We start from the raw sequence: 144,179 nt of genomic DNA on the forward strand, positions 1-144,179 counted from the left end.
ACACACCATGAGCCGTCGGTTGGCACCTGCACTTCACTAAATTCAGTGTTGTTTGTACCATGGCGACACTAGTACATGATTAGTTTTAATTTGGAGGAGGATCACTCACTGTTACAAATTTGACAGATGTCACTTTGCTAGACTGGCCTCGGGCTGCGGTCATAGGCCCCATGGGAAATTACCAAGCGCTGAATATCTGTGCACAGTCAATTACAGCACAAGTTCAGTCAACCTGCTCATAATATATAAGAAGTGGAACAGCTCTCTCAATTGCGTCAACGTGCCCCTCAACATCGGAAAATAAGTTGCGACAAACAAGTGCCTGTATCATGGTGCACTTTTTATTTTTAGATTTAGTGAGAGCAGCAGGACTTCATTGCAAAAGTGCTGTTTTTTGTGGACAATACTAATGCATAGCTGAATGTTCTGAAATGTGTAGCGGTGAAACAAAAGCTGTCTGAGTGCAGTGACAGGAATGACATGTACCCACCAGATTTTCTTACATTGTTAAAATCCTTTCTTAATTTGTTCTTGGTAAAATGGCTTTTGTCAGTCTAAGTGAAAATATTCTTGGTTTATTAGAGATGGTACACATCATTATTTTTCAAGTTGCATTCTAACCCTTTTCTTTGTTATTGTGTGTGTTTGTGTGGTGCGTAAATATAGAGCAGCTAGCAGTTAGCCATAATGGAAACACATCATTTTCTGCAGCTTACTTACTTAGTCTGTAAACCTATAATGCCATTATGTCCTTGGATTGACTTTTCCTGGCTGGAAAAACATCCGGAGTAAAAAAAAAAAAAAAAAAAAAATAATGGTTTTCTACAGTAAGCGCAAATAAATAGGTGAAAAACAAATATATATTATGTTCTGAATAATCTTTTGAAAGGAAGATGTACTGTATCTCTTTTGCCCTTACTGGAGTTTTGCATGATGAAAAGAGCTCCCCTCTGCAGTCTGTGGACAAAGGATGAGATGTAGTTGCAGCTGGTCACAGGTGGAATATACGGTTCAAGTTCTCTCTTCAGTCTTCATACTTAAAAATGGCTTGGCACTGAATGAATGATAGATGTTGACACAGGTAAGATCTAAGTATTCCGTTCTTAAGAGCTGAACTGTTCAACTCCTGCTGAGGGGTTCAAGTAAAGATTAGACATCGGTAGCAACAGGCCAAGGAGAACCAAATCTAAACAACAGAAAAAAGTTCACAGCTCAAAGTCAAAGAGTGAAATCAGGAGAGAAAACAACCGTAAAGTCTGAATACACAACCACCCGCTGAGACTGCCAAAAGCAACCAGCTTTAGGCTTCCAAGTGCCTCGAAAAGCAATGTACTCAGTTCCTATTGTTGAAGTTTCATTGTTTGAGTCTGGGTCCATCAACAAACACAAGTGAAATTCTAATAATATATTTAGCACGGTGTCTAAGCCAAAAAGAAAACAAATCCCTATACATTTTTTAAATAAATACTCAAATTATAATTTTATTTTGCCAACAGTGGGCGTCACATGAAATGTCTTGGATAATGTTGCCTTTGGTTGTACATCATAGTATGTATAATGTACAGATATGAGGCCTTGACTTGTATAATCCTTCTAATAATGCAGGCTTTTCTTTTACCTTCCTCCCCTGTTAAACTGATATGGCATAGTTTTTGTGGCTTTATTTTAACACAGCATCTGTCAAATTGTGTGTTGTATTGTGAATAAATAGTCCCCGTGTTTAGACTGGTGTAACAGAGATGGTGAGTTACAAAGAAATGTCCAGCACACACTGCCACTCTGCCAGGTCTAAATAGAATTAATTTTGTCCTGGCAATCCTGTTATATCCTGCACAAGCCACGCCCACAACACAATCTACACACTCACAGCAGCCCTGCCAAGTGATCCTATTAAACAATGAGTGGGGCATTTAATCTCTTAACAAGAAGAAAAGCCACCTGCTGTATGTGCCAACTCACACTATTCTGCAACCAGTCATTCAGTTCCCTTTAGGTCACTTCAGGTGATTCAAAAATTAGTTCATGCAAAAGTAAAATTCATCCACCTCCTCCAAATGAATCGTTTGTTCTCAGTGTTTGAAATGCTTTTGTCTCTTGCAATTGCTTTGCCAACTCACCTGAAAAAGTACATTTGCATTGTTCATGTCACAGCCACTTTAGTGTCCTCTGATCCAAACGTTGGTGGTTCGAATCACTACATAAACATTGTTGGTAGAGTGAACAGATGCCCTGGCATACAGGTTGGTAGTTTGAACCCAGGTCCCACAGCTCCTTGTGTCGTTTAGCAAAAAACTGTAACCGCCCTTGCCCCCAGTGCTTGTATACACGTGTGAATGAATGCATGTGAATGCATTAGTGGGTCCTTGATGTAAAACGCTCTCAGTGGCTTGAAGGATGAAAGACTTTATGTGACCATTTATCTTTCACATACCCCTATATACTAGCAACCTACTCATGACAAGTTCCGGGTACAAGACCTGTATAAAGCCACATCCACCAGAAATGTTACAACCACCCTACCCTAGGGCACACACAATGACAAACTTTGAAGCACAATATTTTGGTAATGAGCTATATGGCAATAAAAGCAGTGGCTCAGTTGGTAGAGTGTTTGTCCATTGATCTGAAGGTTGGTGGTTCAAATCCCACTCTTGACATAAACATCATTGGTTGAGCGGTCAGATCCACTAACCCACAGGTTGGTTGGTGTGATTCCAGCTCCCACTGATGAATGCTGTCGTTGTGTCCTTGGGCAAGACACCTAACCTACCTTGCCCCTAGTGTCTGTGTACACTGGTGTGTGAATGGGTGAGTGTTGTTGTAAAGCGCTTTGAGTGCCTTGAAAGTGGAAAAGCGCTATAGAACAATGTGACCATTTACCAAATGATAATATTAATATATATATATATATATATATATATATATATATATATATATATATATATATATATATATATATATATATATATATATATATATATATATATATATATATATATATAGCAAGAATGCAAGATAATCCAAGGGAACCATTTTTAAATAGGGGGCTACAATAAATAAATAACAGAATGAACCAATAGTTAGTTATTCAACCATCTACAGCTCAATTCTTCAAAATACTCGAGAAATTGTGCACACGAAAAAATATTGAGCCCCAAAATGTATTGTTCCATCTTTCATATATTGAATGGTAAGTCAATATACTAATTATCGTGACATGCCTATACCTTACTTTTATCTAGTCAATCGCTATATGAAGCCATATGTAAAGTAGATTGGGAGAGGTGGCCTTAGAAGGGGAACTCAACAGTAAAGGAAAATATGCCTTTGAAATGAAAGCTCAAGCATTATACAGTAGTTCTTTTTCAGTCCGACACTAACTTTCACAGCTCTTCTCTACAGATCTTATCCAGACGAAGTGGCCAATGATCGAACAGTGCTGTCATTGTGAAGGTCGGTTATAATTTAGAGCAATGCTTTGCCCTCTACCTGAGCATCTTTACATCTGCAGCTCCAAGTGTAAACGAATCTGTCACTGCAAAAGCCTACATCTTTTCATCTCAACATCTATTCATTTCACTGCAAAACTTTAAGCCACTATTTTAGGAACAGGCTCAAATAATTCTTTCTTATTGCCTTGTGCTTTCAAAAGGGTCTTGTCTAGTAACTTAAAACCATCAATGGAATCGCAAAAATGTCTCAGGACTATAATGTGGTTTTATGGATAATGTCTGCCAATATCCAGTAACGAGAAACATTTCATATATAATGCAGCACCAGTCAGTTTTTATAGCTATCATTTCGGAGTCCAAATAAGAGTAGAGCTCCCCATGATTTGAGTTACTGCCCTGTATTTGCTGTAGGTATTTCCGCAAGGTTAGCCAGAACCCATAATTCATCGTGAGGTCATTTGCTAAACGGAAATGAGAACATGATTTCAACAGCCAGCGTGCACAGCAATTATTAGTGTTAGAGAACTGAAGAAGCAGCCCTCTCAATTATACTTATGAGGATTATTTTATAGTTCCTCATATTATTAAGTTACCAAATGGCTGCACATATTGCAATCAAACTGAAATTCCAATTTGAGTTGATGCAATTATCAGATCGCAAAGGCTGCAGTTATTTAGAAGAATGTTGTCTACAGAGAATAAAATACAATTGTCTGTTTATAAAAATCTAGAAATCAGCCAGGCCTCTACAAAGATGTTCTAAGATCCATGGATGGAATTCTTGTTAGTTTAATTTTTTTCTCTCAAATGTTAATATTAATTTTGTTGTCTACAATGCAATTTTGTGTACACATATTGCAAAACAACTCAAAATTGCAAACTTCTTAGAAAAAACTGCAATTTGATTTTTTTTATGTCCCCCAATCGTGCAGCCATAATACTTTTTAAAGGTGCATTGTGTAACTTTTCTCATAGAAGAAAGTGGAGATGTTCACAATATGGCATTAAACCTTTCTATCATCATGGAGACCAAACCAGACCAAGTTACAGGTCAGATCTGTGGAGAGGCAACCCCACTCAATCAGAATGCCTGTTTTTCTTGTCATTTTTAAGCAATAAAACCACCTGTATTTCATATTGTGGAACATTCTAGACAGAGCTATGACATCACCATAGAAACAAACAGGTGATGGACCAAAAGCCAGAAAGTTACATAAAGCACCTTTGAACATTTTTATTTATTTTTTTTAGTTGTACTGACATGAACTCAGCATTGAGGTAAACTTTTAACCTTTAGCATGTCCCAAACACTCAAAGACTTACTTCACAAGGGAGAGAGTGGAGAGCCTCAGTAGAGGATGTCTGAAAGTTCTCCACATCGCCTGCAGATAAGTGGTGCTCTGTCCTCTGCTATACTCTTCTACTTCTGTGTATGGGTCCACTCATCTCCATGCACTTTTACATCAAATACATATTCTGTGACCTTGACTTCCTTCAAAAATGGCTACGACTTCTAAAATTTTGCCCTCCTAATATTGTCCACCTCTACCTGTCAAATTTAAACATATTTTAGATATAGACAAACTGAACGCAAATGCTCTGTATGGCCAAACTTTTAATCAAATTGGTCACGCCAGACAATGAACGATTAGTTTCATTTACTTAGTGCCGCTGCATACACGATTTTCAAACCACAAAAAGAGGAAGTAGGTGTTTAAATCTCTCAAACCATTTGGCATATAGGTAATATTCACATGCCTGAATTTGCATGAATGTCTACGAATTGAGAACATTTTTCAAACAGCCAAGTGAGAGTTGCAGCCAATCCTAGTGCTGCTTACTTCCAGGTTAGTGAATGTTCAGTATTAAATGCAGACTGCAGGCATCCATCTGGGGAAAAAGCACACAGTGTACTAATTCACAAGAAAAGAAATGTGGGTACCACAGCTTTGGCAAAAGTAATACATGTTCAGTATAGTTTTATATGAGATCTGAAGGCCCATAATACCTCGATCATCACCACTTTAGGGCCACTTTAAAATGTGCCTTATTACTTTGTGACACTGTAGTAAGTACCGATATTAGAGCCAGTTACTGAAGCATTTGGATGTAATATTGTTCACTTAAATATCCCAAATCTCTTGTTACCAACATTGTCCTAGAGCCACTGAGGCATCTTTAACTGGCCCATTCAGGCTGGTAAATGTGCTAACTAAATTCTTTTATTTACAAGTGAACATGAAGTTAGGCCCAAATGTCTTGTTACCCACTAACGTGCCTATGACTGCCTCTCCTTCCCCATCATTGCCCCTGGTCCTCTGAGCCCAGTGGGAGGTGTAATCCCTTCAGCTCTGTCGTGGTACATCTTAGGGCTCCATGCACTTGGTCAGACCCATAACAACACTTCAGGGAGCCACCAACAACCATCTGGATAAGCACCATTTCCTACTTCCTGCTCACTCAGCATTAAGCAGAGGCAGGTCCAGGAAGACAACTTGAATCACGATCTGTTCAGAGATACTATAGTGTCCTTTACAGCTAATCATCTTTGGCACATTTGTGCTTTAAAGTAATTTATGATACTCTTTGTCACCTTTATATGCGAGTGTCAGGCTAGAAAAAAATACATTTAAATATACTAATAGAATGTGTGAATAAACAAAAATCTAAGGCAGGTGCAGGAAGTTGCTGTACTGGTGGTACTTGTAGTAATGTTGTCGCTAGCCACTCAGCCACCCTGCCAAGTAGTGGTACTTGTATCTTTACACGTTCTATTTGGTAATGTGGAATGTTGTAAATGTTTCAGAAAAAAATATGCCTTTGTTAGACTTTAAAGGTGCTGTAACAGAGCAGGTTTGTCCCTGAGGAGAGCATGTGAAGATACATGCTTCTGTTCCTTTATCTGGTGCGCTCCACGCTCCGAAACCATTCATTAGCAAACATATATTAAACTACCTATTGCATAGCCTCTCCAGTGTGTACTGCCACAACTAAGGGTAGACACTTAAATGCTCTATTTCTAACTCTAAATTATGTTAAATTCATTCACTTTCTCCCTCACCCTCGCACTGCTACCTTCTGCCTCCATCCGTAGTCCATTTTGACAAACCCGGATACATTTGTGCCAGTAGTTTAAAACCACCTGTTGCGCGGGCTCTGGTGCTGTGAGCCATGAATAATTTGCATGGACAATTATTTGTCTTTTCTGCTTATATAAAGTGTTGTATGTGTCTTATTGATTTTGTACTGAAGCTGTTGTGTCTATGCAACTTTTGGCAAATGAAATAACAGCAATTAATCTTTGAAAAGGTGTAAATACTGTTTTCAAAGGATGTTTTACAATGTGGGAGGGGCAAATGAGGGTATACCAATGCAGTACTGACTGAGCTCTGCAGTCAGTACTATCTAGGTTACAGTGGAGGTAACTTGTGCTGAGAAGAGAAACTAAAAATGGAAGTCTAAACTAAAACGGCTGTTTTGTTTGTTTGTTTGTTTTGTTTTTCTAGCCTCTAAATTGAGCCTTTCATATTGCACTGATTCTTACTTCATTTTAACAGCATGCTTGAGTCATTAAAATGATTATTGCGGACATCCAGCTTTTAAACATTTTAGCTTACACATGTGCAAACACATGTCTGTTCACAATTTTAAATGCTTCTTCAAAGCAGGAAACCTGGTGCTGTCCCTACACTGAGAGAGAATACTATTCCAGAAGGTCAAATCCAGGGAGACAAGAATAAGGTGTAAGTAAAAAAGTGCTTAAGTATTAGCTGTGGTGGGATTATTGACATGTAACACGACACTGTAATATTAGTGGTTTCTGCGGTCAGTACTTCTTACATAGCCGTTACATTGAATACATTGATATAAGTGACCATCACTTATAGCCGCTGTACAAAATACAGTTTTCTTCTTTACATTCACTAAGCATCACTATTTCAGATACATTTCTGACCTCAACCTTGCAGCTAACCCTCAATAGGCACGATCAAAGAGCCTGCAAGAGTCAAGTGTTTAGTGTTTAAAAGTGAAATACTTAAAGACACATAAACGCTGTACATAACCTTGGATGTGAGACCAAAAACTTGCACACCTGAGGGCCCAACAGGAAAGGAAAGGAATAGACCGGTGAGGCTAAGGCCAAGCATCTCTCACTTGGAGCAGCCTCACAGATCAATACGAACTGCTGATGTCTTAACACAAGGTTAGACAGATATACAGACAGCTCTGTGTCTCACTTTCAATCCTTATCATCGCTCCTCTCTTTCACTCCAACACACACACCAGTGAGGAGTTGGACACGGCTGATGTAAGTGTACTGAAACCAAGCGTAAAGGTCACAAATGCTCGCTCAACCTAAGTCTATGCTTTTCAAGGGGAAGAATTTAAAGAGTAAAAGTACAGCATATTGGTACATAGTCTTGGGTGGTAACGAAATACATGTAGCAAAAATACGGATCCAGAATATTCACTTCAACTGTATATTCACATTCAACTGTGATACTGCTGTCAAGTGTCAGCATACATTTTAGTGAAGGATTCTGTGTTTTGTAACTAAATACATTTTTCAGAGCAATCTTTACCAATACTCTGTGATAATCTTTTGCTCCAAAAACAGGGGCCCATGTGAGGCTTCTTGCCCCTGGCCCCCAAATTTTTCTCAACGAGCCTGCCCCCAGTGTTCACCTAGTGTGTTCATTTGAACAATAAATCTACCCTAATCTTTCTTTAAATGCTGTAAAATGGAAAATAATGCTATTATGGTGAATCTTTAGCTCATTTGTATGGTTTATGTAATCTCACAACAAACACAAAGTTGGTAAAAGTGACTATATCCAGACAAAGCTAGCCTGATGGATGCTATTTGAGTTTCAGGAGAAATATCCTGTTGTTTTTGTACTAAGCACGCTCTGTACTGCACTCATTGCCAAGACTAATGGTCAGTGAAGAGCCCCGCTGCTCTGTCACTGTCTGCGTGTCTCATTCAGGGCCTTGAAAAAGACCAAAATGTCTCCAACTCCTTGTGGAGTCCAAAGAAAAAGCTACATGGATTTACCACTTGCTGTTAACAATAGAACAATTGTATAATCCTTCAACTGTTTGGTAATTATACGCCTATTTGTGTACTCTTTTTTTTTTTTTTTTTTTTAAATATACTGTATCCTACAATAACTTGGTCAGGGCATTAAGGTTGGCCATTGAACATTTTCTTGCCTGGTACATTTATAAGCCTTAATTATACTCTTTGTGAGGTAAAACAAACTCAATATGCATGAGAGCTGTTTTATTCCAGTGAGATTTCTTCAAGATCTATTTTCTATTAAGTCTAGTCCTTGGCTTAATATTTGCATTTCCCCGTTCCTTTTAGAGTGATTGAGCTTGTTTATATGCATTATGTTTCACGGTCAGTTAAGTGGTAAATGAACTGCACTTTTTATGGCACTTTTCTACCTGACTGGTACCAAAGCTCTTTAGTAATTCAGTTATTTACACACATCAACACACAGTCAGTTTATTGGTGGCAGCCATGAGGAATAATATGGACTTTGCCAATTTATTCAAGGACAATGCAACATGAATAGACGTGAGCAATAATCTAAAAGAGATGTAAAATTGCCTTTAGTTAAAGGTCCTATATAATACAACATTTGTTTTGTTTCATTCACACATGTTTGAGTAATCCTGAATGATAAGTCTTTTTATCTCTAAATCTCAAAATACTCTGATCCACTTTGTGATGTCATGTAGTTGTAGTTTTCAAGTTAACATCTTATTTTTTTACCTTTAGTTCAGTAGAGCTTGGACATTCCAGGGCTGAAAGCATCCACATGATTTAATGAAGATGTTTGAACTTTAAAAACACAGTGAAGTACAACATCACAAAATAAAGAGTTTCCGTTTGAGGAAAAAAAAAAACTCAGCCTAAATATGCAGGTTTAGTGTACATCTGCAAATGAAACAAAATACAACTCTAGATATGTTTTTTGATAAAGAAACATTATAAAAGCAAAATAAATAAAAAATAACCATATATGGGTCCTTTAAATACAGTTTTGGTTAGAGCTGAGTATCATTAAGAAGTTGCCGATACGATACATATCTCTATACAGTGCGCTTTCTGTTCGAGTCTTTGTTAAACCACTTCTTGTGCAAAGCATTTTAATTATGAAAACAGTGAAAACTGAGCTTTCTTTTAATAAATTCAAATTTAAATTCATTTTCAAATGTCAAATGTGTTTCCTTCCACTAAACAAACAACAAAACTGTAGCACTGTAACAAAATAATTTAGTAAAATAGACCAAAAAAATACTCTTGGCGATATATCGATATAGCAGCACACGATATCGGTACTGTATCATCACATTAAACGATACGATACATCGATATTTTCAATATTTTTGCCACTTGCTTCTTGTCTCAAATGTTGATACCACCAAGCCTAGTTACAAGTCAGATCTATAGAGAGGTGACCATGTTCACAATGGAGAATGTATGCTTTTCAAGGTATGTTTGAGCAGCCAAAACACCAGTAATAAATAATAATACATATTTTTATATTGCAAAAGAAGTAGATGTGGAATTGTCTTATTAGCAGCACAGCTATTAGCAACATGAAGATATTTGTTATTGTTGTTATTGTGATGGCGCTAACCTCCTCTGGGCTACATAACCTCCTTGATTTGTTCATCTCATTGAATCAATAACTATCAAATAAAAACAGAAAACCAATTAAAATGTGGTTTAGCTCTCAACAACATTACGTTTTTGAAAAATATGCTTTAATAGGGCAACTGTAAACACATATTTTCTCAGCAAACATTTTTTAATAACAGAATAAAGTGAGAGAACCACAGTTAACCCCAATATGGTTGAAGTGTGCCTCATCCAGGTTTTGAGTTAACGTCTCAGACCCCTGTTAATAAAGCTTGATTTTGGTTAATGTGTGCTTAGAGCTGCTTTCTTAACCATAGTACAAGAGCTCTTGGCTTTGCATGACTTTCCTGTTGCTATGGCTTCGCTGTTAAGTAAAAAGTGTATTAATGCTAAAATACAAAAAGCAGCTCGTTGCTATTGGAAACAATGACATGGTACCAGTCAGAGCCACCTGTGAAATTGAGCACAATTTTAAATGTTTTTTTCACTCCTTATACCCTGCACTTCTTTGTTTCATTCTATTTAATGAGGTCCTATAAAACTTTTCATGAGAGCAATATGTTCTTCAGTAGGGCATTAAGGCCCCATCCACACTAGTATGTATTCGAGTCGTTTTTGTTGCGGCTGCAGTGTTTGTCCACACTAATCCGATGGAAAACTGGTCCAGAGATGGAAAAATCTGGCGCCTCCAGCTCCCATGAATTCATCAGAGTACGAATCTGATTCACTGTGTGGACGCCTGAAAACGTGGATACGATGACGCAGGAGCTCTAGGTGCCGTCCTTATTGGACCACGTCACTGTGACTTGCGCCCTCCTGATTCGCTGTGTCCGTGACATCGGTTATGTGACGCTATTGTGGAAAAAAAACATAGACAAATGGGAAACAGTGTAGCTATAACTACTTGCTAGTACAACAAAAGGACTGTTTTCACGCTTGCCATCTTCCTCGGTTCGAAAGCAGCTGCTGCAACTTCAGACATGGTTAGCAGAACACACCTCCGTCACAGAAAGAACACATATATTCCACTGAGTCCTTTAGTCTGACAGAAGCTGAACTGCATCAGTGCACAGAGAGCACTTAGTTTATGCAAATTAGTCATGTGGTTTTAAGTTTAGTTTTTGTAAAACATAAACAAATATGCACAAAGCTGTTTGGATAGGGAAGGCTTGTGGACACAGAAACGGCGTGTCTGGACGCAAATCGTTTCCGATACGGTGATACGGTCATTCGTTTCAGTGTAAATGTAACCTAAAGCTAACTATTTGGAGAGGGTGATGCAGGTCAGGCACCATGTTTTAAATTTTTGTTTAACTTTTTAAAATGTGTGTGCATGTACTTGAATAAACATAAGAAACATTTAATACTATACACTGGAACATTATAGGAAAATGTTCACTTTCTATCCCTGTTTCTTGTATGTAATCTACTTCCTCTACTTCCTTGTAAATCTTTTGAGCCATTCTTAAAAGCTGATCTGATTTTTAATGGGGTTAAGAGCAAGTGCATGGGTTTTGACTGAATTTCTGTACTTGTGCATTTTTCATGAAATCTAAACAATTATGTTCTTTCTAAAATATTCATTTCCTTTCCCTGTATAACCCATGTATAATTTAGGTCATAATTAAAGGCAGCTTAATGTAACCGTCAGCATCTCAGCTCTTTGCTCTGATAAGAAGACTAGCACATGTAATTCGCCTGTACAGACACGAGCTTTGGGATGAGTTACGCACTCCATCGCCCGCTGTGAGCCACACAGTTGTCAGCGGTTAGCCTAGCATTAGCAGTGACGGGGGTGGAGTCACAAAAGTAGTGAACGGTCTGAAGGGTTTAGCTCTATGTTAAGAAGGAAGCTGGGACCTCCAACAGAGACGGCCTTAGATCCTCCACCCCTATGTAGGATGGAGAAGAAGCAGGATGAATATACCAAGCACTAAGTAATGCAGAAAACTGTTATCTGCTCAAACACACAACCTAGCAGAAGGTGGTTCCTAATAAAAGGGAATGTGTTGGTCTAATTGCCAAAAAAATCCATTATGAGAGATGTTTCTTTTTAAAAGCCTTTTTAGCACCAACCACTGAGGCCCAACCATTTTGTGTGCGTGTGTGTGTGTGTTGATCCAATCTAGTGAAAATATTTGAGAATATTACAGGGTTAGGGCAACCAAGCCAAATTACAAATCGTAACTAGTGAGTAACTTGTGAGTTAACTAAATCAACGTTTTACCCCTAAACGTAAACATAATTCTGTTCCTAAACTTAATCTGTTAGACTCACCAATTACAGTCAGTTGTCCCTCCGGCAGTGGCAGAATGTAACAAAGTAAAAGTAGTACTGTACTTAAGTAAAACCATCTCTACTTTACTTTACATATTCTGAAGATGATATATATGTATATAAATATATATATATATATATATATATATATATATATATATATATTTTACTTCTCTACATTTGAGAGCAGGGATCTTTCTATTCCACGACACTTTTGATCAGGACTGAAAAATAAAAGTTTTTTTTGTTATAATTTGAGACCTGCTGAAAATACTGAGGGTTTTATTATATAATCTGAGCAACCAAAAATATACAAAGAAAAACAGCTATAAAAAAGACTGATTCAATGTTTTCTGTTGAACAAAATTCAGCACAAATCTTTATCAAAATCACTGCATTTGAAGTCTTATAAAGCCTCAAAAGCAACATGAAATACTTTTTAAATGGGTACTTTAATATTTTAGTTGATTTTTTTCATGTGATGCTTTTACGTGAGTACTTTTTTCCCCAGTATCTGTACATTCACTTATGTAAAGTGAATCGAGCTCACTATCTAGCATTAAACTTTCTCTAATAGGCTCTAATTGTTAGTAACCTCATTAGAAGGCTGGGGTTGGAAGTAAACTTTAGAACAAAAAGGAAATCCCCCCAAAATATTAGCTATGTGACTCTTCAAAAGGATCCAACCCACCATCTCTCTGCCTGAATGCAAAAACAACCTGCTTATTTACTAAAATTTCTTCTTTTTTTTAATCTGAGTTGATTGAAGATTTCCCAGCACAATAAAGAAAAGTAACATCAAACCACAAAACACTGAACTTTGGGGCACATCTTTATCCACTCATAAGTTATAAGCGTGGACTAGTGTTCCTCCTTGTTTACAGCTCTCCCCGCACGTGTCTCCATCTCCACTTTTGATCCCCTCACAGTTGCGAGGCTCGGTGGCTAAGCTTGCGTGATTCTGCCTCACACCGAGCAGCAGGTCTCATCCTTTAGCTCTAGAGGTGACTGTTTATGTTGTTTGTTTGTAGGGCTCTAGACAAAATTCCACATCCGCTACCAAAATTATACCCCTTATTTATTCATCCCCTCTCTCTCTGCTTCTTTTGCATGTTGCGGGCTTGTGTTGGGCTTGTGTGCCAGTGTTTACCTCTTGCAGTCTGATCCCGGCTTATGCGCTGGTGAGTGGCAGCCGCAGCCATTGAAAAAGCTCTTGTTGGGGTACAATGCATAGGAAAAAGCTGGCTTAGGGGCACATCAATTGCACAGGCTTAAGCGGGAGGGATGTGTGTGTGCCACTTTTGCATATTTGGTGTGTTTCTTGGATGTATTTTCTCAGTTCTCGCTCATATTAAATGCTATCATAATGGGTGTATTGAACCAAATGTCAGATCCGAGCACGGGGATTACAGGGATGCTTGCCTTCATTAAACGTTCATATTGTTTCCTCACATCTGACAAGTAAGACAAAGTGTTAAATATAAATGGATTTCTTTCGTCCACATAAATTTCACTGCTTCACTTGGGAGATGTAGGATAATGATATCAGAAGGAATTGTTTAGCTTGTAGTCTGTCTCCACTTTTGACAACTATTACAAAAATCTACGCTTGTACAAGTAGGCTGGCTGTCGCTTTTTGATTTCCTTTCGTTTCATTTGCGGTAAAATATAGCATTAATATTTAAAGCGTATTGTGAAAAATGGAGTGACATTTGGAAAGCCTGCGTTTGTTTACTGATTTGCACAAAGCCGTTTTAATGTCTTACAAATACAAAAGCAGTCTGTCGAAAGGCGGGGCAAAGTAGTAAAATGCCAAGACGTTGCATACAATTCGTGCTGTGTGTATATGCTCTAAATCAAATATAACATACAATGAGATTAGTTCAGCTAACTCAGTCTTACTTACCGGATTTGAATCCCAGAAAGCATCCATTTTGAAGAACATTATCATTATTTCATTTCTCCAGCAAGTGAACAACACTATTTTGTTTGATTACAAGCCGCGCACTCATGCATTATAAACGACCGGATCATTTCATTACATTTCCACTCATTGCTTGGAAATGGCACGCGATAAATCAGTATGCATGCCGTCCATATTTCTTATTTGATGTTAATTTCTCATTTCAGTAGATTAAACAGCATATTTGGGATAAAACATGGCTTCATTCACTGGGGAGAGAGAGCAGATGTAGTGAGAAGATGCCGGTGAAGGCCATTTGCGTTCCTTATGTACTGCTCATTAGTTTGGACTGAAAGCGCTAATTTTGTTCCATGTTGATTTATCAAAAGACAGTCTTTTATGTCCTCATATTATCAATGAATGGACTGTTACAGTAGATTTGCGTCTTAAATGTACTCTATGTAACTTTTCTGGATATACTTGTCTCCATTAAGATGTCACAAAAAAAAATCTAAATATCTAAAATAGAGCCCGACCGATATGGATTTTGTTGTGGCCGATATGAAACTGATAAAATGGGGGTTGGAGCTGCCGATAGCCGATATAATCGCCGATATATTTAGTGATGTAAAAATTCACTGTAAATCTTGAATTGTTTAAAAAACTTAGGTTTGGCTCTGGTGGATTTTAAATTGGATTTATTTAGGCCTAATGGCATTTTTGCATCACATTCTAGCAGCTAGTGATGGGTATTCCAGTTCTTTTTAGAGAACTGGCTCTTTGGCTCGGCTCACTAAAAGCAGCCGGCTCTTTCGGCTCCCAAGCAGCTCTTCAGATTGTTTTGTTGCAAGCAGGACTAAAGCAGGTCTAAACCAGGCCTGAAAAAGGACTAAACCAGGACTAAAACTGATCTAAACCATGTGTAAAACAGGACTAAACCAGAACTGAACCAGGACTGAGTGTCGGGACTCGGTCTCTATCTCTGTCCCTCTCTTGAGCCCACGATTAGTCCTGGTTTATTTATTTTATGCTGAACTACAGCCAAACATGCACGTTTTTTCTATCCTATGCACACGCAGATTTCTGAAAGTTTCGTTTTGAGCCGCTGCCGCTGTCAAACTACCACGAGTCTGCACGGACTGTGAAGAGAAAAAAAGTGAGAGAAAGGCTCCTGTTGTTCGCTTCAAAGAGCCGGCTCTAAGAGCCGCTTTGTTCGCAACTGGCTCATAAGTACTAGCTAGTAAAGAAACTATCACTATTAGCCTTTAGCCGCAAATGCGTGCATGCCGCGGTAATTAATTATATGCGCAAATGTCATAATTCACACGTCTATTCACAGCTCATTTACATATCAATGCAGATCCAGTAACATATTTAAGGCCAATATAGACACTTTACAATAGGCCAATAGAAAACAGCCTGTTTATGTGCGGGAGCTACAGCAGCTAACAGCTAATCACAAATAACCAAAACTAGCTTCAAAGTCGACATATTTCCAACACTCACCGCTCACACAGGCTCCTCCTCACATCACAAGTATGGGCTAATAAATGTCCTTATAATCCAGACTCAAACCGCTTGTCCGTAAAAAGAAAATAATCTGTGTTTGGATCTATGTCTGCGAGTGTAAACAAATGCACGTGAGTGACGTGACGTGACGTGAGTGACGTGTGTTCAGGGACAGTACGGACACAGACACAGACAAATTACACCGCAGATAAATACTGATGCGTAGTCACATATTAGGACATTTATCTGTCTGTAATTTGGATTAAATGAACATAATGTAGAGAGTCTAAGATTTATAACGACATATCACATGCCCACGTGAAATATTGGCCCCTATCAGCAAGCATATCGGCCGATAGCCGATATGTCTCCAGGTGCCCATATTGGCCGATAATATCGGCCAACCAATATATCGGTCAAGCTCTAATCTAAAAGCATGCTATCTTAGTAAGGGTTTCAGGGTTGTCTCTCCACAAGTCCTGTACATGTAACATAGCTCCTTGTCTTTGAAGATAAATAAGATTAGATCAGATTATAACCATGCAACAACACTGTTCCTTCAGCAAAACATACCTATAAGCCCTTAGAGGCCAAAATAAAGCATATTTTTTAGCATTACGTTCAGAGCTGAGTGCCTGAGAGAGTGGCAGCAGGTCACAGTAGCTCCTGAAAATGTCTTGAAACCTTCACCTTTTAATGCAGCACACTATAGAGGGACAGAGGAGCTAATTCTAACAGGCTTGTACAGCTCCGCTCAAACAGTGAGAGATACAGGACTACATTCATACCGTACTCCATACTCCATACAACTGTACAACAACTTATCCTTGTGTAAAAGATAACCCTATGTCATGTCAATAACTATTTCATCTTGGCACTGTTTTTCTTTACCCACCTCTGGAATATAGCAGAGATATATTTTGTATTATTTTATTTCTATACTTTATTTTTACATAATTATGCCTTATTTGACACTGGTCTCTTGCTATTTTGGCTACTTACTTTGAATGTATTATTACCATTTATGTTTGCTCTTAGTTATTATAATATATTGTGATGCATGAGCCACTGTGTCTAAATAATTTCCCTTGTGGATCAATAAAGTTTGTCTAAATCTATATTCAACCTAAATCCTCTGAGGAGAATGCACACAAAACCATTTAGTAATAAGATGAGACACTAAGGCCATGTTGAGATATTTCTTTTCCTTCATATATTTCTTTTCTTATCCTTCATTATGTTGGATTAAAGGAACGTAATTACACAACTATGAACAAATTAACGGTGTGAGCGTGTTTCTGGGGCAGTGGTGACAGCCCAGAAGACAGCCTTAGATCCAAATGGCAAAGTCACATGACGGGTTTGGTTGTGAAAGATCAAAGACTTCTCTGTGCCTCAACCGAAGCCCAGGGGATTTACCGTCTGTCCCCAAGATCGAATAGAGAGAAAAGAAAGGGAAGCTACAGACTATGAGAACGAAAGGAAAGGGGAAGAGGCAGAATAGTTAAGCATGGCTGAAAGGAGAATGAGAGAATAAGAGATTGGGAATTTCGTTAAGGGGGGGATGGGGCGGTTGCCACAGCGGTGGTGATGAAGGAGCGTGCATGGTGAAAGGGAAAAACGGCATTAGGGTGAACATGAGTGAAGAACTAAGAACCTCTAGGCTCAAAAGCTGCTCAGAAGATGATTGTAACGATCACATTGGCCATCACTGCCTCTCAGACTCCCATCCCGTTCAAACAATTTACACTGAAAAGAGCAGGGTGGCTGTGTGATAGATAGATGGGGAGGGGGGTGGAGGTGGAGTAAAAGACCCCGGGCCAGGCTTCTGCTAATCATCTCCCCATCTCTTTGTCACCACAATCACTGACATTCAGCTATTGTTCCTGCTCCTGCTGTTCCTGTCTATGAATTTTACTATAAAAGTGTAATTATGAAGTGTTAATAGATGAGGCACCAGTAAGATAACTCTAAAATGTGGTAATTAAGGAATGATAAAATACAAAACCCCCCAAAACAATCAGAATCCTTTCACCAGAACATTTATAAAGCATCATTTAAAGGCCACTATTGTGCTATTTTCTGATCTGTTATAATGTTGTTTCCACATCAGCATATCTGGAGTTGTGTTTTGTTTCAATCACACGTTTAACACACACACACCTTGCATAATTAGGCCGAGGAGTTCTCAAACAGAAAACACTCTGTTCCACCTTGTGATGTCATTTGATAATACAGGAAGTGCTCCACTTTGTGTTTAAAATCCATATGATTTCATTTCAGCCCTGGATTTGCAAATCTCTACTAAACTAAAAGTAAAAGGTAGCTGGTAATTTGAAAACTACCACTATGTGACATCACAACGGGGAACAGAGCATTTTGAGCAAAAGGATTACTCAAACATGTGTGAATGAAACAAAACACTTGCTTAAAGATGATAAGAATCAATTTTGTGTAATATAGGACCTTTAGCATTTAACCCATTTTATTTGTCATTAATATGTTTTTACTGAGCAGCCATGAACTTGAGACCATAACATCTTTTGCTTTTGCAGTTTCAACATGTACTTTCTATTCTTCTTTTTATTGCCACACTTTATAAAGATTGTTCTTTCTCTTGCTGCTCTCTCTGTGACCAGTCCCCCACATCTGAAACGGCCTCCACGGTGGAGTGTTCCATTGCGGATCCACTATAATGGAGCTCAACAGTGACTGTTTGCTCAGGTTCTGGAAGTAAATTTTCCATTCATTTTTCCCATAGACTTTTCAAAAACTCAAATACTGAGAGTTCAAAGACATTGTGGAGGCTAAACAGCTATGAGGTATCTAATATCCATAACGCAGTTGTTTTAAATCCAAAATACAAGATTCAACATGTTTTAATAGCTTAGCAGTTTATAATGTTTCATAAAGTCTCGTGTTCATTAGTTATCATCTAGTTGATTATCCTCAAGCAAGAAAAATAAATGGGAAATTTAGTTACTGAACCAGGGGGTGGGCGGCCACTGTTGAGCTCCTTTCTTCGGCTTTTAACACCGCGTGAGTTGTGTGGTCCTCTGTGTCTTTTATTTCTTTTTATAGTTTTATTTATTAGTATTTTGCTTTTATTTGCTTTTGCTCATTTTGTTGTCTTACTGAGGACTAGTGCAGTTAAGTTTATGAAACGTGCTATATAAATAACCTGGACTGGATTTGATTGTTGTTGTATTATCATATTGTGCTGTCTCTTCTTTTGAATATTTTTCAAAGTTCACTCAAAGTTGACTAGAACTATCCGATAACTTCTGTCTTTTCCCATTATTATACTGTGCACATGGGGCAAATATTCCAGGATAAGGATAAGTGGCCAAATGTCCCAGAAGAACATTACACATTTTCACATTTTACCTTTTAAATTGACATGGGAATTGACCACCAATTTACAGCGGCTATCAAAAGAAATACTGCAGGCAAAAAAATAATATAAAAACAGTCACTTTATTTACCTGTACACTTTTAAAGACCACTTATAAAAATCAATACAACCTTAAGTGTTGGCTATATTTGAAAGAATTTAAAAGCTACGGCAGACACTCCCTTCTGACTAGCCTGAAGTGCTTTGTTAGCCAGCAGACTCCCTTGCCAAAACTTTCCATTTTAGCTCCCGAAGAAGGCGCTAGTATCTGGAAGCTAACTCCGGCATAAGCTGACAGAGGAGTCGGCAGTCGGTATTTCAAACTCCTCTGTTCTGAAGGTAAAAGATGTCTCCGAGGAGGCATGAGGAGTGCGGTGGAATTTGCTGTGAGCATTTATATTAAAGAGCAGACTCAAACGCTCTCCCTGGAATATGGAGGAGGTGTTTTGGCATCACAAGAGCTTAGATTGTAGGACAACAATGTACAAGTTTGACCAGCTGGTCTCTATAAGCGCTTGTGGATGCTGTATCATGCCTTAAAGGTTCTGTATTATGCAAAATTGACTCTTGTGATGTTTAAGCCATGTTATATATATATATATATATATATATATATATATATTATTATTTTATTATTTTTTTTTTTTTATACCTTGGAGTTGTGTTTTGTTCACACATTTGAGTAGACTTTTATACTTTAGTCTGTCTACATTTCCAAAGCTCAAATGCTCTGTTCCATCTTGTGATTTCATAAAGAGGTAGTATTCAAGTTAACAGATACTTTTAACCTTTTGTTGGGTAAAGACTGGCAATTCTAGGGATGGCAGTATCCAAATTATTCTAGTGAAGTTTAATGGGGTTTAAAAACACAGTGGAACACAGAGTAAATATGCAAGGTTTCTGTGTTAAACATGTGAATGAAACAAAACACAACTCCAGGTATGTTTGTGATGAAAAAACAACATTATAACATAGATCAGAAAATAGCTTAATATGGGCCTTTTAATACCTCAATATTAAACTGTGTGGGCAATCAAAAGGCCTTATACAATTTCACATCAGTGGTAGGCTACTCAAACCTTTACACCAAGTACTGCCTAAGAAAACATTTGGTTTTCTAAGTACCAGTAGATCAAATCTCTGAATATGTCAGGCTTAAATTAGTGCTAAACATGGTCATAAGTGAGACTAAACCAGGTCTGAAATAAGACTAAACTATGAATAAGATACTACTCAGTTTTGAAATGTAACAAAATATAAAACTAAAAGTACAATTTTTAGGTATCTGAACTTAAGTAATTTTTACAGTAGATATTTTTTAATTCACTACATTTTTACTCTTTACTTTTTACTCCATTACATTTTAGATCCGTAGTAAGAAGTAAAAAGTTATTTTCTTTTCTTTGCTTTCAGACTTGCTGAAATGACTAAAACTTATTTTTTAGCACATTTAATTTGATTTAACAGTAACTTTGAGCAAAACAAATACACAAATGTGCAAAACAGCTAGAAAAAATAAGAAATTTATTGAATCACTTAAAATCTGCTATATTCTTTATCAAAAATCACAGAAAAATACTTTTACTTTTTACTCTTTAAGTACATGTTAAAACAGATGCTTTTAGTTAAGCAATCATTTTCCCCATGCATCTGTACTTTTACTCAAGGAACAAAATTCACTACTTCATCTGCCTCTGGTAGTATTAAATAATGATTAACCCAAAGAAGTTAGTTACATGAGGCCAGGCTAGACATGGGTGCAAGTGTTTGCCAAACTTTTCTGGTGTTTTGTTTATTTCATGGAATAGCAAAACCATTCTGACCGGTTCTGAATCAATGAACAATTGAAATGGCTGAAAAAGCAATTGTGCACCAGACAAACAAGAAACCAGTATGGAAAGAGTTCAGAGGGGTGACTTCTAAAATTGATAATGTTGAAAAACGACTGACTTCTAAGGTGGATGAACTTCGTATCTCATTGGAGAAAAAATAACTAAAAGTCAACTTTAACTCAGACACCACAGTTTGAGAAACACTGATTCTGACCATTCAGACACTACAAAGTTAAATAATTATTCCAGTGAACTTTCTAATCCTTTGTTTGTGAATGTAGGTTAGCAAATTAGGATTCTGTTCACAGTGTACCTTTTAAACTCACTGAGGAGCACAAACAATATAAATGCCTGACAAAAGCACAATGTGTCTTCTTTAATGAAAGAAAACTATTATAGGCCTAAGGAGCATAGATAAGTAAAACATGTCAACAGAGATTGTCTGTATTTAGCAGTCAGCACATTTGTTTACACAGAGGCAGCACAAAGTAAATCAGATAAATATTTCAATGCAGGACGTGATGTTTTTGTGGAGGTGATAATTACTCTGGTCTAATGCTAAACACAACACCGGTAGAAGTCAAGAGAGGTCAGCCCAAAACCTCTCTTTAATTTTATCATGATTTTTTGCATTTAAGTTATCATCTGGTTGATGTTGGAGACCTTGTACAAATATTATTTTTTTGTGTTGAAGATATTGTTTTTATACATATTATATATACTTAAGTATTATGTATTTTAAGTATTTTACATGTTCTAAGTTAAAATATTGTCTGCATTTGGAAAATATGCTAAACTTTACCTTAACTCCTTATTGCCACATTGGTGGGTAGTTAGTAGTCAGTGTTCCCTATGTTGTCAGCAACGGGAATGAACAATGCGAAGTACAGGGGGGGAAAAAAATAAAAAATCCTTATCCCCATGAATGCTATGCTGCTTTCATTGTGAACATAATTTGACCACAGAACGAGGCCGGAGATGGATTATGGGCTTAAAAACTAAGCAAGAGAAGTCTGGAGTTTTATCTGTTATGCACTGACGCAAGGGACAGCATGGTTAAAAGTGCAAAAAGTTATATTTTGTATAACATGTGTTCTTTCTTCACCATTGAGAACATTGGTGTTCCTGTATCTTTATTTATATTGTATTATTGACCAGTTTGTTTGCATGCACTACATTAGTATATAGTTCTTATGTTGTGGGTGCCAACACTGAGCATACAATGTGGTCACTTGAGTATTTTACATAAAAAGACACCCATCGATATCTACACCTACAACTATACTAAGTTATATCAGCTCAATAACCCTCTCTGTCCTCTACAGTAACATACCCTGCAGTCAAACAAACATCAAACTCCACTCCACACCACCAGCGCTATTAAACACAATATGCTTTGCGAATCCTGGCCCATTTTGCAGTTCATTTGAAGCAGCGGCGGATGTCTGGGGGGCTTGGTTCTGCTCACTAGCACCTCTAGAGGCGACCTGTCACACACAGCATCTTAAGCATAATCATTGGAGCTCTGGGCTTGCATATTGAAAAACAAAACACCCACATTCCCACACCCACTGCACCTTCTGGCACTGGCAACGTGTGACATGGAAGTGCAAACAAAAACACTGCCAACTCCAACCGTACACATCACAGGCATAAGCGATGGAGAATGTCAACACGTTCCTAACACTTATCCGTGCAGAGAGAACATCCTAGATCTCATGAGGAGAAAACAGAAATGAGAGAGAACACTGTGGAAATAAATGAGAAAAACATGATCAGTTTGCAGAAACTCTTAATTAATCTATTGATTAAGGATAAGGTAAACACCGATCAAGTGTTTCAGTTCAAATAACATTAACAATACTATGTCCATCTGTCGATACCCGATATTAACCGATACCGACAGTGTTGGGATTCTTTTTTTTTTTTCTCTCTCTCTCTTAAAATACAGTTAACTCATTACAAAATTGTGTTCTGTAACTGTTATGTGTCTTGCAAGTAATTACTCAACAGCTTTGTAAGAATTAAAGTTCAAATATCATCAGATGTCCTGGGTCTACATCAACCAGTAAAGAGTCCAACCAGGATATCAACTGAGTCAATATCATACAACCAATACCTCCTACTACAAATTTTCCTGAATCGACACCGATATTTGATACCAGTATTGGTGCATCTCTAAGGCTACATTCAGACTGCAGGGCTTAACGCTCAATTCAATGTTTTTTTTGTGAAATCCAATGTTTTTGCGAGGTCGTTCACATTTCCAATTAAATGCGACTTGTATGCGATCCCCTGTGTGAACAGTAAATGGCCCGAAAGTGTCCCGCATGCGCAATGGAGGACGTGATGACGTCAGCCGCAGTGAGCGTGCTCTGTGTTCACGGAAGTTGTCCAAACATGGACGCGATCATTGAGCACCTGGCGATTTTAAAGTTCCTCTCGTACCGGAGCCAGAACATGAACAACTTACTTGTTTTAAGGAGGAGATTGAGAAGGAGAAGGACGAGGTTTTTGGCCGTGGTGTTTTGTGGGACAGTGGGAGCAAAGTCCGTTGAAAGGAACGTGTGGATGTGGAGACATAGCCAAGAGTGGTGAGTGGCGATGTGCTTCATTTCAGTGACACGGAGTTCGTTAACAATTTTCGCCGACTTCAGCGCAGAATAGTGACGTTTGTGGCTTGTTGATAACGTGTAGGTCGGATGAATGCGCTTTGGCCGTTCAGACTGAAGTCGCATGTCAAAAGATCAGATATGTATCGGTTTCAGGACCACATATCCAAGTGGCCTTGGTCACATTTGAAAAAATCGGATCTGTGTCGTTCAGACTGTCATTAAAAGATCAGATACAGGTCACATAGGGGCCAAAAAATCGGATTTGGGTCACTTCAGGCTGCAGTCTGAACGCAGCCTAAATGTCACAATAGGGAAATATGTCCACTGCATTTGACCCATCAGTATATGGGGACCCATTTCTGTGCTCTTGGTGCTAGTTTGGTCAGAACTACCTTAGCTGAAGGATTTTACCTATGGTGCATAATTTGTGCTGTTATCTTAAATCTTTAAAGCTCTGCTAGAGCACTGAATGTTAATGAATGGTGCAGTCTGTAAGTTTTTAGTAGTGGGTCTGCCATCTGTTTGTGCTTTACTTTTATTTTTGATTATTTCACACTATGGCATTTAACTTATGCATCTTTTTGCTAGCATGCTACGTTGCTGTGTTGCAAATTCCAGAAAAGTTACATAGTGCACCTTTAAAATATAGTGTCTACAGATGGATTACGTTTCAATTCTATTTTTGTGCATGGGTATTTGCTCTTATGGATATCCTTGTGTCTATTACTTTGTTCTTTTTCTGAGTAAAATTCTCTTCTAAAAGATAAAACTGTCAGTCGAATACCGTTTTAAATTAAGCAGACTGTAATAAACAAGGACGAATTCAGTATTAAGAATTGGCCTACAACAAAATTAAGACGATCAAGGATAATGAATAATTAAAGTTGCAAAAGCACGACTAGTATTACATCAGCAGACCTGTATCTCCCATTACAGTTTCAGATTCTCTCACATAAAACAATCATAAGCTGGAAAAACAAAAAATACTTAGTAGTTGAAATTCGTGCCCAGTAAATTAACACAACACGAGGCCAGTGTGTTGGAAACGGGTGAAACCTGATGGCAATTTCCACACAAGAAATAACATTCATTTTCCTCCAATTTCTAGTCAGGCCTTTCACTGGTTTTGTTTGACCTTGTGGTGGGTAGATTCTTAACATCCGAAGAATGAAACTGGCACTCCCTAAAATGAATTTGGCTGAATGTGCAGGAGGCTTATACCAAGTGCCAGGGCTGGAGTTTTTAAAGGACTGGCTCAGAAAGGCTAGGCAAGATTATACAAATGCAAAACTCACCGCAACCACTCAATTTTGTTTTAATATCTAAGTACCAATGTTGCACCAGGATAAATAGATAGGGACAGGGCTACGTTTGAAATAATCCTGGTAATGCTGGTACTATAAAGAGGAAGACTACCTCTATAAACAGCAATTCCCCACTGAATTACTACTACTGCCACTAATATTATTAAATTAACACCTAAACATGTGCTAAGTCAGATCAGGTCTAACTTAGCAAATTTGGCACTAAAGCTAAAAAAAAGAAAACAGTTTTAACAAGGACTAATGAAGATAAGTTTCTGCTAAAATAAGAACAATATATTTGAATCTAAAAGGTCCTATATTACACAAAATGGACTCTTGGCTAGGCCTGTAACAATAATCAATAAATCACTTAATAATATATTAACTTTTAACTGCACTCGATAACTTTTCCGGCCACGATAAATTCAGTTTGCATGCTTGTTTGTTTTCCTCGCTCTCTCTCGCTCTTTCTCTTTCACTCTCAAAGAGACTGAATGTTAGAAGGCTTCTATCGCTCTTCTCTTGTTTAACAAGCGTAATGACGCTTGAACCAACATGCGGTGCTTTTATCAGAACAGCGGATGCGCGCGTAGCCTGAGTGCAGAAAGCGCCACTGTCTGTGTGGCTAAAATGAAGCACAAGCTAGCGCCGCTGTCAGAACCAAAACAGTTCATTGCTGAGTAGCAAAACAACTCACGATGCCCAGGACCCGTCTCAACAGCCACTTGCTCCACATGCAACAAGAGCGCAAACAACGAGAAGAAATGTCTCAAACCCCAACAGCCGATAAACCCATACCCGAGTGACATGGCTAGCCTAGCCCCCGGGAGAGCCCGAAATCCCACAAGAAACCAACATGATACAGACAGGACCGTGGCTCCCTCATAGCAAAACAGGATCCTGTGTTGCGGGTTAATACGAACATTTAAATGACCAAAATGCCGAGGCCACAGCAGCAGCCACAGAGAGAGTGGCCACTATATACCAATGTAAGTCAATGACTAAAATCACTTTTAAGGGCAATTTTGTTACAGAGACTTAATAATCCATTTTATTTATTGCTTTGGTTGTATTTGGTTCAGCAATGGTTTATTCAAGTGCATTTTTGTTAACAAGTCCTTGCTGTGAGCCAGACTATATTAGGCTAGTCCTGTGTTAACAAGTCTGTTTTATTTAGGGCTATTGTTTTTGGTTGTCTTACAGTTCCTATGTTAAATGTTTTTTAGAAAGTAAGGTTTATTGATCTTTGAAAGGGTGTATTTGCATTTTTATTCCATGCTCATTATATTAGTTGAAATTGGTCTCAAATTGTCAATATTATCATTTATCGGTCAATTAATCGTCCGGCAAAATCTCTTTACAGGCCTACTCTTGACAGCTTTAAACCATGTTAGAATGTTGTTTCCTCATCAAAAATGTGCCCAGAGTTGTGTTTTGTTTCATTCACATGTTTGAGCAATCCTTTATTATGAGTCTGTCTACATCTCCAAAGCTCCAAATGCTCTGTTCCACCCTGTGATGTCATGAAGAGGTAGTTTTCAAGTTAACAGATACCTTTTACCTTTTAGTTCAGAGCTTTAATCACCCAAATGAGTCTAATGAATGTGTATGGAGATTGAAAACACAGTGGAGCACTTCCTGTACTACCACATGACATCACAAGTTGGAACAGTGTTTAAGGTTTGAAAGAATAACTCAGCCAAAATATGCAGGATTTGTGTGTTAAATATGTGTGACTGAAACAAAACACAACTCAGTTTGTGATGAGGAAATAACATTATAACACATCAGAAAATAACATAATTTGGGCCTTTGAATCAGGAGGAAAATTGTTCTCAAAGTATACTGTTACTTCAGAATAACATTATGATTTTTTTTGTCAACTGTAGACTTTCATGGTGAATAGCATAACCAAATTTTTCAAGTAAATGTGCCGCTACACTGTAAAATATACGACTCATTAAAAAAGTAGAATCCACATCACCTTGTCTAGTCGTTCCAGTTGGAAAACCATGTATACTGCACACAGAGTGGTTTCAGTTCTGACTAAATATTAATAAGAGAAGAAGCTAGACCATCTCACAATGAAATAAAGCATTGGAGAGACAGGCCGACAAGCAGAAGATGGGGAAGCTTATTATTTAATGTCCTAGTTGGCAGAGAGCTGTCAGAATGCAGGAGCTTAGCAGGGACTGACAGTGCAAAATCACCTCCTCTTCTTTCTCCCAGACGTGGACAAGCTTAATAAATTAAACGCCTTTACCTGCTTCCCTTAGCTTTTGATGTGGGTTAGACACGACTGGGCAGCATACACAAAGAGGATCATTCATTCATTCACAGCCTCATTACCTGGACTGATCTCTCCATCAAGACGTGTTCAGGTGCGCATTCATTTTACACACACAATAGCAGGCGGATAATGGCGGCAAAGTTGGCAGAGTGTAGGCAAGCATGGTTTTAATAATTGTATAGTTCATTTGTAATTCAACTTTTCAACTCTGAATGCGGTCACAGCTGCCCCGGAGCAGACTGGTGAACACAAGCCTGCCATTTGGGACTTACAGCCTCTCTGCCAACCAGTAATCACACATTCATACTAATAATAATACATGTAGTAGATAACCTTTAGTCATGTTGAACTCTTCTTCGGTCTCATGAACTCTTGTATATAACTGAGATATATTTGTATTACTGTATTTCTATATTTTAGATTTTACTTGTAAATCGACATTTATATGATTATGCCTTATTTGACACCAGTCTCTTGCCATTTTTGCTATTTGTTATTATATTTTGGTGTGTAAGCTACTGTGTCCAAATAATTTCCCTTGTGAATGAATAAAGTTTGTCTAACTTTGTCACTAAATTGGTGAAGAATACAATGCAATTAGGAGATTCAATTTGTTTATGTAACTTTTCTGGTTGAGGACCTGCTACCCAACCGGTTTTGCTTCGTGGAAACCATCTGAATTTGCAGCATTAGAATTCCTTCGATGTTAGGCAGGTGCTTTTTTTATTTAACCAGCTGCTGCTTTTTGATCATGACGTATGTAATGTGCCAAATCCCGTAGGAAGAAGTGCAATAACGTCTTTCCCCTTGATAAAATTCACCAATTCACCACCCATTCTCTTTGTTCCGGCTTTAAATCCTCGATCTTGGGACTCGATGCCAACACAGAATGTATGGCTTTGTCTCCATCCATCTCAAAAGCTTTGTTTACTGTTGTACTGTACCACAAAAGGGACCCAGACAGGCGCTTGAGTTTGACATCATGGCTTCACAGGTTTTCGCTGACTGGCCAGTGCACGGTTTACAACTTCCAGGGTTCTTGGAAACCGTCTAGTGTATTCTGATTCCTGACCTAGTTGCTGGCGAGAAAGTAAACTGAGCAGAGGAACAAGGTGGCACCAGCCTGGCTACCTGCTTCCTACCTTTCCGCATGGAGGTATTATTGCTTTGCCTGGAATGTTCCACACAATGGCATTAAACTTTATCTTGCATTTATTCAACAAGTGCTTTTTTCACAGATCTGACCTGTAACTTGGCCTACTGTCATCCCCATACTATGAAACTTTCCAGGCAAAATAATACATCTCCATGGAGACCAGCAGGTGTTAGACCCTCCATCAGAACAGTTACATTGAGAACCTTTAAGATTAGATTTGAACCAATGTCTTAATGTTTATAATGTACCTGCGCAAGGTGACCAAAGCTTGTATTCAAGAAGTTCTGTCAGAATGTTAGAAATATAGAACAAATTTACCCTGATACCACCGTTTAGCAATTCACTCCTTCAGTTAAATGATGAAAACTACAAGTCAAGCTAATGCATCTAAGCTAGTCCACATTCCTGCCTGTGCTCCTTATCTTCTGCTAACACACTATCAGACAAATTAGCAACGGGGGCCATTTAAGACTGTTGTGTGTGTATGTGTGCCTTTGCGATCGGCGCAAGGGTCCGCTCATCGCCTGCACCTCCTCCCCTGGTGTTATTTATGGCTGTTTAAATGATCTCGGACACCTCTCATTTGTTTAGACAGCTCCAATTGGCTTTCTGTCTGAGGAGAGCAGAGAGGAGGAGGGCTCTGGAGCGAGGGAAGAGGAGCGAGGGAAGAGGAAGGAGAGGAGAGGAGACAAACAAGGACATACTTTGAGGAATGGACCGGGAATGCAAAGCCAAAGAAGAATCTATATGTGATCTACAAGCACCTCCATCTTCTCTGGGGTTTGTGAAATGGTCCTCCGGTCAGATGAATCAAAAGATGAGAAAGAAAAAGCAAGAATAGACAGTGGTATTTCTGGATTTGTACATTAAACAACTTGACAGTGTGTGACAAAGTAAATAAATTAATAACCTTCTGTTGGATAATTTGTCATGGCAAAACGGAAAAGCTTTGTTCACGATCTAAGAGACAGATGATTTGCTGAGGAAACTCTTGATGAAGTTGAATGGCATTTGTTTAATTCATGATGCAGGGTAACACGGATAATATCTGATACAATGAGATTAATGCAAAAAAAAAAAGAGTATTGTGATGACCCAAAGACTGACCTAAATCTACCAAATTAAAAGTATATGTAAAATACTTATATAAAAACTCTTCTTGCGTTTGGTGAAAGTTACAAATCTAAATAAAAATACTGGTAGTACCTTGTGTTATTTTCTCTTTAATTGCTACCTACTGTTGATCTGCTGTCTGTAAGTCTGCTCCTGGGCAACCTCTGTAGTTATAAATGTGCTTTGTTACACAGTTCTGGTGTAAACAAAAGCAAACATTCACTCTTAAACATTGCTTTATAAAATGTAATAACAATATCCAGATTAAAAAATTAACAACTTTAATCTAATTTTAGGACTTTTCTTGTTATTGCTTGTATGCATTGTTACTGTGTATGCATACCGTGTTGTGGTGCTCATTGTTTCTCCGACTTGACAACTGGAACACTCTGAGACTCTAAGGAAACATCATTCTGAGCTCTGACTACCGACCTCCAGGGACAATTGGAACACAGCATTATTCCCTTGTATCCATGGAGATATATTGCTTTGCCTGGAATGTTTGCCATGGGATGTGACATATGACATCCATTCACTTACACATGTTTTTACTGCTCAAAAATACCTTGGAAAAAATGTATACTTACTGTGAGCGGTGTTGTCTTGCCACAGATCTGACCTGTAACTCGGCCTGGTGCCTCCACCCGCTTGTCTAAATAAAGATTCACTGTAAAAGTCACACTGCACCTAAAAGGCCCAGATTACGCTATTTTCTGACCTATGTTATAATGTTTCTTCATCAAAAAACATACCCGGAGTTCTTCAAGCAAACAGAAAACACTTGCAATGTCACGTTGTAATACAGGAAGCAGTCCACCGTGTTTGTAAACTTTATACACCTTTACTGGAATCATTTGGATCATTTTAGCCTGGAATGACAATCTCTACTGAACTAAAGGTAAAAATTAGCTGTTAACTTGAAAACTACCACTATATGACATCACAAGGTGAAACGGAGCATTTTGAGCTTCGGAGATGTAGACAGACTAATAATGCCTAACTAACAGAAGTGGGACCAAGTTGTTGTTTTGCAAGTCTCAAGTAAGTCTCAAGTCTTTGACCTCAAGTCCGAGTCAAGTCCCAAGTCAAATACAGGCAAGTCCAGGTTGAGTCTCGTGTCACTGGCCCCTCTAGTCCAAGTTGCCTGCTTGGAGCTTCTAGTCATTTCAGGTCTTTAAACGAAAGTACAAAATGTTTTATTGTGTGCAATTTATATGCTTTTTAAGATAAATTGTACTTAAAAAATATAAGTATATTTATATATGAGTATTGTGAGTATCGAGTATATAAGAGTTATAGAAATGTAATTTTTTTTTTCCTTTTTAAATGTCTTATCAATACCTTAGTGTGAATTACGGTCACAACAGAAAGAATTCAGATTTGTAAGTTCTTCTCAAGTCTTCTCAAGTTACAGGCCTCAAGTCCGAGTCAAATCCCAAGTCAGTGACCTTCAAGTTCAGGCCGAGTCCCAAGCCTTCGTCCATTTTAGCAAGTCAAGTCTCAAGTCCTAAAAATAGTGACTCAAGTCTGACTCGAGTCCAAGTCATGACTTGCAAGTCCCCACCTCTGCTAACTAATAATACTCAAACATGTGTGAATGAAACAAATAAAAACACAACTTTTCACTGCAAGTCTATACCTTTGATGAGATAACAACCTTATACCATTGCTTAAAGCTCGAGTAGAGAGTTGAACTTCTTAACTTTGTTTTGGGAGTTTAAACTGCTTGGACACACTGTTTTTATTTATCACATGTTCAACCAATTGAATGCTTTATATTCCTTACTGTCCAAACTTTTTCCCCATTATATTTTTGGAATATAAAAGGTCCAATCCAGCAGCAGACAGAGGTGTGGAGAGGAAGGCTGACTGTAGAGTTTAGAAAGCTGCATTTACAGAAGCTAACAAGACCAAAAGAGGCTAAAGACTGCAAGCCTCTAACTCAGGAGGGATTCAATTTATTTTGTCCCTAAAGAAACCCAGAGTTCCTTTTCAGCATCTTGTGGTAGCTCATGATGCGAACAGAACAGACCAAATCCAAACTGAAGTCACTTACACAAGCATCTCTGTCACATCACTCCTCTCGCCTGCAATAACCCCAAAACAAACCCCTGCAGTTTAGCGTCCGATAGCGTCTTCACCTGCAGCTCATTAGCGACTTTAGAAACTCGCTCTTCATCCTCTGCAGCTCTGTGACGGGAGCAAATTAATGAAGCGCTACCTGGTAAAGCAGCATGGATCATTTTGGTGAGATTATCTTACAGCCAAACAGCAATTAGCTTTCCCAGGCTAAACTGGCTTGATGCAACGTAATGATTTATAACTGTGGTCTTAAGCTGCGTGTGTTACAAGGGTACTTCGTCATCTTCATTTGGAGACTTTGAAGAAAAACATAGACATCGGCTGACTGATTACTGGTTTCTAATGGGAATATTGCTTTCATATTACAGCGATTCCTTGTGGCGAGAGGTCTAAAATATCGCCATATTTGGTTCAATGCCGCATGCTTTAAGGATCAATCTTGGCATATCTTATTTCCCTGTATGCCCATAATACATAACACAACATGTATTTTCAATGTGTACATAAATCAGATATAAAAAGCAATACTTTGGGCACAAACTACAGTGAATAATCTGTTTAGAAAAAGACACACATTCACATTCCTGGTGCTTAGCCTGTCCAGCTGTTTCCCCATGTTTATTAAAACAAAAAACAAAAAAAAAGTATTGAATGCAGAAGTGATACGTGCTGAATTCACTACACATTTTAAAAGCTACTATTTGGTTCAAGCTCCCCTGAACTCTGGGCTTCTTATGTCAAGCCAAAGCTGGCTCACTATAAGCATATAATGAATTAGTGTGACCACATGTTCCAAGTTAATGTACATGAACAAACAACAGGTTCAGTGGGGTTTAAGGGTTTAAGGCCCTTCATTGCTGCTTGCGGGTGTAACTGACTCTTATTGTGACAGATACCAGCTGTTACAATTGGCCTTGTGTCTTCCAGTGTTCTGTAGTAGTTTGGTGAAATATTTGGCCCATTTAATTTGTTTTAGTGCTCACACGTGACCCAATCATCACACATTAACGTTAACAGCCCTACTTTAAATGCGCAGATCTTGTGGCTTTCAATTGTGCATGTAAGTGATTAGAAGAAGACAGCCTATACAAATGGACATACTTATTCATGACTGAAACAAGAAAATGTTATGTTCTTTCCGATGAGAGAATGAATTACTTTAGTTAAACATGTTATGGAGTCTAAACTGATCTGTACAGCTGACTAATATCCATCATGCTTCATCATAGCCACAGGACTGTAAGTCGTCTCAGAACAGTTCTATTCCTCGTAGAACACTCTGAGTAGCAATAATTCACTGTTAAATTACTTATCTCGACAGTTGGGATGAAATTATGTTTGCTGTGACACCTCTGGCCACCGATAAGTTACTGCTCCAGTTTTAGAGACTAGATTTATGACACATGATATTTAGCTTTTTGATATTAGTGGCTTTGCTTCTGGGGGCAACACGGACCCACATGAACCTCACTGCTTCCATAGTTAATCTTTTATTTTGCACTTTCTAAATATAGAGCTAATGATTTGGGCTTTGTATTGGGCTTTGTATTGAAAGAAAAATGTCTAAATTCTTTTCAAACAATGATAGTCAACTGGTGAGTGAGAATATTTATGTTTTGAGACATTAAAAAGAACGCACATGTATAGCATCTTTTTATTTTAAATTCTTATGCTATACAAAATAGACTCAGGTGAGCTTTCAGCCATGTTAGAATATTGTTTCCTGATCAAAAACAGTAAATCTGAGTACCTTGAGTAAATCTTTATTATTAGTCTGTTTACGTCTCCAAAGTTCAAAATGATCTGTTCTACCTTATGATGTCATGAAGTGGTAGTTTTCAAGTTAACAACCTTTTTTTCAGTAGAAACTGTCAGTTCCAGGGCTGAAATCATCCAAATGATTCAAGTTTATAAAGACTGTGGAGCACTTCCTGTATTATCACATGACAGCACAAGATGAAACGGAGCGTTTTCTGTCTGAGAAAAGACCTCAGCCTAAATATGCAGATCTGTGCATTAAACATGTGTGAATGAAACAAAACACAATTCCAGGTATGTTTGTGGTGAACAAACGCCATTATAGATCAGAAAATAGTCTATGGGCCCTTTAATGGTTGTTTCATAAGTGTTTAAAGGCGCACTGGTTGGATAAAACATGCCAATTAAAAGAATCCATATCTGGTCATATGCAGTCTAGTTGCTTCCCTGCAGTTCACGTGTCATATGCAGCCTTGTTTGTCTGATTAGACCTCTGTGGGGACGACACAGGACCTCACAACAGGAGGGTCCGGTCTGTTTGCTCTCATCTCCAACACATGTCACAACATTTGAAATATTCTGATGTGGACTGCATCTCAGCTCAATTAGACCTCAATGTTTATGATGCCATTCCTGCTTTTATGTGCCTACGTGCTGCGGTCTCTGGGAGCTCTCATGTTAATTGGCACACAGAGGCATGCTGGGGCTGTTGTCGCTAGTTGTTTCTGACAAGTTTAGGGTTGTACAGCTATGTAAACAACACAGGGTCAGCGAACATGGAGAGCACTAGCCTTAAGCAGTTACAAATGATATGACAGGCTTGTGCGTGGAGAAACATGAATATAGGGTGAATTATGAAGTTAAGTTAATAAGTTGTGACTCCATTGTGTGAAATCAATAGAGAAATAACACATACCCTGCTTTAATTAGCAATAAGCTTAAACTCCCACACATGTTGTACCGTAGTGTTGCTTTCTCCTCTGTTCTCGGAGCATGCTTGAAAAATCTAATTGCGGGAATGTCAGTGCCTCGCCCAAGGACAATGTTTCTATCACACTTACATATAACAGTAAAAGAGCAAAGAAAAATACTCATTTGTTGTTTTCATGACAAGAAATGTACAGTTGGTTTATACAGACTGATGCAAAAACACACCGACTAATTATATCAAATCGACACAATTATGTTCTGACAACTACGTATACATGTAGCTCTTGCTGTGTGCTCTGAAATATTTCTTTAAATTACAGTCATCTTGATCTAAAATAATAATTAATTAAAATATGTGGCTGATCATGCATCTATCACCCTGCAGGAATACAGTTTTTGGAAATACTCAATACTCAAAGTACTGTAATTGAGTACATATTTTTGAGTAATTGCTCTTTTCTGAGTAGAGTAGAATAATTCTGGCATGTAATTGTATTAAGTTACATTTAAAAATGTAGGAGTTTCTATACCACCAAGTCTCGTTTCCATTCACAGTTGCCTCACAGCTCCCTTCTGAACCAACAGACACATAACAGCATCAGCGCAGACTGTGGTTTAAAACAACTTCATTCATTGTGGAACAGTGGAACTTAACACTAAATCATCTTTTTTTTTTTTTGGCATGCTGCATATGGTGTTTTAATAGCATTGCCTACAGTGATTAGTGATTTTTTATTTATTTATTTTTTTGTGTGTGGTAATTTTAGTGTCAATTTTCAGCTTTGTGGTAAAAAAAAAAAAAAAAAAATGTCTAAAAACGAGTGTGTCCTGGCTCTAGTGGACTCTGCAATTTTAAGTGCTTGGTGACATCATGCAAGACTGCCTTTACTACAGACACATGTTTCTAATTTCAAACATGGTTAAACATGCATTGTTAAACCAATCTTGCCCCTTCTCTCTCTCTCTCTCTTTCATCCATAAGTACTGTCCAGTTTAACAGCTCTGTCTGAAATGTGGTTGTGGATGGAGTTTAGGTGTTTAGTCCCACTTTAAAGTATTGTGGAAGAAGGTCATCTAAAATGTTACTAAATTTGAAATGAAATGTAACTAGTATTTAATATTTTTACTTTTAACGTAGACTTAAGTAAAATGCTGTCAGCTGTACTTGAGTTTTTTTTTTTGCCATGAACATTGTACTTTTCCTTAAGTACTAATGCTTACTACCCTTTCTACCACTGCTCCTATGCTACCTTTTCTTAGCTTTGTAATTACCACAGACAGTAAGTCCATGTGACAGCTACAGTAAATATTCAATCTGAATGCAGTGTCTTGAATGAGTCTTGGCTGTCATCGCTGCAGATTCAGAACCTTGATGTAAGTGTTTTGTTATTGCTGGCTCCTTTCTACACATGATTGATCTTTTTCATTTACTCCGTTTACATTAAAGAGGCAGTTTTAATCACTTGCGCTTGACAATGCATGTAATTACAGGCACATTTCAGCACTTCCACAAGTCTCACTCTCATTCTCTCACCTGACACATCACAGGAAATATGCAAGGTATGCAGCATTGAAATTAGTGATATAAAAAATGGTACAATACTATTAAGTATTAACCAGTACAGCCACTCAAGAATGTATTCATATAGTTAAAAACTGATAGGATTTGTGATCACGTTCTTGACTACAAAGCACTTTTTTGGGGGGGTCTGCCATCTGCTTGTTCTCATGGGGAAGATGCTATTGTTTTGCTTGCATTGTTCAACAGTACAGTATTGAACAGGTCTTGCATAGTGATGGATATGTTTAATGTCATACTGTGGAGCATTCCAGACAAAACAAACATCTCCATGAACAAAGAGGTGGCAGTCCTTCCTTCAGAAAGTTACATAAATAATGCAACTTAAAGCCAGGATGTCACGTTTTTGTTTTGTTTTTTCCTAATGTGCATATTTTAGGTTTTAGGTGAAACATAAAGTACCTCAGATACTCTGAGAAAACCAAGAACATGTAAACTCTACAAAGGAAACTAACCCAACAATTGACTACCCAGTTTTACAGCCACTTATTTATTCTATCCTCTAGTACAATAATTTGACTCCTTAAACAGCTATACATTATATTGAGTTGCTCTTTGCATTATTATACATACTATCCTCTAATCTAAACCTCACTCCTGACAGTTTAAGGTGCCAATTAGTAATACAAACAGACAGGTAGTGGATCCATGTGCGTGTGGAGGAGTGACCTCTGCTGGCGCCTGGATTTGTCTAAGTGATGCATCTCCTTGGCAAGCGCGTACAGAGGCAATAAGCGGCACACTTTAGAAAGTAAGAGAGGCAGCGTTGACTACACCCAAGATAAATGGGTTAAACAGATTCTACTAAGTATAGGTAAATGGTAAATACTGGGAGAAAAATGTGGAACTAGGCCAAAGTGGAGAAGGACACATGGTAAATGTACCTCAAAGATATGAGACCGTGGACTTGAAGAATATGGAAGAATCTCACGTTATGTCAGTATCTTAGAAAATAGTTTAAATAGTAAGAAATGATAAACCAAGAAATCCCAGCTCAGCCTTCACCGTCAAAATCTGAAGAATTATAATCTTTCTCATTGCTGACATTTTTGAAGTGTATAGGCAGCACTAAATTCATATGAAATGTTTTAAGTACAGATGGCACAGAGCCCCGAAGAATAGAAACTACAGAATATTACAGATTTTGCTGTTGAAAAGAGACTATAATATAAATACTGTTTGAATTCAAAGTTCATAGTACTATATAACATTTCTGCTCAGGGTCTGCCCAACTGTTTGTCTCAATGAAGATGTTAAGCCTTTTTTATTCTTTTTTGGAATGTTCCACAGTAGAGCATTAACTATTAATTAACTATTTTGCATGTATCCAATTTCAGGTGTTTTGAATGCTTATGAATGTCTTGACAGACTTGCACATCTGGTGGTGTTGCCTGTTTTTCTTCAGGAAAAAAAAAAAAAAAAAGTTTAAAGGGTCCTTATTAGGCTATTTTCTGATCTCTGTTATGTTATAATGTTGTTTCCTCACCAAAGACATACCTGGAGTTTTGTTTTGTTTCATTCACACATGTTTAACACAAACCTGTGTATTCAGTGTTCTTATTTCAAGTGGTTAAGCAGGAAGCGTTCCACTGTGTTTTTAAATTCCATCCACCTTCACTAGAATCGTTTGGATAGTTTCAACCCTAGAATTGCGAATCTCTGCTGGACTAAAAGTAAAAGGTGTTAACTTGAAAAGTGTCTCTACATGACATTAAAAGGTGGAACAGAGCATTTTGAGTTTTGGAGAGGTAAACTAATATTGTATGAAATGAAACATAACTCCAGGTATGTTTTTGATGAGGTAACAACATTATAAAATGGCTGTGAGCTTTTAAGAGTCAATTTTGCGTAATAGGACCTTTAATGCTCCATTCTGCAACATTCTAGACAAAACAATAACTCCACGGAGACTAACAGGTGGCAGACGCTCCACAAGAAAAGCTGTATTTCAGATTCAGTCCCTTTATTTCAACACAGAAGCATTTTGTTTTGTGTAGGCAAATTTAAATCTCCCTGTGATGACTTTGCAGACGGCTAATAAGCATTTTCCATCACTTGCATTGTTGCTCCCCTGATAAGTTCATTGCACAGTTACAGGACCTTGTATGAAACAAATGAAGGACAAAAAGTTAGCGGCTGCTGTCCCGTTAGCCCGCTGCCCCTGCAATCAATTCTGTTGTAATTACCAACAACGGCATGTGTCAGAGATGTTTATCTTATCTGTCTGGACGCTTTGATAATGGGCCTTTATCAGTGGAAATGACTGGTGAGATCTTTACCACCGCTACAATACACAAGGGTATTCGAGGTCAGCCTCCACCAGCACAGTAGTTTATCAGATGGAGAGGGTACTGTTAGAGCAAAAGTTTTGGAATAGCTAAGAAGAAATGTTTTGTCTTTTTGAGAGGGGCCAAAACAGAAATGCAACCCTTTGCTTTTTGGTCCTTTAGTTTTTTTGTGTGTTTCCTGTGTAAGGCTGAATACAAATTGAATTGTGATCTCATTCCTGTGACAGTATGTCATGATTCACCATTTTCTCCTGAATGCAGTTCAATCCTGAGTGCCAGGTGGGTTCAACCAAGTGCAATGACGTGTGAACTTACAGAAGAAAAAGACTTGAGCTACCTGTTCTAGGCTATATAAAGATACTATTTGCATGAATCGTGATCAAATTGACTGGTTCTATTGTTTTTTTGTTTGTTTTTTTGAGGCACCACATTTGATATACCATGCAAGATTTATGTTTATTGGATTTTTTTTTTTTTTTTTTTTTTTGCAGTTTATTCTTGATTATATATAGATTCTGCATGCATTATGGTATGTAGTATCTTGAATAATTATGCACTGAGCAACATCAAAATCAAAGATACATATTTGCTGGTGGTTTTGTTGCAGATATGTAAGTCATATATTAGCAGAACTAACATTTTTGTTTGGTGCAAATGGTACATCATCCAGGTGTTCACATTGTATGCACATTTGCACCTCTTTCTGGATGCCCCTGGTTTGCAGTCATTCCTATATTAATATGCAAAAGAAGGAACAGTGATGAAGCAACAACAGGTGATACTCACAGAGAGTGAAGAGACAGAAGGTGTGTACCAAAAAAAAACATATTCTGAATATTAATTCTCAGTAACTGTGTCCTGGTACAGTCACATTTTGGTGGTATTCAGATTACAGTTACTCTCCTAAAGTAAAAATAAGAATATGTGGTGGTACTTGATCATGAAATTGTGACTTTGTACTACCTGTACTTAAAAAAAAGTTTACTTTTTACTAAAATGTAATACAATTTGGTGTAAAGATATTAATCACACAATCAAGTAATCAGAATACAGTACTATTTTAATGCAGGTATTCAGTATTCTTGTAATTAAATACAATTCTTCACGTTGCCGTAAGTACATAGCATTACACCTTCCAATTACAGATAGTCATGATGTTTCCCTGGCTCTGTGCAGCTATTTAACAGTAAAAGTGTTAATAGGAACACAGCAGAGTAAGTGCAGTTGGAGCTAAGTAGAGTGTTCTCGTTCAAAAGGACATGTGATTCACCGCCACATGTCCCACTGGGAAATGAGCCGTTCCCTGCAGAATGTTCATTTGTCTGTGTCACACTGACATCACATGTGACATTATTCAAGTGAAGAGTGTTTTAAGCATGCAGCTGTGTGTGAGCGCTCACATCCAAACTCCTGTGGCCTCTTTCTTCTCTCCCCTGATATTTCTATTTTCTCTCTTGGTGTCCAGCTTTCTTATCCTCCTGGGTGTCCTCTCTCTGCTGGTGTCCACTTCTCTCTAAAAAATATATTGTTTTATTTTAGAGTGCTGACCCATTCAAAAAGCTCCCAGATTCAAACAAAGCCCGATCTTACTAGAGTCTTTGCTTCTGTGCAGAAAACATCCTGCTGAACCCAACGTGTCACTGTACTGTCTCTGTTCATATCAAAGCAACGTCACCAATAACATTCAAAGGCATCACAAAAGTTTGTAGTTTTACCAAAGACTTGTAAAACAAATGAAGTACTCGTATTTGAAGATGCCTAATATCTCTTAAGTCAAATCTTAACACATTTTGAACTCTTGATAATTAGCAAAACTATGACACACCTCAACTGTTGTTCAGGGTTCTCTCTGGAATCCAATGAACCCAAATAAAGTTACCTGAACCAATTCTCTGCGTGATATACTTTCAAACCAACTCTGTGTCCTCTTTCAGAATGGCATCTCCTCTTCCTCAAGGTCTCCTGTCTGGTATATTCAATATTTCAGTTCTGTTCATACCCAAACCACCTGCCCTTTGACCTTATGTCTGAAAATGTCTAACTGCTGTTTTGCAAGTTAATTTTATTTTTTCCATTAAATTCACCCCAGCTGAAGTGTCAAAGTATGCAGAACACATAAGAAGATGAGTGATCACTTCTAAAAGTATGAGGAAGAGAGGAAGACCAATGGGGAGATTTATGGACATTTTAAAAGTGCACATGAAAAAAATGATTCTGAGGAGAGGAAATGATAGTGCTAGGTGATTTGCTGAAACTGTGAAGAGTAACTAAAAGGGAAAAAGAAGGATGAGGATGGGCATCTGGCATAAAACCTATTCCAAATAAATATACAAATAACTGGTAACCTGATCAAAGTCAGAGCCATATTTGTAGAACATGTTAAATACGATCTGCCCTGTGATTGGCCGATTCAGTGGATTTGAGGTGAAACCCAGAAGTGTGAGAGGTTCAGTGTGAATTTGTTGTTTGTGAAGTCATAAATATTGCAAGAATTCATCTTGTGGTAAAGTAAAGGAGAACCCTTGAAGAAAAAAAGTACAGGTATACATAGAAGTTTCTTTGACACTGACCCATAAAATGATCAGTCATTTAACATTAGTCATACACTCAGCCCATGTAAACCACTCTGCTTGCATCCCGTGTGAGGAGAACTGTTGCTCTTCTCTTGTGGTGTGACTAAACACACATTTACACAGGAGTGCATAATCACCGATTTATGTTTTATTTATGAAGCGGCTGCAGTCACAGTGCTGTTTACCTGTGGTAAAGACTCTTCACACCTTCATCTCAAAGCTAACTGCTCCTAACAAAGTGCATGTGATATGGGAGCAGTCATCACACTCAGTAGCAGCCATTAGACATACAGTAGTAGCATAGATGTAGATGCTTCTTCCTTCTCTTCTTTCTTTGCAAAGCAGATAGACACACCGGCAGCTGTCTGTTAGGTGTTATTGATTGGGTCTTGACATAATAGGAGCAGTGTGTTAGCAAGTGGTGGCTCCCAAAAAGCAGATACATATGCTTTAGCAAACAAAAGGCCAGAGACGAGTGGGAGGTGAGCCACAACAGCTGCCGAACAGGTGTTAAGTGATGTCTCCGTTGTGCAGCAGAGCTGTCAATAATTATAACAGTGCAACACACAGGGGAGCCAGTGTGGGAAAAACATGTGAATAACTGTGCATATTTAAATACATGCAGAACACTTCACTTTTATCATGGTTCTGTTCAATAAAGTAGATTATAATTTAAGTATACTTTGCAATGTGGAGTTTAGTTCTAAACTTTCTTTTTGGCAAACAAAATATTTAAACTTTTGAATGATCAAAAGTTCTCAGACCAGTGCATATTGTTGTTATGTCATTGAATAAGACACTGCACCCACCTGGCTATGAACGTGATGAGTGTGTGATTGGAGAGGACAATGGAGCAGATTTGCAGCCTTGCTTCCACCAGTCCACAAGCTGTGGCTACTGTATGCAACTTACCACCAAGTGCACAGCGGATGAATAATGCAGAGCATTTCAAAGCAGTACAGCACATTTGTCTCCAGTCACTCATACCCTTCTGGGAGGCCAAAGAAAACATTCAAAATAAGCTGAGATAATTTTTTTCTGCATGCTTTTAATGACTGGTTGCAAATAATATTTTAACAACTGCAGTATTGAGAGTATTCTATTAACATATTGCCTGGCAAATCTCCTTCCATCCCCTGCCTGCTCCAAATCATTTATTGATACAGGATATTTCAGTAAACAATTATATTTGGATCTGAGCCTCACTGTGTGGTCTGGTTATTAATATTATCCTTCACACCACCTTCACCAAGCCTCTCCAATGTAAATCCAATAAAAGTCCAAACAAAAGCTCCTTTAATTGTTCACTGTCTGACTTTGACAGAAAGAAGTTGAAGACTGAAGACTTGAGCTTTGTCTGTTAGTGATTTGAAAACTCACCACCACTGAGATTATTGGTAATAAAACCAGGAGTAAGAAAAACTTTGTATGAATTCATGTTCTATTTGTAAGCTTAACCAGATAATGATCTATAATACATGGTGATATACAGTCTACCTGTCTTCATCAATATTTTACATAATTAAGAGCAGTATCATAACACAAGTATAGCTATACTTGTACTATACTCTGTGTTGCCTAGATTAGTTGTTAAGATGCATTAGTTTCTTTGCAGATACTGAAACATAGTGACGGCAAATTTACTGACAAATGCAGTCCCTATGTTTTAGTTGAGAAGATGTTGCAATTTTTCAGTCTTTGTCTCTGTCAAGAACAATATAAACGAGGCACACTACATTAGCATATTTGCCATATTATTTCTGCCATTGCCACAAGTTCAACACTGTTTGAAATCCAAGAATGAGAAGCGCGATTACTCACTGTTGGTTTTGATGCACGGGTCAAGTTTATTTACAGGGAGAATCATTCAAGATAAAGACACCAGAAACTCGGTGAGATTAAAGTGGTCTGCATGCGGCCCATGCATAAAAGATGATTGCTCCAAGACACCCACATATTCACACAACACAGTTTTAATCAGGCAGAATCACTCTGCACAGCCATGCAGCTAACTAATGCGCACCCTGAGATTTTCACACAGAGAAACAGAACCAGCTTCTTTATTGCATTTGAATCCTAAAGGCCCTTTGTAATACTTGATATTATTAGATGTTTCATTATGAAGTACAAAGTATTGAAAGTAAATTTGTTTGGAAATTAGATTTCCCCATACCCGATGGCTGTAGTCATTTCCATCACTTTGTTCTCAGTAATCAACAAAGTGTACATTGCAGTTTTGTTACTGTCATCTTCAGTTGAATTTCAGTTTGTTTCAAATGTATCAGTTGTTATTGTATTAATTTACTGTAAATACACTGTAAATGTAAATGCCTATCATTATGCTATATAGGTAATCATCGCAAATGAGAAGGTGTTCTCAATTGACGTACCTGGTAAAATAGTGAACAAATAAACAGAAAATATATTTTATTCATGTTTCATGTTTATATTGTTTGTTTCAACACATTTACTGTTTTCTGCAGATACTGTTTACATCACTATAAATAATTCTCCTAACTTTTGCTTTTGTTATGATCTTAAAAGCATGATTTTATTTTAAACATGTATCCCTTCTGACCATTATATCACTTATTCATAGAAGTTGGTCCAGTCAAATAAATTATGTAAAAAAAAATGTGTTCATGAGTAAGGTGTAGAAACTACCAAAAAATAATACAAAAATAGCATATTCTAAATTCCTTTCATCACGTCGCTGACATATGCTTTGCTGGGTTCTGAACACCAGTTTGGTGTGTAATGTTAATAACCCTCCAACCCAAAACATGCACACTAGGAAAATGAGCCCAGCAGTGTGGTTATCTTTTCAGGATAACCACTGTGTGTTTGAATATTCAGCATCCACTATTTAACCATCCGAGATTTGAACATGACTCAGTCTTAACCACAACAGGCTTCAAACAGCTTCAGATGGAAGTGCCCGATCACTTGCCATTGGTGTGTATCTCCTCTGGACAAACATTTGCAAAGGAAAGCTTGGTGTGTTTTCTTACTGCAGGGAGTCATTTGTTCTGGAAATTAACACTAATTTCAAATGCTAAGACAAGACAAACACTGTGGTGGTGACACAGCGACAGAGCGAGAGGCATTATCCCTCACCGGTCGGATTATAAATCGTCTGGTAGTTTTAGCGCTGCTGACTGGGAGACGCTGCAGCACACAGACATGCTTTATGTTCCCTATTACACTGACTAATTGAATGTTTGTCTATTTGTAATGAGGTGGGCTGCCCCTGGAGTATTTATTTCTCTTTCTGTATGCTGAGGCGTGTGTGAATACAAGTGAAGTGTCACAGACCCTTTGGTGAAATGAAGCCTTATGTCAAACAACAGTCAAGTCGAACAAGATGCATGTAGAGGATAGTTCAAAAATTTAACCAATGCTAAAAACACGATTAAATGGGAAAGTATAGATGCTAATCTAAGCCATATATGCAAAAAGCCATGTCTCAGGGCTTAAGACTCAAAGAATAAAAGTACTGTAACTTTCTCACAGGTGGTAGTTGGTGCTAGGGTTGACAGATGTTTTGGAAATCAGATACAAACCAGAACTAAAACTTTGATTGAAAGTAGATTGTGATATGAACAAATATTAATACAAAAAAAAAAAAAAAAATCACAAACAGGACGAAACTGGGCCTTTCGTGAACAGTTTCTGGATGATCTTGAGCTTATTAGGACTAGTATTAAACCACATGGTAATATAAAGAAAGTACATATATTTTGTGCTGAAAAGGGAAGTCTGTTTCTAAAAACAGCATGTTATCACAATTATTCATAGTATCAAATTTGAGTTTGGCATGAGTGCTCTGTCTCCTTTTCCTTCAAGACAGATTCAACACAGGGAAGCATTGGGATGTATGTGCAGCATGAGGTCATTAAAGAATAACAATAAAATGGTCTTTTATACAAAATTTACAATGAAAGAACACTTTTGGAAATAGTATAAGTAAAAGAAATTCAAAGTAATCATTTGTTCAACATTTTGTTCATAATGAGTATAGTGCAAGGCCAATGGTGCATGTTAATTGAGCTATTGAGTTATAGCGAGGTTGGTTTAATTATGATTAACTGGGTGATAATGAAAAGGAAATCTTGCTCTGTTTGCACTTTCATAAATGTTTCATACTACAAGAAGGATTACATTTGGAAATAAGAACACCAATTTGTACTTTTGATGAAGAATAGTTTTATTATTACAAATGTACTTTTTGGAGTGCAGTTTAAAGTGTGGCAAATGGGAGCATTAAATCTACTGTCACTTAATCTCACCAGTACAAATTTTGAGAGAATTGCATGTGAAAAAATCGCAGATTTACTGTGACAAACACTGGAGATGGAACAAGTTCATGAATTCATTAAAAGCAAAATATCCTTTAGAATTTGTACTTTCCTGGTACATTTTATTGCTATCATTGCAGTACAGGTCACAGGCCCCAAAATGAGCCCATGCCAACTGAAAAGCTTGATAATAAATTAAAATCAGCCTTGAAGAATGTGTCAAGTTGGACTTCAAATTAATCCAGGATTTAATTTGTTGTTTTGCTCTTTTTGTTCCTTAATCTTTTGTTGAATCATGGTCTGACTCACTCACTGACAGACTGCTTGTAAAAATAAATGTATTTTTGGTAGCGCATCAAACATCGACATAACAGCGATCTTTTTTTCATCCAATGCTATTGATTTTACCCGTCTCGCCAACTGGGCGCTAGTTCTTGGAGAGCGTGGGGGCAGAAATGGCATGGAGGTATTGATCATTATGGGGAATGTGACATCATGCTAAGATGAGAAGTGTCCATGCATGTTTACTGTATGGACACTGTCCATCTGGATATCTGGTTTTGCATTTGTCTTGGGGGAATATTTGAGCACTCGGGTCATCTAAGGACACAGTAGTTTCTTAATGGACCTTGCAAAGTGCTTATGTCAGCAGTTTTAGTGACAGGGAGTTTTAGCACGCGCGCACACACACACACACACACACACACACACATCCATATGCATTGCTTCCCTAGCTTGTATTTACAGCATGAACAATCTCCAGCCCACATCTCCAGTCCTGAGCCTGCATAATCATATCAGAGCTGATCTAGAAAGCCACACATGTAGCATTGCTATCTATTTAGACACCGGATTTATGGCAACGCACTTACCCCAGAGGGAGGAGAGAGGAGAGCTGTTTGTTGACAGGAAGCAGAGGAGAGAAGCAGAAATAGTAATGGGATTATTGTTACCTCAAAACAATAGTCTGGTATAAACAAAGAGTGTAAATTAATTACTTAATCTGAAAATAACTATAAAACACAAAAAAGTGAACTAAGTCATTTTTAAGCAGTTTATCACAACACTGATTCCGAAAGTGGCCAACCCTAAGAGCTACTTTTACTATATATCTAAAAAATAATGTAAGGTATGTAAATATAACTCATTACCAGTGTGTGTGTTTTTATTTATTTATTTATTTTGCTTTTTGCTGATGTGGTATCCAGAATCCCCTTCCAGTTTAAAGCTTAGTGCGCTGTAATTCAAGCTGATTTGTATCTATTTATTTCAGGCTAAAAACAACGATCGGGCCAGGGTCATTCCTTGTGCTAATGATGCTAATAGGTTGTGTTACAGATAATCTGGTCCTAATGATGTGGCGAAGAGCCCCTTATTCTTGCACTGGGTCAGAGGCACTCAGAAGCACTATCGAAGACTCTGGCCATCAATATGTTTAAGAGTCAAAGGCTGGCTGGATCTTGAATGTTCAAATCGGCTGCTGGTTAATTGGACACGTGGATTGACTGACAAGAGCCCAGAAGATTGCTACAATTGACCCTAAAAATGGAACATGTCCCAGTGGTTTGTGCATGATTGGAGCCAATGACCTGCTGGAAATTGGGAGGAGGCCTGTTGTGGAATCTCGATGATTGGCAATTTAATTTGAAGAAGAAAAAAATAACTGATATTCATAAATGAAAGAATACGGCCATGCTGAACTCATGTTAATTCAATTGGAAATAAAGGTAAAGGTTGCAAAGTAGTGTTCATTAAACCTATGTATAAAAATAGAAGGCACTGTTGAAGGATGTGCTCAGAATCTGTTAAACAAGCAACTATAATCACCACATACAAGGTTAGCATACTATTAAAATTAGGAATAAAGAACTGTCTTATATACTAAGACTTTTCTTTTGGTTTGAATGTGAAAATTACTGTGTCTGTCATTTTTTTTCAAACTGCTAATGATTACTTCAACAAAATTTTATTTTATTATGTACAATGACAGAAATTCAAATTTAAAACAAATAAGCCAAGATCATTTTAAAGCCCCACCACAAAACGTTTAACCCCCAAATAATAGGCTTTTTATGTTTCCATTGCACAGAAAAATGTTAAGCATGAATCCTTGGTGTGAGCGGGCTTGCCTCAAACTTTGACACAATCTTGATGTTATGCAGCTGATGTGTCACCTCAATAATGTTACATAGTGTGATTTGTTTTTTACATACAACAGTCTGAACTTGCAGCATGCCACTTATAGGGCCACCACTTTACTTCCTCTGCCACCACTTCATTTCATACATTTGTCAATGAATAAGATGAGTACTAAGTCAAGGCATTGACTTTAAGCATCCTCTTGTGTTATATAGGAAGGACCTTCTCATCCAGAACCACATGCACACATGATCAACAGAACCTTGAATTTCAATGGGATGTGTCACCTATGGAGAGGAAAGCAGTCAAGTGTGCTCACATAAAACCTAACTGTTTCAGTGGTCCTGCACCGCTGAAGCTGTCTTGTTTGTTTTAAATTTAAATCTGTTTACACACTCCAACAGTCTTTATCATATTTTGGTTCAAATGTGCTTTTATTTGGTTTATTCATGGTGCTTGAGTACTGTTATTTTACTCATTTTGGTCAAGTATTTTATACACTGTGAAGATAAAATCTACATACACATTTAATCAGAAACGATTTCTCTTGTGGGGGCAAAAATCTGGTCCCCATGACGTAAATTCATTATTCATTATTCATTCATTATTAACAGCACCAACAGCATGGTTTAAAGTTCAAATATGGGTTAGGATTTAGGTTAGGTTTAGGTAAGTATATGAGCTCTCTCAAAAATTGCTTATGATAGGCCATAAGCCATCCAGCCCTTTGCTGGACTGTGCATGATCCTTTCTACAAAAACTGCAGTGCACTCAGGATAAACATTGAGCTGCTCATTCTGGACTTTCAAGATTGAATTGACAAATTGAAATAAAGAAAATACTTTTATGGTATACAGATGTATTGAGTTGTTTAATAAATGATTTAGAGCTTTGTAGATTTAGCATTTTTATTTGACTGACCAAGTATTGTACAAGTAAGCATTAAACCACAAGGAGCCGTGCGCTATGCAGTTTTAATGCACAATGCAGAGTCATTGAACACCACAACACACAGCGGAGTGGTGTTCCTTATGGAAGTGTTCCTCACCTTGTTGGGACTGAACACAGTATGAATATTATTGAATATTAAAGTTAATGTTTTGGTATATTTGCTTTATGATCAGTGTCCAGGAAATGAATGCAAGTCATTGTAAAGTTCCAATGTGATCATGGGTCCAAGAAAGAAAATATTTTATGTGCATACTTATTTTCAGCACACACTGGATTTTCTGGCACTGGATACAGTATATGTCCAATTAAAGCCAGTTAAAATCAGCAATATGATCATTACAAACAACATGTAACATTTTATCATTGGATTTTTAGAGTAACTATTAAATTTGGAAGACACAGTACAACGTGTTTTACAAGATCTCTTTTTAACAATTAACATGTTCTGTTTCTTTTTTTTTTGTCTTACACGCCTTGGTGGGATAATTTTCCTTTTCTAAAGCTTACAAATGTGTGAACAGTTACTTAAATCAGATGCAACTGTTCACATGACATTTTAAGACCAAATAAAGATTAGAAATACAAACAGCATTTTAGCCCTAAAGTTGGGTACTCCTGCATGATTTGTTTTTGTCTTATAAGATTGTTGGATGTCACACTATTTGGCATGAGCAGTGTAAATTGTATGGCAACACACAGGCACTCGAGTCTTAAAGTTTGTGGGAGCAAATATCAGGCTCCAGGCTTTGGGTGATGATGTCTCCATAACTGTACCAGTTATCTGAGGCTAGTGCTACATACTAGTGGTGTTTCCTCATTTGTAAAAGTAGATAAATGAAATGGAAAAAGGGATAGAGTTCTTCTGCTGTTACAGAGGAGCGCTTGTGTTTACTATTGGCCACAAAGATTGATGGTAGACAGAGGGAGAGGATGTCTCACTCTGTCACCAAGATTCCAAAATATCAGACACGCTTGATATCAGTCGCTCGTCTTTGCTCGTACAATGGTTCTAAGATTGATCTGTGTCCCGGTTTTTCAATTTCCGTTTTTCCGACTTTTTTTTTTTTTTTTTGGCGTTTTTAGTGTAAAAGTTTTTTTGGGGGGGGGATTATTTGTATTTCAGTTGTTTGTTATGTAGCATTATTTTTGCATTATGTTTTGCAAAGTTGGTTTTATTATTTAAATGAAAGGTTATTAGCAGCCCGTTTGTAAGCCATTGAGGGGACAGGGACAATCAGGGAGTGACTCAGGAGGTTTTGTGATTGATGAGTTTCAAATGATCCTTCAGAACAGACACTGACCTACAAATTCAAGTCTTCAAGTCCTTAACTCACCCTCCACCTGAACTAAATAAAAATGAGTGATTTTGAGGTGCACTAACTGGGATTTTTTTTTTTTTTTTTTCTTTATTGACCCGATTTGAACAGTTCAACTTTAGTTTAGTAAAGACAGGACCAGAGAGTAGGTCATGGTGATTTGTAAGCTTTGACCATGAATGTGTTTGTAAACAAGGCATTGTTCTACTTTTACAATCACACTGAATCTGGTGCTAATGTTAAGTAATATGTAAATGTAATATTGTCTATGATTTCTACATACCTTTAAATACACACATAAATGTTCTTTAAAAAATAGACACAGACAAAATAGAACTACAACTGTACATGGGTTAGTGCCTCAACCTGCATCTGTGACCTAAAGTACCTTGTTAAGAAATAATGTTTAAAATGCTAAAACAGTTTTATAAAATACCCAAGGACACAGGTAAGTTTGTACTAAAAGGACTGAGATGTGACTTTAAAATATGTAATTTAAATGTATTAAAAGACTACAAAGGAGCAAGTAAAATTTAAAATGAATTATTCTAAAAAACAAAACAAACAAACAAAAAAAAAAACAGGCAGTTGTTAAAACTATAGAAATGGGTCAGTCTGTTTTTTAACAGCAGGTTTTATTCTGATTAGTATTGTCTGTCACTCAATCACAACAAAATAACCCTATTTATTTGAAGTGCAATAGAGATAAAGACTAAAAATGATTAAATAATATTACTAAAACAAAAACAGTAACTAAACAAAGCAAAACAGTGCAAAACAGTAACCAAAACAATACAAAACAAAACAGTAGCAGACCAATCCTGCGATATAAAAAGGAAAGACAAGTGTTCAAGTCAAACTATGTTAAAGCCTTAGGAAAATGATGGCAGAGGCACTCTGATTTGCAGTGAATTTATTAAAAGTCACACCAACGCATTTCGACTACTTGGTCTTCATCAGGTCTTCATTTTTTGATCCAGTGTAGCGCTCCAATTTTGTTATTTCTATGTTAAAGCCTTATTTAAAAACAACACCTGTCCTACCTTAAAATTTCAATAGCATGGAGGGAAAGATCTGCCACTAGTTCCTTTAGCTTTAAAAAGTAAGTTAAACCCCATTATAAACTGTTGAAAAGAGCTAAAATATGCTAAAAGAAAGGAGAGAGTTCAAATGTTACCTGACACCAGCCAGCAGAAGTCGGGACTGAGGCTTTGCCACTTGGCCTATTTAAGACCCACTTCCGCTGGCTCAGGAAGTTGGCGTCAGGTGATTATAAAGTAAGTCCCCTCGCTGTCAGCCACACATGTTTTCTCATTCTCAGTATATTGACAGTTGTCTCATGCGAAAGCTCAGAATCTACAAAATTCGTTCAGTGAGTTGCAGAATCAGCACTACCTCTGATAAATATTTGGCTGCAGAGCCTGGGGTTGTATAGTGAGTATTCACAGTTCAGTCAAACTAGCTGTTCAGGTTCTCAGTGTTACTGAGGTCATTTAAAAGCACAAAATCTTTCAAGAAATTCTTTAGATCCTTCAGAGGCATTTATGACATGATGTAACAACATCATAAAACATGGTACATAAAATATGTATCAAAACAAATGATTATACTTCTTTGTCTCGTGAAGCATACACCTTTACATCTCTACTTATATCACTAAGTCGGCGTGTCCTTAGATCCCATGTCTCTTATTGAATACAGAAAAAGCAATCAGTATTTCAAGCACCAAGATTTCATTTCCTGACCACTATTCTTTTGAAGAACAAAATTGCAAATTGCTTTGTAAATTACGTGTGTTATTTCCCACAAATCCGGTTTCCAAGCAGGTCAGGAAACCAGCAAACGACTCGCCAACTTCTCCAAAAACTCTTGTGAACTTTTTGCAGAGCATGAGCCACACCAGGGCCATTTCAAACAGTCTTTTGATGTTTCACACTTTGCCCCCTCTCCTCCTCAAACTACACTTCCACTATGAGCCATGAGAAATACTGTAATGTCTCTCAAACTTCTATACATCATCCCCGTAAGGCATTTTCTCTGCTGACTAAAAGGAAAGGCAAAGTGGGACAAGCTTAAAATGCATATATTATATAAAAGAAGACAATATTGTGGAGCAGAAATCAATCAAGCTTATCAAATAGATACTCTTTTGAACATGTTCCAATACTGAAAATTACACAATTTGACCAACCAAGTAGTATTTACGTGGTCATGATCAAAACTAGTAAAATAATATTAACTTTTTATGCTGAAAATAACACTATTGATCCCCCAACTACTGTATTTAACAACACCACACACATTTTCTGACCCTAAACCTGCAACTGGAAAACTTTCTTGACCTTTGGCACTAACAAAGTGAAAGAGAAAACTAAAACTGCATAGGTCGTGAAAATATGCACTGGTAAACTTGTGATGGATTTGTTGCAAAAATAGATATTGTGGCTCCATGGTTACCCAAGGGAGCTTTTAAATTTGTAAGCTCAGTGTAATAAAAATGTAAATGTTGTGCGTTCTTATTAGTGAGTTCCACATACCATATGCTCCTAATTTTGTATGTCTTTAAAAACTATAAAACACACTGCAGTGCCTGTTAAAGTCTCAATGAGAACCAGGATTCAATTAGTTTTAACAGTTTTATATGGCTGATAGCTGTCATTTTTTATTGATAACATTAAAGGACATGTAAAATCATTCTTTTAACAAGTGTTTTGTAGTGATTTTTGGCATAAATGAAAAAAGAAAAGATAGAAAATTGAAAAAAATTGTGATGACATTCAGCAGTGACGCACAATTAGGAGGCTGGCGGAAATCAGTAGACCAAAATGTCTAAAATATAAATTAATGATCCATGAATACCATAGGTAAAACTTTATAGCAGACAAAATTGTGTATAAACGTATCTCTAATTTTAAATAAATGTTACTTTCGTTTTCACTCTTTAGTTTTACTTGCTTTTCCTGGTAACTTGATGGGGAAAACGCATGGAGTTTGACCACACACATAATTATACAGTGAGAGGTCTGGGATATTTCTGGGACAGATAATCTCATTGAAGGACAGCAACCAGACCATTACCAAATATTGTCAAATGTAAGAAATGTTCTGCTTTTCATTCAAACTTGTTAGAAAAAATGAAACCACAAATGCCATTGAAAAACCTGTGAGAGACATTTTGGAATACAGAGGATCTGATGTTTGGCTAAGGGAACTTTTATAAATGGTTAAAAGAGTTAAGTTTTTAAGTTTTTAAGTCATCTCATTTATAACAGTCAACTGCAGCTTTGCAATGCAGTTTCTATATGTTTTTCTTATTTGTTCTGAGCTTTGTTTTATTTATTTTTTCAGTGGTTCACATTTATGATACGGTATTTTCCACACTATAGGGCACTCTGGATTATAAGGCACACTGTCATGGTCTATGGTCTGAATTGTCTATGTTCGAACTTTTTTCACATATAAACCGCACCGGACTATAAGGCGCATTAAATGAAACACAGCAGTTAGATGGGTCAGTCGGACTTTGTTTGGCATTTGTTTTTCTTTCACGGTGACTCTGGGCTTTGTTCAGTTGTGGCGTGTAGGGAGGGTGCTGTCTGGGACCGCTGGATTGTTGAAGTGTTCGCAGTGACTCAGTTGTTCAGTTGTGGCTAGAAGTGGCACATTGCACTCGCTTTTTGTTTGTTCCTCCGCTCCATTCCTTGTCCGCGTGGAGTGACGAGTGTGGCTGCGGGTGTTTGTCGCTGTCTTCTCAGTGCGTGTTTGCGTGCGCTGCGGGTGGTGCGGCTTTGCAGTTTACTGAAGTTGTGCTGGGACACCTGAGTGGATTCGTGTATAGGTCGCTCTGGATTGTGGGGCGCGCAGTCGTTTAAAAATACAGTACTATTGGTACTTCGCAGTGACATCACACTGGGGGTGTTATACATGTATGTCATGTATGGTAGAATGTTCAGAAGTTACCATAGTGGCATAAAGCTCACATTAATAAACAGCCAAAAAGTTTAAAGATAGTCTGAAAGTCTCTCGGATTTAAACAACACATTTTCAAGACCCTGTGATCAATACGAGACTCCTGTTTAGGTGTTTTATGTTCAACAAAAAGGTGAAAGTGAGTAACTGAAAAACTGTAATGTAACAAGCTTGTGACTGTCATTTTATTTGAGAGACTTTGAGAGACTTCATAGAACAAAATCCTCTCACCTGTTGTAGTTCCATTTAAATCAACTCTTTATGGTCAGAACAAGTCTCATTTGAGTCACAGAGCTTCAGATTGAGCAGTCCCTTCAGTTAGCATCACACCTTCAGGGACTGTTGATAACATCAGTTGCAAAGTATCAGTACTGCACATCCCAGTTTAACATGCAAGGACCCAAGCGTAAATACATCCAAGTGATAAAAATGCACACTCACTGCTGATAGATTTTAAAGTTTTATACTCTCCTGTTTGGTTTAGTTCTATTTGTAGATTGAATAACTGCGCTTTTTGCTGTGTGTGTGATGTTGTGCCGTTGTGGTCTGTGCTTTGTAGCTGTGCCTGCAGACTGCTCAATTACACCTTTAGTGAATCCCCCCAGACTGACTCTCATACATTAATACCCAGTCATTCATTAGTGTAAGCAGCGTGTCTGGATCTAATCCCGTCTCTGCACTGTTCCTTTTATCGTTTGCTCAGTCTCACTTTCCCGGACAGTAATGTTCAGGTAATATGTATTTGCCAATGGAATGTCTTTGAGCTATAAAATCCCTTTAATCATTTCATATCACAGCTGCCGCACAGCGAGATGGGACTTTATTTCTCTGGCAAGTTCCCTGTCCTTAGTCATAGCACTTGATTTCAGTAACCCTAACTGAACCGTAACTTTTTAAAAACAATTTTACTTTTCAGAATGAGTTTGAGCTTAAACTACACTATACTGGCATTATTGATTAATCCAGAGGTGTTGTACAATAACCGTAAAAAGGACTGAACCATTATTTAATTAACCTTAGACAGTACTGGAAAATTGCAACTTACAAATGTGTTCAACTCCAGTCATGAAAGACAAAGCCCTAATGAAACTTTGCTCTGAACAAAATTTTTTCCCTCCCTGCTCTTTGCTGCTTAAAGAATTTACAATCATTTACACAATCCTGCAAGTAGTGTAAATGAGAATTTAACTCGGGACACATATTATACTGGCCAATTAGAGGGCATTATTAATTATTATTTATTTATTTTTTTACATTACTTATTTGACTGTATAACATATGTATATCCATTAATTTAAACATGCTTGATAATAGATTTTTTGTTTTTCACCATAACAAGCATGATATGCTCTTTCCTTAACATTGTTTACACCTTTGTTTGTTTGTTTGTTTGTTTGTTTTTATTATGACATTTTAAAACTCACTGTCTTAATTTGTTAAATAATCACAAGTGAGTACAGAGCAGTGGGCAGGTATAGGGGTTGAGCTCTCAAGCCAGGCATGCATGAATCATTTGAAATACAACTCAGAAGTAAGCTTGTGGTGAGAGAACACCTCATTTTTTCATATGCCCCCTTTAAATAAAATAAAATAAATAAGCATCTATAGATTGACTGGAATGGGAACATTTACAAAACTACAAATAGTTTATACAGTACATTTCAAATGTCCTTTCCTCTTATGTATTCATTTCTTTATTATTCCTTCCTCCATTGATTTCAGATATTCTCTTGTCTATCTTTTCAATTTCTTCTCATATTTTACTTTCTATAAGGTGCATATCACACCAATCGTACAGTGATTTTGTCATAAATAGCACATTTTGAGGTGATAGAATAAACAACAACCAGGATATCTATATCAAATCATATGGCACTTGGATGGTTTTAGACAAACAGAGAATACAAATCCCCATTCGTAGTATTTGTAGATTTTAACTAAGCAAAGATGTGGAGGTTTCCTTCCAAACACAAACAATTGAAAATGCAGATCCGAGAGTGATGATAATTTGTTTAGTCAACCTTGGATGAAAACAACTGCAAAAACAAGAAAAGCTGTTTTATATTTGACTTGCACACTGTCACTACATATCACCAGTGTTGCTATACTCTTTGCATGTCTTTGTATGTGCAGCTGAGGTCACATTCAAGACCGAGCTGGATGAGTCCTTGAACATCGTAAACAGAAATGTGTTTTAAGGGCCCATATTACACCATTTCCTGATGTTATAATGTTTTCTCCTCACCACTGACATACCTGGTGTTGTATTTTGTTTCATTCACACATGTTTAACACACAAACACTGTGTTCCACCTTGTGATGTCGTGGGAATTTCAGCCATGGAACAGCCAATCTCTATTAAACTGAAAGTAAAAGGAAGACGTTAACTTCAAAACTACCACTTCATGACATCACAAGGTGGAACAGAGCACAACTAATAGAAGATTACTCAAATGTGTGAATCAAACAAAACACAGCTCCAGGTGAGGTAACAACATCTCATAAATCTCACAAGAATCCATTTTGTTTCGTACAAGACCTTTTTTCCAGGTTGCATAATTTGACTCCGAGCCAATGGGACATAAAATGCCTAAATTTAGTGATTCTTTAAGCTATATTGCTGTACAGTGAAATTAATTACAGGCTATATAATCATGAGAAATAAGGTAATAATGTGCACAAAGATTAGTGTAGTGGGCCATTGCGATTAACTCAATGGACCGAAAACACTTGTTAGTCTTAATTATGGATGGCTGAAAACCTTCTTCTATCTAATTCCATTGTGCTTTTATTACCTGCAGAGGAGGAACAGATTGGGGGAGGGGCCGTGACTGTTATGTGCCCCTATAAAGTTTAACATGCATCTTGCGTTGGCTAAAAGACTTGAAAAAACCTGAAAACGTTGGGTCAGCATTACTTAACACAGCCATTTAAATGCACAGTAGCCCATAAATACGTGCATAAGAACCACACATACACCTAATGTATTTCTTTAGCAGTGTTTTGTCTTGTCCGCCATAACTTTTAGAAATAATCCTTTGACGACGTGTGGGTTTTTGAGAGTGTTTTCCTTTTTTTTTTTTTTTCAAATTGTGTGTATGTATGTGTGATTTCTCCGTCAGCACATCGTGTCAGGGGCTGCCTAGGACTTTCAGAAATGCAGGCACCAGCATATCTTATTTGGATTATGTATAAAACACTGATAGAGGCCGTCTGCTTGCATCAATCAAAACCGAAGAGGGGGAGGGAGGGGGTATGGGGGATTGTAAAGCCGGAGAAGCCTACAGGGCGAATAGGGAAAATGTACAAAGCAACGAAGTTGTATGAAGAGGGAGCAGTACACTGTAAAATAAAATGCAATGAAGGGAGTTGGTTGCTCCCTTCATTGCATTTTTCATTGTTGAATGAAATATATAAATTTTCTTTTTGAAGTTTAAAGCCCCATCACGTAACTTTTTAGCCCTCAAACAAAACCTGAAATAAAATAACAGCTTTTTTTTTTTTTTTTTTTTTGGACTTATTTATTGCAATGAAAAACATAGAAAACTCTGTGTCCTTATGTGAACTGCTTTGCATCTCCACAAACCTGACTCATACTTCATTTGGCTACAGTAATAGACAGTGTGCCATGAAACATACCTGTCTCTATGAGGAATCTTGTAAAGTACGGTTTCATCTTTCATTTCCGTAGGACTCATGCCATAGACTTTGTTGAAGTTTTCAGCTTGTCCAAGAAAGGGTGGCAGTAAAAGGCTGGAGACCAACTGGATGTCTTACGCAGGAGAAGTTTATTTACCAGCAATAATACAGGCCCAGGGGGACTTCAAAAAAGACAACATAGTATGATTTCAAAGGAGAACATAGTATTATGTTTGAGTGTTCAAGCCCCTTGACTATGCTTGCAGAGGAGCAGGTTTATAAAGCAAGTGGTGGGACTATGAAGGCCAGTAGACACCGGTTCTACAGCATTATCCCACAATTTAGATAATGGTGTGCCAATGGTATGCCAAGGGAACATCATGGTGTAAATATAGCTTTCGTGTGTCGGTGTTAAACTGAGATGTACATACGTGGAAGATAAATTACTTAAATTATCATACAGACTGTATAAAGAAGTGGACTAAAGCAGTGCTTCCAAACTTTTTTTATGGGGACTGCTGATTTAAAAGTCACAAATCTTTGCGACCCAAGTCAATAGACATTATTTTTAAATCACAAAATTAAGGTGATTGAACATTAACATGGACATTAATGTGGATATTTTATTGCTGACTGAGTTATTGTGTCTCTCTGAACAATTAGTATTACTCAAGTTTTAAACAATGAAAAACGGTAATGGAACCAGCAATAAAAGGATCCATAAGTCGCCTATTTGGACATAAAATGTAGCCCTTTTTTTTTTTTTTTTTCAACATTCAATTGAAGCAGCAGTATTGGAATAGGATTCGCTGACTCACTTTCTCTTTCACATGTCAGAGCTGTGTATTACAGACCTACATGTCAGATCGTGAAAAGGCGATCCACCTGAGGGTTGCGACCCAGTCTTTGGGAAACAATGGACTAAAGGGGTGTGATGTCACCCGCAGTATTCAGCAGTCAAATTTATGTTGCATTTATAGGGAAGCCAAGCTCCATATTTGGAAATCCGATGCAAGTATGATAGCAACCAAAAAGCCATCTGTAGCGAGGCTGTTGAAGGCAATGCTGTCAATCAAACCTGTTACTAACATTAGTGGGAGCAAACTCAAGGACAGAAGGCACCTGATTTGTCTGTTATTAATATTAATGTCTTGATTTATGGACAAAATAGAACAAAAACACAAAGATCATGTAAACTGTGTTAATGAGCATTTTACAACCAAAATGACAGCAGCAGTTGCAGAGAGAGGAAATTGGGTCGATGGAGCCGGAAGTGCACCCATGCTCACTTTCTGTTTAGAAGTGAGGGGAATAAATGTTTTGACTAACTTTATTAGAAAGATGGTCTCAGTTCAGAGCTTCTAGTATTCACTGCATTATCACTGATAGTGAGCTGTGTTGTGTTCTCAAAAGGGTGTGGGGGAGTCAGTCAGCCTTCCCACTTATTTGATTTTAGAGAAACTTTTTACAGTGTATCCATAGGGCAAAGCGATGTGTAAATATGCAGAGCGGCAGGTCTGGATAGATCGGAGCGGAGAGATGGGTAGTTTAGGATTCAAAGGAAAAAAGGGAAAGATTAACAAAGGTGATGTGGTGCATGAGAATGTAGAGCAGTGGATTGGTGAGAGAGAGAGCGAAAGAGAGGGAAGGAAAAAAGAGTGGAGAGAGACAGGGAGGAGAGAGCGAGCTGTGATTGATGCCAGGCGGACAGGGCCCTTTCTCCAGAGCAGAACCACTCCAGCACTGGACCCAAGCCAGAACACTGCGGTCCCATCGCATGTGTGTGGATATAATATGGGATTATATGAAGCACTTAGCTCTGAGCACTCACATGTAGCAGTAAATAGACAGGTGCAGGTGATGGCTGTATTTTTAGCACTGCACACCATGTAACTGTGTATGTTTATGTAATGGATATGTCACATCAGGACTGTGAATCTGCTCACTTTTACAGTCAATATTTGCACACTTTCGGGTTTTCCTCAATTAACTAGACTTGCTCCTGCTTTCCGTTCTATGAGATGTACAAATAATGTCTTGAACCAAACCAGTCTTTCAGTGACCTGTGCCTCTATGTCTCTACAACTCTAAATGAAAAGTGTTCACTGTTTGTCAGCCTTGTTCTAATAGTTCATCTGACAAAGACATGTTTAACTTTAAAGTCCTATATTATGCAACTTACACACTTACCCATGTTATAATGTTCTTACCTCATTATAAACATACCTGGAGTTGCCTTTTGTTTCATTCACACATGTTTGAGTAATCCTGCATGATTACTCTGTCTGCGACTCCAAAGCTCAAAAGCTCTGTTCCACCTTGCGATGTCATCAATCAGTTTTCAAGTTAACAGCTACCTTTTACCTTTAGTTCAGTAGAGATTTCAATTGTCAGGGCTGAAATTATCCAGATGAATCTAGTGAAGGTGTATAGAGTTTAAAAACACAGTGGAGCCGTCCCTGTATTACCACATAACATCACAAGGTGGAATAGTTTTCTGTTTGAGAGAAGAACTCCTAAATACGCAGGATCTCTGTGTTAAACATGTGTGAATGAAACAAAACACAACTCCAGGTATGTTTTATTTTACAGTATAACATACTGTAGATTTGAAAATGGTGTAATATGTGTCCTTTAATTACATATATTTTCATTTGTTACATTTTGGTATATCAAAGAATCAAGGTCTTCAGATACCATGGCAACCACTGTAGCAAATATAACCACCATCTTGTAATTCTTGTAGTGAGTAAAAAAAGCAGTAAATGCACAATAACCTTATCAGACTAGTCTCTGTCATTACATTATATTTGGAAGCAGCCATTTAGTATGCAGGATTCTGTGAGAAAAAATAAAAACAGGGATTATTATTTATTTGTACAGTCATACCTGGAAAATATAAAATATAACAAAGAAATCTGCAGCTGTTGTTCCATATAAAAAAAAAAAAAAACACACACACGCACAATTTTGCCATTTCAATCCCTAAAGTGACTTTTAGCGACTTTGATATCAAACACATTATTTTTTTTATGACAATATTTACTGTCGGAAATTTTAATTTACAATTTAAGTGTTTCACAGCTCACATTCTACTCAAGCGCAAAAGCATAATTTAGTCAGGCAACTCTGGCACATCGCAATTTGTAACAGATTGCTTCATCAAGTCTTGGCAGAGAAAAAAAAATAAAGAAATCAATGTTTGAAAAACAAAACTAAAGCTATGTTGAGCCTGAGATCAGTTTTAAATCAAAATCATCAGCCTCACTTTGGGAGCAGCAGACTTAATTAAGGGAACTGTAAAGTAATTAGGATTCTGTCAAATGGGAATTCTGCAGAACAAAATGCAAAAGGGAAAAAAAACAAAAAAAAACAAAACAAAACATGGACATCCAAATAAAACAATACATGTTATTTCTTAACTGAACATTACTGGGAGACTGCTCGTATATAATGTGCTATATGTATGCTCTACAGTTACATACATGTCCACGCCTTGAATCCGTAAGTAAACCAGACCTTTTCTCTATCCCTCTCCACTTGGTATGCCCGGTGGATGTGAGATCTGTCTTTTGGAGCTGACATTCATCCACCTGTTCCTTAACCTGTGCACTCTGACATTTCACAAACCCACCAGACTAAAGCCAGCCACACAGATGAAAAATGTCTCCCAGTGTCCTCATATCCGCACAGAGGGAACAACTACTCCCAGGCTGCATACAGAGGAAAAGTACTGCTACTGTAATAGAAGTACTACATCTCCTCGTTTTATTAGCCTACATCTACAAGGCTAGTATGGGCTACTTATTTGATTGCGCATAACCACATTGTTACTCATTCTATACATTTACATTACCAAATTAATATGGTTAATCTACTGCTAATCCAAAATGACTAAGCTCTGTTTACTCACTTTATGGTATACTTTATTGTCCCTCTAGGGAAATATGTCTTCTCCAGTTAACCCATCCTTCAACCAGTCAAGAGCAGTGGACAACTTCAGCACATCTCCAGATCTTAAGGTACATTCACAATTACGTCACTCCTCATTTGAGTCTAGTTTAATTGTAGTGCAGACTTGATTTGGTCCTGTTTAGTCCTGGTTTAATTCTGGTCTTGGATTTAGTTCTGGATCTGATCCCTTTTTCCTATGGTGTATGGGTGGGGGTGTGAATGTGAATACACCCATTGTCCTGGACCACCAAGATGGATGATTTTTTCCTGTTGTGCATATTTTGTGTTGAAGGGCATGCCAACTCTGAACCCAGGACCTTCCTCCTGTGAGGGGAGAGTGCTAGCCACCATGCTGACAGACAGTGACTGTGTTATTGCTACTGGTGCTGTTCTGACTAAGATTACTGCTAATAATACATGAAGTATAGCACTACCACTACTAATACTACTACAAAAACTGCTGGCAACTAACGCAAATAATTAAAATGCATAAACACCCACCATTTAAATCACCAAACAAACTGGCTCCCACACGTTACACTGATGTCCTGTAATGTGCGTCTAGACTGCCATAACTGCAGTAATTGCAGCTCAAACATGGCTGAATACATCACTGATGTTGACTTCAATCAAATCAAATATTATTTTAATCAACCTGCTCGCTGAACACGGAGCAGTTCTCATTCAGTGGGGCTCACGCTGGACCTGTTTGGTGCTGCAAATAAACACTGTTGTTTAATTAGTTTCTTCATGTCGGTACAAAAGCGGAGTGTGGCTGCCAGCACAGAGTAAATATCTTATCAACACAACTTATTATGAGCCATGGGCCAGCTCCAAACCAACTTCACTGTGGTTTGTCTGTAAAAGTCGAACTAAAAGCTGGACAGGGTCTGTTAAAGGGTCTGTGCCCATTTTTTTCCCATGTATCTGAGCAAAATGTATCTTTCACTAGTACAGTTATAATGCATAAGCAGCCCTTGAGCTCAAAATAAGTCTACTGTGTACTGCCTGTATCTAATTATAAAGTGTTAACATGCTAAAAAAGAGCTTAATAAACTAATTGTGAATAATTAGGAAGTTTGGAATGCATAAGCTAAGTGAGGAATAACTTTAGACCACTCCAAACTGTTGAAAAACAGAACTAGTTATTTTTAATGTTTTTAATACAAATATTTAACAGTATAAAATCAGTTACAGCACCGTCAATGTTGGTATGTGTTGTTTTCCAATTGCATTATTCTTTTAGAAATGCCATAGTTGATATTCACATTTCTCAGTCAATATGCAAGTCAAATATGAAGCAGTAAAAGACATATCAAGGAATCGAAATTGTTTCCATCCAAAACAATGACTCAAACAACAAAGGTCATCTTAAGTGTTTCTTTAAGTTTGAATCTTGAATGCTCCTTATTTAGAAAATGTGATGTTTAGGTTAATGGTCTGAAAAAGGGGATGTATCAAAGTACCAGTTAAGCTATGACTATATGTGATTTTTAGGTGATTTTAGTTTTTATTTTTTCTATTAATTTCTGTTATTTAGTTGCGTACACGCCAGAAGAGACTCATACAACTCCTAATGAAGAATGCAAAAATAAATGAGAAAATATATCTCATTGCAAAGATGGGTTGATAACAAAAGTAACAATATTCATGTTCCGACTGTCATTTCAGATCATGTTTCATTTTATGTTTTTAAGTTTACAACAAATAGCGACAGATGGAGAGTGATAATTGAGGTGAAAATTGTATTCTTTTTTTTTCATTTATTTATTTTTTTGACGAAGAATAGATTAGAAAAGGCAAAAATTGTCCTTGGTACATGTTTGAGAACTATTTTATTTTAATTTTGCAGTTCCACCACTACATTGCTGTCATTGAGCTTAATGTTGTATTTGACTCACACAGAGAGAACTTGTTTGCTTGTTAATGAAGTGTTTTGCTCCTCACCTAAAATGAAAATCAAAGCAAAGCACTTAAACTGATTGATCTCCCTTCTGAGCTATTTGAGTTGTATATTTAACTTTTTTTTTTTCGCAATCCTACCTGCTGCCATGCACTTTGTTCTTGGTATGTTTTATGCATGTTTTACAAGCCCCGAGCCATACCTGCTTTTGTTTTTGCCTTGTTCCTAGGATCACTGTAAACAGCTAAGATAAATGTTAATCAAAGAATAACCAGCACAGTTGATTAACATAGTGATAGCAGCAAAGTACTGATGTTCTGAGGCCTTTTTAAAGACAAAGCGGGTCTAATGGGAGTTTCAGATCTTTTGTGTTTTGATCAAAATGAGCCTTGTTAATACAATATAACGCGTCGAAAATGAGACAAGGGAGCCCCATTCATACCGAAATTAAAAATGTAAGTGGTATTTAACGCATTTCTGTGGACACCCATAGAGCGGGCAGGGCTTTTCTAATTATACCCGTGATGTATTATTATGAACCACCGTCTTGCAGTCTTTCCATTCTTGCCTTCTTAATATTCATTCATTCTCTACTGCCAGAGGTCAATCATAAAGACAACTCCAATCTTTATTCATGTGCCCATTCAGGTGGAGAGCTCCTTTTCAACGCCACTTCCTGGAAATTGCCATCATTGTGTTTTTTGGTATAATTACGCGTGCAAAAACACAACAGCCCTTCTGCGCCTATTGTTCACAGATACATTCCATCATAATGAGGCATTTTTCACAGACAGAAAATAGAGGAACGAAGACACTCAATGCATAGGAAAGAATGTCCAAATGGCACAGATTAACAGACCAGTACTGAGTTTGCACTATTAGCAGCCAATTTGCTTAAACAGACTTTTATGGTGGGGGTAAGAGGTTAATTCTCATCACTCATGCCCAGGCATACACTGGGTCATTTATGGCAGCAAATTAGGTTTAAAAATGAGATACTTAAAGCTGTAATGTATGCTTGGAGGTGAACAGTCGGTGTCATCGACCATTAACGCATTTTGAGAAGTTTGTGGGATAGTATAGCTTTCTATAAAGGCGTGAAATGGAGGGCTTGTGCCAATATGATTTTTCACCAAGTTATAATAAAAAACTGAGGTGTGTGTCGCAAAATGGAGGCTATGGAGGATTGAATGATTACAAGAAATCTGTTGTGGCTGAGTAAGAGTGTAACTATGAAGTTGATATTGTAGATGAGAGCGGGTGTAGGTTTAGGTTAACAATTAAAGCTATTAAAATACAAAAAAGTATTCAGAGCATCACTGACAACAATAAGTCTGTTACAAAGGTGGGAAAATGGCTAAAAGTCTGTGATCTTCCAAGCCAATAGCCTTCAGGGCAACCAGGGCCCAGCCAGCGGACACAGTGCAGCATCTTCAGACCAGTTTCTTCCAGCTTCACCTACACCACAACAGGGCCAGCGCCAAACCACCCCACTCCAGGGCTGTCAGTCACAGAGCACCGAGAGCTCTGCACTCTCTCCAGTATGCATCTGTGTAGTTCATTTTATGGTGTTCCTCTCCATTTGTTTCCATGCACACAAGCCTCATTCAAGCTCCTCCTCCACACAAACACCATCACTGGGTTCTCCTCGCACACACAGAGACACTCTGGCACAGACATACACACATGCATACACACATACACAGACACACACAGACACACACCTCCCTGCCACAGACCTGATCCTGGGGCCATAGGATCCCACTGTGAGCTTGCTTTAACACTGCTGAGGAAGTGCACAGGCTAAAATATTGTAATAAAAGTGAACACATGTAAAGAGAAAACATGTTCAATTAATAAAATCAGAACTTGTGCCATGTCACGTTTGGAAACTGTTAATTACTATCATCTGGAAAAAGCACATCAGCAGAATATAGTAGTTTTGTTTTTTTTTTTTTTTTTGCATTTTAAAACAATACACATGCAATTACACATTCTTTGGAGAAATTTAAAAGGCATGTTAAAAATGTGGTGGCTTTTATGTCTGCTTTAATGACCTTCCTGTTTCCAAATGACATGTCACATTGCCCTTAGCTTTATGTGCTCTGCCTGTGCTGTGTAAATGGGAGACAGAGACAGTGACATGGAAATGTAGCTACATTTATGATGTCATGAAAGGCAATTAAAAGCGACAGCATTACTTATAGCACTATCCTCAAACAATGACAAAACTGTCTTATAAATGTGCAATGTTAACTGTCCAGCCCCATCATTCAACATAAAAGCAGCCTGTGGACATCATGTGTCCATAATATGTGAACTTAGAAACACTTTGGGCAATTGAAAAAGTTAAAAGTCATCTCCACTTGACCAAGTAAAGTTCAGAGTTGGTCTGTGTCAGCAGAATTGGTAACATTAGACCATTAAATGAATTCAGAATATAGAAATGTAAAGCAATTAAGTTTTTTTATGAAACAGGGACAGTTCACAATATACATTAACCTTAACAGGAGAGATGTATTGTACCAGGTTGTAGCCCCAGTACTAAATTCCACCTGTAGTCTGTGGGCAGGTTAATTGATTGATTGTATTTAATTTACCAGATTTTTCAGCATGTAGCATGTTTTGGGTCTTTCACCAAATGGATTCTTATGAGCTTTAAGCCATGTTATAATGTTGTTAGCACCTCATAAACTTACCTGGGGTTCTGTTTTGTTTCATTCACACATGTTTGATTAATCCTTTATTATTAGTTTGTCAGCATCTCCAAAGTGCAAAATGCTCTTTTGAACCTTGTGATATCATAAAGCAGTAGTTTTCAGTTTAACAGCTGTCTTTTACCTTTTGTTTGTCAATTCCAGGCTTGAAATTTATCAAAATAATTCTCGCAAAGGTGTATGGAGTTTAAAAACACAGTAAACCAGTTCCTGTATTAATGTAATGAAGAAAATAGTGTAATAAGGGCCCTTTTAGATTATTATTATTATATTATGATCATCTTTTTGTCCAGTTCTTTGTAAAAAATGGCAAGTATACCATTTATGTTTTATTTTTTTTATCACTGTCAGAGTCAACAAATAATATACAGACAAAAGCCTTAGCACCATATACTAAATAAATGACCTGGAGGTGAAATAAAGTTGGAGGATATGTAGAAGTCTCTGCTCCAAGCTCTCCAGTCCCATAGTGCAGATTTATAGAGGCCTGGGCAGTCTTGTTACAGGCTCCTGTGCTTCTTGCTTTACAGAGCAAATAAAAGGCAGCCATAATTAAGACTAGCAAAGGTATAAATCTAGTATGTGAATGGCCCATTGCACACATCGACTGTGCAAGTAATTTACATGGTCCTTGGAGAATTGGGCTCAGAGTTTGGCTTTGACACTCTTAAAGGTAGTGGAGAAAAAGCGTACTAGTATTTATATTTAAATGTTCATAAAAGTAACTATTTATACATGTGTTTGTGTGTTACTGAACAGAATACAAAACAACAGTGTCAGGTAGGTCCTCAGATGAATAGCTTGCACTAAATGGCTGTCTTGTTTAATAAATACAGTTGAAAGTACTTTTTATTCCCACCGGTTTTGAGACAGTGTAAGCTACCATTTAATGTTGACATTCATTTTAATAAATCATATTCTTTTTTTCTATCCTGCTATTGTAAATGTTTGTATCCATAAAGGTCAAGGTGGCACTTTTATAGCTTCTCAACAAACTTAATCACCTCAAGCTAAAATTAGTCGCATGTTTGCTTATCACAGAAATAATGTAGAATATGAAGATCTTGTATTCTTCAGACTAGGAATTACTGCAGGAACAGAACAAAGCTAGCATCACATAACTATGTTCAAATCATTACACCAAATATTTGAAGTACAATATATGGATTTTTCTTTTTTCTTACTTTCTACATACATACAGAAGACATAAAATAAATGGAGCAAGCTATATGGATTTATTTAGCATAGAAAAAAGTTAAAGGTTGCGAATTTGAAGATCCGGTTCTAAAATATGTTGAGTTATTTAAGATTTCTTTTTTGTTGCTACATAAGTCCATATCTTACTTCATAAATCTGATGTCTTCTGTCTGTATATCAAATGCAGAAAATAGTAAACATAGAAACTGGTAGTGTATTTGTGTATTTTTCTCATATAATGCATCTTCCACTTGTTGAGGAAAATAACCCTTTTCCTCGCGTGTTCATTAGTTTCTGCTTAGACAAAAAATTACACTTGAAACAGAAATTAAGTCCAGATAATTGACTTATTCCAAAGTCATACTTGAACAAGGAGTCTGTGCTGACATTCACATGTAGAGACTGAATATTTATGCCTATACAATGATTTTTATACGCAAACTATAGTGGGAGGCGACCATGGTTTAGACTTAGTGCCTCTTCGTTGGTGCACAGGCCAGCCAGGCCTCTTGGCAGGTTGCACAATCTTATCCGATTGTGACAAGGATCCCCCGGATTCATTTCACTCCCCTTATGGGAGCGTCTTGCTGGTCTGATCAGGGTGATGAGTTGTGAGTCAGTATATCCCTATCAATAAGTCCTTACCCTATTTAGTTAATTGATTAGACGTATAGATAGAAATAGGTTCAGTTCATGTAAATGATATTCTATCTCTGTATCCCTCATCTGTAATCTGGTCCCTGTTTTCTGGGTCATTGTATAGTGAAATATAATAGTATAATAATAAAATATAGCAGTACATCAATAACTGTATAGCAGCACATCAGTTACATCATAGCAGTAGTTATACACCATCTAAGCCTAGTTATTTATCCTAACACACTGATTATAATCATATATGTGATTCATATTTCAACTTTTCCTTATAGTTATCGGGTACAACTAATATGCATCAGATTTTCTTTTGTTGTGTTATGCTATAGCTTCTATGCAATGTAGTACAAAGGGAGTCTGGATCTGTATAAGCAAACCAGCCTGATCGCTGCTACTGAGCTCTGTGCCATTGTCCACACCACAACAACAACAGGATTAAAGCGGCCTCTCTCTCAGACCGGCCACATGCAGCCACGGGGAGCCTGCACTGGCCTTTCATTTGCATTGTATCAAACAGGCTTTGGCCACAGCTGCACAGTTTGATCAGGTAATGTGTACATGAAGCACTGAAGGGAAAAGCGATGTTTGAAGCAACTTATGTCCTCTGTTGTTTTCACCTTAAGCACACTTGATCATAGTCCAGTGGGCTTTGAAGTTACAGTGGTATAGAATCCGTCTTGCAAACTGAAAAAAGTGGTGATAGTGTAAACTTTGATATGACATGGCTAAATGTACTTCATTAGTCACGATCATTACTATATCAACTTATTGTTCAATATAAAAGCTCAATATTCATCGTGTGTAGAATTCATTTGTAAAAGTATCGAGATTCGCGGCATTTTTGTTATAATACAATAACATTTGCACTGTAGAAGGGTGAATAACTCACTTCTATGGCTAATTATTGGTTCATTCTATTATTTATGTGTTCTACCTCAGGCCTTTTAATGTTGCTGTCTATTTAAACAATACTACTATTTAAACTGTACTAATATTGTTTATCACTGTATATCTGTACGGAAATGTCTTATTTCTTATCTCTGCTTCAAAATTGTGATAAATTCAAGTAATGCTGCAGGCTAGGCTATGCAAGAAATTTACTACACAATATACTATAGTTATTGTAATGCATGTATTTGGTTCTTTAATGTTTGTGTAATTCACATTCTCTGAGCTAAATTCAGTCAAGAGTAGGTGTTGCAGTGAAGCTGTGTGTTTTTTCAGCAGATAAATGAGCAGAGGCAGCGCTGGGACGTTTGGGACTTGTGCTACTTAGTAACTCCTATGATTTCAAATGTAACTACAGTGCAATTATTGGGCAAGAATGGTACTCAATTACAAGCAGAGGTTAAAAAATATACTAAAAGAAATAAAATTATCCAAAAATCTACTCATGTACAGTAATGTGAGTATTTGTAATTAGTTAATTTCCACCCTGGCTTATAGGCAAATGAAGGATCTAGTTATTGGATAAGGGGACTGAATTACTCACATATAAAAGCAAAGGTTGTGGGTACAATCCCCGCAGGAATTGCATACTAATTGGTGGTGGTCAGACATTTTGTAGGTATTGACATTAGCAGTACAAACAGTGGTGGTTCTAGCTGTAGTATTGACAGCAATGGCTAAAGAAGTTGTCTCACCAGTAAATGAAGGAAAGTAAATGCTCCCTTTTTTAGTTTTGCTTTGCATCTCTAATCTAGCAGTTTAACAATATCATCACAACACAAACAGAAAGAAAAGTAAAATTGCAGCCCCTGTAAGCAGTTCATTCATTCCATCATTGCTTCATTTTTAGCCATTTTCACACCAGCATTTTCAAAGTTTCCCACCCTCATATAAGTGACATTCCCCTTTGCCTCATTTTCTTATGGCCACATCCCCCTGCGTGGACTGCAACGAGCTGATCCAAGGCTGAGTTCAGAGCTCCATCTTTACCCCCACTAAAGGTGTTAACACTGCCGTTTGAAGGTGCTCCTAATTGGGTTCGGATGGATATGGGGGGTAGTTGTTCCAGTCGGTCGTTTGAAATCCTCCCCTCCTGATTTGAGGAGGTGTAAAGAGGAGAAAAGAGCGCTTTAATTGATCCCCCAGTGGTGCACAGAACTCAGGAGCCTCAGATAAAGGTGGAGATGTTAAGCAGGCACAGCCACCAGCCTACAGTTGGTGGAGAATGTACACATATATCATACAAAAATAAGAGTTAGAAGTCACTTTAATCATTTTTCAAACTGTAGGAGCAAAGAAACCACCTACATATCCCATGTACTGAAATTGGCAAACATTTAACCAATTAAAGCTTTTCTCTTGTGATAAACAGGCTTAGACTAGTATTACAGAAATATTATGGTTACGTGATTTTTATTTATTTATTTATTTTTTAAGGGCTCTAGTTTTCATGTTATGGAATACTACACTGACTTATATTAGAGAGTTAAGATTGAGTTTGTAGTTTTTACTGTCCCTCCTTCCTTCACAGGACTCAGTATTTATACATCCACACAATTAAACATTATTTGAGCAGCAAGAACAGTTTATTTTTTATATTCCATTTCAATTGTATCCTTGTTGATTGATTTTTAAACTTTTTCACAATAATGGATAGAACTTTTATAGTTTTCTCATAAATGAGTTGTGTCTGTGTTTTGCCACAGAGGAAGGTGCCTCACTATGTAATGCTCTGGGATGTGAGCGGACTACAGAGTCAGTATGTGTAAGTATTGGTGAACATTGAGAATTTGTTCAATGGTACACACCACAGTTAATGAGGACCAAAACTTCAGCTGAAAACATCACTGTAGACAAACCGAATGAAACAAAATAACCACAAAAATGACACAATATAACCTTAACCATAAATAAATAAGGTGTAAGAAAATGGTCAATCAATAACTCAAGACCCATGCTGCAAAAACTAAAATCTAGCGAAGTTAAGATGACTTCAGTTAGGAATGTTTTATCAGGATTTGAGTAAATTTCACAAAACTAAAACTGTGTACTAATAGAACAAGATTTTTTGGAGTTAAAACAGGAAAATACATCTTGCTACACAACAACTATTTGCATTTAAAATAAGAAACAAAATGTAATGTTGCTTATTCCTTTGGTAGCTACTTTATCTTGTCAAGTTGAATCTACCGTATTTTCCGGACTATTGGGCACACCTGAATATAAGCCACATCAACTCAATTTTAACAAATTTTAAAAATTGTACATATATAGGCCGCACCTGAATATAAGCCGCAGGTGTCCACGTCTTCAAGAACGTTTTCAAGTTTGAGCCATCTGCTTTTAATGCCTCTGAAAGGTTTTGTCGTCTTTTTGCATTGATTCAGTTCATCACACTGCCATCGCCAAAATCTCACCATCGACTCATTAATGTCGAGCTCACGTGGAACAGCTCTATTTCCTTCTTCCACAGCCACATCAATTGTTGTTAACTTAAAAGCTGCATTTCTTTGTGTTTTCCTTGAGGAAGATGTGTGTATGAAGTGCAAAATAACTGTTCAAAACACAATCAAACGAGCATCTTCCTCGGCGCATCACCCCGTCTCTCCCCGCGTTCTACGGCGCATGACTCCTGCAGAAGGAGCCACTGTCCTGTCTTGTCTTCATGTAGGATTTCAGTAGATTTCAGGCTCTCTCGGGGGGCTGGGCTAGTTCTATCAGTCAGGTATGAGTGGATGTGCGGCTACTGAAGTTTGAGATGTTTCTTCTCATCATTTACGCATATGGGTAAGACGTATCCCCTCACTAATGTTCATTTAGTGTCATAACTTATTTTATCACACAGAGATAAACTATTTGAGTGCGCTGACAATATCGCTAGCTAGTGTAGAAACTTCATGTTAACCCTAGATCCATGAGTAACCGCACAAACAGCGCACTAAGGCTGCGCGCTCCTCCACTGTGTTGCCAAACCATAGACCATGTATATGAATGGACAATGTGCCAAACAAAGAATCCGTCAATATATTAGCTGCATCATTTTATTAGCTGCAGCGTTCAAAGTGTGAGAAAAAAGTAGCGGCTTATAGTCCGGAACTTATGGTACTCAAATAAAGTAAAATGTTCTTAATTTAACTTATTTTAACTGACATATGTATTGCTTTTTTGCAGTGTAGAATCAGCATAATAATCCATTTCATATATAAAACAGCCATATTATTTGAACTCATTGTAACCCCTGGCGCTCAACATACTTTTTACTCAGGGACAGCATGTGTAATGAATGCCTCTTCTTGTACAGTATATTGTGGTACCCTATTAACAAATGAATGCCTTGACCTGTGCTGGAGCCTGGCAAGTGAAGGTTAACAGTGAAATAGTGATATTGTTATCCTCTGCTACACTGCCTTTCTCCATCCTCGCAAGCAATTCAATTAGACATAAAATACAGATGTAATCCAACATAATGGCAAGTCATACTCTTTATGTGTACAGCTAGAAAATATTGTGTGGTTAATACATGAGAAAGGAGTGCGCTGGTACTTTTTAGTGAGTGTCTTTATGCTTGTGTTTGTGTGTTGTGGATAGGGCGATCCACTGTGGGCACGATTGGTCTGTTAGCATTGAAGATAGAAGAGGCGATGTCAAATTTGTTTAGGAAATGTGTTTTTGCAAGCCCGCGACAGCCCCTCTCTCAAAGTCACTTTCTATTTAGATGCATGCTGCTGATAAATCAGTTAGTTTGCATGTAAATTCGCTCCCTTGACACTTCACAATTTCATCCACCTAAGTCGTGAGCCACACACCCAGCATGCTATTAAGCTCTTCCCTAGATAAATAAAAGCACATATGAGTAGGGTTGATAAATGAATCCTTAAATATAACTTTGGACGTCTTATTTTTTTCTATTCTCTGTAGAAATCGGCTCTAATCATCCACTTAAGTCTTCGGCACAAGGGAACAAGAAAAAAAATCTAGCTTTTTCTATCAAATTCTAAATCAAACGTAGCATAGAAGGATGGTGGTCCTTTGGGGATGGAGAATCTCATCATGTGAAATAGGCGCAGCATCACGCCCTGGTCTCAGCGGTTCAGGTAGGAAAAAATCCTATTACAAGTGACAGGGAAATAACCATAAACACATTTACAATGCCTTTTCGCTTTGCACTCAGGCTTGCTCATTATTTTCGGCCTCACCCACATCTGCATTCTCCTCCATATTTACTCCATCTTATCACCTGAAACCCCAGCTGTTCTTCCAGTCTTATACGATTAGTCATTGTCTTTAATAATTGTAGGGACCATTCCTATATGCAACAAGGGCGCCAGTAGCTCAGTTAGTAGTGTTGGTCTGCTGATCCAAAGGTTGGCGGTGTGATTCCAGCTTCCACTAATGAATGCTGTTGTTGTGTTGTTGTTGGGCCTGACACTCAAACCCGTCTTGCTGTTCCTGAGATAAAGCAGTGGTTGGGTAGCCTGATTCATCAGCCGGTTTCACTTCATAGAAACTGTTCAGACCTAGCAGCGTTAGAATTCATTCGCTCGATGGCAGACGTGTACTTTTTTTTTTAATTTAACCAGTCACTGCTATTTGGTTAGGACGTATGTAATGCGCCACTAACGGGACTATATGGTATATGAAACTTTTCCCAAAACCCATAGGAAGAAGGGCAATAATGTCTTTCCCCTTGATAAAATTCACTGAACATTCTCTTTGTTCCGGCTTTAAATCCTCGATCTCGGGAATCGGAATGTATGGCTCTTCACTGATTGGCTGGTGCCTGAACTTGCACTTCCAGGGTTTTTGCGAACAGTCTAATGTATTCTGATTCCTGACCTAGTCGCTGGACAGAAATGAAGTTGAGCACTAGATGGTGCCAGCTTGGCTAGTGGTTGGGTTCATCTCCTGGGCTTTTGTGTGTGGAGTTTGCATGTTTTTTCCCTGTGTCTGGGTGGGTTTCCTTGTGGCATTCCAGTTTTCCCCTGTCAACCTAAAAACATGCACAATAGGTAAAATTCTCCACCTGAGATCAAGTCCAGCTCAAGATCTGGAGATGGGTCCCCACTGCTCTTGTCAGGTTGCCCCAGTGGCTTTGAATGATGGTCAAATGCAGCGAACATATTTTCCAACGAGGACATAAAATGTACTTTAAAGGTGCACTGCACAGCATTTCTAGTGGAGGGTCTGGCACCTGTTTGTCTCCATGGAGATGTTATTGCTTTGTCTACAGTGTTCCACAGTATAGATAGAATATAAATTAAACATCCCTATCACAAGAGAAACAAGCAGGTTACAGCACTATGCAGCATTACAATTCAGATCTGTGGAGAGTCACCCCTATTTACAGAAGGAATTATTGTATCTTTCCATACAAAGCAATAACATCTCCATGGAGACAAGCAGATGACAAACCCTTCACCAGAAAAATTGCAAAATGAACCACAGTTTCACCTTAACTATTCAACAATGAAAATATTCAAATTATTGGTCGTTTTAATTATGTTATTTTCTAAAAACATTAACTACCCTGAATGAACATGAACCACACACGCCACTGAATTACCCTTTTTATTCTTCTAAGTCTAACACAATGGAGTGAAATGCCTGTGAACGCCTTAAGCTCTTATATTTGCACTGTTTCTCTGTTGCTATGCAAGTTAAGTGCATAAATACATAAAACCCAGCATGCCGCGCTATCATCTCTACCTCACTGTAATAACTCCATCAACCGTTCTTTCTGCAGTCATCCACAGCGTGTACAAAAACACTCTCACATGCTTAATTCATTACCTTTGAAAAGAGCAGATTAGAGTGAAGACGGATTAGAAACACAGTCACTTCTTACTAATTAACGACAGAGAGCTTTGAATGGTGGAAATAATGAGGATACGAGAATCTGTGTAGCTTTTGTGAATGTCTTGCGATCTTAAATGTCAAAAAATCACACCTCAAACTGGACCACTCTCATCTTTCAGTGCAGATCAGTGATGTTGAAGTTTGTTTTTATCCACAAAATTAAATTGGGCAGTTCTTGACTTGAGTGCATCATTAATGAGGTTTTCTGTTAGCAGTAGACTCATGTTTTTAACAAGGATCACGATGAAATATAAGCTTTCTGACATGCATGTTGGCAGTACATACCTATTGCATTTGATTGGATAAGGTATGAGCAAGATTGGAGAGGAGCGATGGTTCCCGGTCTGTTTCTTTACTCTTTTACAGTGTTCAATCACAGTTATGTTCATGTATTTAAAGGAGATGTTATTGCTTTGGAATGTTTCACAGGATGGTATTATTATGGTACTATTTGCATGGAGACCAAACCAGATCAAATTACAGGTCAGATCTGTGGAGAGGCAACCCCACTCACAGTCAGAATGCCTGTATTTCTAAGTATTTTAGAGCAATATAATCACCTGTAATTTGATAACTGTATGGTAGAGCTGTCCAATGTTATACTGTGGAACATTCCAGGCAGAGCAATGTCATCTCCATAGAAACAAGCAGATGACAGACCCCCAACCAAAACGTTACATAGTGCGCCTTTAGAGTTGTAATAAAAAATCAGTTACAGACTTGGAGTTTCCGTAATTTTAACGAATTCAATTTACAATATGTTTAAAACACATGGTTCAGTCTTAGTTGTCAACAGTTATAATGTCTGTCCATATGCAGACTTATGACAGAAACAGAAAAAAGGAAGTTGTTAGTAGTTGCCAGTTCCTGTTTGACGGTTTATTTTGTACCAACATGGCATGCCAGTCAATGGATACATAAGCAGCAGGTGTAATGTCGTCTTTTTAGGTAGTGTCATTCTAAATAGTCTAAAGCCCAGTTTGTAGAAGTTTTGTTTTTAGTATTGCAACTTTAAATGAGCCCAGCATCAGATCAAAATGGATCAAGGCAATAATGCTTGCTTGAACAACTCTCTACTGATATCATAGTTATTAAACCTTTTCAACAGAAGCTCACCCTGTGGGTTTTGTACACCATTATAATATCTCTTTTGATTTAAAGTGGACATATTATGTAAATTGGATTTAAGCATTTAACCATATTTTAACAGTGTTCACTCATCATTACTTTACTGAAAGTTGTATTTTGATTGATTGATTCATGTTTGAGTAATCTTCTATTGAACAGCATTTTTGACACTTGAGTGCTCAGAAAAAAAGTCAGTTTTCATCTACCCACAATCTCTGCTTGCTGCTCTGTACTTAATGGAGATTATTAGGAAGATTCATACTCCAGGTCATGCATGTAGAGATAAAACATTTATGTAGTCCTTTCAACTATAAAAATACTGAATGAAAATGTAATACTTCCACTGGTAAAATGCGTCTCTAAGTAAAAAATCTTAAATATAATGATCTTGTTTTAATAAAATGGGTAGTCTAACCTGTCATAAGCACACTAAATGAGAGGGTGTGCCCAGACTTTTGACTGGCAGTGTATATCCCAAATCCTGCATACCTACCATTCATTGCCTTCACATTCGAGGTATTCTGAGCTGCCCTTGACTCTCTCTTTTTGTGTATAGCTCTGTAAAAAGCACCGTACTTGAACTGGCACGAGAGGCATAATTGTCCCCCTCCACCACTGCATGCACAATTGGGTCGAGGTTATGCTTCAGGTTGTGTACGTGGCCCTCACGAATCTGCTTTCTGATTGGCCGTTTCCATCCGCCCTCGCTACCCCATGCAAACTAGTGTGCTTATTACACAATCAGATTAAGCCCATAGTGTTTATCAGCGACGTGATTAATGGACAGGCAGGAGAGGAAGCAGAGCGCGCTAAAGATTCATTTGGGGAGCTGACAATATTTTATGTATAGGCTGTAAATTATGAGGCGTCCACAAAAAGTAAGTGTATGATTGCGGAGGATGTTTTCACTCGAAGCATTGTGGTGTGCGTGCGTGTGTGCGTATGTGCGTTTTTGTTTACTTCCTGTTGTGTACGGGGGCTGGTGGAGGAGTGGGTTGAGCGCATGCATTTCTAAATTGAAAACGCGACACACCCGTAGAGATGATTTAGTGCTGGGCTACAGAGAGGTATGTGGCCTTCAAATGGTGGAGTGGGGAGAGACAGAGTAAGAAGTGGTGATGCCAATGCAGAGGAACTACTTTCAACTGACGCTCTCTTATGATTTTTAATAAATAGAGAATACATTGGAAAACACACTCTCCAATGCATTGTGGTCTGTCAGGAGTGTTTAGAATGGTTGTTTGGGGAGTTATTGTGCAGCAAGTATCACCATGATGTAAAAATGTGTGAAAGAATAATATGAATTTGAATTACAGGACATCTCGCTTTAAAAAACAGGATAATAGAAAGTACCATTAAGGACCAGTAAATTATAGTGCAAGTACCATAATCTCTCGCATTAAAATACAGTCCAGTATCACTGTTAACTCCTACAGTAATTACCAGTACAGTTATCAGTTACTATTGAAATTACCGCTATTTACCACTAATTACTAGTGCAAGTACCTTAAAGTCTCCCTTTAAAATACAATCAGGTTAACTAATACAGTAGTTACCAGTACATTTACCAGTAAGTACTATAGAAATGACCACTAATTACAAGAGCAAGTACGATAATGTCTTGCTTTCAAGTACAGGGTGTCACAGTTTACTACAGTAGTTACCATTGCATTTACAAGTAAGTACTATAGAAAGCACTCCTATGAAACAGTAATTTATAGTTCAAATACTATAATGTCTTGTTTTAAAATACAATCCGGTATCGCTGTTAACTCCTACAGTGTTGTCTTGTACAGCAGTAAATACTATGGGACGTACCATTATGTACCAGTGGAAGTTTTGGTAGTTACCAGTATGTATCATTGTATATTTAGTTTTTGTTATAATTATTTTTCAAGAAGTTCCCTGCACACTGTCTCAGTCTTTTCTTTTATTAATACAATGTTTCGGTCCCTCTGACCTTCCTCAGGTATGCGGACAGCTCTTTCCGTCCACCTTATATAAGTTAAGGGCCCGCTTCCTTGAGAGCAATCATTCATCACAGCAGTGAAAAAATAGTGAAATACAATACATACATTCACTATTAAACCCCAGTATTATACATAATTAACTTTGCACTGATATCTAATAAATAAAAAAATACATAAAGATTATTATCAACATTAAAAAATTTACAATGTTGTATTAATAAAAGAAAACCAAGAGAAAAGCCTGTTCAAAGTATGGCGCCTGCCCCTCTTTAGACAGCATCTTCCACTGCAGAGGAACAAGACACATGTTAAACAGGGATTCTAATTTCTGCTCTTACATCTGCTCCAAATGACCAGATATACTTTTGTGAATTGCAGTGATAACCATTGGTCCATGACCGAACCCAAGCCTTTGTGTTTTTGATGAATGCTCCTGTAGATGTGGAATGTTTCACTCACCCTCGCACCATATTGACTTAAGCACAGTGATGTTGAACTTCTACACCACCTCTGCTCAGCCCTGAACAACATGAATGCATTGGGAGGCTTTTTTATGTATGATTTATTTTGCTTCTTGCTACCCAAGGGCCTTGGCGTGTCTAAGTCAATGGCAATTAGATCACTTTCAGTGAGATATGACAAAAAGACATTTCATCACATTTTTCTGTTTTTATAGTTAAATATTGAAAAAGTACACTATATCTTTGGAATATGAATGTTAACTTACTGTAGACCCTAGCACATAGGAAGGACCAACCATGTTTTGATTGGCTGTTGTCTGGTGATCTGACACTTTATTCTTCCTCTTTGGACTGGAGCGCTCACTTGGGTCTTCAAGAGGTAGTGCTTCACTAGGCTCAGACGCAGCCCATTTTTGTCCCATGTCCAGTCATTTCTGAACTGTTCATAAATTCCATATCATTTGGAAAGTCAAAGAGGATCTATGGTAACATGACATGATCATTTGGTTCTAATGCAATGGTGTCCATGAATTACCGCTGGGTAACGGGGCTGCATGAGGTTGCATGGAGGAGGAGGCGCAGGCCTGAATTGAAGAGCATGTTCAGGGTCTGCAAACTCCTGCTCACCCATCCAATCCCTCATGAAGACCTCTGAGTCGAGATACCATGGAGATACCATAGTTGAGCTCTATGTATCTAGATATAAATGCAAAAAACACAGAAAAAGAGGAGTCAGAAATCTCTAATAATCAAATGTAAATCTGTTTTGTAATGTGTGAAGGCCTGTGTACAGGTGCATGGGAAAATTACTTCCTGAACCGTTTAGTGGTTTAAGTTGTTGTCTCGCTTCTAAATTCACAAAAGTGAAACATTTTGGTTAATATGACTTCTACAAATGTGATTTGGTCCAATGTAAGGTGTTTATTTATTTTTTTAATTTTGGGATCACTCTTTTTACCAATCTAACTTCACAAAGACTGATGAATGCAATCTCACTAAGTTTCAAATACAGTAGACCTCTTACATTAGTTTTACATAATTTGATCAATATGTATTCACAAAAATGTGTTAAAATATGTTCACTGGTTTCTACATTTTATATACAATCCATTTTCTGTTATTAGAATACCATGAAAATGTGAAATATTTTGTCACTCATTTCAGAAAGTCTAATCCATATATTATATAGACTCATGACACATAAAGTGAAGCTTTCTGGCCTTCTTGAAATTTTGATAATTATGGCTTACAGATAATGACTAATGATAATGAATAATGAATGATAATGAATAATAACCCAAAATTCTGTGTCTCAGAAAAGTAGAATCTAAATTTAAAAAAAGTAAAAAAAAAAGGATATTTTAAATAGGGGTGTCAAATTATCACGTTAATTGTGATTAATTAGAGTCATATTTAGCGCATTATGTTTTTTAATCGTGTTAATCTCATTTTTTAATCTCTAACTTTACTGTTTCTGTATGCGAGTTGCTTTATTATAAAATCAGTTCTTATGTGTTGTTGGGACAACAACACATAAGAACAAAAAAAACACATTTATACATTTTTTTTTATTTCGGTAATTCCACTCATTGCCAGAAACCCACCCAAAACGCGCGCAGTAAGAGCGATGTAAACGTCATGTTAACGTTGGCGGCGTCAGTCGCACAATGGACGAAGTCGAAGAGCCAGTAGAACAGAGGCAGCAGCGCACAGGTAAAAAACACATTCGTGTCTTGGAAATTATTCTCCTGAAATATAAAAGAAAATAACAAATATAAAATCACCTACAACTTAAATGTCACTGGTGAAAACAACCTGCATAGACTCATGATGTCTGCACTACTGTCCTATAGTGACCTGCCACATGAGGGGACACGCACACAAACACACACAAACACACAAACACAAACACACACCTTCACCATCATCATTAACCTGAGAACACGTGGACCACGTCTCCTTCCGTAGTTACTGCGCGGACACCGCTGTCCTCCCGTGCGCCGTGTATGTTTTCTTGCGTACACTGTGTAAACCGCACTTCCTCCTGTGCACCTCTAAACCAGAACTAACACCAAGACTAAAACCAGGACTAATCCAGTCCAGGACTGAACCAGGACTAAAACAGGACTAAACCAGGACTAGACCAGAACTAAAACCAGAATTAAAACCAGGACTAAACCAGGACTAAACCAGAACTAAAACCAGGTCTAAACCAGGTCTAAACCAGGACTAAACCAGAACTAACACCAGGACTAAAACCAGTGATCTCATATATAAAGCATTTCTCTATCAATAATATTTTTAATATGGTTAAGGAAAGACTGGACTTTTTATTGTCTTTAAGTAGACAAAAGTTATTATGTTCAGATTTCCTCATCTTTGCTACTTTACAGCAAACAGTTTCTTATTCATGGAGACTTGGGCTCAACAGCCAAATTGAAGAGAACAAACAAGAACAACATTTGCAGGATGCGGTTGCTACATTCATGTAGTTTTAAAAAACATGACAATATCAAGTAATCCAAAGTATTCAAATTACGTTACTCACTTTAAGTAATTAAATGGATTAAGTTACAAACTACATTTTGGGATATGTAATCTGTAATCTGTAGGGGAATACATTATAAAAGTAAGATTCCCAACACTGCAGATTAGTAATAGTAATAATAATGATGATACTGTGGAATGTACGTGACTGCATCTGTTAAAGTTTGTTAAACAATAAATGACTTTATAAAGTCACTTTTTTTTGTTCTATATCAGTCTTTTGATCTGCCACAATAATGTAATAATGAATTTAAATGAAAATACCTCAAATTGAAGGCTTTTCTCAGCAATTTTTAGGTGAGATTAAAAAGAGATTAATTAGATTAATTAATTACAGATCATAATTAATTGATCTCTCAATTTTTTTTTATCTCATGACAGCACTAATTTTAAACATGCATGCACTTAATACTTAGTTGGGCCATATTTTGCAGTACTGTCACAGGGTGATGTTATGGAGGGTTGGATAAAACATGTTGTAGCCGACAGTTATTGGAATGAAACTGTAGATGAAACAACATGTACTGAGTACTCACTCGGAGGGCAGAGCTTCCTGCTCTGCTGCTGCTGGAGTTCAGCATCGTGGTGCTCTCCCAGGTCCTCCTGTCTCATCTTCCTCAACTCCATTCACTTCCACTTTTTAAAATCCTTTCCCCACACCACTGGTAAGTATAACTAACTAACAGAGGTTAGTACTTGGGACATTATGGCAATTGCACTATCACTTTCTATGGCACTTAATGGTAATTGTAATAGCAATACTGGACTATAGACATTATGATACTTGAATTGGTACTTAGAACTTTGCATGGTTCTTAGTATTAATTGTACTGGTATTTACTGTGGTAATTACTGATATTTTCCATAGTACTTACTATTGTTCATCCATCCATCCATTTTCTTCCGCTAATCTGGAGCTGGGTCATGGGGGCAGCAGTCTAAGCAGGGACTCCCAGACGTTCCTTCACCCCAGACACGTCCTCCAGCTCCTCCGAGGGAACCCCGAGGCATTCCCTGGCCAGCCGAGAGACATAGTCCCTCCAGCGTGTCCTGGGTCTTCCCCGGGGCCTCCTCCTGGTGGGGCATGCCCGGAACATCTCCTGAGGGAGGCGTCCAGGAGGCATCCGGAACAGATGCCCGAGCCACCTCAGCTGGCTCCTCTCGACGTGGAGGAGCAGCGGCTCTACTCCGAGCTCCTCCTGTGTGACTGAGCTCCTCACCCTATCTCTAAGGGAGCGCCCAGCCACCCTGCGGGGGAAACTCATTTCGAGCGCTTGTATCCGCGATCTCGTCCTTTCGGTCATTACTCAGAGTTCATGATCATAGGTCATGAGCTATTGTTTGTATTGGTAATTACTGTAGCAATTACCTGCAATAGTGGGCCCTATTTTAAAGCAACACATTGTTGGACTTTCACTGGTACTTACTAGAACTTACTTCAACTTTCTGTGTTAATTGTTCTAATAATTAAAATGGTAATTAATAGCAACATTTGACATTGCATAGATCCACCTCTTTAGCTTTATCATCCAGTGATTTATTTAGTCATTTATTTTAATACTTGTATAGGTTGTAGTTACTTTTTTTATACATATACATATCTAAAAAGAATGCATCAAAGCCTTTTGCACAAATTTTATCCACACTTTTATTTAAATATTTTCATAACATCATCAGATGAAGGAGTTTCAAAGGACTGATCCGCAGTGCCGTCATCTTTCTTGTGCATACCTCAACAATAAACTGTTTAAAGGGCCGATATTGTGCTATATTCTGATCTCTTTTATAATGTTGTTTCTTCATCAAAAACATACCTGGAGTTGTGTTTTGTTTCATTCACACACGTTAATTACACAAACCCTGCATATTTATTTCTCCCAAACAGAAATTTTGTGATGCCATGTGGCAATACAGGAAGCGCTCCAGTGTGTTTTTAAACTCCATACAACGTCACTAGAATTATTTGGATACTTTTAGCCCTGGAATTGCCAATCTCTGCTGAACAAAAGGTAAAATGAGCTTAACTTGTAAACTAGCTCTTCATGACATCACAAGGTGGAGCAAAACACAACTCCAGGTATGTTTTGGGAGCCGAACATTAACAACATGGCTTAAAGCTCACAAGAGTAAATTTTTTGTAATGTAGAACCTTTAAGCAAACTGGAGTATTTTTATTTATATGAGAGAATATGACTGGACAAAGCTGCCAGATATTGTATCTGAAATATTTTATTCATTTTTTTTTACCAAATCTATTCTTTGTGCCAAACTTGTAATGAAAAATGACTTGCCCTAAAGCAAAAAGTAATTAGTATGCTACCATAACAAACTTAGACTTGGACAAACTTTATTGATTCACAAGGGAAATTACTCCAACCTGGACACAGCTCACACATTACAATATAACAACCAGGAGCAAAAACAAATGGTAATAAATTTCTAATCTATGAAAAAAAAATATATCAAAACTGTAAGAAAAAATAACAAAGGATCCGGTATATAGATTTTTCAAGTTCAAATAGAATAATGTAGTAAATATAAATAATCTTGGCCATAGGGTAAAGAGAAACCAGCATAAAAGGTAAATTATAACCACGATGAACAATGTTATGTGCTGCAATGTCTCTTGGGATGTTACCTATCCATGTAATTTCTTTCTTTGGAAATTGAATGTGACGTGTTATGAAAGCACTTTGAGAGTATTGATCAACTTAGTGTCCACTGCTCCAAAGGAAAAAGCAGCACCTGTTGCATAGCGGCCCTGATAGCTGCGATAGTGCGGCTAACCTTTTAGCGCAGGCCTGAACACGTGGGAACATCAAGGTTAATTAGCCTCCTGTATGGAGTTAGCGACAGCCCTGCTTTTCTATCATGCCATCAGCCATTACCGCCATCTGGGCTCTCATAACAGCTCGCTAATCCGGGAGCTGGGATGTCTGATTGTTGACAGTAACTCCACAGAGTGCGAGTGGGTGCGATAAGGCAGAGAGGGGAGAGATGGGGGAGAGAGGGGAGAGAGAGAGGATAGAAGGAGAGGGGGGAAAGAGATGCTCCTGTGTGCCCGCCATACCTCAGGGCAGGTCTTGGTTCAGTGCTGTCGTCCTCTAGATAAGAGGCAGCTGTATACTCTGTATGCAGATGAACAAGTCAATGAGGGCCCCTGTTTAAGAATAGTAGAATTACATCATTAGTCACTTATGGCAGATATACATGGCATTCTGCTTCAACATATCAGATAATAAGCACGGATAGATTTTTACTTTTACTCAGTTTAGTTATCACACATGCATTATCAAATCAAATCAAATCAAACTTTATAAAGCACTTTTCATACAAAACTGTAACACAAAGTGCTTTACAGTGATTAAAAACAATCCCACATTTCCATCCACCCACCCACCAACCCAACCCTCACACCTGCCCGACCCCACACAACTAGACAACCCAAACATGCACACACGCACTCACAGACACACACACACACAAACACACACAAACACGGTAAAATACATAAAACGACACATAGTAAGATGTGAGGCTGAATACAGGCGAACCAGTTGAGAAAACACCATCAGAGAAGCCGACTACATCAGGAGCAGAGAGACGTCCACCACCACCAGGAACCACCACAGAGTCCAGGGGAGAGATGAAGCCTAAGCCCCAACTCTCCACCAAGAGCCCACAGGACAGACCCAGCGGCCACAGCCCACCTCCGCTCCTGATGCAAAGGGCTCCTACAAAGGAAACACTGGAAATCCTAAAAATATGCCTAAAATAAATAAATATAATAAAATATATACACTAGAAACAAGTAAAAGTATTAAAGCCACGCGCGGCGATGGTGGCCCTCGCCCCGGCTCGCACGCCTCCCCCCCCACGCGACCGCCCGGGACTCGCGACTGCCCCGACACGCCACACTCTCTTCCCAACATCTGCCCAGGCCGACAGCTCGTCCATTAGACACATTATATAATGCACCTTTAAATATTTTTAGGAGTCATTGCGCCCCTACTGGCCAACAGTGGAAAATGCACCATGTCCATAATAGACTTTCTGACTTGTAATCATGCATAGAATTTAATTCCAGAATTTGGTAAAAATCCAATAATGTTGATGTTTCATGTCTATGGTAGGGGGCGCTATAGTGTTCACTTTTCATATGTTTTATAGTGTATTATATTCAGGCTGAGATCACGCATTATTGATTCAAATTTCAGCACGATCTGATTAAACATGGGCATATAATAATTTTTTTACTATTTTTGGGGGGAGTCTTTGCGCCCCTGGTGGCCAACTGTGAAAAATACCCCATGTCCGTAATAGACTTTTTTGCTTGTAATCATGCATAGAATCTTATTTCCAAATTTGGTGCTAGTCCGATAATGTTGACGTTTCATGTGTTTGCTAGGGGGCGCTATAGAGTTCACTTTTCATATGTTTTATAGTGTATCATGTTTAGGCCGTGATCATGCATTAGTGATTCAAATTTCAGCACAATCGGACTAAGCCTGTGTGTGTAATAATTTTTTTTACAATTTTTTGGGGGAGTCTTTGCGCCCCTGCTGGCCAAACGTGGAAAATGCATCATGTCTGTAATAGACTTTTTTGCTTGTCATCATGCATAGAATTTAATTCCCGAATGTGGTACAAATCCGATAATGTTGACATTTCATGTTTATGCTAGGGGGCGCTATAGAGTTCACTTTTATTAGATTTCATATTTCATCACATTCAGACCTGGATCACACAATTGTGATTTGAATTTGAGTTCTCTAGGACAATGCCTGTGGCCGTGACAGGTCACCGAAAAACAGGATATGAAGGCGTTATTCGCCGGCGTGCTACGGGCGAACCGTAAGGAGTATCCCAAAAAAATTTGGCAACTTCTGTGAGTTCATGTCGGTAGATGTGACATGTCAAATCTGAGCTCATTTGGACCAAACCCCGGGGACTTGAATCTTTTTGTAGACACCCAAGTCAAAACGGCGCCGAATGTTTGATCCAATATGGCCGACTTCATATGACCGACTTCCTGTTCGTCATAGGGTCATGCTCCAATTCATCTTTTGGTTTGTCTCATTGTTCTCTATCACTGTCCCGTATTTCGTTTCCCTGCGACAAACTTTGCCTGTCCCCACTCCCATAGGGGTCCAATTCTAGGCGGCGCTGTTGAGTCGGGTCATTGTTGCGATGCCCATTTTATCAAATTTTTCGCCGAACCAATCAATCTGGACCCCGGTTTGGGGACTTTTCGTCCATGTTCAGGGGATCAAATATCGAAGAACAATATCCCTCGCCCCTAGGGGCGAGGGCCAATAAGATTTCAATCAAAAGCTAAGCTAAAAAGGTGGATCTTGAGCCTACTCTTAAAAACATGAATGTTCTCTGCAGCCCTAAGCTCCTCCGGCAGACAGTTCCATAGACGGGGGCTGTAGTATTGGAAAGACGCCTCTCCGTGAGTGTGTGTCCTGACTTTGGGAATGACCAGGAGCCTGCTGCCGGAGGAGCGCAGGGTCCGCGAGGGTTCGTAAGGTAAAAGCAATCATCAAAAGGCATAAAGGTTGCTGGTCAACATTCTGCTTTTGTTTATGGTTAGAGTGATTATTGTAGTAGTAGTTTGGAATTTTAAAATGGTCTCTGTACACAATGGCACCTGGCTAGTTCCTGTCACTAACAGCCATTTGCATTATTTATGAAATGATTTATTTTGGCAACAGTAGCTCAGTTTGGGTAACAGGAGGGTAAACATCATCATAGAGCGGTCAGATCCACTGGCCCACAGGCTGGCAGTGCAACTCCAGCTCCCACCAATGAATGCTGTCGTTGTGTCCTTGCGCAAGACACTTAACCTATCTTGCCATCTGTGTTTATTCACATTGGTGTTTGAATGTGTGTGTGGTTCTTATGTAAAGCGCTTTGGGTGCCTTGAAGATGGAAAAGCTCTAGGCCTATATTAAAATGTTTCACTTATTTTAGCGCAACTCAACCAAAACGTCTAGATATGTAATTGTAGGGGCAGAGGAAGTGACAATATGTCTTACGTATATTTTCACATAAATTAGAGTAATAAGAGTACGTAGATTTCCAGATCGACTAAAGCAGACCACTTTGGTGCTTTTCGAAATATGCTGTGCCGCCGATCACTGTCGTCCTCAGCAGATGTTGCCTTTCTGTCTTGTCACATGAATTAATGACTGTCTATCTGTGTGTTGATGATGCTCTTCCCAGCAGATGCAGTTCGACTTGTTAGGCCAAAATAAATAATAGAAGCTGACAAATTCCAGCTTGCATCAAGAGCAAACCCTCCAGCATTCAATTGCAGCACTCTTTAGACGGTTGCATTCCATTAGCATGTGATATGAAATATGTGGTAATTATTCTATTAAACATTTGTATTTTTGATAAAGAGCATATTTATATTTTAAGAATGTCCACACTCAGAAGTAATTACACTGTTGCCAGGGAAAAGCATGGGCACCTGAGCAGATTTGATCAAAGCTGCTTTACATTTATTTATTTATTTTGCTTAGGCAGGCAAGGGCACTAAGTTGTACTAGACGTGATTGTGGTGATTGTAACAGCAGGCAATATCCATGATTGAAATTCCTCTTCCAGTATTCCACTGAGCAAGGCTAAGCTATAGCATACAATTAGAAGTAGTATACTTTACGGGTATTTTCTTGTTAGCACTTTTACTTTAATGAATATTACCAGTTCTTAAATAAGTGGGGTTTCTTGAATGAGCTTCTGAGTGGAGCAAACACAACATTTTTTTTTTTATATATATATATATATACATATACATGAATTTGCTAATTAAAAACTAACACGTACCATACTCTGTCCATAATTACCAGCCGTTTCTCAACACATCTGACCTGCTCCTTCCTCTGCTGATATCAGCTGCTTGTTTTCATGGCAATATGCAGGTTCAATGCCGTACTGTGGAACTTTTGAGGCAAAGCAATGACATGAGAAGCCACACGAGGGACACTACAGACACAAAAAGTTTTAATATTCCATTTAATCAACTTGCCTCCACAGAGTAATATGTGATATTGTAAATTCAAAGGCCATTTTCTCAAAATGCATTTTCCCCTCACAAAGCTCACCCCTTTTAAAGTAGCAAGATTTTGAAGAAATGTACAGATGTCAGATGTTTTGATGCCTTCCAAGTCGGATTTATTAACATTTTAACAAAAAAAAAACAAAAAAAAGTCAAAATTAGGCAAAATTTCAGTCCGATCTTGTTTACTCAAATGTTAAATAAGATATCCAAATATACGCCTAACAACAAAAGCAATCATTTTAAATCTGTCTTTTTCAGGTTTCTGTGCTGAATGCCCCCATTAAACTTTAGGCTACCTTTACACATAAAATGCCTTATTTTTATATGAAAGCTTTTTTTTTTTTTTTTTTTAAGTAAACCATAGAAAAAGTTTCTAAATTATATCTCCAAATTTATTTTTTTCCTATTCACCTGCAGTGTCTTGCCTTAAGTAATAATTACATGTTGTTGTTTTTTTTTTTTTTTTTTTTTTTTACACACAATATATATTTCATGTAGTATTTCCTGAAGATCTGCTCTTTCAAAAATAAAGGTGCACATTTAATTATATGCATTACCGTGGGTTCTCGTAAAACCATGCTTCCAGCTCATCCAGAAAGAGGCTTGATTTAAGATTGTTTGCTGTATGCTCTTCATCATTATCTGTTTAACTTATTAGGGCTCATTGGCTTTTACATTGAGACGCACACAGACAAATGGAGGAGAAGCAGGAAATGTGTTTTCCCTGACACCACTGCACAAAGTCAATGAGGTATGTTATCTCCAAATTAATGCGCTGCCCATTAAAAAGCAATGTTTGGAAAGTGATATATTAACTTGAGAGCTTAGAGAGGAAGTAAATTTGTTGGTAATTTTAATTGGAAATGACCCAAAATAGTTTCCAAAAAGTTATCACCGTGTTCATTTAGTGTATAAACAATAAAAAATCCTGACATAGCTGTAATTGAATTTAAGGGGAGAAAATATGCAAAATTGGGTTATTTTCAAGCATTCAAAGCCTTTTTTGCTGTGCTTTTCTTTGCATTCCTCTAGCAGTGTTGTTGTATGTGCTATCACCCCAAATTAAAGGGCCTATATTATTATCTAGGTTATAATATTGTTTCCTCATCACAAACTTACCTGGAGTTATGTTTTTCTTTCATTTACACATGTTTAACACACAGATTGTGCAAATTTAGGATGAGTTCTCCTGTCAAATTGAAGACACTCTGTTCCACCTTGTGATGTCATGAGGTAATACTATACACAAAGTACTCTGTTGTGTTTTTTAACTCCATACATCTTCACTACAATAACTGGATGATTTCAGCCCTGAAATTATCAATCTCTACTGACCTAAAGGTAAAAGGGTAGCTGCTAACTTGAAAACTACCACTACATGACATCACAAGATGGAAAAGAGCATTTTGAGCTTTGGAAATGTAGACTGACTGATAATAAATGATTACTCAAGCATGTGTGAATGAAACAAAACATAACTCGGGGTATATTTTTGAGGAGGTAATACCATTATGGCTTGCAGCTCATAAGAATTCAATTTACGGAATATAGGACCTTTAAATGTGTCACTCCTTGCATACCACAAATGTGATCTTTATCCAATTTCTAGAGTTGCCAGATATTTGAAATGTCATGTAAACAGCTAAATCTGTTGTGAGTAATCTGATTTATTTTTGATTGTTCACACCAGTGCAAACTAATGTATAGCTGTTACGGCCACAGGCCTCCAGATCCTCTTCTGGCCATATCTGCCTAGATCCGTGTGTGTGTGTTTGCAAGCCTCCATATACAGACCCCCGCTGTGATGCTGTGATTGGAGGAATCGATTTAACATGGCATCTGGAGCCCTCCCGCTGATTGGTGGAACCTGGAACACCTGGCCAATCCCGGGCCTACACCTGGAGCTCCGGCCCTATAAAAGGACCCGCCCCCTGCCACTCAGGGCAGCTGTTCTGTTTGTGGACTTGCTTGCTACCTTTGTGTCTCTTGTGGTGTGTTTTGTCGAGACACTAGAGTCCTGGTGACTTAGACTGGTTTTTGTTTTTGCGTTTCATTTAGTATACCCTGTTTTGGTTAGCCTATTTTTCCTTATACTGTTAGCCACTCTGTTTAGAGCCTCTTTTTGTTAATCCTTGTAAAAATCATTGTTTTTTTTAGTTTTACCTTACAATTCTGTTAAATAAATCACAACTTTAGTTTTACCATTTTACAATCTTGGTTATTTTGTTACTTCGACCTGTCCCTAGCAGAGCTGTGTCGTAACAATAGCAAAGACAATAATGGAAGACAATTGATTGTCTTGACTGCTGTGATTGTAAAAAAAATCTATTTATCAACTGACATGTCACCAGGAATTTTGGAATCATTAGATTTCTTATGTGCATCTAAACAGAAGCCAATAATTAGAATTACAGGGATATCTGACACTCCAGTTATTTGATTTTTCAGGATATGTGAATGTAGAGCCACGCCACATCTTCTAATTCTTTATAAAACTCTGTATAAAGGGGAAACCATCTGACAATAATAAATAAAAATGAAACTCTTGAATATATTTGGTTCATAAGAAAAAAATAGAAAACTTTCACAGTTTTTCCATCCCGGTTTCCTCACAATAGATTCAAAGATGGTTTTGAAGTGTCTTTGTGAAGTTGCCAACCGTGTTAAAAATGCAGCCGATGCTGACGATCCAATTCACAGTTTTTTATTCAACACTCTTTGAGCAGAAACAAACAGAAGAATGGTGTGAGCATTTTGGCAGCCATGGATGTATGTTGATAGATTTTCCTTTTTTCCAGTACTTTTTCCTTCTATAGCCCTCTCCCTTCAACAGTCCCTCCTCTACAGATCACACCATCCGGACTTGACGTACAGTTACTCAGTCCCCATTGTGCTAAGTGGAATCATGTGGAATAAAGATGGAGCTTAATATGGTATATCGAAAGCAGGCAAAAATGGACAGGAGTGGGCGGGGTAGAGGGAGGTGCTAGCTTGACTGCGAGATTGATGATTGATCCAAATAGACTGTACTAAAATGGTGACAATAAGAGAAGAGAGGGGGTTGGTAAAACATATGCCGGTCTGTCTACACCATCAATCTAAAGTTGCGGGCTCACCTGGAAATTGTCAAGCAAGGGGTGTTTACGTGGATGCGGCTGTACGCGGGAGTGAAGGCTCTGACTATGATGGGTTTCCTCACAACACATATACATATTCAGAGAAAGTGAGCTACTCTATCATCTGTTTCCTTTGCAGCGTTTTTGCAGAGCTGAGCACGCGCCTGGCATTGATGAGTGGTGTCTGGGCCTAGTGTATTCTTGACTGTGTTTAAGTGAAAGTGCAATATTTGACATTTACATAAACATCCATAACCTGGGATTATAAGAAGGAGAAGGAGTTAATTTACACTGCAGTCTAGCGCTCAAAATTCAGATCTTTGTCTTATTCTAGCTTTTTAATTCACCTAACCAGTCTCCTGACTGACGCCTTCCTGAAGGCTCTTTGGTCCATACTGAAGTAATGAGAAAGAGAAGAGGAGCAGTGGTACAAGTGAAAATTCACACTATAACAGTAAAGTGGATGGTGTACACAGAGACAGATGGATTCTCACCACTGTGTAAAAAGCGGTGCCCAAAATCACTCACCAGAGCTGCCACGTTCATTTTGTCACACCATTTGAAACTAATACAATATGTGCACCAGAGGAGCGAGCACTGTGTTAGCAGAGCAGAAAATGGCACAAACCCAGATATTTAATGATTAAATCACACTTATCCCTGGTTTGGCTGATTTTATTTCTCTTGTAAGGAAATTATATTTAATCCATCCTTCAGTGACACATCCTTTTATAAGTAGAGACCAAAGTGCGGCCTGAGAACTCTTCCACAGACCTTAAGCCAAATCAGTACAGATGTAGGATTAGCCAGTTAGACATGTTAGATCATAACCTATCTGTGAGGTGTTATACTGCCACTGCTCCACCGTACACACAGGGCAGACTCTGTGTGTGCAACTTGGACTATAGCCAATAGAGTCACCTGGTGACAGACATCCATATAATCTCTCCATCTCGTCACAATGAGTAAATTAAACGCACCAAACACCTGATGGATACATGTTTTGTTGTTGAGAAGACCTGTGTGATTTCTTCTCTCAGTGTCTGTTATGTCAAGGTTGTCCCTAAAGGCTGCACTATACACTAAATACAGCATGTTATTGTCTAATTAGAAACTTACAACATTTACAAAGCTCATTCAATTAAAGAGTGTGGCCACAATTTGTCCCTGTGTTCTTGAAATAAGTAACACAATATTGTTTGGCATTAACATTAGAAATTCAGGTAAGGGCATTAAGATAATTAAGAATGGAATACAAACCATGCCATTTGTTCAGAAGATTTCAGACCTTGCGTGCTGATGGCTGTTAACTGATTTGGCTGAACCCTATGCGGTGGGTTGAGTTGTGCTCAAAGAACCACTTTGTGAATCCATGCAGTTTGTTTTGTGATTGTGCTTGGCTATAGAACAGATGTACCTACTGTTACAGGACTGGTCTCATCTTAAAAGAGGCCAGCTGGCACTACACCGCTACACCACTGGCTCCACTTGTTGTGTTTTGCTGTTTACTTTGCCTGGTAAACTAAAGCATGTATTTTTCCTTGCTTTCATCCTTCCATACTTGACAGTCCTTTGTTATAATCTTTCCCTCGCAGTAGGTACTAAGGACTTAGACTATTGTACAAAAGCAGTAGCAGGTACAATGATGGTTTCTAGCTTTGAGCAACTCCCCCTTTCCCATAGAGACCTAAGTTTTACCAGTCTATGAGCATTTCTCTATTGACCTCTAGCTGCTATCGATTCCTTGCTGTTAATGCACCCTGTCTATGCAGTGAAAGGGAGATGGGAGAGACAGGTGTTTCTGAGCGTACAAATGTATGTGTGTGTCTTTGATTATCTTCAGTAAGTGCCTTCATAACCATAAAAACCAGGAGGGAATTTTCTTTTTATCAGGAGCACGAATGGAAGATAGCTGCTTTAAAGAAAGTGCTGTGCTGGGTTTAATAGTTTGCTTGAAGAGGAGAGAAAATGGACAATGGACTTAAGTGCATTGCGAGGACATTCATTCATAGCATTGCCGACAAAAATACCAACAAAGACCAAAAAGTATGACGATCTTTCAAAGAGGTAGAGGACTCTTGGGATCTTTTATCGCCTGCATTGTCTTTGCCCTCCGCCTCCTCCTTTCTACATAAACACTTGACAAATTTACCCCAACAACGGCAAATCCATATACAACACCGCACCCTCTATCTCTTGCCTTATTCCACAGCTTATGAATTTTAATGGGCTTCAATCAGAACACCTCGGCAGTGTTTTTCTATCTCCCAAAGTAATGGACTTGAACCACCGGAGAGTTGGAAGACAGCTCTCTGTTGGTTAGAGGAAGTCGGTATGGGATAGTGGGGCGGGGTGGAGGGGATGAGTGATAAGGCGGACGGGACGTGAGTGAATAAGAGCGACGTGAGGTGCTTGTGTAGAGAGCGAGAGTATAAGGTGGTGTTATATCAGGTAAAAGGTGGCACTGAGGATAGGTGGGGATGGAGAATTCGTAGTAATGATTCCACAGTGTTACAATACCTGACAAATTGCAGTCATCGATTAAGTTATTGATTGAAAGGTTTAAAAGTGCATTCTGTGCTTTAGTTCCAAGCCTGTAGACATGACGTAGCCTTTTGAGCCTTTTGAAATGAATGAAGTGATATTGAATTGATAAGTAAGTTGTTGATGTAATGTTTTGCATGAATGGCCATCAACTCTTTGTTTTTTTTAAACCTATATCTGTGATTGCATTTCCTCAATTATATTTAAAAAATCTTGATATTTCATTTTCCTGGTCAGCCTGTTCCTTGTATTCAGTTCAAATACAAAAGACCTGAAGGGACCGGAACCAGAAAATAGAAGGAGAGAATCCTCCACCCTAACTTGAGATGATCCAACCAAGGCATCTCCTTTCAAATATTCCTGTATCATTTAAAACAATATTTACAACCTGAGATAAGTAATAGTTTGGTGCTTCGATTTTTGATTAGATAAAAATCCATGCTGTTTCTCAGTCCTTTATGTTGTTGTTTACTCTTTTTTTTTTTTACATCTAAAATGCCATGTTGCGAATGGACCATGCATCTCCCAGAGTGGTTAATCCATCTGTCAGTCATGCCCTCTGAAATCAGGGAGACATGACTCCATGTTTTGGCAAATTGTGTGGTTCTGGCTGGTCAGGTAAGATATTTCCATGGGTTTTAGCACAATGAAAAATTAGGTTTAAATATTCTATTGTTAGAATGGGGGAAAAGACCTAGGATTCTGCATATAACAGTAAGATGAAAAACAAAGCCTAGTTGGCGTGAAATCTGTCTACAAAACCCGGCAGGTGGCGCCAGGGATACATCTGTCAGCATAATAAAAAGTTCTATGTGTGAAGCTAAAAAAAAAGTTTAAAATTCTAAATTGTAGAGGCAATTTGAGCACTGACATGATAAGAACGAGTCTGGTGAAGGCATCTGGACTTTAAAAGCATGAAGGAGCGTCATGGATTACAACCACGATCAGGAAGGAGCAAGGGCTTTCAGTTTTCGACAGGGAGACGGACTAAATACGCCTGGTTACTGAAATGTGCAAGAATAAAAAAATATATAAAATTCCAATTTCATTATTCTTATTTAAGATTTTATCAAAAATCTTACCTATTTTAATGTATTTACTTTCTAATTTTACTAGAGATACAAAGAGGTAATTGCACACATATTACCTAGCAACAATGTCTATACTACTAAATTGTGCAAGAGATATGATATTAGACTAAATAATATATTTTGTTAAGTGAATGTTTAAATTGGAAAATGTGTTCCTTTCACGTTTAATGTTTCTTAAATTGTGGATGGAAATTTTGATATTGATTATATATAGAAGGCTTAAATTTTAAGACACAGACATGCTCACAAAAACCTGTCATATGCACCTTACGTTGAGAAATGACTATATTACTGAAATCAACAATTGTGTCACTGTGATTTAATGTCCACTGCCACCTGAAGCCCTGGTCACATTACTTTGTTAACCAATGGACTATGTTACACACCAGAATGCAGCTCTCAAGTCTGATTGTTATGGCTCCCGATCCACCGCCCTTAATTAAAATCTCCACTGACAAATGGACTTGCCGGGAAACGCAGTAACCCAGAGAGGAGCTATGTGAACAAGAGAGATGCACACTTTTTGCTGATTAAGTATGTCAGATTTTATTTTTTCTTCGCACAATGCATCCACCTCCCCACATGTTCTTTTTGTTTTGCTTAGGATCTAAAATAAAATGTCAAATGGCGTTGAATAAGTCGCAACAGTTAGGACGACAGTAGCTCAGAATGGTTGTCCACTGATTTGAAGGTTCAAATCCTGCTCTTGACATAAACACCATTGGTTGAGCCACTGACCCACACATGGATACTGCTGTTGTGTCCTTGGGCATTTTACCCTCTCCACAGTGTCTGCAAATGGGGGAGTTGTTCTTTGATGTAAAGCATTTTGAGTGCCTTGAAGGTGGAAAGCGCTATATAAAAATGTGACCATTTGCCAAGTTAGTGAAAGGTACTTTTAATGGATCAGTATGCTTCCTTATCTTTGGCAATTTCAACATCACCATGCTGCAAGGTACTCAAAAGACTTTGGCAAAGATAATCTACATAGAGACAATGTCTAATCAAGGCATTCTTCACCATTACAGCACAATTACACATCTGAAAGACAAGAAAACACTTAAATGGAACCATGAGCCAACGTTAACTGTAAGACCCATTTCACCATAGAGACAAAACAGTCCAACCAAGTGAGACGCAGGGACCAAATTGATATCGCTAAATGCTCGGTCGACTTGCATTCACTCTCGCTGTTGGATGGATGGTTTAATTGTGAACTGGTGGAAAAAAAAGCAGGAGAGTGTGGGGTTTGCGTGTGTATCTTGTGTGTTTTTTGTGTGTTTTTGTAGAGGACCAGGGGAGGTGACGGCTGTTATCTCGGGCCTACAGACAGACACTTAGCCTCGCGCCAATCCTCAACCACTCATCCCTATGGCATGCTCAGAAATGTCACGAGTTGGCACTGGCAGTAAACCATTCCATGTGTGTGTATGTGGCCCTATGTATCGCATGTTTCGATGCCACTTTTGTCTTATGGATTGCTGTTATAAATGCAATATGAACGTGTGGATTGGTTTTTGTGACTTCAACCATAAAGAATGAGGTTGCCCATGTGAGTAAAGGTCATTGTATGGATGCACATACACTTTTGTCATTGCTTATCCATGGGTTTCAGACTGAAAATCAGTACTGTTGCCATAGCAATTGACAAACCATAACAAATACATCTTTTGAAAGTCTTGTATTGTGCAAAATTGAGTCTTTTGAGCTTTGAGCCATGTTATAATGCTGTTACTTCTCAAAAACATAACCAGAGTTGTGTTTTTGAGAATGTGCATTAACAGATTTTGACATTATAGGTGTAGTTGTCATCAGCTACTTGCTACACTAGCTACTACTGCACTGTTCCTTAGCCAGTCAAATAGAAATAGAAAATCCAGTAATTCAACTGCACATTCACCTGATCACCATTTTCCCAACCAAACCAAATCGTATCCGCTTTTACAGTTTTAAGTGGCTCCAGCCCTCTATCCCGTTGCCCTTCTTCCGTGCTTACTGTGCACCTCCTTGTGCTGTCAGGGATGAGTAACCTGATCTCTTAGTCACATTGTTATGCTCACAGCTGCTCAGTGACTTGGCCAGCGACTGTCACCTCACCACAGCCAAGTCGCCCCTAACGCAGTCACTTTATCAACTGCCTTCCAGCCCCATCAACACAACGGAGAGGTGCCAGTGAGTTTTAGCCATGCTGCGGCTAAATGACAGCTGCCTCTGCCAGAGTGACCCTGCACACGTGAAAGGGATTCTAATGACTTATAACCACACTTTATACCAAAACAAAGTGGCAGAGTAGTTAGAGCGTTAGCAAAAAAATAAAATAAAGAAAGAAATACAAACATCTTTCAGGGTACAGTGGACAGTTGTGTTGTTTCTACATGAAAGCTTCTATGGTAAAAGACCAAACTCACCAAAATATAAGAAACTGAAAAAAATGAGAGTTTTGCCTGTGGTGTCCCCCCTTAATTGTCCACTCAAGTGCTTGAGGAAAGGAGAGGTAAAAGCCATTACAGTCCAAGGTAAAATTCCACATAGCAGAAGAATTTCAAGGCAGTTCACACAAAGAGCCTTTTTATCAAACCAATATTGCAAGGCTAGCCTTAGTACTACATTTTCTATCAACACATATCTATGACCTTACAGAAGTTCTTCAATTGAATACTGATCTTCAACTAAACCTAGCACAGAGTACAAGCTCAGCTTATCACCACTCAGTCTTCAAGTGCAATAATAACATTGGTAAAATACTTAAAAATACTATAATCTTCTCTCTTTCTCATTAGCAAAGTATCATCCATTTGGAGATTTTATATTGTGCATATAACAATGTTCAGAAGACTGGATAGTTTCCCAGAATTACTTTAGCAATTGTGTCTAAACAATAGCTGGTTGACAAATGGGAGCTGCACTCTGCCTACAAATAGTGGTGTTGTGTAGGCAGGAAGACTGGCACTAGCCCAACACATTTACCACACGCTGTATCGGTAGTTGAACTAATAAATATTAATAAAAGTACCGTACAGTAAGTTTGAGGAAAGCTGCCGTGGAGACTGTCAGTGTTGCACTGGGAACAGATGGCCACAGACGAGCAGCAGACAGATGTGGGTGGTGCTCTAGACTTATAAAGTGACAGCTCCATCATGTTTCGCTACAAAACCCCATTAAGTAAGTTACACACAATAATGTCATAATACAAGTTTGCAGGGAGCAACTTTGTGGCCTGCAGTAGGCCTGAGAATAACACAAAATCTCCCAACTTTTTTCACTCATTTGTCAGTATACTCCATTTGGAATCTGATCCATCTTGTGGCCTTGTGAGTTTGAGTTTTGTTTTCACACTGCTTTATGACCTTTGACCTGTGTTTCTCTGTTAACAGTAAAATACATCCCCTATAGCTTAACCTTTACCATGCTTGAAGTAAAAAATAGAAAAATGCAGGATATGTTGGCAGAGATGAGGAAGAAATTGACAGTGGGGCTAAGTGAGTGGGCGGGACCTGGACTTTTGATTGACAGCTGTCAGAGCATTGTGATAGATAACTTATATGGCAGCAAAAGGGAAGGTGCACTAGATGGAAAAGAAAGAACTAGGAATGAAACAAAAGCAAGGAAATATGGCAGCATAGGCTAATTAGAACTATACTAGAAACAAAGGATCACATTTTTTTACCACAGCAATTTTGCTCTGAAATGTTAAAAACAGGATTATAACTGAAAATAGAGCGAGCCATTATGTGTGCTATTTCAATGTAGATGGCAAAAATGTAAAGAAATTCAACTTTTTAATATAAATCTGACCTTAGCACCTTATACATTAAACAACTATAGAGACACAAAGTTTGCTGCAAAATACTGCACTTTGTAACTTTAGTCTGGAAAGTTGTACGCAAAAACTGAAACTGAAAGTCTATAATGTCAATAAAACTGTGAACTTTCCATATTGTGTCACGCTCAAAGCCTCGGTAAAACCCACAGATTGGAATCAAACGCCTGTACACAAACTCTCTCCCATGCTAACTCGCTCTCAGTATGTCTCCCCAATCTCCTGCCACCGGCCCCAAACAAGCCATCTGCCCTGGATCCAGCCACTGCCAGCTCCGCCACCAGAGAGCCCTGTGTGCTTGTGTGAATGTGTGTGTATGTGTGTACGTGTGTGTGTTCGAGGAGGAGAGGCAGGGACAAGGGGCGCCAGATGCAACAGCGATTTCATGAAATAACTCTGCGAAAAGGAGATCATAGGGGCGTAGTAGGGGTATAAAGTGTCTGTTTGGTAGTGAGTTTGTAGAAATGAACAGAGTTTGACACATGGAAAAAGTAATTTGAGTTCAAATATTTGAGGAAATGTAAAACAGTACTCACCTTTTACACATATTGCATGCATTACGTGCTTTCTCAACACGACAAGAAACTCGTGTCTAAGCGTTATAAAATAGCATGTAGTGTATACGTGAAAGCCATGTTTACATAATATATATTTTTATGCACCAAGTAGTAATGCAGACATTCCCCTACATTTCCATAGCAGTAAATCAGCATGGTAACAGTATATTGTACAATTCTCTCTGTACTGTCATCCAGCTTAAAGCTGCACCACAACAATAATTATGTAAAAGATAATGACTGGCATTATACATGCCAATCATAAAGAGCACTATTTACACATGCAAAAGGAACTGCCTTCAGAGTAAATACAGATGCTGCTCCCAATGTGTACCTACCCATTCCCTCAAATTCATGTTATTTTGATACAACATCAGACTTGGGTTCAGTCCTGTTTCATCTGTCAAAACCCACACCTGTGTTCTGTTGCAAATTATATTTTTGCATTTTCTTTTTTTCTTTTTCTTTTTTGTTTTCATTTTAACGTTTGATTGCACAGTGCACGTTTTCTATTTTTTGGACTGAAGTTTGTGGCAAAAATGCTGTCAAAAATAATCATTTAAAAAAATGGATTTTGACATACCTGTTGTATTTGTTTCTAATTTCTTCTTTTGAATTATCTTATTTTTTTAAATATTGTATTGCTATTCATGATTTCACTTTTATTACTTTATGTACCTGAGTACATACAAAAAAAATGTCATAATTTGGATTTAAAACCAGACAAAACCTGTTATGTTGTCCTAATTTACACAATGTCAGTTTTATGCAGAGCTTTTATTGTCAAGGTTTTCCCATGGTGGATATAAGTGCGGCACCGCGTTCTGTTTTGGGAATCTTATAACCAAAAGTAATGAAAAATCAATGTGTATAAGCATTAAAATGACATTTCCCAGCCATAATAGTCTGTAGTTGGTCCCTTATTGCACGTAACATAACTTTTTATGGATATGCATTTTTGCACTTAAAACTATACAAAATGATAAAACATTCTCTAGTATAGTATAGGTCATTACCATTCCACCTGTTACACTTGAAAATGTGTCATGCAGTTTTTGTTTGAATCGACAGTCGATCCTGTAGACCATTAATTCTTACAAGTGCACAAGTGTCACCACTATTAATACTTTTGATTTGGTGTCATCGACATTCCCTGGGAGTATGATGTAAACTGTAGGCATTGCTCTGTCTGAGACTTTATTAGACTTTAATCTGTGCTTTATTTTTACACAATCTGACCATAAAGAACTGACCTAGCTAGAACTACAACAGGTAAGCTGATACATACAATTACAGTCACAAGCTATAGCATTAGCCAAAAGTATTTCAGTTAGTCACATTAACCTTTTTGTTGAAATCTAAATACCTAAACAGGACCATAAACGCTTGTATTGATCACAGGCTCCTGAAAAATAGCCTGTGTTTTTTCTTGAGTTTTTGGACTATCTTAAAACATTTTTGGCAGTGTTCGCTAATGTGTGCTTTGTGTCACCATGATAATTAATTAATATATATTCCGCCATTAGAAATATGATATAGAACACCCCAGCATGATGTCACTGCAAAGTATCAATAATATTTGAATGTCGAATTATGTACCCAAATGTGCAGTGCTATATGGTAAATAATATGTATTTACCAATTTGCTGGTACAACAAAAAACAATGGCCTATCTCTCCTGTTATGTTACATCATACCATATGCTCTGCAGCTGAGGGGGAACCCACTTTATTTATTTCTTTACCTTTCTATTCAGACTATGTTGAGCTGAAACCCAGGTGATGAATTAGAGCAGAAAGACAACATGAGAGAGGCGGAGGGCGCACCAGAGGAGAAACTCTTTCATCCTCACCATACAATCCCTGACGAAGTCCTTCATGCCAATCCATTTCCTGGAGTTGGCTTCAGTCTCACCCAATGGGACGACACATGCTCACACACACACAAACTTGGCTCTGCTCACGCGGTTGTTAAAAAAAAAAGAAAGAAAAAAAAGGGGGAAAAAAAAGGGAAAAAAAAAGGAAATGGTGCAATCTTGCCTTTCCACACACACATAGACAGACACAGGCCCGGTGGGATGGGGTGAGGAAATGGCAGGCAGCAGTTGGGGGGTCCCTTAGCTGCTCTACACAAACTGAAGCACCCCTGAGGCAGCGCATCGCCCTATCTGAGCTCCCTGCTGTAACCACTAGGGGGTGTGAAGGGGGGTTGTGGTGTGTCATCCTCCCTGATCACCACCAGGGCACCTGTCATGTTGCCCTGCGCGCTCAGTGTGACAGACTGTGTTAAGTGTTGCATGCTGCTGGACCTCCACAGAAAGATAAGATACAAACACAGTGCACGCTCCTTAACACAAGCAAAGCATTTTTTAACCCTTGTGGTACAACAGGGGACTGTCTTTTGAGTCAGGAATTTCAACTGTATCCAAATTTGATCCATACTACACCTGCTCATGTGGACGACATCAAATTAGTATACCTAAAATAAAAGATACCAATATGTAGACAAATACAGCATGACATGACAACGTCTTAAAGAGGAGGTATTGTGCTAAATCAGCTTTTTGGAGCTTTCTACCATGTTATAATGTTCTTTCCTCATCAAAAATATACTTTATATTTTAGTTTATATGTCATCATGCATGGCCCTGTTTGAAGCCTCCTTACAGTTAGCAGTACAATTCTGCTCTGCTCAGTCCACAAATCTACGCTTCCACACGACAGTTTGATACTGACAAACTTTCTACAACTTCACAAACCTGATACAGTATGCAGTACTTTCATTATTGAAATGCAGCCCCATTGTAATGTGATAGTGCTGTGAAGGGAGAGTGATTTAGAGCAGAGAGAGTAAAGAGGCTATTTATGATGCAAGAACTTTTTTTTCTTCCATGTCACTTTTTTTTTTATATATATATATATATTGGATTCATTTTTGTTCAGCAATGTACTAATAGTGGTTGTTGCAGCCACTATTAGCCAAAAACTATTTGAAACACTCAGTGGTGAATAATAAAAAGGCTGCAACATTGAGAACATGAAATTTGTGCCAAATCCATATTTAAATGTTTGCACTGTGAAGTATGAACTGTTCAAATTTTAGTGTCAGTTTTTTTTTTTTTTTTTTTTTTTGTTTCATCATCGAATCCACAACATGACATATTAACAGCTCTCAGTATAAAACAGCATGAGAACCTTTGTATGCATGTGATACTTACCGCGGGCGTCCAAGACTGTTCATTAGCGGGCTTAGCTAGAGGAGGGAAGCATGTAAAGATGACTGCTATTAATTTAGCATCTCACTGGCCTCGCTCTCCCTGGCTCTGTTACGTTCTCTCTCTCACACACAAACATACACACAAACACACACACACTCACAGTCTCCCATGCACTCAGATGACTGCCAATTCATTAAGTGAACGTTTGGAGCCCCAGACTGCACCAACTGGTGGAAGCTAACTCATCTGCAGTGCGCCAGTGGAGAGCGAACGAGCCAGCGCAACGGATAACATTCACCGAGGGGGACATAGTGAATTTGAAAAACAACTATTAACATCAACATTTGGGGAAAGCCTTGACTTCAGGAAAGATAAACACAAGCCTCGCAAGTGCTGACATTTGGCGCTGAATACAAAGCGAAAAGCGAGAGGGAAATCTCAGCAGTGGTGGCTGGAGGTGCGCTTTGTGAGGAGCTGTTGTCTATGTCCTTTATTCTTTCAGGGCTGCATGTGAAACAGTTTCTCTTTATTATGTCTTAGCTTCTTAATCATGGACATGTTTACATCTCTGTTTATGGCTGTCAAAGAAATGACATGTGATAAAAACAGCTGTGAAAATGAGTCTGATCTAAGTTTAACGTGTTACATTGTGATAGTGTGTGACACTTGTCTGTAGAAAGTCACTCTTCCAATTAAACATGGTTTGTTCTATGCTGTATGAGCTGTGCCCTCTATAGGCTTTGTGCAGGGCTAGACAGAGTCCATTCTTGGACTCCATCTAGCCCTGAGAGAGGAGGAGCTTCTCGACACATGTTATAAACCAACACCCATTGCCTCTTTTGTCACTCAGACAAGAGACCAGGTCTGATGGACCTGCAGGTAGCGGGCTATGCCATAGACTGGATGTATAAATGGACCTAGCTAAGACGCTAGCAGCCTCTAACTTCCAAATATGAAGTTAGCATGCGTTTCTGGCTCCTTCTGACCGTGAATATTGTCACCTCTCTCTGTAACTGCTGCTGTGAGCCTCGTCATTTTAGTCTTGAAATGTTCGAATTAACCCGCTCTACGTGATCCTCGTATTTCGCTATTATGTTCCGTTAATAAATTCCTATTCTTAATATAGAGCTTGGCTCCAAATTTGCTCCTGTAACCTCTAGCATCTTTAGCTTCATTTGACTGTATTAGTCTACTTCTTTGTACAGTCTACGGGCTACGCACAAACTCATAGAAATACAACAACATTAGGTAACTACGTTTTAACCCAAACTCCTCCCTTTCTATTGTCTGTCCACTACTGCCATACACACGACTAAGTCACTGCTGCAGCTACAATTATGGCATGTAAATCCCTTAAGAACATTGGAGCATATCCGGTCCTGATCCGTAGCAGGAGAGCTGGGTGTATCAGTGGTGTAAGTCTCGTTCCCCATCCTTAATCGTCCTCTCTGCCACTCACTCTCAAGGTCTTAGTGAGTCTTCTGCTGAAATCTGCAATCCTCCGCTTCAAACACAACACACAAAATGGTGGCACTTTTAAGCAGCTCAGCATCGGTCATAGTCTGAGGGCTAGTTAGCTACAGAGGGCTAGCTTGATTACCTCGCTAATCCACCTAAAATGAGCTTCAAAGGTTCAAATTAATATTATTCAACAAGAGCATTACACTCTCCTGTGCAGGTTTGATCATTTGGTTTCATGTACTAGATGGCTTTTTAAGTAAGAAAAGAAATGTAGGGCGACATTGGCATAGTTAAAAAGTTCTATCTTTCAGCTGGTAATTAGAAAAGTTTGCTTAACTTTTTGAGTGTATCATTAGAGGTGTCTGTAATAAGGCTTGTGGTTTAAGCATGTTCACCTCTTGTTCTAAGGCCATGAAAAATGCAGGGCTCAAGGATTTAATCTTGTGTGCAGATAAAATAAGGTGTACGCCAGCACATGGAAAGATTGTTACTTAGAGGGCATTTTCATTTCACATACATCTTCTCATAACCTTCTCATACTCATAATCACTTGTTCTAACCACCACATTTTGATATGTATTATTTTATGGAATTTCTTGAGTAGTGTAACATATTTTGCTCTGTAATATAAATATTCTTAAAACTTGACTATATGCTGAGGTCTTTCCAAAGAATGAACATTTGAGTATTTTGTGTAGCATGAATTTTGCTGAAAAATATATTGTTTTTCCTGAAATGTTCTACATAATTACATTAAACTTCTCCATCTCCATGGACACAAGCAAGTGACAGTGACACCAACCTCAAACTGAATTTACAGGTCATATCTCCAAATAGAAGTGAACCTGTTAATGCATGTTTCTCAAGTTATTATTAGGATTAGCGATAAAACACCTGAATCTGAATAAACACGATACTGAAAAGTCTGATTCCATGATGTGGAGCATTCAGAGCAAAGTAGGCCTGTCACGATAATTACTGTATCAACTTATCATTCAGTATATCATATTTTAGAAAATAGATTAAAAAGAATTTTATTTTTGTTGTAACACAAAAAGATTTGAGCTGCAGAAGGTTGAAAAAGTAACTTCTCTGGGTAATTATTGCTTAATTATGCTACTGATTTGGGGCAGCGCATGTCTTTTAATGTTATTGTCAACTGAAAAAATATTAATTGGGATTACCTTGTTTATTTTTATTAAGTCAGTGGCATAAAGTAGTTTCAATATTATATATTTTTTTGAAAAATTTCTCTGTAGCAATATATTGTACTTGAAAATGTTTTATTTTGATTGGCCTAGGGCAAACCAATATCACATTCACAAGCTGGACCCTCCAAAGAAGTGGCATAGTGCACCTTTGAAAAAAAATCATATTGGATTTTATAAATATCAGATTCATCAGACAGCTTGTTCTTCACAATGGCCCAACTGTCATGCAAAAGTCCCAGTAGACCTTTTCCTCGGGGGTTCTTGAAAGACTTGGGTTGGCCTCATAACAGTAGTGACTTGCTGTGGGATTTCATACTCAGCAAGCTTAAATGAGGTGTTTGTTAGCACATTGAACCACTGAATACATTCTGATTTCAGTGTACAATAATTTGTGCAAGTCCCTGTCTCAATTTTCTGTATTTGTTTCGCTTTGGATGTGATATGGTCATTTGTGACAGTCACTATCAATTTAATCAGAACATATTCTGCACACTGTCATATAAAATTCTCAGTGGTTTTCTCCTTGAGGATCTTTAGCAGTGACACTTAAGTCCTCTACATCACAGTTAAAATCCTGCTTTAACCTGGTCTGTTCTCTGCAAGCTGTGTGTGTTTACTTGACATGGACATTGGTTGGAGGTTCGAATCCCTCTCTCTCGACAAAAACATCATTGGTTGAGCTGTCGGATCGTGACCCATAGATGGCAATGCTATTCCAGCTCCCACAGATGAATACTGTATTGTGTGGCAAGACACTTAACCCCCCTCGCCCCAGTGTCAGCCTATACTGGTGTATGAATGTGTGTGTGAATGGGAGAGTGCTCCCTTGATGTATAGTGCTTGGACTGCTTTGATAGAGGAGCACTATATAAAAATATGACCATTTTAACATTTTACATACTTTACTTTCACCACAAAATATATCCAAATGTGTCTAAAACTTGCTAACGGTCACTTTCAATTTGATCCATGTCCCATCCTCCAAAACTGTCATGTAAGGATCGCAGTGGTCTTCTCCGTGGGGAACTTGGGTGATGGTAGCTTGTGATGTCCCCTCCAGAATATGACACCCATAGCTTTAACCTGCTCGGGACTGGGCTCATCGCAGTCGCTCAAAACTAGCTCCCCCTTTTCAAACCATGTCGGACTGAATCAGTGTCATGTGTGCTGTCATTGATGCCCGCTCTGTTCCTGTCTGGTCCCTGTGGGCAGATCTGGGCTCCTCTTTCTGCCTAAGGCTTGTCATTTATGCACATAGAGAGGCACTGTGGTCTCCCTCAACAGAACACTGACTTTAAATATAACTTGCAATAGACTTGTCCCAGTGAGTTTGCGTTGGTGTAATTACTGACTTGTGGGGAAAAAGAGGTGATGTTATTAAGCTTTCACTTATAGGCTGAGAAGGGGTGGCATATATTGTAATAGATTTGCCTGTAATATGACCATATTTTTCGGACTATAAGTCATTCTGGAGCATAAGTCACACCAGCCAAAAAATGCGTAATGAAGAAGAAAAAACACATAAGTTGCATGGGGCTATAAGTTACACTTTTTGGTGGAACATAATTTTATAAAATCAGAGACCAGGAACCGACATTTCATCTTGAAAGGCAAGTTCTAGTAATAACAATAGAATAGAGAACGACAGACTGTTAACGTCACATATGAACAGTTATTCAGATAGCTATAGCATAAACAACTGAACAAAACAAGTTTACCAAACTCTCCATCTCACTCCAAATCACAAAATCTATTGAATCTTCATCCTCTGTGTCACTTTTGAGGAACTCCACTGCCTCCGCTAGGTAAACTGCTCCGCTTCCTCTTTTGCATAGCTGTCGTCATACTCAGTATCAGATACAGTTAGAATTATTCTGCCCTTGCTGAATCCCAACAGGATGGTTTTGGTTGTCCCTGAAGTCCATGCTTTGTCAATCCATCCAGTGGCTTCTAGGAAAGTTGCATGGCACACCTGCCTGGTTACCATGAAGTTGTGTTCTCCATTGCCACTTTCTGCCAGTCCATTACAAGTTTCTCGCTCACTCCAAACCTTCTTTCTGCTGTTTGATTACCGTTTTTGGTTGCATATTTCACTACTTGCAGCAAGACACATGCAAGAGACATGCGCAGTAGGGCACCAAGTGACAGTGTTACAGGAGTAATCGATCCATAGAGAAATAGGAGTAGCAAATACTGACACACAAGTCTAGAGCGCCCTTTCGCAGCTGTCTTTTAATATATAAGTCGCACCAGAGTATAAATCGCAGGACCACCCAAACCATGAAAAAAAGTGCAACTTGTAGTAAGAAAAAAATGGTAATCGAACAAGGCTAGAATTGCTCAGACTTTCGGGGAAACTGTGGTTAGAGCAGTTGTCTACAAGTTCTGCCATTGTGCCCATAGGCAAGACACTTACCTAATATGTTGGAGGGGCTGATGGTGACAGTGCATTAGAGTTTGAGTAATCATGAAACTTAAATTGAAGTGCTTGGATTTTGAGATTAGCAAAGTAAATACTTTGTTGTAGTAGGATTATAAGATTTATTTAACAACGCAACATAGCATGGAATGAGGGTGAACAGTGAAGTAGTCAGTATAGTAGTAGTTAGACCTCTTGATCTCTTGGGTGTTTTTGTTAAATGGTCACCCTGGACTTGAAATACAATATTTGAGACTTTTGGCATGGCATCACGACACAACTAAGCTTGTACTTAACTTGTTTGATTTCTCTAGCTGTAGTTTGTTCAGACATGGATTCACTCAAGTGCTACTGACTTTGAAAAGAAATTGCCCAGTCTATAACGGTTTAGCACTGAGCATTCGATAATGTTTTGGACTTGAAAACTAGGGACTTGACTACAAACCAAAACACGAATCATGTGTTTAACTTTACTGTGGGTAAACATAAACTAATTTCTGAAGAGCTTTTTGGTTTGAAATCAAAAGTCAATTTCACAGCACATTCACTCACAACACAAGTGAATCCCAAATCAAGCTCCCTCATACACAGCAGCTGGCGTTTTGTGTAGCTGCCTCTCACACTCCATTTGACCTCCTCACAGCCCACTGAGACAGCCCGTTTCTGTTGATAATGCATTGCTATGCTTCCACAAACCCAATAACTTTCATTTTGAAACTCTCCAAGCCTTGTAAATGTCAGAGAGGTCCTCATTCCTCCCACAGAGTCCAGAACATGTCAGTGTGAGTGTGTTCACGGCAGAGACAAAGGGCTATTCAAATGGAAGCGTGCTGGACAGAATGAACTGGAGGGGAGAGAGTAATATGGGATGGGCCCAGTTTTACAGCTCTGACAAACCACACTGACCTTGATAACAAAGGCCTTTTGCCCAAAGTTATTAACTATAATTGGAGCTAATTATGTGTTGTAAAAAGGGGCGGAAATTGCAGAGGAGTATTCGATTGAGCAATTATTACAAAGACTAGCAAAGAGCACAATCGGGCTGAAGTACGCCTATTGTTGTCTGTTTATGGTCACATGGCCCTCAGCTCCAGTCTGTGCCATATGTTCATGCGTTTTATTAAATAAAGGATTTCATGGGAAAGCCTTTCCAGTTTAATTGAATACAGCAGGTCTGCATCAATAAAAAGATGGAACAAAAGAATGTCATGTTTGCATTTTTGTCACAGGCATTTGTGCCATTGCAGGTTCGTCAATATTAACAGATTAAAGATATAATCTACAGACAGTCACAGCAGTTGCAATACAAGAGTGAGTATAAAAAAGTTTTAACGAAAAGTGCCCTTTTTACTTTCCCACTACAAATAACAATAGCTTTGCTCTGACTCCACTTCTCCCACTTCACTCCACTCCTAGAATAAGCACTATATAAGCTTTATTTGTGTAACATTCTCAACATTTCTCATTCTATAGCTCTTCTGGTGTCAGTCACTCATTATTTTATTAAACCATATGTAGACTGAAGTGTAGCTTTATTTATTTAATATTTTTAATCAACTTTTTATTTTAGAGCTATGTCTCTAAACTGTCTGCAAATTAAGGAATACTATACACCAGATTTTTCAACCATTTTTGAACTGTAGCACATTCATTGTGTTGGAAAGTCTGTTGAAAAGACCGAGCACCCACTTGAAAATAGTTTCAGGCCTGCTTGGTTCTGTCACGGTCCAATAAAACTTAAATCCTGCCATAAATATTGATTTAGAAATAATTTTATTACACACACGCATTATTGTTTTTTTGTTCTTTTCTTTTCTTTTTGTTTCCCAACTTTGCGGCTAGAGTATCACAGAAAGTTATCTCAGCTTGTTGCCATACAGCATACCACATTCTAGTTTCTTAGCTCCTCCAGTGTTAAATTGATGTAGCTCGGGAGGGAAGCTTTTGAAGTGTAAGGCACAATGGCGGAGAGAGACTTTAGATGGTCTCACTACAGTAACTCCGAGCAGCCCAAGTCTTACTGCGCACTAATCCTGGTTTTACACTTAGGCTTTTCTGATGCCACGGCGCGCCTCACAAAGAAAGGTCACCAGAGGGAGCACTAATCTTGATTCTGAGCATTTTTACACCATTCCAATTAATTCATACATCTCCTCAGACAATTCATTATCTGTATATTAGTTTCTGTATTTGATTGATAATATGTAGTGTAGCTATGACGAATAAAATGTCTTGAATAACAAGTTCAACCAAACTAGGGCAGAGTGCGTGTGATGGGGCAGACATATTGGAGGTGTATAGGATTACAGCTGGAATATCAAAGAGCCTGTGCATTAAGAGGGTTAGTTCCAGCACCATTAGGCATGTATAATGATGAGGCCGGTACAGAGACGTGACTTGTAATAGACTTGTCTGGTGGAGTTTGCATGGGATAAATTATAAGATACAAGAAAATTAGATTGATCTGTGTAATAACGCTTTGACATTTTGACAAAGATGTAATTAACTAGTCTTGGGTGCTAGTTATTGTGTGGTTTATACAATACTTGGTCTCTTGTCACACGCTTGGGGCTGTCAGTGAAAAGCAAGGAAACTTGAAACTAATTTGAGCTGATATCTTGGTGAGGTGTTTCGATTTTCATTCATTTCAGGCAAAATTTTGCTAAATAACTTTTTCTTTTTTTTTTTCTTTTTTTATGTAATGTCAGTGTTGATATGGCAACTCAGACTTGTTGATGGTAACTTTTAACCTTACATTTTTCATTTATGTTATACTTCCTCTTTGACTACATCTATGGTTCAAATCAAAAGTGAAAGCAAAGGGCAAAGGAATTACCACCAGAATATCCAAGAGCCTGCGTGGAGAAACTTGGTCCTCTATCCCCTAGCAGGGAAACCAACCTTGGAACCGGAGTGTTGTGCGTATTGCCCAAGGACATGAGTCACACCACGATATGGACTGTTCAAAGCTGGGATCTAACTGTCTAAACCTTCTGTTGGGTGAACACTCAAGCCACTGAGTCACTACCGCCCTAGAACCCAGACAAGTCAGTACTTCATATTTGGAGCGTACACCAGTAACTGTTGTGCTTCTAGTTTGTTTATGTTTGAAACTGGAGTGTACCAGAAGACCTTCCCAGACAAAGAAACTCCTTGGTGTGAGGCGCTTTGTCATGGTATTGATTTTACTCCATGCATTTGACAAGCGAACTCTTCTCCTCTAACATTCAAGGACCCAATTAAAACAGATAAGCTAATTACTTATACTTGTAAACAATAGCTCAGACTCAGACTTGCTGGTATTAACTTGTAACTAGTACTTAAGTCACTTCTTTGAGTTTATTTAGTCATATTGCTATAAGCTTATATAAATCAGAAGTGAAAGTAGTAAAGGAATTTTATAGAGGCCAGGCATACTGTAGGTGTGAGGATTACCTTTAGAATATCAAAGAGCCTGTGCATTAGAGAGGGTTAGCTCCAGCGTCATTAAGCATGCTTTTTTAATGATGAGGCCCTCACTCCAGCACTGATGAGTAAAAGAGAAAGACCATCGCATGGCTAATTGGAGTCAATTTCTGTGTGACTGAAAGAGTGCGCAACTCTGTGCATATACGTGTGTTTATGTCTGTAAATTTAAGCATTTGCCAGACAGATTGCTCGCGGAGTTTCCATTTTGGGGCCGTGTCTGTGCGAGGAATACCTGATTGCGGCTCATTTTAGTGCATTTTAAAGACACCCTTTCTGTCGGCTTCCATCACTCCTCTGACCTAAGGGGAGAGACAGGCAGTGAGCTAACAAGATGAATTTAGTGAGGGAGAGCTGTTGAAGGGCAGACATATTGACAGACACCGAACACAATTGAATCAAATTAGTCCACGGTGTATTTATTTAGACCAATTAGTTCTAATGCCAGAAAAGAAAATTGGCCTATAAACAGCTCACCCTCCTGGCATCATAACACCTGTAATAGACAAACAACTGGGTGATGTAATCTTTAAAAATGAACAAACAACTAAAAGAAACAGAAAATTGTGGTATTTTAATATACTGTAAAAGAATGACTTAAAGGTGCACTGTGTAACTTTTCTGGTGGGGGGTCCGTCAAATGATTTTTTAAAAAAAAAAAAATTTTATTAAGGAGATGCTTTGTCTGTTGCTTTATTGCTTTGTCTGGAAAGTTTCAAACCTTTCTATCTTCACGGAGACCAAACCAGACTAAGTTAAAGGTCAGATCTGTGGAGAGGCGACCCCGCTCATAGTCAGAATGCTTGTTTTTCTCCACCGGAAGTAATGATAATTCGTTTGGGATTTTTTGATGCTGGACCAATGGACCAAAATTACTGTTGTTGCAAAGAGATGTGAAGTAACTGCATGGGAAATCTCTCAAAAAAAGAAAAAAACATAAATAATTTTCTTTTATGTGACTTAAATTTGTTTGCTGTGTTGGAATTTGAATAGTTTGAACAGTCTGTGTCTTGAACTTGCTTTTTGTTGCTATAGTGTGCCCTCATATTAAAAGACGGAGGTGAGTGTCGGAGCAGGAGGGCAGAGAACAACAGCTGTGAGCCATGGACCTGTTGTTACTCATTACTTCAGTTCTCCAAGCAACACTGAATAACTTAAAAACAGTGTCACTTAAACAGAGGCTTTGCTATTTAAGAGACTAGAGGAAAACATTGTACTGTATAATGAGGTTTTAGTGGAAGAAAACAAGTTCATAAAATAAAAAATCTTGAACTTTATGGTTCATGGTTATGGTAAAAATAGACATTCAGTTATATACTATAAGGTATATGTTGCATTTAACTACAACTTTAAACTTTGATAAGCATTTGATCTCTAAAATAGTGTTTCTAATTTTTGAAATGCTGCTTCATATTGTGCGGAATATCAACTAAATATTCTTTTTGCAATAAAACTTTTTAAGTAACTGCTAAAGGAGGAAGAAGGTACCAGCGCATTTTGGCCACGTTTGTCCTTGGCCATGTTGGCCAAAACACAGTGGTGCGTACGTTTTTATCTTTATTAGCCATGATAGAATAAAGGCTGTTGAACTTTTCTAAACAGTGTGCCCTGTTTTTGTTGTTTAATTTTCTATGTATTTTTGATATTTTATGTTACAGACAACCACTTAAAGTTACAGCATGTCATTTTTTGGAGGTCAGTTGAAACTATACTTTAGGACATTCTCTATGGAAATAGATCTGTTTTATGACATACTAAGGAAGATTACAGCCAAAACAAAAAAAAAAAAAAAAAACAAACAAACAAAAAACCATTAAATTAGCAGGGAGGCCCTCGTACAGGCCACGCAAAAGTCATGTGTGAAGATGCAAGCCTGCTCACAGTTAGGATGCATGTTTTTCCATTTCTTTTAGAGGAAAATAAATAAAAACAACCAAAATGAACAAAAAACACACTATGTTATGCCTTAAAATTCCATACTGTGGCTTTAAATATTTGAAAAGAACCCTTTCTCCCAAGAGAACCTGCCACAACTTTAGCTGTACCCACGCAGCGCTCCTCTTTCTTTTTTTGGAGGAAGTATTTAGTTTAAACTGTTATCCACAGCCATAACTATGACTATGTGCTTTTTTTGTAATCGTTTCATTGCATTCGACTGCTAGACAATAGGGTAATAACAGACATCTTCAAAACAGTCTCTTCTAAAGTGTGTGGAAGGGCAAACAAACACAGACCTGTGGAAAGTGTGTGCTCCTATATTACATTTCAGTCACAAACATATAAACAGCAGATGGTACGGTGTGTTTTTCACTGAATAAAGTGGATGAGAACAATAGTGCTCCTTTAAAGACACCGATAAAGTGACAATGAGGACACAAGGTCCATATCCATCGACTTTGGTGCGAAAAACAATTCAAAGCAAAGTGCCTGAAAAATAGCAGACTGCGGTGACTCGAATGTGAAACTTCTCAGATGATCAAGAGCTGCCTTCATGTCGAGAGCTCTGTCTCAATGTGTGACAAGGAGCGCGGTTTGAATGTGCTGCTTCAAAGTGATGTTAGCTTTGGAAAAGACTATTGCAGCACTGCCATTGTGTCTGCTTCTACAGATGATGGATGAGAAGATTTTATTGTCATTTTCCTCATCTGAAGAACTGAGATCAAACAGAACTACAATTAGTCATATTACTGGAGGGAAAGAATCCAGCTCTCCACATGCAGGTCACACAGGCAGTAGGCATTTTGGGGAAGATCTGGACTTTGGAAAAAAGGTGGTTTTGTTCATGTTTGTCTGAGTGGGTAGATGGTGTCAGTCTTCTCTACCAACTAAAGTAGCAGTAAAGCTACAAAATTAGGGGGTAGCTGGCCTAGTCATGAAGTGGTACTTTCTCAATTAATGGCTCATTTTACCTTTAGTTCAATAGAGATAGGCAATTCCAGGGCTGAAATAATCACAGTAATTGCAATGAATGTGTATGGAGTTTAAAAACACAATGGACCATTATTATTACCACATGACATCACAAGGTGGTTATTTTCTATTTGAGGGAAGAACTCCAAAAAAATATGCAAGCTTTGTGTGTTAAACATGTATGAATGAAACAAAACTCCTGGCATATTTGTGATGAGGAAAGAACATTATAACAGAGTAGAAAAATAGTGTAATATGAACTCCTGAAAGAAATACTGGACTCCATAAACCAGCAGATCTCTCTTACTTTCTTCATTTTGTATATGCCCCCTTGCTCCTCAGACTCTGCTTTTTCAAAGATGTTAGAGTCAGGAGATCCTTACTTCAACACATTCCCCATGCAGTCTGGGTCAACAGCTCACCTCCTCTGTAAACATCTCCAGAGGCTTCACACAGTTTATGAACCTCCCCAAACTCCTCCTATACTCCAGTATGTTTTTCACTGTGCACTGCGTACAACTGTTCACCTGGTCAGAGAGAACCACACGCTTTGGCAAAACTTTACAAACACGAGTGAATCTGGAGCCGTATCTTGTCTCCCTGATTTAGTAAGGTGTGATTGACAGGCGGATTAACCAATCAGAAAAATGCATGCACCATTAACATCAAAAACAAACATGGTTGCTTACATATAAAAAGGAGAAAAATCTACATAAAGGCCTGAGAAATGCATGTTGTTACAGAATAAACAGTCAAAGCACCAAACTATTACTTATTTCAGGTAAAACAAGTTGTATATTTTATTCTGAATATTAAGATAATTTTCAAGAGACGTCTTATGCATTTGGCTGTGGTTGGATCATCTAAAATTTGGACGGACGTTTTTCAGCTCTACGGTTCCAGCCCCTTCTGAATTCGAACAGAATGTAGAAGGGATTGGCTGATCGGGCACTACAAATGTTGGTTTATACGCATTTGCAGACACCCAAAATGACATGATCTTTCTGGGAACAATATGAGACATCCTGTGTCCTCTGTGCTAAAACAACACTGCTTCTACTGCCTGCAGACTGGCTCTGGCCCAAACCCACTCTGCTGACTTGATTTTGTTTGTTGGTGAAATTAAAGCCGCTCTAATCAAAGTGCCTTTATCATTACGGGCTACTGTTGTGTGATTTCCTGTGTCTGCAGCTGTGGAGTCTCTATTTTGCATAAAGCCATTTAAACTTGTGAAGGTCTTTGCTGCCAACATCAGAATGGTCAGTGACAGTGATATATAGCCTATTTGTTTCTATTACTGAGATGGTTTATGAAAAGCCCACCTGCACGAATGCATAATCGAGCATGGCTGATGTGAGTGAATATTTAGTTTTATCTTCGAAGTTTGCAATTATGAGGATTCTAACCCTGAAAGTTTTTACCAAGGTCTAAAATGCACACATGTCAAAATGCTTTGAGCTGTACGTGTTTAGGTTGTTTATTATTATTATATTTCACATTCCATTTTAACAACAATGCCGAGTACAATTACGGGGGGGAGTGTTTTTTTTTTTTTCTTTCTGGTAGCGTGTTCTGCACTGGATTGTCACTATTAGAGACATTTTAGTATGACAAGTTTGTTAGCGAGCTAATTTCACTAAAACTTTTCACTGTAACTTTTCTGGTGGATGGTCCGTCAAATGTTTTTCTCCATGAAAATATTATTATTGCTTTGTCTGGAATGTTTCACAGTATGGTATTAAACATTTCTAGCATCATGGAGACCAAACCAGACCAAGTTACAGGTCAGATCTGTGAAAAGGCATCTGTACTCACAGTCAGAATGCCTGTTATTCTATATTTTTGAGGTATAAAACTGCCTCTAACTGAATAAATGTAAGGTAGAGTTGTTTAATGTCAAACTGTGGAACATTCCAGAGCAATGACATATCCATAGAAACAAGCAGGTGACGGACCCCCAACCAAAAAAAGTTGCATACTGCACCTTTAACATTTCTCACTAGTTATGATTAAACAAATGACTTTCGTGCGCATAAATTGTCAACGCTAAAACATCTTATCAATTTTCAGTGCTTAACGTAATGAGCCATGCCACCATCTTTGTATATATAGAGATGAGTAGGTATCTGCTTTTGCATGCGTGAAAAGCACATCTTCATGATTGATACTACTGTACATGTAAGAGTAAAAGATTCCCCCTTCTAAACACCTTCATAAATTACAGCTGACAACAATGCTGTGCCCTAACATGGCTGGAGCGAGCAAAACAAAACCAATAAATCCATTTCCCCCCTTTCCTCATTCTCCCTCTCTCCACCAAGTTACACATTAGCAGGTTTTATCCACCAAACAGAGACGAGAGCAGTTTCAGGCTCAGAGAAAGAGAGTGACATATTTTCTGGGAATAAAAGAAAATGGCCAAAAGGGAAAAAGAAAATGTACAGTACAATATCAGAAAAAAATAGCTCCTTATTTAATGCATTTCCTCAATATTTCTTTCACCAACATAGGACCAGGGCAAGATCTTAGTCTGTCTTTTTTCCTTTTGAAAAGGCTACTCAACACACAGGGAGTTATTATTGGTTTATAAATTCATACGATGGCAAAAGGTGCACTTGTGATGACTGTCAAAAGCATACAGATACATACAACTATGGTACGTGTACCAGTGGTGGTATGCAAGGTTCTCTACAGCTCTAACATTTGTTCAGTTTAGAGCCAATTTTATCCACATTTTTTCAACCCTTGAGTAATTTCTTGGTAAAAACGAAAATGTTTTGCGATTTCAACCCTCGTTTAAACTCAGAAAGCTAAGTTGTTTCTCTTTGTGTGAAAAGTTTGAGAACCACTGGACTATGCCAAAGAAATAATTACTGTAATTTAAAGCCCAAATGGATAATGGGAATGAGCTATTTTTAATGCAAGATTATGTAGGCATAGGGAAAGCCCCAAGTAATTTTTTTTTGTCTGCTGCTCTAAATGATATGGAGTATAGTACAGTAGGACCCCACAGTAAACAAACTGTAGCACTGTCAACTCAAGCAGTTGATCAGAGAGAACTCAAAAGTGAAGACAACACAACAATGATATCTGCCCTATATGATATCATGTACTGTAGAAAGATGTTTTGCTAAAATGTAAAATTAACAATAAACAATTACTTAAAGGCCCATATTATACTATTTTCCGATCAGTGTTAGTGTTGTTTCCTCATCACAAACATACTTGGAATTGTGTTTTGTTTCATTCACACATTTTAACACACAATCTCTGCATATTTGGCTGAGCTCTTCTCTCAAACAGAAAACACTTGTGATGTCATATGGTAATACAAGAAGTGCTCCACTGTATTTTTAAACTCTATACACCTTCACTAGAATCATTTGGATAATTTCAACCCTGGAATTTCCAATCTCTACTGAACTAAAGGAACAATCACTTCATGACATCATGATATTGCTTCAAGACTTATAAGTCTTATAACAAAAGGTTACTCATGTGTGAATGAAACAAAAAAAACAACTCCAGGTATGTTTTTGGTGAGTTAACAACATTATAACATGGCTTAAAGCTCACAAAAGTCAAGTTTGTGTAATATAGGACCTTTAGAAAAAAGTACATCTCCTAGTACGCTAGTATCTGCCTAGTTTTGTATAGTGTCAAATGTCACATGTTTGTAGATTAGTTCGTCATAAAGATGCAGAAATTTAAAAAAAAAGTTTAAATATATGTTTTGCATATATCTTACTTCATTCTGATTCAGTGTGTGTAAAATAAGTAGTGCTATACCTGTGGGTGTGTATTTCTATCTGAATTACTCTTTCTTCCATTTTAAACGACAGCCTTTGACGACAAGCTTTGTTCTAAACCATCCATTGTGGCGCTCTCCTGTGAACTAAAACTGTCAAAGTTACACCAAAAAGATAGAACCTGCAGTCTGCCCTGAAATATTACTCAGGGAAGTTTATCTCCGCTCAGGCCTAAGTGGGTAAAGGCCTTGAGCAGAATAAATTAAGTTTGGGTTTCACTTTATACACTCTACTCTCCCTGGACTCACGCTGGATGTTGACTTTTAAAGCAGCACAGTGAAACTTGAAACTAGTTCTCACTTAAGCCATTTCTCAGTTAATAAGAATGCAATTTTGACATATACCTTTAGGATTGTAATATTTAAATGACATGTTTGGTTGAATTAATATTCAGTTGTTCACAAAACATGGCTTGGCAAACCTGTCATGCTTTAAAGGTATAACTTTTGTGGTGGAGGCAGAGTTATTCAGCTGCTTGTCTGCATAGGGATATTGCTTTGCCTGGATAAATGTTCCATACTAGGGCATTAAACACACATATATTCACCTCCCCATAGATATGACCTGTAACTTGGTGTAACTCTGGTGGCGCCCACTCCTTGTGTTTATGGACACAAACAATGAAATAGGTAAGTGTAATGCCATACTGTGGAATGTTACAGAATAAGAAAAAAAGAGAGGCCTACTCTTCACCAAAGAAGTTTGCAGTGAGTTTTTTTCAGGTAAATACTTAAATACAGCAGTACAAAGTACTCACTTCAGTTAAAACTAAAGCACTGTTTCTTTGGGTCGACCGGTGAATAGGTCAACTATTCACCAAAGAGAATAAAAGACATTTTTAACAGTCCTGTCATTTTAAGTTATACATTTGAATTGATGGTTTGAATGTAATTAAACAAGTAAAAGGGCATTGTATCTGGTTCATATTTGGCTTTAGCTTTGAAAATGTTTTTTTAAGAGCCATGATAGGAAAACATTTTGAAAAGTTTCTATAGCAAATTTTTACCAAACCCAAAGTAAAGTTTTAATGATTTGAAAACATCAGAATGCAGTCTTACAAGACAAATGTGTGTTTGTGAAGGCGCTAAAAGCCTCCCTCAGTCACACATTAAAGCGGTGGTGCAGAGACATGTAGAAAAAACATAGGTAAATGCACAAGCCGGTCTTAAAAGCTCTGCTACAAACAGAGCAGGGGGCACATCCAAATGACATTTAAACACATCCACAGAGCACACATTCCTTTACATACACATGAAACACACATGCACAAACACTCGGAGACGCGCGGCGTGATCGCTGTCCTTGTTGTTGTTTTTCCGCCTCGCCTTTCATGTTCAAAGCTTTAGTGTGTGATTCGTGCCTCTCCGCTGAGGATGGAGGGAAGTGCATAATCTGTGTGACGGGTGAGAGAGGTGAAAAAAGCATGGGAAACAGAGAGAGAGAGAGAGAGAGAGAGGTGACAGAGCCAATGAAAGACAGGGGGGAATGTATAATTGAGCAACCCTAGTGATCCTCCATCCTCTAACATGATTAAGACTGCAACCTGCCGTCTAAATATGGAAAAAAACAGTGCATTCCTCCAGGTTTTGGTGTTGCCACGGAGCCTCTACTTTAACATGATCATATTTCATAATAATCGCTGATTGTCTGTTCTTCCTGAAGCTGGAAGCACGCTGTGATTTCAGGCACCACAAAGAAGAATGGAGCTAAGAAAGAGAAAGTAACATTTATGAACAGCTAAAAATAATAAATAAGCGTCAGTGCTCCAGTGGTTAAACACGTTTGACGCGTGATTGCTAATAGTCAGGAAGGGTAGCCTCCACGGCCCTGAGGTGATTGGTCAGCGGAGGCACCATTTGTAACTCTAATAAAGAGAGTCAGCGTGAAGTACAGGGGCGGTATTAACAGTAAACCAGTGCTGCCTTTGTCCGATAAATATACTCTCACTTTCACTCAACTACACACTGCTACTCCCCACTGGAACCAAGCCGAGATTAGGCAAGCACCAGACTGATGCTGCAGGGCCCCTGACAGAAACATACTTCTAATTTGATCCTAACATTTTAAATGCTGTGTTTGTTTTTTTATTTCTGTGTTTCATATCGTGTTTTACAGTTAGTCACCTGCCAGTTTTGTATGGTAGCATTAAAAATTTTAAGATTAACGCAGCAGGAGGCAATATAGATAGGGTTAATGACGATGTTAAAAGGGGCCACAAACAGCTAGTTGTAATAGCCTAGTAATAGCATAATTGCATCTTTCTAGGTCATTGTGTGGTATAGTTTATTTATGTACAGTGGTTACACTGTTACATTGCACAAATGATAATTTTCTACACTTGTACCAGTAGCAGTATGAGAATGACAACAGAGTTCTTTTGGTCTAGTTCTTGGATGTTAGGCACTATGAATTATTTTCCAGTATTTCTTTTTGTGCATACCGTGTGCTTATAATTAGGTTCCATTAGAACATTGATCTTGCCTTTCACATTTCACAGTGCCTTCCACTACATTATGTGTATGTGAGTGTATCATGGCATGAAGCATGTGTCCATGTGTGAGCTGACAGAGACAGCTGGGCTTTAAACAGGAGCCGGCTGTTGGATAAATCAATGAGCCAGTGGGGCGGCCTGCACCTCCCCTGTTACTCAGCAGAAAGGAGCGCTGTTCACGGGCTCAGGACATGTCCTGGAGTGTGTGTGCATGTGTGTGCATGCATGTGAGTGTGTGCGCGTGTGTGCATGTGTGTATGTGCAAGTGCGTGTCTGCCCGCTGAGAGGCTGCCAGCTACTGTTTATGGAGCCTGCTGGGGAGAACAGCATGGTCCACTTTGTAGCAATGAGAACAGTGCTTGCCTTTCCCAAACTTTGTCTTTACTTGATCAAAACATGACTTAGTGGATCAGGCTTTCTCCTCTTTGCGAGCGGACAATGTAATATTTGTACTTTTCTTTTAAACTACTTTAAGCATTGTGGGTTTGGTATATTTACACACAAGTTATTGAATGAGGTAAAAGGGTATACAAATACTTATCGATCTCAAGTTTACTATTCTATGTTTTATGGATATATAAAATATATTTTCACAAACAAGAATCAAAAGTCCATGGAACATTATGAAGTAACTTGTTAAATATATAAAGCTTGTTTTTAGCTGCGGAAGTTGTTGACCTTGTGCAGTCTTACATAACAAATGAGTAACATACAAATCAGTGCCCTGTGGCTTCTCAGTTGCAAAAGGCCATTTCTTTAATGTTGTGCAATGTGTTTTAAATAAATGATGTTACCTTGGCTGCAGCAGTAATAGCAAGGCTTAAGCGTCATTGTAATAAAAAGGAAATAATAGTTTTACATAACTGTTACATCATTGTTATTTGTAGATGCATTTCTTTGCAGATTTTCAGGAGGCCATGGTCTTAACCCTGTTGGACATCTGCTGACTTCAGCTTGTCAAATTGAACACAAAGTTATTCATGTAGGACTTGACACTCACCAGTGAAATATTACAAATTGATTCAAACCTGTCCAAAACAAGACGGAGATGTCAGAATTTGGAGAACACTTTTCATAGTCCTTGACAACTCTATGACAAGAGTCTGAAAATTTTCTATTTTCTTCGCTTAAGGCAGTTGAGTTTTAAGAGTAGATTTGTATTGTTTCGAATTTGTGATCATTCTTTCTGTTGCACTCTCCTTTACACTGTGGTTTCAAAATGATTCCACAACCTGAAACTATAGAGGCTATAACTATTTTTGCCTACATGAACAACTATATAACAGATATATAATAAAAGCTTCTCAAATTGAGACCAGTGTAAGCTGTCTGCATCTAATTTACAACACTTTTTTTCCCCCTCTGAGAATCAGGAAGTGTGCCGTTAGCGTGCTAGTTATGTTTAGATTCAGTATAATAGCAAAACTCCACCATTACCATAAAGTTTGGGGGGGGGACACCAAAAATCTGAAAAAAAAAGTCATCAAAACAAATTTGCAACAGAATTTCTTTGTTTCACTTACTTTGATTGTTGTTTCCAGGGTGTTCTAATCTGGCTATATAAAACTGTCTGAAGTAAAGCACTCTCACTCTAATTTTGTATGAAATCCACTTTTTCACCCACATGTTCTCAAATCACATGGGCCATATACCAAAGCCAAATTTCAGTTTGACCTTGGTTTTTATAACAGAATTCTACTTGAATGAGGGTTTCCTTTATGTAATGTGTTATACCCTATTCAAAGCCAGCGTTTGAAGTGGTTTTAAAGTTGCAATAGAAAATCTTGAGTGCTTAAAAAGGTGTTGATTACAAGAGAAATACATACAAGGTCGGGCCTGTTTTGCACTATGCTGAAGGGGATACAAACTGAATGAGCTTTTATAGGCTCATGTAGGGGATGACAGTGTAGGAGACGGACAAGTGAGTGCCCACCAGCTAAGGGTTGGCAGTTCAAAAGCTCCTCCCAGGAATGACACTTTACTCATAATGAGTGCTAAACATGTCTAAGGGCATTTGGCTTAGAAACATGTGTAAATTAATAGTATCGAAAGGGTCTGCATTTCATTTTTGATCTACACATGTTTAACACACAAATCTCGCACTTGTTATTAAGTGGTAATACAGGAAGTGCTCCACTATGTTTTAAAATGCCATACACTTTGACTAGAATCATTTTGGTAATTTTAGCCTTGGATTTGCCTAAGTTTAAAGTTACATGTGTTGAAACTGTTTGAGTGCTCTGTGCAGCAGCAGATATTAGACTTTCTATTGATAAAACACAACTCTAGGTTTGCGTTGTTATGAGACTTTTGAAAATTATACCAAAACACTCTCCTTTACCTCAAGAAGCAAAATGAAGATACGTTATATTATCTAAAGTTTGGAGCAGGGCCACACCTCTAGCACACCATTTCCTGTCGCTATTCTGTCCACTTCCTTTTTCTACATCTTGGTTTAAGTGCCCTTCCTATCCTCCCCTCTTTTCTCTTTCTTATGCTCTCTATGTTTTGTATGTGGGGGGACTCAAAGCCTGAGAGCTGATTGTCCCTTTGGAAACCCACAACCAGCCTTTGGGTCTCTGTTTATTTATAATTCATTTCACCATATTCTCAGGTTAAGGTGGAAGTTGCTAGTGAAAATGTGTCACGGGCATCTGAGTTGTTACATCTTATTATACCAGTTATATCTATTAAAACTAATCAAATGGTTTGTATCATGGTTTGTATAACCATTTCAACCCACACTCATTTACTGTCTAAAACTATACAATGCAAATTAATTAAAATATCACTTGAACTTAATCGTAAAAGAAACTGAGTAGGATAAAAAGCAAATATACTCTTTGTGCCCATTTTGAATCATCCAAGCAGCGCGATCTTACTAAATGATGTTATTCAAATTGATCACATACGCTCTCCAAACTTATCTAACCTTTCACCTGAGCTTTATACATCCCCTTCAGAGTACAGCCACTTCCTGAGCCTCTCACACCTGTTGCATTGACGTGGTCCTTCTTCTCCCCCAGTTTCCATGGCGACAAACTTGGATGGATGGTGCTTGGAGAAATAAACGTCCACCTGACCAGCGTGTCCTCTCCTATTTGAAGTCAGGGATGTGATCTGCTCGAGACCATGATGAAAAGCAAAGGCAGAGGTGTCACAGAGTACCACCACACACATATGCAGTACCTTACTGACCTTCCCCGCTACAATACTGGCTATAATAAAGACACACTTGTGCTTTAAGTCTTCTGTGCGCTCCCACTATCGGCTTTGTAGTGATTTCATGCCAACTCACTTGAAACTCCTTCTTCTTCACTTTCATCCTTCACTTAGAGGTAGTGGAGGAGATGCTTATGACAGAGTATATGATGTCTTGTCTCAGAGGTTACTTGTGTCACCTGCTTTTCGTCTTTCAACTCTGGTCTTCGGAAATCTCCCCATCCTGTTGCTTCACTTTTTTTCCTTCCCCAAGCATTTTGATGTTGTTTGTATTAAGTTATTTTCTGATCTGTGAGGTGTCAAGGACAGGCCAAGTGGCAGGGCACTGGACGCCATTACGAAGGGAAATAACTTTGATAGCTGTTTCTGAAGATTTTGTGGGTTTTGGAGAGCAAAGCTTTTGGTGTGCAGGATGATGAAAAGATGGATATAAAATATAAATTGGACCACCATCATCATTAATTGCATAGCCGTACAAACCCATGCTGATGCCTATATATGAACAAATATTTACTCCAGTATAATTAGTAGTTGTGGTAGTAGTACTGTCAGCAATAGTAGTAAGATGGAGTAAGGCAAGGCAAGGCAAGTTTATCTGTATAGCACAATTTGTACACAAAGTAATTCAAAGTGCTTTACAGAATAAGAAATACATAAAAATCACAATAAAAACAAATCAAAGCATAAATAATCTTCATAAAATTAAAAAGAGAGAGAGACATTAAATTAGAGAGAAGAGTGCAGAAAACCTTTCAATCATATGTACAGCTAAACAGTTTAGAGCCTGGATTTAAACAGCATCAAAGTAAAGGCCTGTCTCACATGTTCAGAAACACCGTTCCTGGTTTTAGCTGCATGAATCTGAAACACTGCCTCCCCATGTTTAGTCCTGACTCTGGACACCAGCAGGAGGCCGGTCCCTGAGCTCCTCAGAGTGTGACATGGTTCATATGGCACTAACATGTCACAGATGTACTTTGGTACTAGACCATGGAGAGACTTGTACACAAGCAAAGCCCCTTTAAAGTCTATTCTCTGAGCCACAGGAAGCCACTGCAGAGACCTGAGCACAGGACTTATGTGCTCATACTTCCTGGTTTGAGTCAGGACCCGAGCTGCAGCATTCTGTCTCACAGCTCGTTTGGAGAGGCCAGTGAGCAGGCCATTACAGTTGTCTAACCTACTGGAGACAAACGCATGGATAAGTCTCTCCAAGTCTGCTTTAGACAGTATACCTTTGTTTTTTGCTGTTTTTTAGATGGTAAAAAGCTGCAGATGTTATTGATTTGATGTGGCTGTTAAAGTTCAAGTCTGAGTCCATTATTACCCTTAAATTTCTTGCTTGATTTGAAGGTTTTAGAGAGAGAGACTGGAGGTGACTGCTGGCACTGTCTCTTTGTTTCTGTGGGCCAAACACTATGACTTCTGTCTGAGTTTAGCTGGAGAAAGTTGTTTTGCATCCACACACTGATCTGTTGGATGGAGTGGCAGAGTGAGTCCACTGGCCCATAGTCCCCTGCTGCCAGTGAGACATAGATCTGAGTGTCGTCTGCATAGCTGTGGTAGGACACATTATCTCTGCATATTAATTGACCTAATGGCAGCATGTTGTTCAGAAAAATTACATCCAATGTTTTCCTCATTAATTAGAGGTAATCAAATTAGTTTGCTTGTAAGTAATTGTAGTAGCTGTAATGTTGTGATTGTTGTTGTGGTACTCGGAGTACTATGATGTAACAACACTTTTTATATTTGGATACATATTGCAAGTTTCTACTGCAGTTCTGATGACCTTTTACCTGCATGAAAATAGAAAGTAAAAAATGTACTACCAAACATTCTCCAGAGATACGTTTCATGCCATTCGGTGGAACATGTTATCCAAAGCATGGCGACAAGCAGTTGCTGGCCCTCTTGCAGGGAATGCTGTGGAGAAGCTAGCCTGCTCACAGTAAGAATGCATGTTTTTCAAGTATTTTATCCAATAAATAAATAAATAACAAAACACTACAAAAACAAACTTCTGATATTTTTGCTAACACATTTTTGTGTTATGCTTACTTCAGAGCATATCAAAAGGTAAAATAGCAGTACCTGAATTCCTTCTTGGACCTTAGTTAGAGACATAAAGTTGAATGATGTTTCATTCAATGACGCCAGGTATGTACTGTATGCTGTGTGCCACTTCATGTTATATGTGTCTTACTTTGAATCCAAGGCCGAGTGTTTGAACCCTGCGTCTTATTGCAATCGAGTGCAACACTTGAAGGAGTTATTTATGTTGAATGTGCTGGAGCAGAACTGAGTAACGGTGGATCATTACACAGGTGGACTACAGCCCGAGGCCAGCTCTATTCTCTCCTCGTCCTTGATGTGAAATAATAACTGTAACACCAATAAGCATTCAGCCATAAATGTCCAATATCACAGCTACTTACATGGAAAATTGAAGTAAATTGCCAAAAATGCATCGTTACTGACCCCAAAAGAACACATGCAGTTATTATTTTATGTGGAAGCAGCGTATTGTGTTTAAATAAGAGTTCAAATAAGCACCATAAGGATTTACATCAAAGGAACAGTTTTCGTCAAATTGATATAACCACAAAATACTCTTCGTGCAGAAAGGAATATTAATTTTCTTTCTCTTTCCCCTTCAAAGCTCTTTGCACGTTTGAGCACTGCAAAACGATATTGAGCCACCACTGAGAGTTTCAAGTTAAAAAATGCTGTTTATTGTCTCCAAAAGAATAAGAGAAATGGAGACGTTTCCTCCTGCCACTGCTGCTGGTTTGAAAAGCACTGACTGTTTGTCTTTGTGAAGGCTTCCAGGTTACAACTGTGAATAGACCTGTGGAGAATTGGTGACTATATTTTGTGAAGTAAAAATGCATTGTGCCTTATATTTAGAATAAAAATGTTCAGGCCATGTGTATTATATGTCTATTATACACCATGGTTTCTCATTAAATCAAATTTACGTGATTCATTTGTTTCATTTACTACTTTCAAGCCAGTGGATGTTATTATAATTTTATAGAAGAAATCATTGCATGTTATTTTAAAGTGGGGTCCTGTACAATCGGTAAGAGGGTCACAGCACTGCAGACTTTGGGAATGTCGGCTGGTAGAGAGGGTTTTGTGAGGAAAGGCATCTGACATAAAAACGTTAGAGTATAGTCATTTTTTAAAATAATGTCATGCTGGAATTGGTAGCTGTTGGTGGTAGTAGTAACAATAGTATACATAGTTCAAGTAGTATATTTTTTGTAGTCATTGGAGGGTGATAAATATAAATAAAAAACATGATTGTTTGGATGTACAAAGAGTCTACAGTGTTAGTGGGTAGAGTATAAAAAGACCCATTGGTTTAATTGTTAGAGAAAACAATACGATTTTGATCCACAAGAGAACAGAAGAGTTTCTATCCCTAATCCCCTGAGCTATTAGCAAAAAATGTTATATTTGATAGTTATAATTTTTAACCAGGCTTTAAACATGTTGCTTCTAAACTCAGTTGTTTGACTGCATAAATGATTATTGCAATAGTGTGTGATATAAAAGCCAGTTAAGCAGTATTCCCACTCTGTTTAAAAGAAGAACACATGGTGGGCTGTATGCCGCACTTTCACTTCCAAATGAAATATGCACCATCTGATACATGTGCCATGAGCTTTTAATGCCACTATATTAAGTCTGTTGGAGCATATTAGGTTTAAAATATATATTATGAAAACTACTTTAGATACTGATTCCATTTTGCTAAATGATAACACAATTTCCTCTCACAAAACCAAAATGAATGAAGTGCAGGCCAAATTGTCTGTGAACCAATCAAAAGCTACATTAGTCATATGAAGAATTGGGAAATGGACTGAACAAATATCTGTATTGTGTCAAATACAATTATTCTTCATCTCTGTACTTTATGTTCAGTACGCTTTTAGTCATAACTTCAAAAATCACATCAGCCCTAAGAACAACAGTTCTGGGTTCACTTTCTGGCCTGAATAGGGGCTTTTTGTGTGTTGTTTGCATGTTCTTCCTGTGTTAAAGCAACACATGTAACCTTCATAATTCCATGGAAATAAAAAGTTTAAATCATTCTCCAAAGAGACAGACAAGTTTTGTGCCATACTGTGAAAGATAATGGCAAAGGAACAACTTTTCCATGGAAACAAGCAGGAGGAGGCCCTTCTCCAGAACAAATAAGAGTCGGGTTTGTGAAGATGCAAGCGCTCACAGATGTTTTTTTGCTAGCAAGTTACATACTTTTTTCTATAGGGATTATAACGTGTACCTTATCCTTATCCTACCTTATGCTGCTGTATATAATTTTTCAAAGTAACGTTCCCTTGTCCCAGTACAGTTGTATTGTAAAAGCAGCTCTTAGGGTCAAATTAGGACTGCTGTGTGCTTTCTGCATATAATTATAATTATTAACTTTAATAAAACATTTTTTTTTTTAATGAAAATACAATTAATTTAATTATTTCCTAATTATAATTATGGTAAATTATGGTACAGTGCCTTTAACATCACTATAAAAATATACCCTTGAAAAAGATCATCTGCAACCCTGGTCGAGTGGGTACTACTGCCATTGTAAAAAAGAAAAGCTATTCATTTTCATTTATGTATGATACAAAATGGACACATCAGCAATTCAGGTCCCGATAGCATTCTTTCTGACAAATTCTATTTCACCCATATATTAAAATCCTACAGCCTCTCTTATTGCATCTAGCGTGAATACAAAGCTGGCTATTTATCCTCGCAGTATACCAGACAGTAGACACACTGCATCCCAAATGTGTTGCATCAGCGCAAAACAGTGCCTGCAGTGAACGTCGGCAAAAACCCCTTTAAAACAGACTGTCAAAACGGAATTTATTAAATATCATTCAGAAGCTATGGGGGAAAGTCAGGGGAAAAGTCTTTACTCATGAAAGGTAACAACATCCTTCTTTTTATTCCATTAACAGATAGTGTCAAAGTGAAGATCAAACTGGAATTGATGATAGAGGGTAAAAATAAAATATTGTGGTAACACTTTAACTACACTTTAATTTGCCTTAACAAAGCAAGAACAAATTATTTATCCATGAACACATTTTTATTAAGAACAATTCAGGGTTAATATTTACAGTTTAAAGGGTTAGAATTTAGGGTTATGGTATCTGTTATGTAGTTAGTAAGTCTTAACCATTCTTTATAAATGCATTATGAATTATTTACATATTTTATTATATTAATTCATTAATTATTTGTTCATACTACATAAACAATAATTGAAGATGTCATAATATGCAAAATTTACTCCTGTGAGCTTTTATTCATCTTGGAATGTCGTTATCTCATCAAACACATACTTGGAGTTGTGTTTTGTTTCATTAATGTATGTTTGAATAACCATTTATTATAATAATATGTTATATTTATAAAACTCAAAATGCTCTGTTCCACTTTCTGATGTTATGGAGTGGTAGTTTTCAAGTTACTTTTTGTTTAGTAAAGCTTGGCAATTCCAGGGCTGAAATTACTTGATAGTGAAAGTGTATGGATTTTTAAAACACATTGGAGCACTTTCTATATTACAAAGTGGCACAAAGTTTTCACAAAAGAGTGAAGCATAAAATATGCATTTGTGTGTTAAACATGTTTGTTGGTATGTTTTTGGTGAGGAAACAACATTATAACAGATCAAAAATAGTGTAATATGGGTCATTTAAGGTGTAGTTATGATAACATTTTACCAATATAGTTTGCATATACTCAGCTGTACATTTGTTTATATAATTTTATGTACAAAACATGTTTTGAGTAGCTGACCATGAATCAACAATTACCTAATACTTTACTCTATGCTTTTTTCATTTGAAGTGCTAAAAGAAATCAAATGCAACTAAATAGCCACTTACATTACAATTCCTCTGTAAGGTTTATCAGCTTTGTAGTTACTTCATAGTTATTGCTCCTTCACAGATATCATGACTCCCAATCGCATGCATTTACCCCTGCAGTCTCCACCTATAGGAGATGAAATAGGACACGGTAAATCTGTGATATCAGCTGGACCAAAATAAGTCTAAGCTAAAGTGAATTGTGTGCAGCGGCCCCTCACATGTTTGTCTGGTTGGAGAGAGTGAAAGAGACACAGCGTGTGAGCAGCTAACAAACACTGCAAAGACTGTCAGCAGTAATAAGAAATGTTGGAATAAGGTGATGGAAAATGGCCCTGCCTAAAGGGGATGGAGAAAAGGGATTGTAGCAGACAAAAGAAGACATCAGAGACACAGGAGGAGGCCAAGTGGCGTGTACCGCCAAACCAGAGCAGAGGAGAGAGCCAGGATTTGGACATTAATATTGAATTGGGGGGGGAGGTATCCAGAAACAATAGGAAACCAAAGAAAAAGGTCAAATTAAAGAGGTGCACTGTAACCTTTCTGGTAAGGACCTCAGGGACCGGCTTCCTGCTGGTGCCCAGAGTCAAGACTGAACATGGGGAGTCAGCGTTTCAGGTTTATGAAGCTAAAACCTTAAACACATGACACAGACTTCTACTTTGGCGATGTTTAATCCAGGTTTAGAACAGCTCTATTTAGCTTTAATTGTTTATATTTTTATATATATTTTTATATTTTTAGCATTTGAATTACTTTGTGTATGAATTGTGCTATACAAATAAACTTGCCTTGCCTTGCTTTGAAGTGTACGCATTTCAGTTGTCCTCGGAGGTTGGATTTTCAGACTTCGAACTTGTACATGGTGACTGGAAGGCGCGACGATCTTGGAATTTCTTGTCTGAGACTCTGAGAACATTTCATAGTCCAAGTTAGAAAATCCAACATAGCTGTTTGGATAAACTTTGGTTAAACTTTGGTTAGACTTTGGATAAACTTTGATGTCCAACAGTTAAAATATTGATCGTATTTTTCTTTTAGTTGCTCCCTCCTGTCCACACACTTTTGTGAACTTGCTCCTGTACAGCCTCTGAGCCTCTGAAGTTATAAATGTACTGTATACTTTGTTAAGATAATGTTTCTCACGTTCATATGGCGATAATGTCAACAAAAGCAGAAATTCACTCTCAAGCATTTCTTGTATTAACTGTTAATGTAGTAACAATATTCGGTTTACTCATTTGACTTCATTGGAGCTTCATTTTGTCTGATTTGAGCACTTTCCTAGTATTATTATTATTATTATTATTATTATTATTATTATTATTATTGGGTCTTTACTGTAATATACTGGTCAATGTTTTCCTGACTTGACAACTGGAATGGGCATCTGATGTTAAACTCAGAGAATGCATAATTCTGAGATTTCCGAGATCAACTGTAACATAAACCCTGACTAGACCAGGTTTGAACAGAACAAAATTAAGTACACATCAGGATTAAACTGGACTCAAACAAGGAGTCAAGTGCAAGTACACACCCTTACATATACGATGTCTTGAAAAACATGCATTCTTCCTCAGAGTAGGGTCGCTTCTCCACACATCCTTCCTTTAACTAAGCCTGGTTGCGTCAACTGCTTGTCTCAGATAGATGTGTTTTTTCCATGCTTTGGAACATTACAGGCAGAGCAATAACATCTCCATGGAAACACAAAAGTGGGAGACCCTCCATCAGAAAATTATACAGTGCACCTTGGATCAAGACCAATTTAAAGTAATTGTACATAGATTAGAGAGTTTGAGATCACACTTATTTTGTTGTGTTATTTGAAATGTAAGGCATCATAGCAAGCAAATGCACCTATAGATCTGATATGGGGGTTGGTAAATATAGCACTGAGGCTACAGGCAAAGTTAACACAGAATATATCTTCATACCATCTGCTGTTGAGATATTAGACAGTAACTGAACATTTTGTACTCAAAATAGTGTGTAAAAGCCTCTGGATTAAATGGTCCGTATTACCCTTTTTTCTGATCTGTGTTAAAATGATGTTTCCTCAGCACAACTATACCTAGAGTTTTGATTCATTCACACGTTTAACACACAAACCTCTGCAAATCTGCAAATCTGATTTCTTCCCTCAAACTGAAAAGAGTAAAAAAGTGCTTCACTGTGTTTTTAAACTCCAATAACTTGCCAAACTCTACTGAACTAAAGGTACAAGGTAGCTATTAACTTGAAAACAACCTTTTCATAACATCACAACGTGGAACGGCATTTGGAACTTTGGAGATTTAGTGAGACTAATAATAAAGGGTCTCTCAAACATGGGTGAATGAAAAAAAACACAGCTCCAGGTATGGTTTTCATGAAGTAACAACATTATAACATGACTGAAAGCTCACAAAGGTAAATTTTTCATAATATAGAAGCTTTAAGCAATATTTGGGGGCAACCTATGATAGCTGGAACATCTCCAAAACTGTAGCCTTTGCAGAGAGCTCTCAGTCTGCAGTGGCCAATATTGATCAACACCTCTCTAAGGAAGTGTGTGTGGACTAAATTAAGTTAAACTGACTCCTTTTATTTTCTATTTTACATTGCAGCGTCCCATATTTGCACTTAACAGAGCATAGTTCAATAATAAAATTCTGTTACTTTCATAGAAGGATGCAGAAACTAATTGGACCTGCCTCATAGCTTCAGCTCTTGGTGTCCACTATTTCCAGCAGAGACATTTTTTATGATAATTACAAGGCATTGTAGACACATCTTTAAAACTGATTTATATCCTGACCCTAGCCAAGTGAGAAGAAGAATTATTAGGAAACAGTGTTTTCTTGGTAATAATATGGAAACTCAAATACATTCCATTCTATTACCATTCCAATACTGTGCTGTCATGTAAAATGTGGCCTCCATGTGTAGTTTAGTTTAATAAAAAAATAAAAAATAAACTTAAAGGTGTACTGTGTAACTTTTCTTCACTTTTTTGTGGACGGTCTGCCAACTGCTTGTCTCTGTGGAGCTGTTATTGTTTTGCCTGGGATGTTCCACCAGTAAAGCATTATCTCCTCATCTATTTCCACAAATATGAGCAGAAAAAAAACTAAGCCAAGATATAGGCCAGATCTGTGGAGAGGTGTCTCAGCGCATTGTGGGAATGCCTGTTTTTCATTGTATTTTAAACAATATAAACAACTATAATGGAATAAATAGGTAGTGTACTGTGGATCTTTGCTGACACATAATCACATCTCACATCAAAACTTACACAATGCCTCTTCAACCTGACCTTTGTTTGATGACGTGTTTATTGCTTTCGCCTCTGCCTTTGGTCTTTGGGTAATTTCCACAGATGATAATGCCCTTGAGAGCTGCCTCCAGTGTTGACTTTTACTGTAATAATTTGCCATAGAAACCACCACCCGGCAACCGTTTATTGACAATCTACGTCCAATAGTACCACAAGTATTTCTACTCCAGTGTGTTTCTCAGATGAAAAGAAGGGATTGGCATGTTTTCATTTACTCCACAAATATGACAATTTCCAATCCTCCCCCCTGTCGTGTAGAAGTAATTAAGTAAAACGGTGATAAGCAATGATGAAAAGACCATTTTTTTGTGTGCTAAACCTTTGATGTTTCTAAATTGTCGCCTCACGGTGCAATCAGACAGGGATATTGAGGCTCTATCTTCAAAATAACATTGCACCGTGCATCTAAAAACACAGGGAAGTGCAGGTATAACATTTGAGCACATTTGCAGTCATGTTTCTATCTCCTGAATTGGTACAGGCGTCTCGATTACCAGCGTGCCCGAATGACGGCTTGTACATCAAAGCTCGCACAGCTGATAGTGATCGCCGCTTGTGGCTGTGTGGAAAATATGCAACGAGACACGTCACTACAGGAGTACACAATATCATCACCTTTGTGTATGCTGATATCTTTTGTCTACTTTAACATCTCAAAGTCTGTTTCAAGGAATTCTGTTTTAATAGTAGTAGTAGTACTAGTAGTGGTAGCCTAGAAGTAGCAGCAGTGATGGGAAGAATACTGAATACCTGAATTAAAATGCATTTTGTTGTGTATTGCAATTACATGTTCCAATCAGACTTGCATTTAAATTATAATGTTAAGATGCAACAACTTTATATTTGTTTCAGCATTTGTTATGTATTTCCTATCACTGGTTGGAGAAAGAAAAACCACACAGTGAGCAGTGTTTTCTATTTTTCTCACTAGCACTGTGAAGTTTGAAGCTGTGTGATACCATAATGCACATGTGTTCAATTACTTCCCACCACTGAGTAGTAGTAGTTTTTGTATATCAGCTGCTGTTCCTTCCTGCCTGATGGACCTGGCAGATTGCTCATACTGACCACGCCTCCTTTCGCCGGGTGCTCTCTGGGTGACTAGAGGTCAGTCGCTCAGCCTAAAATACATAAGAAGACAAAATGAACATCTTTGGTTTAGTAGCTGTAGTTGTTTTTCTAATAGTTGTTGTTGTAGTTTTAGTGACATTGGCTTCTAAAGTAGTCCAGCTATTTTAGTCTTGCCTGGATGTCTCAAAGTCCTCATGATTTAGTTGTAGTCACACTTGTAAAAAATATTGTTTGTAAATAAACAATGTAGGAATTATATATTGTATTATTGCACCACCCAGAAAAGTCTGTAACAAATATATTTGAGATAAGGCAAAATCTGTATCATAAAATACAAATATAATCATACTTATGCATTTGCTTTTCAAACTTGTATGTGATGTCTCAGTTTGACATTTGAAATACTACGTACAGTATGTATGATATTTTTTCTGTCATCATTTGGCACAGTTTCAGAATTAGGGTGTTATTATTTTAGCCTGTTATTCTGGGGAAGGTTTGTGCCAATGCAGTGTGGGTGTTTTGTTTGTATGTTTGTGTGTGATTTGTCTGATGATTCCCTGTGGTGAGTGTGCCTGGGGCTCATGTTATGCACCAGATGTTATCCTTTATTCTGTCTTCCTCCTTTGTATCCCCCACATTCTCCTAACACAGACGCGTATATGAATACTAAATATGCACAAACCAACTCAAGCTTCCATACGGTCCGAAAACCGCTACTTTCAAAACAACTTCAGAGTCGACCAGAACAAATCCCCCACTGGGAAAATGACCAAATAGCCAATAATGCCTTACATTCTCAGAAGACTTGGCATTGTTTTCAGTAATCACAGCTCATTTTGTGAACAAATGTGCATTTCCACATCCTAATACTGGCTTAATAGGAACTAGTCTGCCTCAGAGCTCGTATTTCAAACCAAGCACCACTGCACAGCCCTTTGGAGGATTACAAGGATGGAAATAGTTAAGGTTGATCAAACAAATTAGCCTTTATACAACTGCACAGGACGTACTAAATGCCAGGGGTGAGCTGTGTTTGAGCAGTTTAACAAGCTGATTTATTTGTATGCCACTTTTGTCCATTTTATTTAGAAAGACAGTGAACAAAAGTGTGCAATGCTACTGCGTTTTAATCTCTCCAAAAGTGAAACTTTTGCAAAATAACAAAACTAAATGTGACTTTAAAAGGTTTTTGATGAGTCACTATATCATTTGTTGTAAAAACTAAAATAACTCTTATTATAGTTATATTATAGTATATGTTCAGAGAATGTACACAGTATGTACACTCTTAGTTAATTTTTTAATGTATGGTACATAATAAGTAAGTATAGTGCAATTTCTGCTGATGTCTTGTGACGGAGGAAATTTGTGATTGTTTTGTACAGAGGGAATTTAAACCTGGACATGTGTGTGTATATGGGTGTGTGTTTTCTTGTAGATGTTGTATATAAAATATATGTATATGTGTGTGTTCTATGTATGTATTTACATGTATGTATGCTTGTGTACATATGTGTTCTGTATATGCCCATCAGTACAGAGTTTCTTGGTGGGAGGTGTGGGATTTAAAAAGGAGAAAAATGCAATGCCTACCGAATCCTGCATATTTAGGCTGAGCTCTTCTTTCAAATAGAAAACACTGTTTCACCTTTTTTTTTCACCTCAATGTCATATGAAACTACAGGAAGTGCTCCACTGTTTTCTCCATTCAGCTTCACTAAAATCATTTGGACAATTCCAGTCCTGGAATTGCCAATCTTTACTGAATAAAAGCTAAAAGGTAGGTGCTAAATTGAAAACTACCGCTTCATGAAATCACAATGTGAAACAGAGTATTTTAAACTTTGAGAAGATTAATAATAAAGTGTTACTCAAATGTGTGAATGAAATGAACACAATTCTTGGTATGTTCTTGGTGAGGTAACAACATTTTAACATGGCTTAAAGCTCAAGTTAATTTTGCATAATACAGGACCTATATAAGAATTCTTGCATCTATCAAAACTGTTCTCACACATTTACGTTTGAGTATAGCACTGTGAATGTTGAACTGGTTTTACTTTGCTACATGTACAATGTGCAGGTAACTAGCAACACTTACCTTAGCATGGAGAAACCAAATGATACTTGATTTTTTTTTTTTGATGCTTTTTAAAATATGCAAACTTCACAGTGTTGAAGATTAAAAAGCTCACACTTCTTGCTGAAATTGATTTATGGGTCCTATTCCATGCACTAACAATTTTAAAAAGTAATGACAAGGACAGAAACAAAACCTCTCCACTTCTTCAACCTTAATATGAGCGACATGAAAATGGAGAAACTTTCAGCAGCTATTTTATAAAGTTCAGGGCCTTGTTCGTGAGAGAGAAGAAAGATTTGGGCATAATACAAAGTGGAGAGTGCAGGAACTAAAAAGTGGAGGAATTTGCCTGTAGCTGCGGAGGTGGCAGGATAAAATGAAAGCAAGCCTGTTCTGCTCAAGGATAAGCCTCCAAAAGTATAGAGTTTGTTTTTAAAAATGGATTAAAGGCCCGCTTCTTGACTCCAATATAGTCACACCTTAAAATATTCTTTAAATGCCATCATTGAAATTCCTATGCCTTTTAATGTAGATGACACACGTGTGTAAGATCAAACCTAACTGACAAAAAAGAGTGTGAATTAACAGTAATCTTCATGTATTAAAAACAGGAGCTCAGTGCATTAATATTGCTATATAGAGGAACTGGTATAGGGATATATTGCAAGACTTTTGCATGTGAAAATTAGTTTAATTTAAACTGGCTATTACCAGCTTGGTTAGTTGTATATTTCAGTTTGCCAAAAGAAAAATTCTATGATTTTGTTTACATTTTAGGATAAAATTTCACTGTCTATGATGTGCAACCATCCAAACACTAGGAGAAGTGGGAGGTGTCACAGAAACCACCACTGAGAGGAGTCTGCCAGCAGCATCTGTGGGAAAGTAAATACACAATTTGGAAAATTCAAGAGATAAAAAAGGAGATTGGGGGCCACTCACCAGAAATGCAAGATGCCTCCATCATCTGAGCTCAATGCTTCAGACCTTATGGCTCAATGTTAGTTGTTATTTTTCAGCAAAAACTTGTAGTCTACGCCAACCCACAGCCCTGTCCCTGCTCTGGGTATAGTAGGAGGGAAGAGGTCAGGTGGAGCCTGAGGGGTATCACCTGAGCTACTGTACAGAGTTAATATGGCTGAGATCATGGGCTCCCATAGTTTATTGGCCCAAATATGCTTTTTTTTTTTTTTTTTTCAACCAAGCTTTGGTATGTATGCTTTTTTCATAGAAAATACACATGCACTTCACCAACTATTTGTGCTCTGTGTTTGTACCTTTTTGTGACACAATAGTTGTGCACACTGTCTATAGAAAGCTTTTTCTATGATTGTGTTTTCCCTCTTTGTCAGAGTCCATTCTCCAGAGACAAAGTTTCAAGCCCATTCATGTACTGTTTCCTTCGAAGGACGCCTTGTACCCTTCATTGGACATGAAGGCCGGACTGTGCTCTGAGGCTCTGTTCTCTTAACCATCTTATTTTTATTTTATTTATTTTTTTTATAGTTTGTATTGGTGTGCAAGAAGCTTTTTACAGTCATGTGTTTTACCCAGGCCATGAGAATAAAAAATATATAAGTTGCTTTGCTAAATGTCCCACTATATTTTCCCTGCACTTTCCCTTTATTATCATTACAGTGTCAAAAATACACTGCCCTCAGTTACAGTATCCCTATATCAGCACTAGCAGTTTCCATATTACAAAGGAAATTCTCTTGTGTTTACCATTGCCACAGATTAATTATGTTATTATGTGTGTTGAACTTTTGAATCACAGCTATTGTCTTTGCAAACATATCCACACACATAGATCATTTATGTGACCTATGATATGGCCTCAAGTTCATCTCCTACTTCACTTTCTCTCATTTTTGAATCTTTAATGAGGAGTCAAGGTTTTGAATAATGAGCTGTGATGGCTGTTGACCTGCAGTGCCCCTTCTTCCTCAAGCAACAAACTTGAATAAATACTATGCCATGACTTAATTGTGTTTGTTGAATGCCAGTTAACAGCATCTGTTGGCTGTTTGAGGCGCTGGCTGTAGTGTTCACAGCAGGGCTGATGGGAGAAAAATGAATCAAATAGATGTGTCAAGGTAACTTGGATGTGAGATTTGAGACATTTGAAACAGCTCGGACCATCATTACAGTCATGATGGATGAGGCTTTGTGGCATCGGGCTCTACAAACAAGACCGGTTCCTTTTTTTGGTGAGAGAAATGAAATCACTGTTGTGAAAATGGAGTGAATCCAATATATTGATCTCAAAAAATGCCTTTGCTTCTCAGATGTTGTGTTTTTCCTTTTTTTGGAACTCCAGTCAAATTAACAGTTATCAATTGATATTTTTTAGAACTAAAGGAGCTCTATTTAACTTTTGTTGCAGAGGGTCCACAACTTGCTTCCAAGAAAATGTTACTGCTTTGCCTGGAATGTTTGTTGTATGGCACTAAACTTTTCTATCTCAGCTTACAATATGTTGTTTTTTCAAGGTATTCCTAAGCAAAAAGGAAAACTCCCATAATATAAAAGCTAGATAGAAAAGTTACTTTGTTTAAATGCCATGCCATTTAAACAAAGCAGTAACATATTCAAGAAGGTAACCAGGATAATCAGTTTTTAACAGTCCCAGTTGGAAACTGACAATCAATCAATTGTCAGTCAAACTTTTTATAGAGCTCTTTACAACACTCAAGATGACCTAAGTGCTTCACATTAAAATCAATACAATATAAAAACATGCAAAACATTAAACAATAAAATAAAGGGTCCTAAAAGACAGATGTGTGCTGTCTGCTTCTAATGAGTATTTATTGTTGCTTATCAGGAAGAATCACTGGTGCCCTGTTGGCATGCTAGTTCTTGTTAGCAGTGACAGCCTCTGAAAGTTCCGAAATGTGCTCATAAACCCACCATGTAGAATAATTCAAATGCTTATAATGTGTTATTAAAGTAAGGAACTTTCCTGATGCTGCTGCAGACAGTTTAAAATAAAGCTTCAGTTTTCCACAATTTTAAGACCTTTAACAGAGACAACATTATGATCACTTATAGATATAAACAAAATCTAGCATTGTAGTGAACCCGAAAATAACAAAATAAATACAAAATAAATAAATAATATGCTAAGATTGAGTCTATAAGAGACATGCAATGACACAGATTTTAATAAAACAATGCACCTTAGAAAATCCACATTGTATTGAGAGATGATTTCCATAATTTCCACTGACAGTAATCTGACAGATGCTGGATATTGTTGTTGATCGTTCTGTGTTGTGTGTGTGTGTTGAGTGTTTTGTCTATGCATGTGTGTGCGTGTTTGTGTATGTGTGTGTGCGTGTGTGTGCGTGTGTGTGTGTGTTTGGTTGTGTGTGTGTGTGGTGAAGAGGCATCCAGCTGCAGGTAATTAGGTCTTCAGTGCTAATGTCTCTGTGCTCTCCCGCTGTGAAGCTGCTGCGCCGCTCTGCTGGTGACTTCATGCACCACTGCATTGTTCGCCAGACCATTCAACAATGCACAGCTCATTGTCACACCATTTAGAGTTGCAATGGCTCATCATTTCGCCACCATATAAAAACTATACAGTGCAGCAGGAAGAGTCAGTAACCCTGACCTTTGACTTCAATTATCAACTTGAGAAAAATGTGCCAATGGACTGAAGTGGAAAGTTGGTCGGTGGTGCTCTGTGAGAAGTAATTTTCTGAGAACTTTGAGAGATTTAGCACAAAATGAACAAAGATAACAAATTAATTAGGTTAATTTTTAAAAGATCTGTAAGAGATCTGTAATGATTGTGCTCTGGTCCAAGGACCAAATTATTCTTTGTGGCTACAAGACAAGAACAAGTATTTTCTATTTTAACACTCAATACAAGGTTTTAGCCAACCAAAATAGTAATTACGAGCAGTTCTTAATTTTCATATATTTTCTACATGGGCACAGTAGAAAATATATAACAGTAGCTCAGATGGTAGAGTGTCCACTGGGTTCCAATCCCACTCTTGACATAAACATCGTTGTAGAGCGGTCAGGTCCACTGACCCACAGGTTGACCAGCTCCCACAGGGTGAGACACTTGGGCAAGACACTTAACCCACCTTTCACCCAGTGTCTGCTTACTCTGGTGTATGAATGTGTGTGTTAATGGGTGAGTGGTTCTTTGATGTAAAGTACTTTGGTAGGTTGGTAGCCTTGACCAAGCCCCGCAAAGTCTTTGGAGATACTTCTCCTGACAGGTTGCCACAGCAGCATTTAATGGGTCAATGCAGAAGACAATGGCCTTATAGGGACAATAAAATGTCATGTGGTGTATTGCCAACACACAGTCACATAACAATCAGAAACCCGACAGTCACAAAGTTGCCCTATGCATTTCTCATTATTTTCACCACCATCCCTCCAACATGTATACTGACTGTAAGAGTTTTTACCGGCAGATATTGATTTGAGTCCTGAGACCTGAGAAACAAGATATCAAGAAGCCACTAATCTCACTCAGGATTATGTCATATCTCTCTCAATGTTCCTGTGGTTTTCCTCAGATACACCTCAGCTCCGGATTTCCTTCACTCCAGTGGACAGGCCCTGAAGGTGCAGACAAACCCACTGCACATCCCAAATATATTGAACTCTGCAGCCCGTTGCTACAAATCATTCGGAAAGGCTGCCAATTACCTGGACTTTTCTCTACAAGCTGCAGGACTTCAAGGACATTTTTGAAGTTTAAGTAGTTTTCAAAGCTCTCCCTAAAAATAGGAAACGCCATTCACGCAGCAGCCGTGACCCCTCGTGACGATATTTTTGAAGAGGGACCGTGTCATTTTTATTTAACTTACTGGTGGAGCAGGCTGTCCACTGTAGAATTTATAACTTTGTATGACGCACAAGACATAACAACAGTTGAACCGTAAAAAATACTGGTCTGGCCAAAGACTTGCTTTTTTACACCAAACTTATATGGTACCATTTGGTCTTATTTAAAATCCTATCTACTTTAGTCATTGATTCTTTTGTCAAAGTTTGGATTCAAAGTCCCTTCAGCAGAAGACTGTGACCCTCCTCTTTCGTCAATGCCACGTCTCAGAAAAATGCTTAAAACAGACAGGGCAAAGAGTGGATTTAGTTTTTAGTTATTTATCTTATAAAAAGTACTCACAAAAAATACAAATATGATTTTTTTTTGTGAACATAAGCTTGGATTTTGACTTTATGAATTCAAGGGGCACTGTGCAATGTATTTTCTGGAGACTGGAGTCCACTGCCTGTTGTTTCCATGGAGATGCCATTGTTCTGCCTGGAATAATCCACAATATGAATGAAACCCTTGCATGTAGGTGCATATATTGCTTGAAAACCATACATTCTTCATTCAAGTAGGCTCACCTCTCCATAGATCTGTCCTGTCACTTAGCCCGGTTGTTACCATGGAGATTTAAAACTTACTGCCATATTGTGGAACACTCCGGGCAAAGCAGTGGCATCTCCTCTCTACCAGCAAAAGTAAATAAAAATACTAAATGCACTTTTAAATCAATTAAGTTGTTGTTATTATTTGGCAACAGATAATAACAAGAGTGGTTGGTTGCTTTTATGGCTACCTGACTCACACACACTTTTTGTTTTTTGAGCTCAGTTTTTAACATCCTATTATGTAACTAAGTAGTGCAGCATGTGCAATTCTTAGGACACAAATAAGGGACTGTTGGATTTAGTGGGGAACTACGAGAGAATCTGCTGACCCTAGGATCTGTTGACCTTAGGATCTGCTGACCAATCCTCCTGTTAAACTGTTGAACTGCCCTGAAAGTCTCTCTCTCTTTTTCTCTCTCTCTCTCTCTCTCTCTCTGTCTCTCATTTGTAGCCTAGAGTCAATTGAGAATAACTTGTCCATCAATGCCAGTGAACAAAGTCAAGAATAATCTGATATGATAATGAGATAATGAGTACTAATTCAGAATGCCATATGAAGTAAATACCATATTCCTATAAAAAACAGTGTAATTCCATGAACAGTATAAAAGATGCATACTGTATATTGCACAGTGGGGGTTCATACACACACATGAACAGGCTTTTATGTTGTTTCAATCCACAATGAAAGCATCTGACTGCCGTAACGCTCAGAATATGTAATCACAACATAACTTCATTACATATTTAAAAGGCTTTGGTCTAGTTTTGCACCTGACTGAGATGAAAACCCACATAGAAACTCCAATATATAAGACTAGAGCTAGGACAGGCTGAAGAAAATGTAATCTTTTGACTAAATAATACATTTTAAAACTTAAGATCTTAGTTTTATGTGACATTACGGCACAAGAGATGCACTAACAGTCATAAAGAGAGTTAGGGGTTTGTTAAAAGCCAAAATCAAGCAACATTCAACATTATTTGTATTTTTAGAGACCTCAAGGTAGAAATAATAATTGTTTTAATGGCAGACTTTTATAACAATCTTTTATGGAGATCTCAGAGGGCAAAACACACTTAGCAGCCCTAAAAACAAGCTGGAGGCAAATGACTGTCAAAGCTCTAATGTAGCCAGAGTGGAGAACGAAGAGTTGTGTTCTGAATACAGTGCAGAACTGTATGTTTCTGCATAATGCAAAAGAAGTTCGGCAACAGTTAAATCACATTCAATATCACTGCTTTGCTGCCGTCACCCTGACATCTCCACAGCAATGGCTAAGCACATGCTTAACTGCTGTGATTGGGATTAGCTTCATTTAAAACAGGGGAAATAAGTGATGTTTGAGACACACACTTAATGGAGGAACTGTGTGGTGTGGTGTTAAAACTGCATAATGTACAGCTCGTCATTGTTTAATGCTTAAATCCAAACCTAACTGTGTCCCCAGATGTGAGGTAGACAACAAATATCACTCTTCTTGGTAACAATTGTAATACAGATTTAACTAACTAAACATTGGACATGATGGCCAAGTTGTTGTTTTGTTTTGGTTTTTTTATATATATAATTTGATGTTTTGATTCTGTGATTTGGGTTGCCAGTTTCAGTGCTAAAATCCAATTGTTTTAAACCTAAAATGTCTCCCTCTGACCTGAATCTTCACCATTTAAACCCCAGGAGTATAATAGTGCTCTGGAGTGCAGCCTCTGCACTGTGGACGTGCACACCACCTTCATCATCGTCATCAACCTGAGAACCCGCGGACCACGTCTCCTTCCGTAGTTACAGCGCGGACACCGCCGTCTCGTGCGCCGCGTGTGGACCGTGTTTTCTCGCGTAAACCGCGCTTCCTCCTGTGCGCCTCTAAACCAGAACTAACACCAGGACTAAACCAGGACTAAAGCAGGACTGAACCAGGGTTAAACTAGGACTAAACCACGACTAAACCAGAACTAAAGACCTGGGGCCTCATTTATAAAGCTCACTTACGCAAAAATCCGTGCGTGCGCGCTTCCTACGCCAACCGCGGTATTTATAAAACTCGCCTAAGGCGTGGCTCTTTGCTTAACTCTACGCCAACTCGGGACCTCCTGTAAGTTCTACGCAAAGTCTGGAGACACGGGGAAAAAGCGACACTCGTGGAGAGAAGCAGAAGTGAACAGAGTTTGAGGAAGTGTTTGATCAGAAAATCCACGTATATAGATGAATTACCTTCAGATTTGTGCATTTAAGTATTTGGTTCGCTAAAATACGGAGAAGGGCTGTTTATTCCACTCATTATTCTCCACAATATTATACATTTGAAACTCGTGCACGAGCGCGGCCACGTTCCCGGACTCGGTGTAGCGCAAAGTCTCCCACAGTCCACACCGCTACCATAGACTTCTATAGAACACAGACTGTGACCAACACAGAGGACGAAATAATGACCCAACCTGAGAGAAAACTCAGTTTTATAAAAGTTTTATAAATACCGCGGTTGGCGTAGGAAGCGCGCACGCACGGATTTTTGCGTAAGTGAGCTTTATAAATGAGGCCCCTGGTCTAAACTAGGTCTAAAATCAGGACTAAACCAGGACTAAACCAGGTCTAAACAACATGACACCTAACAGTAGGTTGACATAATTTAAGGTGATCTCATATAAAAAATAATTTCTCTATCAATAATATTTTTTAATATTAAGGAAAGGCTGATCTTGTTACTGTCTTTTAACAGACAAAACCTCTTATATTAAGATATCGTGGTCTTTGTTTCTCTACAGCAAACAGTTGTTTATTCATGGAGACTTGGGCTCAGACAATTTGAAGACAACAAACAAGAATTTTCAGGATGTGGTTGCTACATTCATGTCGTTTAAAAAAACATGACAATATCAAGTAATCCAAAGTATTCAGATTACGTTACTCACTTTAAGTAATTTAATGGATTACGTTACAAACTACATTTTGGGGTGTGTAATCTGTAATCTGTAGGGGATTACATTTTAAAAGTAACCTTCCCAACACTGGGCATGGCCGATCCATATACTGAGAATCAGAAAAAATTAAGTATCCTATCCAAAAGCACTGGCAACTCAGGTTCAGTTGTGATTGTAAAATCTTTAAAAGAAAAGAATGCTGTTTTGTGTAGGCATATCCTATCCTCTACATTAAAGCTAAAATACAATACAATAATACAATACAGTGATGTAAAATGTTTGCATATTTGTATTTGTCTTGTTTATTTCTTACAGACTATTCAGATAAACTCAGACTTTGGTACTATCAATATTAGATTTGAATAGTTCGATATAATTTGCATGCCCATTGCAGCTGTTGCTAATGGCTACAGCAGCTTCAACATGGATTGTAGAGGCTCTGCAGAAGCATAAAAGACCAATGATAGAGAAAAGATTTGTGGAGTGAAAACTTTTGCTTTAGCATAGTAGTTTTGACCTGACAAAGTTAACTCTCAGACTTTGATTATACAAAGAGCTCGGGAGCATATAGCAAAGTTTTTACAGGCCACAGTTTTGATGTAATTTGTCTAGTATCAGATATATATTCAATGCCATCATTACACAAAATTTTACTTTTACACTGATATCAATTTTTGGCCATACCATTCTGCCCTATATCTACC

The sequence above is a fragment of the Boleophthalmus pectinirostris genome, unplaced genomic scaffold, assembly GCF_026225935.1.
Source record: "Boleophthalmus pectinirostris isolate CB_2022bp ecotype Guang Dong unplaced genomic scaffold, ASM2622593v1 HiC_scaffold_22, whole genome shotgun sequence".
Classification (NCBI taxonomy): domain Eukaryota; kingdom Metazoa; phylum Chordata; class Actinopteri; order Gobiiformes; family Gobiidae; genus Boleophthalmus; species Boleophthalmus pectinirostris.